Genomic DNA, 103,549 nt, shown 5'->3' with positions numbered 1-103,549 from the left:
CATTAATTGAATTTTGTGATTTTATATTTCTTGAATGATATATCCGGAAACGCATGAACTTAACGTTAAGTTAAGTATCCGGGGATTTATGCTTAGTGTTGATTGTTCCTCTGGATATTTCAATCGTATCTTTTCAAGGCAAATTTGTTTAAGCGGTACAAAAAGGGGTTCAGTTTCAGTTTTTCTTCAATTCTACGACCAAAACCCAGCGTTGAGTGGGGGAGGGCGGGGCTATTCAAAGTGATCAAATTACAGAAGATTTCTTTGTCTTTAGACTGACCTTGGAAACACTTACGAAGATGATATGTACATTGGAGATCAGGCGCGAGGAAACATTGTCTTTTGGATGCAGAATTTGATCATGGTGTATGGTGTTGAACTTGATCCAATACATAAACTGCGAGTTTGCTTTTTGTTTCCATAGAATATCGTATTGATAACGTTTGAAAACAAAAATATATATAACATACATTTTATTTTATTTCATAATTATGTGCATAATAACATAAGTATGTGGGTATTGGACCCACAAGCCTGTATAGACTGCTCACATTATATTAATAACGCATTAACAAATTTTATGAAAAGTGATAGTGTCACCCGATTTATCTTCACGGCCCGCCTAGCCTACTGCTTTCCACTAAGTAAACTTTGGTAGTGGTATTAATGGTAGTGCTTTCTGAATATTTAATGGTCTCCTTTCTTGGTATAGACTCATTTTGTCGAGGTGTTTGAATCATTATTACTTAAAAATCTATAAACGCAATACAATTTGGTTATACACATGTTATCTGGTTGTTATCGCAGAATGGAGAAATCGTGTTTTTCTACACACAGCACGCTACTCATTGTTGATGAATATTCCATTTTTCGTATAGGGTGTATCACTTCCTACATATACATCGTTATTTTATCAACGAATGCGAATACCTCAATTAGCCATAATACACTTTCATATCAAATAAAAAATAGTGTAGATGATCAAAGCTGCGTCAGCTTCGTGTTTCGAAAAATTAAAACCAAGTGAACGGATGAATGTTATGGATATCTTATATAGCTTCCCCTGTCTTAATATGGACCGGTTCAATCAATTTGACAGCTGGCCGGCTCTAGCATAGAATACTATTACTACGTGTATTCGTGGTGTGGCTTGGCATTTACTTTCTGCATTAATTGCTAGGCGAGATCTCGGTCTACACGTATAATTATCTCAAATTCAGATTTATGTCCCGTGGATGATTTGCCTGACTTTCATCGAAGATCAAAGGTAAGCAAATGAACTTCGTCATCTTTAAATACTTTGAAGAGATGTAGATGTGAGAAGATGGTTACACATGAGGCTAATGACCCATTGCTCGGTCGTGTGTGTTGTTTCCTCCTCTGGCCATGACATTTTTTAGGAAGATGCGAATTGTGTGGTTTATGCATGCAGAGCAGTAGCCATACACTAGCATGACCTCCAATATGATTGTGTGTACATGTCGTAGGATACGATTGTTATGTTGGAGGATACGATCGACATGATGGAGGATGGGTTCATGTTATTGTAAAAAGCAGTTCTTGCTATATAAAGTGTATGGTTGGGTTAGATGTTGCCCTACTATGGCCCACTATGCTAATTTCACAAAATTATTTTATTGTTTAAACTTTAGGCCTATAGACCAAAAAACTGTGTCATGAGCTTGGTGAAACATTGTCTTCTAAAATAAGTTCTGTTTTAGTGACCCACTTACTTTCCAATCTCTTCCACCATGTGATTTAGTGGAGGAATATAGGAAGGTGAGGATGGGGATAGGGGAGGGTGGGGATAGAGGGGGGAGCGGTAAATATAGGGGGAGGGTGGAGGGTGGGGAAAGGGGGATGGAATTATCCAGAGCGGAGATAGGTGAGCTGTTAGGTGAGGGTGGGGATAGGGTAGTTGCGATAACGTAACCCTCCTGCCGACAGACGCCGTCGGCAGGAGGGTTACGTTATCGCAACTAGGGATAGGGGAGGTTGGGTACTGGACATAGGAGGGAGGGGAGGGGCATGATAAAAAGTGGGGATAGGTGTGGGTTGCTTGGGAGGGGAGGGTGGGGATAGCGGAGGGGCGTTATACGGGGTGGAAATATTTGAGGGCATTGAGGTTGTGGATAACTTAAGGGGTGTATACTGACCATTCAAACCGGGGACCTATAACAAAAGAGGACAATGGGGTCTGCTGTTTAGGAAAGGTCCACAGTCGGAAAACGTGTACAACCATAAAGGCACTTTGGATGTTGTGTGTATTAGGGCCTGTATTTTAAAATCTCTATTCATCACTAATCAAATGATTCAAAGCACATGATTTTAGACTTTCTAAAGGCCCCCCCCCCCCACTTTTGAAAAGTAGTCGATTTTGCCCCCCCCCCTTTTTATATTGAGCTTAAATTAAAGCCATTATACACTTTCGGAACACAAACAAAATAAAAGTTTGTAGATTTACAAATAACTTTCAGGGTTTACAGAAGGTAATGATGAAAGACTTCTCTTGAAATATTATTCCATGAAATGCTTTACTTTTTGAGAAAACATTAAAACAATTATCAATTCTCGATATCGAGAATTACGGATTTATTTGAAACACATGTCATGACACGGCGAAATGCGCGGAACAAGGGTGGGTTTTCCCGTTATTTTCTCCCAACTCCGATGACCAATTGAGCCTAAATTTTCACAGGTTTGTAATTTTATATATAAGTTGTGATACACGAAGTGTGGGCCTTTGGACAATACTGTTTACCGAAAGTGTCCAATGGCTTTAAGTATAGCAGTTTAAATATAAGGTTTGCTGACAACCCTGTTTGTAATTGTACACACCTAAACTAATCTTATTCATCAAAAAACATCAATTAAAGCCAATTGTAGGCGCATTAATTGCTATCCCTGGACAACCAGTTCCGCTGGAAATATTCCATGTTTTCTGGGTGGGGGGGGGGGGGGGGTGGGGGTCAGGACGATTATTTTTTTGTAGCACTCCCATTTGAATAAGGCTTGCCAAGCGTTTGATAACAACCCTGATGACATCTTAAGGCCAGTAAAATATTTTTTGTTTACTTATTAGTAAGGCCTTGAGCTGTTCATAGTGGCAACGGTAAAAATTATGCACCAATTTTCGCCAGCAGATCATAACCTATGCCCTGTTGATATGATGTGCCTATGTTCACTGACACACTGACGATTACATGTAATGGAACATTTGGTATCAAGAAAATAATTTTTATAGCCCACAGTTGCGTGATCAGGAGTCCGCCCAAAACCAAATCTTTATCTTTACCCATATACACCGATGTGTGTAGCACTGTATACTCAGTACTTTCCCGAGTCCTGTGAAAAAAAATTCACAGGCATTTTTACTCGGGTGGGATTCGAACCCACGACCTTTGCAATTCTAGAGCAGTGTCATACCAACTAGACCACCGAGATTGCCCGGTAGCTAGAGGCAGTTCGAATCCTATGTTTTAGCAGCGGGTACTGCAAACGATTTAATAGATGTTAAATTTGCATCGGGGATAAAGAATATTAATTTTTGGTTTTTACCCATATACACCGATGTGTGTAGCACTGTATACTCAGTACTTTCCCGAGTCCTGTGAAAAAAATTCACAGGCATTTTTACTCGGGTGGGATTCGAACCCACGACCTTTGCAATTCTAGAGCAGTGTCATACCAACTAGACCACCGAGATTGCCCGGTAGCTAGAGGCAGTTCGAATCCTATGTTTTAGCAGCGGGTACTGCAAACGATTTAATAGATGTTAAATTTGCATCGGGGATAAAGAATATTAATTTTTGGTTTTTACCCATATACACCGATGTGTGTAGCACTGTAGACTCAAATCTTTATCGTATTTTTTTATCCCCCAAAACTCTAAAAAAAAATTTGTTTAGTAAAACTTGATTCATATATTTAAATCACCTTTTCTTTAGATAATTTGTGAGCCCAACATAACCTGTGTGCATGCATAATGTGTTGTGCAAATGATAAAAAAAGCCATAGGGGAAAAATCCCCCCCCCCCCCAACTTTTAAAAGTGTTCTGCCGCCTTCGCGCTGCTAAAGATGTAGTGTTTTGAGAAATAAGCCCATTGATAGATAGCAAACCTTGGTTGATTTGATAGCAGCTTTCATCTCTTTGACCATCCCACAGCATGATTTGGACTTTTGCAGACTGTAAACAAGACATGGGAAACTTGAGATGTATTTTTTCAAAGCCAGAAACCACAAACATGTTGGACCATGAACAAGAGTCAAAAAAAAATTAAAACCTTGATGAGACTCGACCATGATGCAGAGAATGGCATTGAGGTTCAATTAACTGCAGCAAACACCTGATGTGTATTATGGACTAAGGTCACATTGGAGCATACTTCATTCTATTAACACAGTTTCAGATTGCTTTCCGTATTTCACCTGTCTTCTCATAATTGATGAGGTTCCTTCTCAAAATGGCTAGCTAGGTCCAAAGATTTACATTTCCATTTTACAGTTTTCTTGGCTTGGTGGATGTTATGTAAACTGTGTATTAAAATCAAGGTAAGCTCCTGTCCTAACCTTACAATATTTCATTTATTTAATGCAACGGCTGGTTGCTAGCGACTGGTTGGTATCCCTTCAGAAAAATAGTTGTAAAACAACAAATTTAGACTGTACGACCACGGTTTAAAGGCCTCAGATTTTTTAGCCTTTGCCATTTGCAAACAATTTAGGGCCTAATAATTTATTCACAATAATATAATGTCCATGTGATAATTTATCACGGAAATAAATTGTGCATAAATTATATATGTGTGCCAAGACCAATTCTATCCCTTTCCCCTTCCAATCTTACCCAGAATTGTTTTGTTGTTTTTGTTTTAAATGTTCCCAATTTCGCTCCTTTTTTGTGTGTGATTATCATTTACACTCTTTAAGCAAATAATTTGAACATGTACTCACATTTCTGTGAAATCCAACGAAGGGAAAATGGATTGTTAGTTCTGTGGACAAGATTTGAGTTTATTCCTACAACAATGCCCTTTCTGTCAGTGTCAATTTGAATGAATTCATGCTGACATCTTAACTCAGATTTCATCAATTGTATGAATGTTTTGTCTGGAGTTTTGTTGACTCTTAAAATATCATGTGGGTGTTGTTTGTTATGAAATGTTTTCTTAAATTTAAAATTGTTTCAATCTGAAGTATGTTGTGACATAATATAAGCTGTCTGTTGAATACAATGCAAAGTACTACGTCATCATGCAGCCAACAATCTATGTGTGGGTGGTTATGCGCTCATCTTACATTGCAAGACAAGAGAAGTCTGCCCAAAAGAGAAGTGAAACTCGGAGTGGATGCTTTAGCAACTCTTTCCTAATATGGGATCATGTTTTGTGTATTGAAAGCAGGCTCATTTTATTTCTTTTCTGAGGCTATATAAAAAGGTGTAAGTGGAAAGTACAGTTATGATGTCATTGTTACAGCAGTAAAATTGTTAGCAATACCTCTGTTCTTGTTACATAATTCAAACTGCCCTTTTTTCACTTGTGGTTCTAACATTGTCTCTAGAATGCATCTAGGGGCTGTGGGTTCAAATCCTACCCTTGTTTAGTAGCCTGCAAATTAGTCCATATTACCCAGAAAGTGTTTATTATACATTATTGCATTTCTCAGGCAACCATTTTTTTGTATTACACAGTCAAAATACCGAAATCCTTGAAAGAAAACTACAAAAACAATGAAAACACAGAAGAAGAAGTTATTGAATCAGCTGGACTGTCAACAAAAAATAAAGTTTCTGATTATTTAGAGGCTCTCCTCTCCAGCTGGCTCTAAGAAGAACAAACATTTATTCAAACTCTACACGGCAGTTAACGGTTGTATGGCTTCTGACTGGCACCCCCGAACAAAGATATTGACAAAATAGGGACACCGCCAATATAGGGCTAGATAGCTCAGTTGGCAGAGCGCCGGCACGTTAATCCGGAGGTCGCTGGTTCGAATCCCACTTTAGTCAATTCTTTGTTCAACCAAAAATCATTTACAAATTTACCCAGTCAGTTTCCCTTGTGGTTTATATTGATGTTTGTTATGTTATGCATATGTTTAGATACACTAACTGTGAAGGCTAGTCTTTGACAATTACCAATAGTGTCCACTGCCTTTAACATACTGAGTTAAATGCAAATTAAAATTTGACTTCACCTAGTTGACAACAAACATTCAGCTATAATGTGATATTATTAGTTCATAAAGACAACAATTTAAAAGCTTCCATTCAGCATAATTATTGCAGTATTGTAATAGCATGGATAGTTCTATAGGCAAGATGAATATTATGCATGATGTGTATTTAACATCCCATATGATTAGTGTTGCTTATAGATTAATCAATAATTAGGCGTTGAACAATGCTATTTAGAGAACACATTTTTTTCTGTATGATTGGCTCTTCAAGGGTGCATGTTAGCGGGCATGACAGAATTCAAAATGAATGTGCCGGTCCAAAGTATTTGACAGAGAGGAACTGCCCAGAAAACCATACATCCAAGTTTGCTGGCAGAGGTCATTGCAATAAGCAACCTATAATAATGTACTAATTGAAAACAAATAAAACCTTTCCAATGGATATTTGGTTAATACTATTGAATGTACCCATGAAGGCAACTATAATGTACTATTTAAAAATAAAACCTTTCCAATGGATATTTGGTTAATTACTATAGAATATACCCATAAGGGCATCCAGATGTGTCTTTGTAGCAGAGCCAATGTAGAGCTGACCTAAAGAGCAATGGATTTGTCATATTCAATGTCAGGGGCATCTCCATTCAATCGAACACTTGATATTGTCCTTCCTCTTGTTACTTCACGTCAAATCAGGATTTCTGGATTGCCTTATTTATAACAAATAGCCTGGCGTTTCAATCCTAGCAGTGTCTTTCTCGAGGCTAATTTAGCCTTCGTGAAAGACTCTGCTAGGGTCAAAATGTCAGGCCATTAACTATTTTTTGCATAGGTATTTTTGGTTGGTACAGCCTATTTTCTCCCTTTCCTGATCAGTTCTTTGAAGATGCCCAACCTGATCTGACTAGTCACTAGCTTGTCATCAGTCTGATCTAGAGCTCAATGTTTTTCCTGCCTAATAATAGTCAAGTTGGTTTAGTGAACTCTATTATTGATTAGATATTATTGATTAGATATTATTGATTTGACCTGATACACTAAGACAAAGTGGTCCTCATTGGTCTCTCTAATTGATTGAAGTACAGAGGTCAGCCTTCCTGGATTAAGGTCAATTGCTCAGTGAATTGTCCATTCTGGTATGTAAGGGAAAGTACTTGTCATCGTTTTCTTGCAGAGTAAATGTTATCCTATCCTCTTGTGTCTTTATCAAATACACCATATTGTGCAACCATCCCATGGAAATGAAATTCTACAAATCAAGAATCATGTATTGACAAAACGATGACAGTGCTTGTATGTTATGTCAGTGTATCTGTATGCATTCCTTTCAGGCTTATCCCCATTGCAGCATTTGAAATAAGCAACTGTGACTTGTTGAAGAACATTTGTAAATGCTTTTTCCTTCTTTTGGTAGCATTTTAGACAAATCATTACTCTTAGAAGTGAGCTTTTTTTTTAATAAACAAATCTTGTTACTTATCACTTTCCAGTCCTTTTTTTAGGCTACTTTTTTTTTTTAAGTGGCACATGAGCATGACCCATAATAAGGGAATCAATGTGTGGTGAAGAGGTTTTCAACTAGTGGTTTAATCCCAACGAGGCCTGGTTCTTGATAATTTTACCGAGACGAAGTTGAGGTAAATTATAAAGAACCAGGCCTTGGCGGGTTTAAACCACTCATAAATATGAATGATTCCCATTCATAAATACCTTTTCGGTAAAAAAACATTAACACTTTTTGGTCAAAAAGTAAAATAAATGTAAACATTATAATTGTTCAATGATTTCTTTCAACACAACACCCCTATGAAATGGTAAAGCCCTCCGCCGCCCTCGGCTAAACAACTCCTTTATAATGAGATGCTGTGCGCGTTGCGCGTATTGCGTGATGTGGCACAACTGTCCCGGCCGTTGCTCTCGACCAATAGGAATGAAGAAACTGTCTTATAATCACAGGTGCACGCTCGCGTGTCACACCAACGTTTCAACACTTTTTACTGGTCATAAACAAAGGTTTATACACACCCCTGTGACGCGCTCTCCACCAATAGGAATAGCGAAACTGTCTGAGGTATTTACGAATGACTTATTAAGAACAACCACTGAGAATGAAGTACCAAATAAGCACTATGAATATGACGGCATTTTTAAAAAAGCCTGAATTGAGCAAACTGTGTGGCATGGTCACTGTGTTGAGAGAGAGATGATAGACTAGTGTTATACTAAAAGGTAAATCCTCTAAAGATATAGAAATGTGAGTGGTCATTTTGGTCTTTGGGTATGTATTCAGAGTACAAAGGTTGCTTTAAAGGGTGGCTGCAGTTTTTATTTTTATTCATTTAAACGATGAAACATGACTTTTTAAACCTGAAATATTTTTTAATATTTTTTATTAAATGCACAAGTATTTTAAAAATGGTTTTCAAGATATTAGGGGAACCCACCCCGCCCCTAAAAGGGAGCCTTCATTTGCATAAACGTGACGTCATGTCGGTAACCCGAGCCGCCGGGCCCCCTGGCTGTGTGCATATTGAGACGTGTGCACTGTGTGGCCTGGTACCTAGGGCGTGTAGTTAGGGACCAGACTCTTTTTGCCGACGATATGTTTGAATTCCCGACGTGACGTCGATGGTAGGGGGGCGGTAACAAACCACAAAAGGGGGGGCATGACTTATTCGCTAATTACTAAAGTCAGATATGTCGGGAATAAACAAAACACATTTTATTGATGTTCAATTCATATATCAGAAATAAATGACAGCAAAATTAAGTGTTTTATTTGAATTCACTGCTGCATCCCTTTAAGGTGTCCCTTTAACTGCTCTAATTGTTTCACAGGTTGTTGAAGCTAGCACTCAGTGATTTCACTGACCATTGAGAAAAAGAGAGAATAACGGAAATCACGTCTCTGTATTCCATTATTTGGGTGACATATAGAAGTGTCTACCTCTCCTCAGCATTCATTAGTAACCCTCCCCCTCTTCTGTTCCCCTCTTCCCCCTCCCCCTCTTCATGCAGGGGTTATTTGCGTTGGTAGATAAATCAAGGCAGGTCCTCACTAAGTGATTATAAACTACATCTTTGCCATGTACTCTGAAGAATATTCCTTATTTTTGTGCCAGCAAGTTATGTTTTTTTTTTATCCCCCCGTTTTCAGAAAACATTACTTTTTTTGTGAAAATGTCATCAGTATCAAAATTCTGTGTCACATTTTGTTATACAGTTACTATTTCAAAAAGAACAAGGATTTTATCCAAAACATTAATTAGTTTCAATCAGAAAGTCAACTCATTATCGAGTACAAATACCAGTCCTCCAGGGAAATGTTTACGTCTGAAATTCTTTCAAAGTGTACAAAATAACAGAAATCGCAAATGCTGGTATTTGAAGGCCAGAATTGAAATGATCATAATGTGAGCACAATGTATCAAATATATGACAACAAATGAATCCTCTTAACTCCAACATGATTACAATGTATGTTAATTGCAAACCAGAGGATTGGATTGATACCTTTCTAAAAAGAGGAAGAAAGCAACTCAGAAATTAAAAAGGAGATGTGATTGAAAGAAATTGGCAACTTGGTTTCTTCATTCTCCAGTTCATAAGCATTTCATTTACATTTGCTGTGCTACACATTTTACATTCCCTGATCTTTATTCGGTTCACAATCTTGCCTCAAGAAGTTAGCATATAACACAAATAATATTTACGGCGAAAATCAACTCATACACGCTTCGCCAGTCTTACCAGTCCAGGATGGAATGGATCTCCTACATATAATTTTCTATCAATTTAAAAGGTTAGGGAGGGAAGGCATTAACATATACAGGTATGCATTAGAGCCTTCAAATGGGTTTTACCATCCGAGTAGGTTTCCTGTTCACTCATTGCTACAGTAATTAAATTTCCTTTAAATGGCAGTTGCTGAGTGCTGCATTGAAACCTTGTAACTGTGAGGTTGTTTAATTAGTGTGCATGCTTAGGAATTTTACATGAGAAATCTTCACATTTGCCTTGGCATTTAACAGTCAGGCTTTTTCCAAGAAATTACTCTAGCTTTTAGTGCTTTTGTAAGACCAAAAGGATGTCTAGGTTGCACGTAACAGTTTGCTTTTCTTCATGAATTTCAAGTAAGGTTTTTAACCTCTGACACATGTTTGCAGATATTGTACTATTGTACTCCCACTAATACAAACATATTTTATTACAAATTACCTAAAAATAGATAGTTCTTGCGTGAAAATTTAAATTTGTTTCTTCAGAAAACTCAAAGTTTCTTGGACTAACTCACAAAAGTGGTCATTATGCTGTACAAAAAAAAAAAGATTTTAAAAAACGAAAAATGATTGTATTTAGCGGTTGAACTGCCAATAACAGGAAATGGTAAAAACAAACAAAAACGATCTTTAAATTTAGATATAAAATTAAAGATAGAATATAGTTTTAGATGCTTGCAAAAAGCCTATTGGTATATGATTTTTAGAAGAGTATAATTTTTTATGCTACTTTAACAACTAGAATAGAGCATTATTTAAGATGCTTGTGGGACATCTACAAGTTTAAACATCTTTCCCTGTATCAGTGTATCAAATAATAAAATGAGCATGTGTTTGCATTTCAAGACTGATTTTATTTACAAGATTTTACTCTTAATTGTCTTGGAGGTCATTATATGAAGTAATACATTTGCACTGGAAACAAATGTTTGCACAAATGATGGTAAAGTAGAAAACATTGTCATAATTGTTTCTAAACGGTTAATGATGCTTTACCAATAAGAGCCTAGAATGTCCCTGGGGTATCGACATTCAAATCTGTGAGTGTGGTTAATATGGGCTTCAGAAGATGGAGCCACTCAATCAAACTAAGGAAACAATAGTGAGCCAGCAAGCAGTCAGTTGGGATCACCAGAGGTATCCCACACAATTTCTCAATTCTACAGGGAGAAATTTGCCTAGATTATAGCTTTTTGGACATGTATTAAGTATTTACCTTTTGGCTTGTGAATTCATGCATAAACTGCCTGGAGCTGTTGGCAATCCGTTGCTGCATGCTAAACATTAGTACTCAAAGCTTTCCATTTGTAAAAAGAAAAGATAATGAGATGACTCTACATCCTACTACATTAAGCTACAGCATTGAAACAAACATGTTTTAAGGTTTTATTATGTACATCCTCTATTTTTCAATACATAGTACCTAATAAAGAGTCTAAAGCAGAAAATTTCATTAATGATATTTCTCTTGAAGAGAACAGCGGATACCTGTCAACCTACTCAGATCTGCTTAGTCTAAACAATTGCAACACTATTCATTTATAAACATACCTCAGTTTGTACATTGAATCTTTGCTTAAGGGAACAAATCAAAGACAAAGTAAGCCTATGTCAACTAAGTTAACTATTTAATTTATAACAGTCTTCAAAATTTAAACAGAAATTTATACATTGATTGTCAAAAATTTAAATGTAACTCTTGAAATGAGATCCTTTTGGTACAAAAACGATTACCTAATTCAAAGTCACTTGGTACATCTACATGTAGTAAATCTTGAAGTTTGATCTTTCCTAGCAAGGCTGTGCCTGCCTTTCCTTATTTCATTAATTTTTTCTCCCACCAGGGCCATGTGGCCTTGCAAGATAAAAGATTTCAGAGCCTGCTCAAATGCCATTGGTTTTGTGTGTGCGATGACCTTCATTTTCCTATATGAGAGTCTTCAATTGTTCCTACATCTGCTTCTTCAGTTTCTTCGTTTTCATGTCTATCTTTCCCGCCCCCCCCCCCCCCCCCAACACACACGTACACAGGCAGCTGAGGAACATCCACAAGAGACTTCTATATCATAAGCCTCTCATTCTCTGCAACTACAGCTTGTATTCTGGGATGGCATGATAGACATGCATAAATACTAAAAAAGGGACAAATAAATTATGAATTAATAAAAACAAATAAATGTAAATATCTTATCCTTTTACTATCTTTACCGACAATCAGTACTGCTATCAAAATACTTGTAACCAAAATGCACAGTGTTAAAGGTGAGCAAGAACACAATGGCTCTCTCTTAACGGCCACCATTAAAGAAGTACTTCAACTTCTCATGCCACAATCTGTCTAAAACCAAACCAAATATTTGTTGTTTGTATTCAATTGCTTTACTTGCTGTGTAAGTGTGTCCTGCATGGAAAAACCTCTAATGACATAGTAATTAAATTAGAGCTAAAAGCTTCCAACGTAATAGAAACGCCCAATAACGGTATAAACAATATCAAGTTACCTTCTGCTTCTACATTTAAATACTAAAAAGATTAATTGACACTTGTGTCATTATGGATGGCTTTTGTAGGTGGCTGTACTCTCTTCTTATTTTTTATAGAAAACAAAAGTTACTAAATAGTAATTCTTTAATTCAGCACTTCAACATAACAAGGCAATAAACAAGTGTTGGTGTTATTGTTAATTGTTTTGTCTCATCGACAGCTTACTTTGCTTGAAGAGATAAATTAGATTTAATAATTTCATAACTTGTATTGGGATTCAATTATACCAGGAGACTCTTATGATTTATTCCCTTGCAAATGCTAAAAGATGCTTGAATACCTTCTTTATGAATGATATTTTCTGACAAAAGGTAATGCAGTGTACTACAATGCATGATTAATGAATTGAGATTGTCAACCTGATAACCAGTTGCAGTTTGTTTTCCATTCATAAATACCTCAGACAGTTTTGTTATTCCTATTGGTGGAGAGCGCGTCACGTGGGGGTGTTTAAACCTTTGATAATGACCAGTGTTTATAATCAGTTGTGAGCAGATACTCCGCGCTAGTCTTGGTGCAAGACGTTTCTTGTTACAGGCGATACGGGTGCTGTGTGTGAAAGGAAAACGAGAAGTTAGAACGTGTCGCACCAAGACTATACGCGCATGCGCACGAACGAAGCGGGAAACTGTCGGAAATAGCCGTCTCAGTCATAACAATGCAACACTGTACATGTAAAAACCTTGCAGGGTCGTTCCCATGTAATAAAGGCCCTCGGCTTGAGCCTTTGTCACACGGGAACGACCCTGCTGGTTCTCAACGGCCGTGAAAGAATGAGTCACTACACTTTTATTCCCTTATTTAAAATCTTAATGCACCAAGAACCTAATGAAGCAATTTGTTGAACCATATACTTTTTTTAATTATCTTGAAGTCACTGAAGTCATGGAAGTAGAGTAAATGTTGATTGTTTTTAAAAACAGCATTTGGAATTTAAGACATTTAATACTTAGAAATAACACGACGCATCTGCATAGAGCTTAGTCGAATTTGCATCAAATGATGTATAACAAATCTATTTTTTCATTTATTTATAATATGATAATTCTATTCAACAATTGCCATATTAAAAAGATAGAAGTGATATCTCCAAACTGTCCTTGATACCTTATCATTCACTAACCACAACAATCTGTTGTCTGCATAATAGTTTATAGTACAGAAGTGTAGAATTGAAATGATAGGAAGGAAAATGGATTTATTAAGGTCTGTGTTTGCATAATATAAGACAGCTTTGCCCTGCTCACTCTTGATAGACAGTTTACTTGACCGTCTGAAAATGCAAACCTCTCTGATTTTTTTGTTCACTGTTGAAATGCTAAACATGGTCTAATCACCGCAAGCAATTGAAAAAGCTCAGCGTCTCGATGCACTTCACTTGAGCTTGTAGGATTCAATGCATTTTATAACACCCAGAGCAGTATGTCTGGCGCCAAGCAGAGCTACACAAAAGTGTGTGCAAATATGGATGCCATGTGTCTTTGGACAAATATTATTTTTGCTTAGTTCTTCAAGAATAATTGTAGCTTCTTCATTGGCATCTACATCAATCTGTTTCCTTTCATGCTATTACACAAGTTAGTATAAGTTTTTACCTGATGTAGCGAGCAAGACTTGCAACTTTGTAAATTATGATTGTGTGAATGACTGTAATGTCTGGAGATTGGAAGTAAATCTTTTGCTCCACAACCCCTCTGTCTACCTTTATAAGAATGTTTTACAATGGACCGTAACACCCCCCCCCACCACCACCACCCACCACCATCTCCACCCCAACAACATGGCAAACAAGTGGATTGAAATCATAGAGCTATATATATTGACTAGAGCGCTAACACCCCGTTTTACACACACTAAGGTTTTGAAGCCGTGTGGGCGCTTCCATGTTTATTTACACCATTTGTACGGCTATTTGCGAGCGTCATGTGCGTTATGTTTAAAAGGCGCGTACACTTTTTTTAGTACGTCAATCAAGTCGAACTTACGCCTTTCGGAGCATGGCATACGCGAATGGGCAGTCGCGTATGTAAGCGCACACGCCGAAGTAAAAACAAAATCGCGGCATTGTGTGTTCTCTTAAAATTGAAATTGTTCCGTAGTCACGCAACACATCAAACATGTCTGCGCCCAGAGTGGCTTTAAAACGCGGAGCAAGTTAGCGCTCTAGTCAATATATATAGCTCTATGATGGAAATAAATCAATTAAAGAATTGTAAAGATTCCCCTCTCAGCCCTTACCCTTCTATTTATTTTACATCATCTATCATCTATCATCTATCATCTATCATCTATCATCTATCATCTATCATCTATATCTATATTCAAACTGTTATCCAGACTAAGAACTGACTATAGAGTCAAACTGCAAGGTGAACCATAAGCAGTGAGTGAATCAAATTGCATAAGAAGCCATGATAAGGAGCCATCGAGTCTAACAAGGAGCTTGCTGAATTTGAATACTACCTGGTCAAACTGTCCCAAAGGAATTGGCTCATGGGCTAAAACCTACTAATTGAACTCTATCATTTCCATATTATGGTTGTCTCATACTAGCTTTGGTTTGCTTTGTTATGGAACAGTTAAGAGGCAAGAGTTGGGAGTCATTTATTTGATAACATTCATCAACAATCAATTTCTCAATGCATCTGTTGTAATGGAATGATCCAGACATGTGTTGCTGCATATCCCTACTGAGCATCAGTGTATGTCTTGATAACGTTCTAAGGAACAATGGTCTGCATAATGTCTAAACTTGTTTTGTTTCATAATCCTTTTGGTAATTCAGTATCACATAAATATCTATCTGTTGGTTAAAACACAAAGTTTTTAATGTTTCCTTTTTCAAACCTGGCATATTTTACCACATCATTTCTCTCATTGTTACATTTTGTCATAAACTGTTAATTCTTGGACTTTGCAAACATGTATTTTCCTTCCTCATAGGTCAAAGGCAAGTACAATATATTTGTTCATATATATATCCTAAAAGAAAAATTTATAATTACATCACATGCACTGATCTGTTTATACTTTGTGCTTTCTACAGAGTCCTGGGTAAAATATACACAGGTCTAGTTATTGGGTGAGATTCAAACCTTAGACCTTTTCCATTTTAGAGCAGATGTTCTAAAGTAGGCCCAAAGTATTTTATGCCTCGAAACTTTTGAGTATTTGTTGATATTTAATACTAAGTTTTAGAATATTCACCATAAAACTGTCTGCACAAGGAATCCGCAAAAGTACTTTGCACTCTATTCAGTAGGCCTGAAGAAAAAGGTGTAAATAATTATTTATTTCTTTCACTTACTGAACTAAAGAGAGGACATAATTTGAGATTGTGAACATGACTCCAAAATGGCTCTCGAGTCTTCCAGCTTAACACAATTTACTCATGATGTAGATTTGTGTTCATGACTCGGTAGTTATATTATCCACTAATGGAGTTGTTTAATTGGTAATAGCAGCTAGCTCTGTAATTACATTGTAGATTAACATGTAAATGCAGGGGTATGGATTTAGGAACTCCATTGTCTGGTTTATATTGTTTTGGTCGTTTCAATACCATGGCCAGGGCTTAGTTTTATAGCATGCAGTACGTTCATGCTTTGAGTATTTTACATGTTTGTCTGGAACTGAGTATAATTATTGAAGGCTATGGACTTTAGGACAATAATGTGGAAAATAAGAATGGAAAGGAGTCATAAAATCATAAGCCTTTATTATTTACTATTGTTTCAAAAACAAAACGAAAAGAAAACAAATGAGCAAGCGCTTTTGTTAATTTCATCAACATTTAAGAATAAAGCATACGCCTGTCTTTAAGTTTTAGACAGAACAAATTCAATGCTTTTTCACTGACAGTAGTTCTGCAACATGGCAAAAGGAATTGAAGCCTACTGATTGAAAAGATCAAGTTATCTATTTTTTGTGTTTGAGCTTTAAATAAATTAAACAAATTAAAAATCTACAAAAAATCAGTACAAATTGTTGAGCCATCCAAGAACTGTTAAACTGTTGACAGGAGACAAGTTGTTTACTCACTTCCCATTTCTGCCCAAACAGGAAATACAGATTTTTTTTAAGAGAGCACTCTCTAATATTTGTTTTTGTTACCAAGAAGGAAACTCATCATCCAGCACAGATCCGACTTATGAGGAATGAATGTCCGAACATTAAACAAACATTTAATGTGAATGCCCTGAGAAATTCCGAGCGTCAGAGTGCTTTCCTTGATTAAACCAACTTGTCATTAATATGTATTCCTTTCATCAACGACATAAATTGAAAGAAGCCGGCTATATCAGTCCTTAAGCTGGATCTTCACATGTCGCGCTTGATAGATCCTTGTCGGTGATGATCAAAATGTTTTCTTGTCTTGACTTTAGTTATCTCTCCCTGTCTCTCGCTATCTCTCGTCTCTGTCCCCTCATTCAGGAAGATAATCATATACAATGAAAACATAGGATTGTTTTGCAGCTAAAAATTCATATTGATAAATTTGTTTTCATATTTGTCGGACCCTGTTATCAATTGCATATTATAACTCAATTTTAATAGTCCGACGAAGAATTCTTACTTTAGTTTAAGAGTCCGACGAAGATTATTTATTTAGTTTAAGTTGTACAACGAAGATTCTTAAGTTTATTATAGAGTAACTGTTGCAACTTTCATCTCCTATATGGGTGTTAGTCTTTCTTAGTTTTATATTTCTGAGAAACATTTGTTTAGAGTACCACATCCTTGAGAGGAGTGGCCAGAGTCACTGTCCAGGAATTCCTTGACCATAAGACATAGCAGTTGGTTGCCCCCCAATTCTATTCAATTCAATTCAATTCAATTTATTTATTTCATCACAGATTACAAGTAAAAAATGAAAATTGTTTTCCCTGTGTGCACTAAAAAGATTCAAATTTGATACTTTAAAAACAAAAAAACATTACATTTTAAAAACACAGAATTAATTACAAAAATTTAGTATAAGCAATAAATAGGCTAGTTCAAATAGGCTAGTAACAACTAAGTTACCTTATAAAAAGTGAGTTAAAAAGATGAATAGCACTGGGTAAAAAAGATAGTCTGAACCGGTTTGTGCGAGTTGAGAGAGAACAGTACCTTCCTAATGGGAGAATGTGAATGAATGAGTGAAGTGGGTGAGTTGGGTCCTGGGTTATAACTTTCAGTTAATTTACATACTGTTTGTCGAGGATTTCTCTCATGGGTTTTACTTCGAAACCTATTATCTTGCTGGCAACCTTGGTGATACGATCAATTTTCTTCTGATTTTTCCCAGGGACATGACGTAAGGCTATGTTGCAAGGTCAGTAGTTTCCTTGAAGTGTGCCCAGATTTGATTGTCTTTAGCTGCACACACATTTTTCTTTTCTCATTGGTTAAGCCCAAGCAGGATGTTATTGTTTTAATATTTCTGGCCAATCATAGTTTAACTTTCCTGTCCGAGTGCGTGACCAGCTTGGTATATCCTGGCTCGTTTTCCTCTGGATCCTCAGAGCGAAAATCGGCCTAGTGCAAGAAAGACTTCTAGAAAGTGTTTAGATAGTTACACTTTGCGTAGATTTTGTTTGGAACATTTGTTACTTCCCTAAGTACGTTCCTAAATCCCTTTCTTGCATCTTTACCACGTGCTCTGTTGATACAGGTAAGCTTTGACTATTTCTTTCTATTGTATAAGATTTATCACTTGTGCATTTGACTTTTGAAAGATTTGTTCGACAAGGTAGTTGGAGTAAATCAAGATGGATGGTTCAGTTCAATATGAGTTTTAGACCATTACATGTTGATTGTTCGAACAATGCTGCTAAGATGTATAAATTCCTTGAGTATTTTATTGTGTAATCCTTTTTATTGTTTATCATGTGTACGGAAAAACTTTGGGAGTTCCGTGTATTTAACCTTATATTTCTCTTACTTTGTATTGCCTTTATATGATTTAGTTGTGTTGCATTTATTGCTAGTTAGCAATTAGATTTTACACTCAGTGCTATTCCTTTGCCGTTCAATACGTTTTATTGTTTGATAGAACCTATTTGGTTTATCAAAACACCTGTTTCTTTATGTACCGTGATTTCACTTAGCCTTCCACATTTGATTATTATGTGATTGAACTATTTCTGATTTGGTGTTTTCGTGTTGTACACATGTACACACACAGATGGTTTCTTAGCGTTCCCTAATGTTTAAGTTTCATGAAAGTTATCAGTATGCACTGGAAGAGTGTTACTGTGTTTTATATTTTGTTGTTTGATCTTTATATTTGTGTAAGTCATAGTTGAATTAGTATACATGTATGATGAGTTAAGACTTTTAAAGAGCGAAAATCAGCCTAGTGCAAGGAAGACTTCTAGAAAGTGTTTAGATAGTTACACGTTGGGTAGATTTTGTTTGGAACATTTGTTACTTCCTTAAGTACGTTCCTAAATCTCCTTCTTGCATCTTTACCACGTCGTAGGCTCTTGATTATTTAAAAAAGGTAAAAACCTGTGACATATTGTTTCTCCTTTTGGAGATGGGTATGTTTAGAAACGTTTTGTGCTCTCTAAACATATCATGATTTGACTACATTATGAGCAGTTGACACTGATAAGAATACACCAATCACAATATCAGTATCTCACATACATTATATCACTATCTAGGTACAACATTAGGAGAAACAATTAATAATGATAAGTAATTGCAATTGATGGCAACTCAGCACCCATTGCATGCGTAGTAAAAACTAGGATATGTGAAACTCTCTATATTAAACACTGTCACAGCAGATTGGTCCCAACTAACAATACAGTGCATAGGAAGGTTTTATTCTAGGATTAATGATCCATTTTATGGTGAGCAGAAATGCATACGAAGCACATACTGTATGCAGAAACAGCTGTGGCCGTCTATTTTGAGTTTTAAAAACACAAAGAACTCATTGCAGATAATGATATACCTACCATGTTGGTCTACACTTGAAGAGAAAGGCAATTTTGCATCACTATCTACTAATAATTGATATTAGGTCATGACACAACCGCACACCATAGTTTGTACACCCACAGTGAGAACCAATGAGTGGTTGTCTTGCTATATAATATGCAGTCCATTTGCATTATAGTCTATTTGACAGTGATACTTAATTCACATAGTAATTGATATAAGGTCATGACACAATCACACACCATAGTTTGTACACCCACAGTGAGAACCAATGAGTGGTTTTCTTGCTATAACATGCAGTCCGTTGGTATTAGTCTATTTGACAGTAGCGATACCTCACATAGTAATTGATATGAGGTCATGACACAATCACACACCATAGTTTGTACAACCACAGTGAGAACCAGTGAGTGGTTGTCTTGCTATAATATGAAGTCCGTTGGTATCAGTCTATTTGACAGTAGCGATACCTCACATAGTAATTGATATGAGGTCATGACACAATCACACACCATAGTTTGTACAACCACAGTGAGAACCAGTGAGTGGTTGTCTTGCTATATATGCAGTCCGTTGGTATTTGACAGTAGCGATACCTCATCACATCTAGTACATGTAGGCGTCTTTATACTAACCTCAACACTATCACCCAGCATTCTACCTGATCATCACTGTACAACACACCATACAGTGAAACAGTGGACATGCAAAGACACTTCTTGACCACACTATACCTACAGTCTGTTCTACATTAATGACCTATGATTACTGCGCAAGCTTCAGCATACAGTATTTATAGCACTGGGAGTTGATCATCAGGAGGAATAGTCTTTGCTTGATGTTGACGCTGCTAGCTAACTACAGTGAGGATGTTATCTGAAGTGATGTGACTAGGGAATTTGAGATGGTGTTGGTAAGGCTTTTCCCAATGATTTCTTAATGTTTGTTAGTGTAGTGCATCATCTATTTATGAAGGGAACCTTCAACATTTGACTAGACATCTTGAAACTGAGGCCTTCAGGAGATTATTGCATTGCATTCATGTTTTGCTGGGAATGATCCATGTGGTTTATTAAAAATAGATGATTGTGTGCATTTGAAGAAATACAAATGACTGTATGTTTATTGCATGCTTCACTGTTTCAAATCCACAGTACAGTATTTATATATACCTCATCCATTCTGTAATGAGTTGAAATAAATCAAGGTTGAGGCTCTTTAAAAATTTAAAAAAGAAACAAAAACGCAAAATGAATTGAGATGTATGACCTGATGGATCAGAGTGTTTGCATAAGGTATAAAAAGGTAGCGACGAGTTCTTTAACAGCCGTTTAAAACCTGCAGGGTTGTTGCCGTGTGATAAAGGCCCGATCTGAAGGGGAGGGCTTTTAGCGCATGGCAACGACCCTGCAAGGTTTGAAAAGGACGTTTAAGAACGAGTCAATACTCTTTTATTCCCATTCATAAAATGCCCTTTTGTTAAAAAATGATTTAAAAATACAATTATAGACACTTTGAAAGTTGAAAACTTGAGTTTGAAATAAGAGTCTGTTGTGCGTGGGTTGTGTGTACGTGCGCGCGCTTAGAAATAGATTATGCGTGCGCGTAGAAATAGATTACGCACGCGCGCCTTAGAAATATATTACGCGCTGTTACTATTAGCTATGAATTGTGTTCCGCGTGATAATCTTGCACGCCTGTCACGCGGAAGACAGCCGGTCATAAACACTGGTCATTGTCAACCGTTTAAACACCCCCACGTGAAACGTAGAGAAACTGTCTGGGGTATTTCTAAATAACGATTAATGTCTGACCTTTATTAATATTCATCACATAATATGCACACTAAAAGTGCAGCTTTGTTCGGATTTTCTTCATTATTTTTGTCGATAACATTGTTACTGCAGTGTGGCATTTTTATTGAAATGGACACAATTTTGTCCCGCCTATTTCTCTTTCCATAGATTGTTAAGTACTATAATGATTGTATTGGAGATAAAGAATAATTTAATTCATTTTCTATTTTGGTAATAATTTAATTACTTTTTTCTGAAGTGTACATCTGAAGAGAACTCACTTATTATTCATCCAGCTGAATATAATTTCAAAACTTTTTTCGTGTCTGAATTTGGGGCTACAGCTGCGGCTTTGGCTTACATCATCATCATGTTATTAGCAACACCCGTAGCTGTAGCGACCAATTGGGATGGCCTTCATGACATGCTTTCTGGGGCTTACAGCTGCGGCTCTGGCTTACTTCATATTATAAGCAACACCCTTAGCAACACCCATAGCTGTAGCCACCAATTGGGATGGCCTTCATGACATGCTTTCTGGGGCTTACAGCTGCGGCTCTGGCTTCATATTATAAGCAACACCCTTAGCAACACCCGTAGCTGTAGCTACCAATTGGGATGGCCTTACATGACATGCTTTCTGGGCTTACAGCTGCGGCTACGGCTTACAGTATCATATTATTAGCAACACCCTTAGCAACACCCATAGCTGTAGCTACCAATTGGGATAGCCTTACATGACATGCTTTCTGATGGGGCTACAGCTGTGGCTCTGGCTTACAGTATCGTCATGACACCCTTAGCAACACCCGTAGCTGTAGCTACCAATTGGGATGGCCTTACATGACATGCTTTCTGGGGCTTACAGCTGCAACTCTGGCTTACAGTATCGTCATGACACCCTTAGCAACACCCGAAGCTGTAGCTACCAATTGGGATGGTCTTACATGACATGCTTTCTGGGGCTACATCTGTGGCTCTGGCTTACAGTATTGTCATGACACCCTTAGCAACCTCCGTAGCTGTAGCCACCAATTGGGATGGCCTTACATGCTTTCTGGAAGTGACATTAGATCCAGTGATTTAGTTGCAAAGAAATGCAGGATTCTACCTTGTCTAACAATTTAAATTCGATCAGGAGGTTTTTTTTCTTTTCTGAAATCCAAATAGGCCTCTGCCTCGATTCATTTCATTAGATATGGTATAAAAACGTGGATTTTATTAGCGCCGAAAACAATGACACCACAAAGTTCATGAAATAAGAAACAAATAAATTACTGCTATCTTCAGCCATTTTAAACCTTTAACTTTAAAGTATGAAATGAGTTGATGATTATTTCAACTGAAACCCTTTTCTTGTAGCAGCCCTTTTATATATTTATTCTGATAATAAGCTTTAAAAAATCATTATGAATGCATGACTGATTTTATTACATGCAGCATAGATTACAGCAATCCTTGGATAGACAATGTCAACTCTGGTACGTGGTTGGGAAAGAAAGTAGGAATAAGTCTTGACAGGTTCTCTTTAATACAAAGCAATCTGTTGTAAGATGTAAAATATATTAAAGAAGTATCCTCAGGAAAGATCAATCCTAACCATAGACCAATTGGATTTCATGTTCCAAGTAAGGAATTCTCCATCTTGTTCAGTATGATGTGCAAGTCTCATTGCATATTCAAATATTGATTCTCATTTCCCACTTAAATTACTTTAACATGTCAAGGAAACAAAATTGCTGTAGACGTTCACAGTCTATTTGCTAACATATTGCCTTCAAAGAAAGGTGTATCTGACACTTGGGGTTTCTGCCCTCTTTTTGGGGGGAGGGGGTGGGGACATCTCACTCGGCATGTATTAATTTCTGTAGCTATAAAGACTGACTGTTTTGAGTAGACAAACATTTGTTGTATTTGCGTCGTTGCTGGATATTAGTGCAAAGCGTGTCTTACGACCTTTCTACACTTTGTGTATGCCTATTTTGTTTACATTTATATCATACTAATAAAGTGACATGTAATTTCGTGGCTATATAATGTAGTTAAAGTAACTAGAAGCAATAAAACCATCTACAAAGGGAGTAGCAATACACCAGATGGTGGACTGTACGCAATACACCAGATGGTGGACTGTACTTTCACGGAAGAAGAAGCATGCAACATTTTGTTTTAAAAGTACATTCTCGTACAGAATAAAATGTGCCATGATTCAACGTTGAATATGTGTTTGTAGCCTTGATTCTTCCGTGCATTTTGATATCAAGCCTTGTGAGCTGCAGGCTGATCACTCATGCTAAATTGTAACCCTCTCTCCTTGTATCACGCAGTAATATTGGGTGAATATTCTGCGAATATGTATATTTGAAATTTGCGGTGAATTCGCCCAAAATTTGCGAATTGATAGTGAATATTTTCACGTTTGCCCTCGTCATCCCTCGACCTGTCCGTACCAATATGTTACAAATTTTTATGAATGCTTAACAACGCTAGCCAATGATTGCCAATGCCTTACAATAGCTTACGAACGTTGCCAACGCTTACGCACACTTTACCAACGTTACTTATGGCTACCAATGCTTACGAAAATCTACGGCGAATGACTGTCTTCGCAACATTCACTGAAATTAAAAAGCGCTTCCCAATGCTGTTTCACACTGTTGCGAATAATATTAGAGTGAATGTGCTTACGAATGAAAATATGTGACAATCCCTCATACTTCGCAACATTCGCCGTGTCTTTGTAAGCGTTCGTAACAAATTCGGAGCGGTTACCCGTCATGCCCCATCTCCTTACAAAGTTCGGTCAATATTCACCATCCAATATTCACCATCCAATCACAATTGTCTGGCGAATTCACCGCGAATGTAAACATTTTTATTCGCAAGAATTTATTCATAATAGCAAGAATATTCGCCACATTTTGATCGAGTGATCTTCGAAAAGAGGTGGAGAATGACTAGTGAATGTTACGAAATTGTTACCAACATTTACGAAACACGGCGAATGTTGCGAAGTTTGAGCGATTGTCAAATAATTCCATTCGCAAGCCCATTCGCTAGCATATTTTCCCTAGTGTGAGAGTAGCATAAGGGAATACAAGATAGATAAGGAAAACATCGAACCAATCAACTCACTGCAATGAACTAGGTCGTTGTGACTAGTACAATTCCCAGCTTGCATGATATCAATACCTCACTTGAATTCCCTCCTCAAAGCCAGTGACTATAACATCACCAATAAACCTAGGTTATGTATGCAGTCAGAACATATGTAATTTGGCTTACCGTGGGAAAAGCACATCATTGGGGAATCCAATGCTATGTTGTTTTTATTGAGTTGGACAGGTTGCTGTAGTCACCATCCATGGACTACAAGTCAATTTCCATGCTGATTGGCTACCAGGAATATAGCAATTTGGGTTTTGTAATAAAGCTGATTTATTGACAAACTATGTCTTATATGGTAACTATTCTGATTGTCAAAACTATGTCACACTTGCTAGTTTTACTCCCAAGCTGGCATGTTGTGTTTATGTGTAATAATATTACACAATTCTTTAGTTATTGGCATTTCTTCTAACTTAAATCTGATAGGACTATTTGAGCCTTTGCAAAACATTGCAAAAAAAGCAAAAAAGTCTAAACATGTTTTTATAAAATATAAAAAATCCTCAAAAAGGTAGCATGGTTTTTGTTTTGGGTTTTGTCATCTCTAGTATAATCAGTTCGTTTAAAGTTAGCATCTAGGCTTAAAAGTGAAATAAAATCACACACGACAACAGCATTGTTTACATGGACATACAAGCACGATTAGACCAAATGACACTAATTATTGTTGCTGGCAGTCAAAATGCACTGTTTGCACTAATCAAAAACATGTTTGTTAAGCTTCTTTTCTCCTCTGAGACTCAATTTTGTTGTATTATATCACCAGAGTTAGGCCTATTGTTTACAGTATGATTATCCCAAATAGATTTGTGAACAAAGACTTAGGGGTGAAGTATTTACACAGCTAAGCTGAAGTTTCTTAGACAATTGAAATAGGGCCTAAATTGTTCCGGTTTGTTTGCATTGATTTGAGGCAGACCTCTACAGAAAATGAAGACATTGAAAGTTTATTAATTTAGCTAGTTAGTGTTTGCTTACTGTCGGTTATAAAAGGGGCTTTTTGTCAGCAAGGTTTTAATAAGAAGGTACCATACATAGCAACATCTACGTATATCTAAAACAAACATCTAAATAAACTTGTTGATCAAATGTACTTTGTTTTCATAGAAATTGCTCATATTTGAAAATTCTGTAAACAGAGTTTGTATTGATGGTAATACCATTTTGTTTTGTTTCTTTTTTTTATTCTGAGGAAAATTTAAATAAAAACTCTTTTAAAAAGGCTTATCTAGAACTTTATTCTTGTAGTTTGTGCAATCTTGGTAAAATTTTGAAAAATTAATGGTTAGAACTCATCAATCTCAAAGCTCAATGATTGCAACGTTTATATCCACTAACAGTCTTCCAGAGAAATGTGTTTATCAGAAAGAACGGCAAAGTCAAGACAACTTTTCAACATCCCCAAATATCTGTATTACTTATTTTAAAATATTGACCATACAAAACATTAAGTACTGCTTTTGATTGTGTTTACTAAAACCTGGCCACCAAATATGATAACATCATCATATAATGTTCAGATATAGAGTGTTAATTGAAAACTACAGGATAAAAATTAACTCTTTCTCATTAATTCTAAAGTACCTTACTGAGACTACATTCATAATGTCATTTGCTTTTATAAGACTTGAATGTGCATCATTTTTATTTTTGTATTTTATTTTGGATTCAGATGACTCTTGCCTTCATCTGAACTTTTGAAAATGAATTTCTTCATAAAATACGAATGAAAATGTATGAGGGTACTAGTGTACTTTAAGGACTTGGTCACACATCTACTGACCAAATAATAATCTCTGTGTTGTAAAAGTTCAGTAAATTTCATGACAGAACCACTCACTGGAATACACTGAATCAATAGCCTTGGAGTAGCCAAGAAGTGTAATCAAGTCATTATTACTTGTGTGTCGTATGGGTTGCCATGGAAACAGGCGAACAGTGACTTTTACCAGGGTTTGTTTTAGGACAAATATTTATCAGATAAAACCCAACGGATGTAGAGTGATGATTTCAATGTAAGGGACTGCCAGCTTGGAAATTAGTTCATAAAATACATAATAAACATAAAAGATAATGAAAACCATTAATTTGGAAAAGACAACCTTCAGAAACTGTGTCTAATTTATTTATTTATGTATTAAGCAATTTTGACGGGAATAAAATACTTGCTGTTTAGCAAACCTTTTAATTGATTGGTGAAAGTGCACTCACAGTTCAAAATTACAATTATTTGCTGCTATTTGTGAAGTTTATTGATTTTTATCTTCTAAATCCATAAAGCAATGAACACTGCCTCATTCATGCATTTAATTTAACAAAGGACAAGTCTATTATCAGGAGTGTGCTTAAAAAGCATTCCAGTGTTGATATAGGCTTACATGATTTAAACAAATAACAATTGTACTTATAGGGGACTGCTTTTTGTCTCTTCATAGTGTTTGCTTTTTAATTAAGTTTAATTTTGTGTGTATTCCAGATGGAAATGTGAGCTGTGAGTTAAATAAAGTTGATTTCACTTAAGACAATAATAGAATAGAATTAGAAAGTCCTTAGCAACACACTTACCAACAGTCATAGTCGTAGCTGTATCTGCCAATTTAAATACTGTAATATAACCAATGATATTAGAGGCAGGTATATGCAAAGTAGTCTGGTTCCTGTTTATTTGCTTGATTGCTTGAGAATACTGTGACATGTTATCTAGTGTACACAAGGAACATGACCTGGAAGTCACTCAATACATGGATGATAACCCCCTCTTGGTACCCCCTCTTGGTGGAATTTCCAATTTGGCAAAGATATTATCAGGTTTAAGTTTTTTGTCACAGATGTGTAAGTCTTTTGCAGAAATTATAGCCTTCGAAAAAAATACTTTGCTAAGCTATGGGTTGAAATGTGAAGCAATTTACAAATGCTGATGCTGGATGAAATATTCAACTGTAAGCTGTAAGGGATCTCCTACTATAAATTTCCCCAAGTACAATGTTTGACACATTAAACTTCATGAGTATATTTTTCTACATTAAGGTGAACATAATGTACATTGCTTGTACCACATAAGAGTCTGTTGTATGTTTCAGTTTGCTTTACTGGACCAAATTTCCAAAGACTCGTTTTCCAATGGTAAGGACGTTATTTGCTGAATATCTATATAAGGGTGGGTATTTCAGAATCAATCAACAAGATTGGATGCATGTGTGCATTCATAATTGAATTGTTGTGTCATGCATAAGAACCATAAGCAGTTGTTATTATGCATTTTGCCTTGCATAAGGTTAGCATAGATAATGAAATGAAATTCTGTTGAGGAAATCTACATATTATTATGCAGTAAATGTCGGCTCCTTACCTACCCCACCATTAAAAAACAAAAGGTAGATGATTAAATAGATAATTAAAAATCTATCGCTGCTTTCTTACTAATGGACTCAGGAAGTTCATTTGTTTTGGAGCCATTATTTATTACTTTTAGGTAAAAATGAGCTGGAAGTAAAGCCTTACTCTCAAAGTAAGCTGAAGCTAATTGAGCTGTAAAATAACATGAAAGGAAATGTGTGGACAGTGAGTTCAGACAATAGGATGAACCATGAAAATTAAGATATTTAAATATAGCAGTACACCAGTGATTGGAGTGGGGAACCATCTAAAATCTATTGTTTGTACATGTAGTATACCACTGACTGTTTAGATCCTGCAGTCAACTATTTAGATGGTGATAATAAACTTGACTCCATGAGTTGACGGTATGTCATGACTGAGCGGTTAGGTGCATTAGACTCAAGCTCTGATGTTTCTGATCAACGGAGTGTGGGTTCGAGTCCCGATCGTGGCACCTGTGTCCATGAACAACTTACTTTATCAGTATCGCTTTGTCCTTTTGATGGTATTAAGCCGTAGGTCTCAAGCACTAGGATTGGTAGTAGGCCTACCTGTGGGAGAACTGAACTTGTCTTGGAAGAGTGGAGGTTAACTCATGTGTTTCCAGTTGTCATAGAAAGCAATCGTTCTTCTCCAGGCTTGAGAGCTGCAGTGATTAAGTTCATTTACAAGGTATCCTTGGTTTCAAGAAATTTATAATGATAACATCCTTGAAAGAAACAAAAAGAGATAAAGCATGAGACAGTTTTTCTTGGTTGAAACTGATTGTATTTTGTAGTTTTTGCAATGTTGGGTTTTTTGGAATAGAAGTGTTTTCAATGTTTTACGTTAGGCATCATCATTTCATTATTCATAGGCCCTAATCGAAATGGTCTTAAAATCTAATGTTTTTTTTTTCTTCTTTTGTTTATGTTTTTAAGAAAGAACAGCTTTAAAGGCAGTGGACACTACTGATAATTACTCAAAATAATTATGAACCAAAAACCTTTCTTGGTAAAGAGTAAAGGGGAGCTATTGATAGTATAAAACATTGTGAGAAAAGGCTCCCTCTGAAGTAATGTAGTTATTGAGAAAGAAGTTGATTTTTCGAGACCTCAGATTTAGAATTTGAGGTCTCGAAATCAAGCATATGAAAGCACACAACTTCGTGTGACAGAGGTGTTTTTTCTTTCATTGCTATCTCGCAACTTCGACACTGATTGAGCTAAAAATTTCACAGGTTTGTCATTTTATGCATATGTTGAGATACCCCAAGTCTTGCAAGTGAGAAGACTGGTCTTTGACAATTACCAATAGTGTCCACAGTATAATAATAATAACTGTATTTATAACGCGCCTTTTGCCAAAGGATACAAAGTGTTTGGTATTTTTACCACAAGGTGATATGGACGAAGGTTGAGACATAAGACCTAATCCTTAGCACCATGTAATAATAATAAGAAGAAGAAGAAGAAATGCTTATATAGCGCAATTCAGTACTGCAAGTACTCGCAATGCGCTTTACAAAACAAATAAACACATTTATACAAGAGAAAGCAACAAATAAACCAAACAATACAATATTACAAAAAAGATTGAGTGAACAAGTGAGTTTTGAGATGGGATTTGAAGAGGTCGGGGTTTATCTGGGAACGTAGGGTAGAAGGAAGAGAGTTCCCAAAGGGTGGGTGCGCTGAAAGCAAAGGTTCTTTTACTGTACGTTTTTGTTCTGTATGGGGGAACTTGTAATGGCTTACAAGGTGCTGTGGCGCAATATGCTGGGGCGTACCACTGTTGTTTAACTGTTATCTCGTCACAAATTACTACTGTGACCGGTTTAATTGAAAGATGTTAATGTGGAAACATTCTCTAGATCTCTTGCCTCTGGGCTTTATTCATATAATCTGTCGGAGAAATAACATGAAGTTGTCAGATGTGTTTCTCCCGACATCAAAGTATAGAATCAATAAAATTAATGAGAAACAATAACATTGCAATAAAATAAACGTTAAAGTCACCTGGAAGTGGTATTTTTTCAAAATAAAGCTTTTGTCACTAATATATGTGTTTTGATGAGTGGAATGTGAATAAACAGTTAACTAAGGTTTTAAAAAATCAGTTCTTATGTTATTTACAAATTTAAGAGTAGACCCCGACCCGAGAGGGCGCTGTTCTTGACGTCAATCGAGGCAGACTTTGCCTGTAATGTGTAGAGTAAACACAATTGCAAAGTACATGTACGGACCAAGTCGTGAGTTTGTATGTTTACAAAAAAATAAAAATGTTTTTTTTCCAGCAATGCCGACCAGGTGTATTGCTGCTGAATGCAGAAAAACACTTTTTGAAATGTACCAACTCACGACTTGGACGTACATGTACTTTGCACGTGTGTTTACTATACGCATTGCAGGCAAAGTCTGCCTCGATTGACGTCACAAAAGGGGTAGGCGGAGTCAGCCCCCCAAACAACTTTATATATTTTTTAAACATATAAATCGTGAAAAACAATTACTAAAAAAATTGTTTTATTGTTCGTAAGCATATACTCTTATGTTTGAAAGAAACAAAATTATATTTCCAGGTGACTTTAATATATACAATGCTTATGTCTACGAGTTATCAAGGAATAAGGCAACTAATAAATCCACAAACAGGGCGGGTTTCTCTCAGCCCCGGAATTAAACAATTAGAAATCGACACATTGCTAGAAAATGCACGTTAATGTCTAAGCGATTACTAACTAAGGCCACCAAATAACGATTGTAGTTGGATGGCCACATTAAAGAAACAAATAATACAAAACAGTATTTCCTCTGGCAGGTTCCCGCCAAAACCTTTATGGCGTCCGCCATCTTGGAAACGCCCAAATATTCAATTAAATATACCTTGCAAACTGTGCAAAATATATCCAAAGAAATATTACTCAAGAGCTCAACTATCTCTTTCTAATAACTCAAACTCATGTATAATAAATAAAGAAAGGTTAATTAAACTAAGTTCTGAAAAAGGGCGGAACTCCTGATTGCCGAATCTCAATTCGGAATCTTGCAAAAACAACATTAAAAAGTGGCTATAAATCTAAGCAAAATGTATAAAACAAGTATAAATGCAAGGAATTGTATGAAGGTTAATGCAATTTATGATAAAGGGGAAATGTGAAATAAATAAAGAGAAAAGATCATTACCTGTCGGAGAAATAACATGAAATTGTCAGATGTGTTTCTCCCGACATCAAAGTATAGAATGATCCGAATTGATAAATTTGAAAATAAAGCCACCGCTGGGGGCGCTTGATCGGGGTTTGAAGTGTGAATAAATGAATATATTAAGTCAACAAAGAAGCATAAAAAAATACGTTTACACACGTTTTCTGCCCGTCACACTACTAATTGTATTTTGTTGAAGAACACTTCCCTAAAGTTGCCAGGACAATATGAATTGAACAAACATTTATAGAAGCACTTGAGAAATGTCTCAATAATGATTTGAGAGATTTTTTTTTCTTTTCATCTCAATTTATTACAGCTGACTTGTGCTAATGGACAGACAGTAAAAGATACTGTAAAAACGACCTCGCCATGATGTCAAACAAAATGCAGACAGAATACAAATGACACAAATTAAACTGCATTATCCATAGTGTCAGTCTCTAACACCTTAAAAACACCATCGCACTAAACTGTAATATCACTACAGTGTCCTCGACGCCATGTCTCCAAAAAGCATTTCTAATTATCATAATTGGCTATGTAATCAATGGGATGATGTGAAGAACAAAAGGGACAACTTAAGCAAATCACAGCAATTAGAAGGGAAGCTGTAGTAGCAGAATGGAGATACCATAATGTACCATTAGTTTGTCAACACACAGTATGGCCTAATTAGAATCACTCCATCATGATGATACAATGTAGATGGATTTATTGGTTGGGTTACATCAATAGGTATAAATAGGAAGAAGCAGGCCAGAAACATTACAGGTACATTACAATAAGTATACATAAAAAGAAGCAAGCCAGAAACATTAAAGGTATACAATAAGTATTCATAAGAAGAAGCAAGCCAGAAACATTACAGGTATACATAGGTATAGGAAGGAGCAAGCCAGAAATATTACAGTAGGTATAAATAGGAAGAAGCAAGCCAGAAACATTAAAGGTATACAATAAGTATTCATAAGAAGAAGCAAGCCAGAAACATTACAGGTATACATAGGTATAGGAAGGAGCAAGCCAGAAATATTACAGTAGGTATAAATAGGAAGAAGCAAGCCAGAAACATTAAAGGTATACAATAAGTATACATAAGATATAGAAGAGTTTGCGGTAACACCATGTAATAACAATCTCTAAATGAGTTAGGGTGGTTCTGAAAAGAACCGTTGGGTTAACTCGACATAAGTAAGTATACATAAGTAAGTATACATAAGAAGAAGGAAGCCAGAACGTAGGAATACCGCATTTTGTTTTATTGACAGTGTTATTGTGTGAGTAGCTTGAAAGGATTTTTAAAAAACGGAGCCCCCCGATCGAAAAAAAGAACAGGTAAATAATAATTTTGAATAAAAAAAGGTTGGAAAAAAAAATGATTAAAGCCATTGGACCCTTTCGGTACAGAAAAAACAAAAAAGTTCACAGATTTACAAATAATTTTACAGGGTTTACAGAAGGTAATGGTGAAAGACTTCTCTTGAAATATTAGTCCATGAAATGCTTTACTTTTTCAAAAAAAACTGTAAAACAATATAAATTCTTGTTGGCGAGAATTACGGATTTATTTTAAACACATGTCATGACACGGCGAAATGTGCGGAAACAAGAGTGGGTTTTCCCGGTTTTTTTTCCCGACTCCGATGACCGATTGAGCCTAATATTTCACAGGTTTGTTGTTTATATATAAGTTGTGATACAGGAAGTGTGGGACTTGGACAATACTGTTTACCGATAGTGTATAATGGCTTTTAAAAAAATTCCCTCAAAGCATAATTTTGTCTAAAAAATATTGTTTAATTCTGTGAATGAAGTGTTATTTTTGAGATTGTTGAGGTATTATTTGGTTACGTTCCAAGTTACGCAGCTACTCAGCTACGCTTACGTTCCTTCAAGTTATGCTATAATATTAAAAGTTATGTTTTCAAGCCCGAGTCAAGCTATGCTTACGTTTCATATGCAGCTACGTTTACGTTCCAAGATATCCAGCTACGCTTACCTGCCAAGATATGACGTTCCAAGCTACGCTTACTTTTTAAGTTTTGCTTACGTACCTTCTCAAGTTACGCTATAATTACAAAAGGTATGCTTTCAATCCAAAAGATAAGGTTATGTTCTAAGCTACACTGCTTCTCAGCTATGCTTACATTACAAGATACTCTTATGTTTCTTCAAGTTACGCTATAATAGCAAAAGGTACACCTTTAATCCTGAGTCAAGTTACGCTTACATTCCATACGCAGCTACGTTTACGTTCCAAGATACCCAGCTGCGCTTACGTTCCAAGATATGCTTACCTTCCAAAAGATATGGTTACGTTTCAAGTTACGCAGCTACTCAGCTACGCTTATACAATCCATATACATTAGTTAGGTTCGTTACGTTCCCCCCCCCCCCCCCCCCACCCCGAGAGATTAACAAATGTTTTACTGTGAATAACAGGGCCCATTGATCAGTTTCATATGTTTAGCAGAAAATACTGCTTACAAATTTCTTTACTATTCAAAAATTTTGTCGGGCACCAGCCACAAGTTCACAACATTTCAAATTAAAATTTGGCTGGTATCAGTTTCTGCTATGCAATACTATTTTGTGCTAAGCAAATTTCTGTGCCTCTATAGGCCTACAGGCATCATGAAATGGGGTCCTGGCACGACGGTACTCCTAGAACTATTTCGGTTTCGCCCGGCTATCGTCTCCCGTTACAGGTGTACAATAGGCATAAATAGGAAGAAGCAAGCCAGAAATATTAAAGGTGTACAATAGGTATACATAGGAAGAAGCAAGCCAGAAATATTACTCTTAAATTATATTTTGGTCTTCCAGTCTATTTTTATTCCATTGACACGTAGAGCAAGTAGTCACTACATTTAAAGCTGATTAACTCAGGTATATACCGTAGCATCAAAGTGACTTCTTTAACACATTAAGCTAGTTTTCTTACAGTGACTGGTCACTATTGCCCTTCATCATCAAGGGATTATATCTTACAGCGACTGGTCACTATTGCCCTCCATTATCGAGGGAGTATATCGTACAGTGACTGTTCACTATTGCCCTTCATCATCAAGGGACTATATCTTACAGTGACTGGTCACTATTGCCCTTCATCATCAAGGGATTATATCTTACAGCGACTGGTCACTATTACCCTCCATCATCAAGGGACTATATCTTACAGTGACTGGTCACTATTGCCCTCAATCATCAAGGGATTATATCTTACAGTGATTGGTCACTATTGCCCTCCATCATCAAGGGATTATATTTTGCCTCGAGGGGATGACCATGACATACCGCAAAGATGTTTCAAATTCTCTACTTGTCCTCTAAAAGAAATATAAAATCCATCTCAACTTGAATGATATTTGCAAGCCTTTCTTAGATTTATTTTACATTTTCCCGTGAATTGACTCCTGTTAGTTCTACAGAAAGACAAGTTGATTAATTATACTCATCTATAATGACTGCATGAGGAGGATGACATAAAGGTCATCTTGCTAAATTTTTTTACACTGATGTAATTATCTAAGATCAACTGCACTTTTAATAGTCTAATATGTCATCTGGGGATATTAAGCCTGAGCCATGGTAATGAGACAGTTTTTACTGCTATTTTTTGATGACTATACATTTTGTTTGTCATGTTGATCCCCCTCCATGATGAGTTTTCCATTATATATTTTGCTCTTCTTTTAACTAATGGGGGTTAATTTAGGAATTGGATCCACACAGAAGGTCTACAAGTCCATCCTTTTAAATTTCTGTAACCGATTTGATTCTTTTCTTGTTGCCTCCCCTTCCTCTTTAGACAGATCACCTGCCTCAGCTCTGACCTGATGATACATGTAGATGATTAGATTGGAAGCGTGCCTCCATTACCTCGGCAATAGTCAGCCCCTACGTGCACACTAAACACAACACTTCAAATCAAGGTTTGGGTTGGATGCCTCAGAATCCTAATCATCAGTAGAAGGAGAGAGCTTGTAGTCTACAAGACAGTGATGCTGCATAGTGTCATCAGTGGATATTTATCCTAGTAGAGAGTCTCACTAGGGTTGTTTCAATCAACAAGACAAGATAGCTTGAGAATCCTCCTGCTGTAGTGAGTTTTCTCATTGGCTGGATACACCTTAAGTGAGGTTTATACTGTGGTGCGTGTGCCGGGAGGAACCCAACTGTTTCTTATTATTCAACTGCTGGGCTTTTATCACTCTTTGATAAAACTCCCTTTCGGAAACTCAGAGTGTGACTGCGAACCATCTCTGTCATTATGCAGTCATGACTTGACTGGTCATCGAGAAAAGAGCTGTGACCTAATTTGTGCATACATATCTCAACATGCCCGCTGTTGTACAAACATAATTATAGCCAAGGGGGGTGAGTTGTCAAGCTGGGTTGATGGGCCATCCTAGTCAAGTGAATGCAAAGACTGCAAACCCACTTGTCGAGTCTGGAACATTTGTTTCTTCTACTCCTACTGACATTTCATTGAGAGAGTAAGACAAGGGATATAAAAATGGCCAGCTTCATGAGCAAGAGCAAACTACTGCTTACATGCTTATGTTTTATTGTACAACTAACTCTTACAACAGCTCTGTATTATGAGGGTACTAGAGACACATATACACAATATGAAAGATGGAATACATCAGTAAATGGAACCCTGAGGTTCCAGTTTAAGTCAAGACAATCCAATGTCTTATTAGCTTATGCTGATGACAAGAAACAAGTGGACTTTATGGAAATTGCGATGGATGATGGCCGACTTCAACTTCAGATGCGCATCAACAATAAAGGCAGGACAATCACCGTTGGTGAGAACCTCGATGATGGGGATTGGCACACAGTAGAAGTCATACGAAATAACCCACGAAAATTTACATTCAAAGTGGATGGCGATGAACGGTCAGGAACAATGGATGGAGAGATCATTGAACTACCCACACAGACAGACTTCTTCTTTGGTGGCATCCCAATGCAGTTACGTCAGTCACATTTATCCCATCCAGAGGTCCAGTCTAGAACCCATCTCAAGGGTCATCTGCGTAATATTGCCTACCTGGTGCAAGCTCGTCCTAACAGATGGAGGCGACCTGAGCAACTAGCCTCCAATAATGTCAGAGAAGACTTTTCTGATCTATGCAGTTCAAATGATCCTTGTTTGAACAGTGGTCTGTGTGTAAGTGAAGATAGGACCTCAAGATGTGAGTGTGATGGTACAGGCTTCATTGGGGATATCTGTGAGGAAGGTGAGTGTTAATGGATATAATGTGTACTGCAGAAATGCATTGCATATCGCTGTTTGCCCTCTTAGTCAACAAATACATTTGCAATAATCAAATAACATACCAACAAAATCTGAAAATAATATAAAAAAATGCAGAAAAGAAACAATAAAGTAAAACAATATGACTCTGGGGACATTTTGTTTAAGACAAGAATGGCTAGAGGGCAGACAGCTTGTTTGAATTGGTTGTTTAGTACATGTGATTATTACAGCTCAATGTTTTTTAATTTCAAGCCAAAGATAATGTGCATGGTTATAATGCATGCAGGATCAATGGATGTTAAGTCAATATGCCTTGTGATGCAGTGAACAGTAGCCTGATGCATGACTGTATAGTCTTCATTTGATTTTAGAATGGACTAAATTGCTTCAAATAATTTTTGTTTTCAATTTTAGTTCATTTTGTGTGCATTTTTAAACACAGAAACCCATGATTCATATCAATAGTAATCTCATGACTAGATATTATTAAGCAAGGGAGAGCAAGTGAGAACAATGACAAGTAGAGTGAAGGGATATATGCAATAAATGGAATATTTGTGTGTAGTTATACTCTTTGGTAACTTCACATAATGACAAGTAGAGTGAAGGGATGTATGCAATAAATGGAATATTTGTGTGCAGTTTATACTCTTTGGTAACTTCACATAATGACAAGTAGAGTGGAGGGATGTATGCAATAAATGGAATATTTGTGTGTAGTTTATACTCTTTGGTAACTTCACATAATGACAAGTAGAGTGGAGGGATGTATGCAATAAATGGAATATTTGTGTGTAGTTTATACTCTTTGGTAACTTCACATAATGACAAGTAGAGTGGAGGGATGTATGCAATAAATGGAATATTTGTGTGCAGTTTATACTCTTTGGTAACTTCACATAATGACAAGTAGAGTGGAGGGATGTATGCAATAAATGGAATATTTGTGTGTAGTTTATACTCTTTGGTAACTTCACATAATGACAAGTAGAGTGGAGGGATGTATGCAATAAATGGAATATTTGTGTGTAGTTTATACTCTTTGGTAACTTCACATAATGACAAGTAGAGTGGAGGGATGTATGCAATAAATGGAATATTTGTGTGCAGTTTATACTCTTTGGTAACTTCACATAATGACAAGTAGAGTGGAGGGATGTATGCAATAAATGGAATATTTGTGTGCAGTTTATACTCTTTGGTAACTTCACATAATGACAAGTAGAGTGGAGGGATGTATGCAATAAATGGAATATTTGTGTGCAGTTTATACTCTTTGGTAACTTCACATAATGACAAGTAGAGTGGAGGGATGTATGCAATAAATGGAATATTTGTGTGTAGTTTATACTCTTTGGTAACTTCACATAATGACAAGTAGAGTGGAGGGATGTATGCAATAAATGGAATATTTGTGTGCAGTTTATACTCTTTGGTAACTTCACATAATGACAAGTAGAGTGGAGGGATGTATGCAATAAATGGAATATTTGTGTGCAGTTTATACTCTTTGGTAACTTCACATAATGACAAGTAGAGTGGAGGGATGTATGCAATAAATGGAATATTTGTGTGCAGTTTATACTCTTTGGTAACTTCACATAATGACAAGTAGAGTGGAGGGATGTATGCAATAAATGGAATATTTGTGTGTAGTTTATACTCTTTGGTAACTTCACATAATGACAAGTAGAGTGGAGGGATGTATGCAATAAATGGAATATTTGTGTGTAGTTTATACTCTTTGGTAACTTCACATACATAATGTAATTTCGCGTGGGATGGTAGACATAATCTACACACTGTGCAAAGGAGCTGCCATACTGGAAAAATGTTTTATTAACTATACCTGGGAATGCAGGTCATGGTGTGACCTTTGACATGAGCTGTATGCAAATTAGACAGTACTTAATATTTATGAGCTGGGTGTAACCAAGTGGGCCAAAGCAAATATATCACACATAAAAAGAGAGTTGATCATCTAAATCAAAGTAAAACCCTTTTTTCTTCTTGTTTTCAGCTAATGAGGTTACCCTTAGATGGATTAATATTACATCATAAGCTTTTGTTGCGTATTTCAAAAGCATGTATTTTAAAATCCACTGAAATGAAGGGTCACAATGATAATGATATGATAGTGACTTATTGTATGTAGAATGCTCATATCACTCAGTAATGCTGAAGGCGCTTCAAAATTCAGTATTTTCATTGCAAGGTATTGTGGAGCTACATTTCTAAAGTTTTAGACCAACAAAAAAACTGAGTTAAAACCATGCACTCCCTGAACCATAAACACTAAGATTGAAATAGTTTTACACTCAATTCTTCCATTTGGTTAAGTTACTTCTCCTTCTCCAGTGCCCAATTACTAGGTGTATATTTGAGGTCATCATCATCTGTGTGTCTCTTCTATCAATGCAGTTTCATGTCACATGAGCTAACACCCCACACTAATTATGTTATGATATATGATATCGGCCCAATTAACTCAGTGATTGGAAAAACCTATCAGGGGAGACAAGCTAAGACAGCTTCTCCAACCTACTTACCACCCTTTTAGATTGTCTAATTCCTGAACCGTGCTCTACACCATCTGTGAGAAGATACTAGGTTTTGGCTATGGCCAAAAAGAAATGCAATGTTGCAAACTGCTTACCAATCTAAATGACCTATGGAAGAAATGCCAACATTTCAGAGAAACACTCTGCTAGGTCCATTACCTTTGTTTGTAACTGTTATTAGCTTGATATATTTGCACCCTGCAGTTATGATATTGTATCGCTTGTGGTACCTGCCCTAGAAGGGTTGTAGTTTTGGCATCCTGATTAGATTTAATGAAGCGTGGGACAAGGTCCTTGTTTATGGTGAAAGAGAATACATACCAGTGAAAAAAAACTACCAGACAACAAATATTTAGTTTCAAATCTCAATTAAAAGTCTTAAAATTAATGTGCACTGCAGTCTGATAATTTTCTTTATTTTATACAAGGCCTTATTTAGTGATCTCAGTTAAAAGTAACAAAATAGAATTTGTCACTCTATTAAAAGAAACTTTTCACTAGTATCTATCTTTGTAAAAAACTTAATCAGTCAATGCTAATTAAACAAATAAATAACTCACTCATCTGCAACAAGCTCAATAATTACACTATGATAAATCATTTACAGTGGCAAGCCAAAATCTTCAACCATGAAGAACAAACAGAGTCACCTTGTGCTGGTTTTATGCTGGTATTATAAAAATATAAGTACAGTGAACTTAATGGTATTTTAAAGTAGGAAAAATAAAGGGTTTTAATAGGTAAATTTAACATAAATCTTGACATTAATCTACCAGAGGAAGATTTTAAATCATTGAATGCTGTTTGGCTTGAACCACAGTCTGTGAAGGGTTTTCAGTCTGTGAATCAATCTCCAAGACTCTCAGGTAGGCTAGATTGAATGCTGTTTGGCTTGAACCACAGTCTGTGAAGGGTTTTCAGTCTGTGAATCAGTCTCCAAGACTCTCAGGTAGGCTAGATTGAATGCTGTTTGGCTTGAACCACAGTCTGTGAAGGGTTTTCAGTCTGTGAATCAGTCTCCAAGACTCTCAGGTAGGCTAGATTGAATGCTGTTTGGCTTGAACCACAGTCTGTGAAGGGTTTTCAGTCTGTGAATCAGTCTCCAAGACTCTCAGGTAGGCTAGATTATAAATCATTGAACCACAGTCTGTGAAGTCTGTCATGTAGGCTACCTTCATTACTCAAAGTTAGGTTTTGGTGCTTTTCCCTAGACTTCATTTCCAGAAATGTTAAAAAAATAAATCAAAGGTTTACATTTATAGTTACAAAGAATGAAGTGTAATTTTGTTGCAACTGAAGCCACCTAGAACCTCCCATGGGTCCTTGTTCCAGCAGAGTCTTGTTCTTTATAATCACACAGGCACAAATCAAGACAAAAATCAATCCAGTCTGCGGTGACTGGACTCCATTATGCCAATTTGTGCCCATTCATCAGAATGCAGCATTTAGCAACAGTTTGACATTGAGAAAACATCCAGATGTTGCTTCCTTAATAAAACAAATCACTCAGTTATGTCCAACTTGTATTTAGGTGATTCTAAGGGGATTCCTTGTATGTTAAATGCACTCATCAATATTTAATGGCTCTATAATTGAGGTCAACTGGGCCCCAATACATCTTTGTAGGTCAAATGTTTAGTGGGATGTCTCTCTAATTGCAAAAGATTAAGAAGCACGCTTTGAAGAGCCATATGAGGGACAACACTTTTTCGAGTGGTCCACTCTTTTAGATTGAAGTTAGCATCTTTTTGAGTGATTTTTCACTCTGTCCTGGAGTGAAATCCCTTTAAATGAGTGAAATTACCACCACTCTTTTTAAAGAGCCATATGACGGACAACTCAAAATGTAAAGAGTGGTGTTTTGGAATAACCCTGGTATGACCATGCTCACAGTTCCTGACATAATAAACCTGGCTCTTTTTCAATTTACCATCAGCACCCAAAATGATGAACAATTTACAGATTGTGTGTTTTGGGTTTTTAGAATTCTTTGAGGATAAAACTGTTCCAAAAACTGATGACGTACTTTCCATTTGAAGCTACCAAAGCTCATGCAGATATTTATTCATTACTAGTAAGTCATTTTAAAAAGTGCTACATTTTAGTTTATCCCTTTGTAAATACCTGACTAACCACATGGCTATACCCACTACTGAAGTGAGTCAAGAAAAGTAGCCATTCACTGTTTACAAGCATCTAAAACCCTATTGAAAACTTGTTATTAGTGTGGAAGCCTCATTAAACATTTAACTCCCAGGTTCACTAGTTATGCAAGCAGTTATAACAATGAATAATTCACTTCTTTTATTACAATTTACTTTCACAGTGTTTCATGCTAAAATCAATATTCAAAATGCAAACAGGTTGTAGTGAGTGAGTGTAAAATGTCAATACAATGAACAATTTCCCTTTTTTAGCAAAAGTCTACACAAAATGTCACAGTTACTGCTAATTACTCATCATTTGCTACTCAATAATAATTAGCATTCAGAATGCCCAAAAGGATTCAGTCAAAATACTTTGTGGTGCTTAAATGCTTAAAGTCACCTAGAAGTGGTATTTTGTCAAAATAAAGCTTTTGTCACTAAAATATGTGCTTTGATGAGTGGAATATGAATAAACAATTATCTAAGGGTTAAAAAAATTAGTTTCCATGTTATTTACGAAATTGAAAATAACGTCAAAATTGACGTCAATCGAGGCGTGATGAATCACATGCAGTGCCAACACAAGATAGTGACGCTTGGCGCAAGCTAAACTAATGCCCTCAAAGTTTAAACAATATTTGAATTTTTTCACGCAGGCAAATGCTTCTTCGATACGTCCCCACTAGCTGGAAAAATTGTTGGGATGGCGTCATGTTTTAGAAAAGAATTTTTAACTTCATGTCAAAATGGGTTGTGTATTCCGGATTCTCGAAGCATGATGGCTCGAAGTGTTTACTGCACAGCGCTGGAAAAGACTTGCAAACTGACCCCATCTTTAGTTGTTTTGCTGCATCCAGCAGCAAAACACCTGGTCGACATTGCCTGGAAAATGCAAGAAAAAAACTTTTTTTCAAAATGTACTAACTCACGACTAGGACTTGAATGTACTTGCACGTACATGTGTTTGATGTTCGATCGAGGCATAGTCTGCCTCGATTGACGTCACAAAAGGGGTAGGCAGAGTCACCCCCCCCCCCACACAACTTTATTTATTTGTTTAAACATATAAATCGTTAAAAATAATTACTACAAAAACTTTTATTGTTCAGAAACATATACTCTAATGTTTGAAGAAAAACAATTATATTTCCAGGTGACTTTAAAGAAACTAATCCAATCTGAAAGTATACAACACATCTAAATGCACAACTAAATGAGCAAAAATAAATAAAAACTGTGAACATGAAACTGGTTTCTGCAAGTCATTGGCCAGAAGATTAATTTGCTTGTTTCATATCATCACCACAATATGCTACTCATAACTATTTTTAGTTTATGACAGAAATTCTTCAAATACATTCCAGGGGCAGATAGAAAGTCTGTAAAATACATTAAGGGGTCAAATATAACATTACAAGTTGGAGAGTTTTTTGTTGTTTCCATGAAGATGGGAGTAAGCCAAACGTTCTTCAGTAGATTTCTGTTTTCAGTTAATAAATCAAAATGTTATCAAACATCAATATTAATAAACATATTTTCCAAATAAACTGATGTAATTGATACAAAAAGGGTTGACAGGCCATGGGCATTGTAAAGTCATTAGGGGGTCTTTCAGAATGAGTTAAAACTCTTCTATTCCTATTTACAAATACCCTTTAAAAAAGAAAAATTAATTGAACATGTCTAAAATTGAACTTGCAGTTGCATTGAATACTGTAACATTTTCATTGTGTGCCAGCATGCTATTAGCGAACATCGTAAGCCAACTATCTATGTCTATATTAGCCATTTCATACCAAATAAACATGGTCATGTGACAAACTTTCAACCAATATGATTGCCTAAACTGCCTGGGGTATATGAATGTATAATGTAGCACTAGATCCTCAACATGCATTTCAAATTTGTAAATGTAAAAAGGATTCCCATTCAATAATTTGATATAAATGTTCTTTTGAATTGCAACTTTGCGTTTGATAGAATTAATTAATCTTAAAAATGAAGGATACAGCACTCTGAATAAGCAATCCCACAAAACAGAATGATGTAATTGTTATTTCCAAGATGTGTAGTATATATTTCATTATAGCTCAATAGTCACAATTATTGCTGAGCTCACAGCTATTCATGGGTCGATTCACTTCACAGTGCCAAAACTCAGAACACACTTGAAAGTCAATTGTATGTATAATTTAACACAACAGTGTTTCACACATATAAGATTGAATCAAGAACATAGCTTTGCCTGGTCAGAAATACTGCAAATTCTTTGCAGATAGTATGCAGTTTACAATTAGTTTGAAGTTACTGTGAGTAATTCCTCCATGTAGGAGGCCAATTTACTCTAGCTCATACTTTTGTAACATTAACCAACAGGCCTAGATACATACTGGATATTCTGTCCTTCAACAACTACAGGTACTTGTGTTCTGAATCAGGTTCCATCCACTCAGATGAAAAAGTTGCCTGTTAAATGATTTAGTGGTATATTATAAGCTTCAATTTAAAGTAGCAGTTGCTAGCAATCATTATGAAATAGCCTACTGAAATACAAGTTTTATGGATACAGATTTAGTGTCCACAATGTTTTCTTGTGGCTGGCAGTATTTCAGATGGATCTACTTCTGTAGATGATTTATACTCGGCCAGTGCGTTACACAGCTACATAGACCTTATCACAAATACTCTGTACGTGCACAATAGACGTTGAATGAGGTGCATGCTGGTCTAGCTAGCTATCATTAGCTAGACCTGCATGCACCTCATTCGACAGTTTGCGCTTGCGCAATGGTATTTGCGACAAGGTCTATTAACATCCACTCAAAAAAACACCAGTCAGACTGAAAATGTTTCCCATTTCCCCTTACTAATAATCAAACCCTATAAAAGTTTACTTTTATACTAAACGAAATCCATTCAGATATTTCCCCCAAAATGTTTATATTTTCCACTGAACAACACTATGCCATCCAACACAGCAAAAACTATCCCACCAACCCAAATGATTGAATTTAAAACTGTGTCCTTCTGAGATATAAGAAGTGAGAATGCCCTGTGCAATAACTGTGTAAGAGACTAGTGGAATGCGCAACAACCATAATGTGATTTACCATACTGGTGTTAAATCAATAATCATGGGATATTTCTAGAGAATTGACTCATATAGTTTGCAGTGGATTCCATTTAGGAACAAGGACACTACTTAAAATGTTTACAGCACCCATCATGTTTCTGTATAAATATCTGCAAGAAATTCACTAACTTGCGGTTACCCCATAATTTTCATTTACAAGAGTGGATTAATTTTGTGTGACTGTTTTAAATAATTGAAAGATTTATTTTTTATAGAGTTGATATTCTGTATAACAGAGTATGGTGAATTCTGATTTCATTGCTCATTAAAGTTTGCTCATTGCTCATTCAAGTTTCTTTTCTTGAAATACAAAAGAAATTCTAAATAGGTTTTTTTATGCCCCAAAAAATACATAATTATTAAAAAATATTAGGGCTAACAAGTATTTAGTCGCTCAAACGAACTAAATAAAAATAAAAATTAATCTTTCAATTAAGTTTATTTATTTTCAAATAAGTTTTGAATCTGCAGGATTTACAAGCCCTACATGTGGGGTTTCAGGTTCAAATCCTACCCTAATCAATTTGTTTTTGTCATGCTTGCCCTGAAACTCAGTGTTTCTTATGGTTTATTACTTTATTTTTAAACATCTGACTGCCTTTTAGCACTGAACAAACAAAACACACTCTGTATTTGAAAGCATTTTCTAGGTTTTATTGTTCATCTCTGTTTGACACTGTTTTAGAATTGTTCTTGTTCTGATTGAATTATCTCCCCTCCCATAATCAATACAGTTGTTAGTTTATTTTATCACAGTTCTCTCATTTCAATCCAAAACACACGTGCTCTGCCCATGGCCATTTTAGACCCAGAGGAAACAGCTTGTATAAATAGATGTAGTGCCACCCCCTTGCCAAGTATCCATTTCCAATTTGAGGGCATGGATGCTCAGCGGGGCTGTTTACGAATCCCTTTGCTTGCCGCTGCCCTCTTTGTGTAGTTTATACACAGGCAAGGATCAATATTGAATATGAATTGCTGAGCAGGCATCTTCTACCTTATGAAAGAAACCCTATCGTTTGAGATAATGTACAACTTGGTGTGTTATTTCATTGCTAAAGAAGCAATATGCAGAGTTTTTAATTTAAAAAAATCAACTTGGTAAGCAACTCATTTTAATAGGTTAGGTGCTTTAAAGCCATTATACACTTTCGGCACAGAAAAAAAAAGGTCCCAGATTTACAAATAACTTACAGGGTTTACAGAAGGTAATGGTGAAAGACTTCTCTTGAAATATTATTCCATGAAATGCTTTACTTTTCGAGAAAACATTAAACAATTATAAATTCTCGTTGTCGAGAATTACAGAATTTATTTTAAACACATGTCATAACACGGCGAAACATGCGGAAACAAGGGTGGGTTTTCCCTTTTATTTTCTCCTGACTCCGATGACTGATTGAGCCTAAATTTTCACAGTTTTTTTTTTTTTTATATCAGTTGTGATACACGAAGTGTGGGCCTTTGGACAATACTGTTAACCAAAAGTGTACAATGGCTTTAATATATTGAATCATTATGATACTAGTTTGAAGAGCTGCTTTAATTAAAAACAGAAACAGTGCTTAACGAAATTCATATTTAGCAAGATATACAGGGAGACATTTTGTCAAAGGTGCATGTCATGTTTTCTTACTACAGTAAACCGGTTTCTATATAGCAAGCTATTATATTTGATCAGATAGTTTAGGTTGTGTCTTGAAGGTAGTTGTCCAAGTTAACCGCTGGATGGAACTAATAATATTATAGTGGGTGAAATTCCTGTATCATGATTTAGCTATAGCTCTCATATTGTTTTATAGTCACTACATTGTGTGTCACTTGATATGAGTGAATTATTCCAATATATAATAAACACCCACACATTACATGCTCTAAAAATTTAACAAAATAACCAAACCATATGCAAAGCTTTTCAGGGATTCAATCCAACTATGAGTTGTTGACGACTGTAGACAGCCATGAATCTATTTATGATTGATGTGCAATTTGCTAAGGATCCACTCCATTAGGCAGGTCTCAGTGTGGCATTCCAATCTACTCATACAGCTTGATTCACAGGAACCAAGACAACCTGACATCTCTCTTGAATATTTCAAAAGGAAAAAGGAATCGTGAAATTAAAAATACATTAAATATATTGCAATTTGGTTTCAACAAAAAGGTACACATGTGAACTACAGGCAGGAAATGGTTTTCAAGATGTCAGATGAATTTAAGTTCTTTATTCAGTAGTGCCAATTTGCTCTGACCTCTGTTAGAACCATAGAGTGTTTTTCAATAAATATTTTCCTGATGCATTTACAGTCTCTGTTTCCTGAAACGTATCTTGCTCTAATGGATTGATCATCTGCTATGCTGAGGATGTGTCTCTAAAGGTCTAAGCATTGGAAACAGTTGTTGGAACTTCATCATTTGCCCTTGTGTTGATTGAAAACTTGAGTCACGTATATATCAAATTATTGGAGAGCACCCATAGCCGTAGTAGAACATTGAGCTTCTTCCAATAACCAGACTGTGTCAATTAATGCCCTTGCTTTGATATGTCACATTCTCTACACTTCTAATGTAAGCAAACTCTTAATATTGGTGATAATAATAAATCATTTTAATGTTTACTCTTCAAATATTGGCCAATCTACGTGTGTAGCTTATAGTAACAGTATAACTGTCAACAACTTTCACCCAGCAATCTTGCTCCCCCTCCAAATGAAAAATAAATAAATAAATAAATAAATAAATAAATAAATTATTATTAAAGCCAACTCAATATGTACTGTTGTGATTTTTTGTGTCCTCTGAGAATAATAATTAGTTTATTATTTAATAAATAAAAGAAACAAAAATATAACACATAATCAAACATAAATTAGGTTAAAAGAAAATGTTTAACATAATGATTGTAAATGCTACAAAATGTGCCTGACGCTTAGGAACTATATATGTTTTTAACCTTCTATAGATTGCCTCCATTTGTTGTACTGTCCCTTTAATCAATAAATGCAAAGAATTTCTGAACCCTTCAAGATTGTATTTTGAAGGTTACTTCAGTCCTAAAATAACATTAATCTTAACAAAATTAAAGAAATTATTGGTTAGCACTGAGCATTGCCTCGCTTAATCAAATGATATTTGCACGTGAACTTTTCAACTTGAGTCGCCAGTAGCAGGTTTGTGTTGAAACAGATGGGGCAACTAAATTTATCCTTGTGGAAACATTTGTTTAACAATTAATGCGATATTGTTTCATGCTCAATTCAAAAAAAATTTACTAGTAAAAGTTTTTTTTTCTTCTAAAAACGTAATTAAGTATATCCAGTGTAAAACAAAACAAAATTTTCATAATTTTGATAAAATTTGTCCACTTTTGTTTTTAATTTTGTTATTGGAACCACTGGCAAAATATTTGTGCTAATGATTTTATGAACATCGAAATGACAAGTGTGTTGGAAACATTGATAAATCAATATGATCAATTTGTGTCATTGTTTATCATTAGATATTTCCCAACATATAATGTTCGTGGGATGAGTAGCTGGTGATAATGGATGAAGGTGCCATAAGTTAAATTGAGTTTGTGAAGGTGTGAGAGGAATGTAAGCATGATGTAATAACAAACAAGTAATGATGCAGAACTCAGTTTGGTTTTTGGCAGAGGCATATATAGCAAGCATTTGTCTAATTTTATTTTTTAAACATCTAGCTTCGCTACAAACAATATGTGTGGGTTTTTTTTCTTCAAACATCTTGTTTAGCTTCGCATTATTTTAAACATCATGTCTAGCTCTGCTTTGTGCAATGTTTGATGATGCCTGATTAGCTAACTCAAACAGCTGAACTTAAATGTAATTGAAAATTGCATGCTGCTCTACTAACCCAGCAACACTAACAGCAAAGCTACACAAAACTGGGAAAACTTACCCAAAATGTGGCATGACAATGATAAACAATATGCCTGTTTGGCCCCAAGCTAAAAAGGAATGTTTATCATGTTTGTATTATGAAATGTGTTGTTTTTGTATGTGGTCTGTTGGTGGGGGTGGGGGACAAGCAAATAAGATGAGAGTACAAAAAAGGGAAAGAGAGTTAGATAGAAATCTACTTCTCTCCTTGAAGTACCTCTAGCATCTCCTGTTCGGAGGCCCCATAGTGGAGGCCCCCATGGCCAACATACTCTGACTAGTCTCATTACTAATCACTCGTATCAGACTTTACTGCCAGCACACACAACGCGCACAGAAAGACAAATTGACATAGCTTTATCTCAAGAGACAGGAGAGAGAAGCTGAACAGGGCCTTTTCTTTTTTGAGGATGGTAGGAGGTTGTGAGATGAAATTAAAGATCAGGATTTAAGATTTGTTCAAGAAGTCATGATGGTTGATCAGGGTGATAAGACAAGGGTCTTGAAGTCAAAACACTATGGTTGATCTTGCTATTTAATTTATTTGAACTGGGAATCGTATTTAGAATCACAAATAATCTGTGTTGAAAAACAAGTTGTCTTTTGTTTCCTTGCACTATATGAACCCTATTTTCCTTGTGGGATGTCACTATCGGTTGTTCAAACACTTAGCCAAATTTCTGTGAATTATTAAAACCTGTATACTTTTCTAAAAATTGCATTTGAGTGTGTAAAACTACTGTTTTTGTTTGACATGAAACTCTAATTCACTGTATCAAAAGATACAATTATAACAGGTATGTTTAGCAAAAGAAAGGCATATTTCCATAAAGGATATTTGTGCTTATTGAATGAAACAGTTTATCATTGTCAGAATTACTCAAATCTAGCCTTGAATTGTCAAGAAGAAGAAAACATTGAGGTTCATTACTTGATAAGAAGCAGACCTGTTACAATTCACCCTGCTCTGACTCCATACTGATCAGTCAGTGTAGAATTTTAAAGTATGCAAAGTCTAGAGACCAGACGTTTTGAAAGAGAGAAATGGCTCCAATATCTCCAGCTGCTTGTGTTCACCTGTACCCTTGCCATACATCCTGAAAGTGCAGAGAAAATCCCGGCTTAACCATCCAATCGATGAGTGCAGGTGGCCATTCTCTATGAAGGAAATACACATACAGAGTGACAAGGCTCCAGTTAAGTGTGCCAAAAATGGTCATTTGTTTCCAAGTAATAGGGGGCGGCTTAGCTGGTAACCATGTCCATAATGAATGCAGCTTAGCTGGTAACCATGTCCATAATTATAATGAATGATGTGGATTCTGATTGGTCTGATAAAGTGAAATGAAACAATAGTGAGACCTAAGGCTGAAATTAATGAGAATTGTGATGAGATACTTTGACTTCCAATACCAAGGCGACTTGATAAGCCTGGAATTTATAACCATTAGATGTCTGATTAGAAAGGAAACGTTGAAAAGATAATCAGTTGGTGCTGAAATTAATGAGTTCTTGGGAGGGCACAACGTTTTCAGTTTTCACTGTCATTTGATATGAAGTTGACAAATGGCCTAATTGGATGTCTAAATGGGGATGAGCAAATGAAAAGTAACTGATGTGGATGATGGAGAAGTAATGAGACTTAGTGTGGAGTGAGGAGTAGGCCCACTATAGGTTCAAGTTCAACCAAAAAGTATTCCTTGGCTGAAACTGATCAAGTTTTCCCTCCACCATGATTTGACCAATCTTAATAATGTCCAATCATTCAAATTCCTAATTAGCCTATTGACCCATTTCACCTGACGTCATCATCAACAAAATCTTGAATGTGCCATACTGGTGGGCAATTTCATTGTACGTTTATATATATAACTCTATGATGTGCGTTATGCAGTGAAAGTGCGCGTTTTAGGCGACGCGGTGTTAATACACGTAAACCTACCTTGCCCACCAACATGGTGAGCGCGGACCAGTCGCCGCGTGTAACGTGCGTGCAAGGGGTCAATAGATGTTGTTTGTGTGAGTATCTAACTCAGTGTGTTACATTAGTTATAAACTCATATATGTTTCATACATGAACTGTACAGTAACATGCATGGTTGTACTCTATGTGTGAAGTAGGAAATATTAATTAGTATGTTATACTGCTTTCTGCATTGCTTTATGCATGACCTGCAAATGTTGGTCTGTATTCCTTTACAGATGTCCAAACCCACGTACAACTGCACAACCAAGATGTTTTGCCTCGGGTCAATACATGCAAGAGAAAAACTGGTCTACTACAAATACACTTCAGAATTTCAGAAAAATTTCAGAAAACTGCCTTGTTTCATATTGGGTTAATTTTTCCAATGATATTTTAAATTGATATGGTGGATTTTTTTATGTTGAAAAAAATAAAGCATTGATAGGAACCCCATAGAGCTATATGTGAACAGTGTAACAATTGATCTACGAGTAGTGAAGTTAATTACTAGCAATATGTTGTGTCACTGTGTTACAGCCCCTAGACATGTACTTGCATGGCACCATTCACTACTCTTGATTTGTTTGCACTGCCACAACTGTTGCCATGGACTGAGAAATATTACAGTGATTTAAAAAGAGACAATACAAACACACTCAGTAATTTTTCAATATCTAAGCATAATGACCTTCAGATTTTATTGTTTATTTTTGATGCATGAAATTATACATTGGCATTTAACTGTCTTGGATTTAGGTGACCTTGTGGTATGCATGATCAAGTAATTTTTATTGAATACTTAATTAAAGTATATAGTGCAGGTTACAAAAGCAAACTCGCCAAATGTTTGTTAATATTATGACATCGTGCTGACTGAAATTAATTGTATTTTCAGAGACTACTTTCCTTTGTAATTTAGATGGGTAATTTAAAACCTGTGGATACAGTATCAGTCAAAACAGCGTACATTCAAAATCAAATGTTAGTTAACACAATTAGTTATTTAGAGAAACATTCCAAATTAAATCTGAATAATCACTGCTAAGAAAATTCATCATTCTGAAAACTCTCTAAAAAATAAATTTCCATTAGAAGGCTATGGGAGCATTTGTTGAGGGGGACCAGTAACCAATTAGAACTGGAGGAATTAACCTACCAAAGATGACAGACAGAGCACTTCTAAATGAGAAGATAAAGATTGTTGTAAATGCATGGAATGTCAATTAAGCTACTGATGCATGCTGCAAGCATGTTTTCTTTCTAAACAAATGCACGCTTGTATGTTCACTTTCATTGAATGGTTCAAGATATCAGACATTTTAAAGTTTCATCCTCCATTGAAACAATGACAAATCACTACAATCTTGACTAACTCCCAACCCCCTCATAATGATATTTTATGAATCATTTATTTATAAAATGAAGGCTGGTTGTTGTTTTCCATGCCATTCCTCATGTACATAATGCATTATGTTGATTCTGTCTGATTGCTATCATTTTGATTCTTGCTTGTGGACAGACTTTTCAAAAGTCAATCCATCTACATCTCTTGCAATATTCCTCTATTTTTCCATGCCACATTAGAATATACGCCTGCACCACAATCACAATCTGATGAAGGTAGGTGTCTTCAACTTTGACCCCACCGAGGGCAAAGGTCAAAATGTCATGCCATTAACTCCACCCTTAACTTTCTCCTATAACCATGAATTCCTAATGTCGATTGTAATGTGCTTTTTATTCCCTTCTATTTTACATTTTTCAAAACAAAACCTTCATTTCCAAACATTACATACTCTTCATCACGCTTTGCCACATTTGAGTCCTTTGTTTTCCATGTCATTTTGTTTTAGTTCATTATTTTGAAATAAAGTTTAAAAGTTTATGTAAGTGTGTTTTTTACCTTTGGTTAACCACTATGTTATTTTTTTTTTAATACATCATGATTATTTTGTGGCATTTTTCCCCTTTAATAAGTCTTATTTGTAACTCTTGTCTTAATTTGTCTCAAGATTTTGTCTAATTCTTAATGTCTTAGATTTATTTTAATTTACTTTTATAAAATAGTTTTATGCTATTTTTATTTATTTATTGATGTTTTAGTAAGGTAATGTTACCTCTTGTTTAATTTTTAAGAAATGAGGGCAGGGATTGGGTGAGATTACTATTTTTTTGGCAGACTGGGTCTACTTTATTTTTACTTAATATTTTAAAACATACAAGTGACAAAATTAATCTTTGGATAAACAATTTTTGATGATTAAATGATGGTTTTCGGGAGGTCCAATGTTAAAGCAATTTTTTACAAGAGTAAACCCTTTCAGTCATTACAAACAAACAATTGAATAAAAGTTCGAGCTTTATTTTTAACTAAAAGCAAAATACCATCTCGACAATGATGTTTTTATGAGATTTCATCATTTCTCTGTTTAAGTGATTTTGAAAGGTTTGAATTTCACATATATTTTTATTGACTTGATAAAAGACTTTTATGTTTGAGACCTTAACAAGATAAGGAGCACAGATTCGATTGGAGTGAGAAAAACTTGTTTATGTATTCTTAAATCTAAAGAAACATTAACAAGATGTTATGTACAAATTAACAATGCTAACATGATGTACCAAAAGGGAACTACGAACAATCTGCTCAGACCATTTATAATACCTTCATCACCTAGCTGTTTTGCTCGTCCCAAATTGTGAAAAGCAGAAAATTAAACAGGTGATCGAACAAGAAGATTGTTTGAACTATACAATGAACAACTTTAATTAATTGAACTTTAGTTAACCTAAAGACTTTGACATGGTCAAGTGACTATTTGACTTTTTTAGAACACTATTCTGAACTCTGTGCTCTCTGTCATGGCTGACTAATCTGAGTTATTTCAAAATGATTGAGTTATGAATCTAGTTCTTTAAGATGGTTTACAGCAATGATTTGGGGACATTGAATTTTGGAATAGACTTTGATTATTATTTCCACCCAAGCTAGACCCATTCAAATTATTATGATATCTGTTTCCTTCTGACCGATCTTAAACGACCTTTCACTCATTGTGTCTGAAAACACCAGCTGCAGTGAGAGACTGTATTTTTATAAAAAAGATGAAACCATTTTTTACCCAAGTTCTGACTTGATGTGGATGAAATGAAACTTATGTCCACCATTAATTGTCACCACAGCTATGCCATGCCACCTTGGCACATGAGCCCACACAAACAAATATTCTGTGAGACACAAATTACATTATTGGACAGGCTGTTGTGAATTCAATGGGAAGTTTTATATTTGATTATTTTTTCTTTGGTTTTGTTTTATTTGGTGGGATTAGGTTTATTTAGAATAGAAGTTTCAATTTTTAATTTAAAAGAAAAGAGGAGGGATTTTTTTTAATGTAGTTCTGCGTTTGTTTTTTATTTGAATATAATTAAATTTGTGTTCTTAATTATTATTAAACTAAATTGTTTTCCTTTTTTATGATTCAACTGACCAACATGATGCATGATGCATGATCTTTGTTTACTTAGTACTGTTTTGTCACAACAGATCCAATCATTTTTCTGTAACCTACAAATTTAAATATTTTGATACTTATTTGATCTAACATCGGATATCATACAGTACTGATCTTTTCATAAAGTATTCTTCTTACACATCAATACTATTCATGTTTATTTGGTTATGAGGAAAGTTAGCACAGTCATTTTATATATACTTGACTGGGTTCTGTCTAAGACTATTTTACATCTAACTTATAAAAATAAGTTTTGGGTTTATTCTTGAAAGAGTAATATCTAATCATACAGTTGCAAACCATTTTACTTGAGATACCAAAAACATTTCAGATAGAACATTGAATTAATCGATGATTGGGTTTATTTTTGAAAAGAACCAAACTAAACTAATCCAAAAGCTGTCACGTTGTCCATTCAGTAATTATTTTGCAACCCAAAACGAACAGAAAGTTCCTTTGTGAATGGGTTTGTTAAACAAGAAATCAGTGTACTGAATCCTCTTCCCCCCCCCTTCCTGTTTTTTTCCATTGAAAGTTGGAGGTATTCTGTTAAAAATTCTGTTAAAAAAGTTGACCCCTGTAACAAGCATTAGCTGTTGACTCTCCCACTGTGTTTTTAATCAATTTGTATTTTAAAATAACTATTAAGTACTTCAGTTGTCTGTTTTTTTTAATTATATATAAACCATAAGATTTGAAAATTGGGTGTATTTGATTGATGTTGAGTGAAGGAAATTTCCAAGGAGTTGTTTTTCCCTTCTGTAGATAAAATTATCAGTTGCCATGGTAACTTGACTGAATTCCACTCCATCTGCACGTAAAAGTCACTGATGCTCACTGCTCTACATGCTTCATGCATTACACTCGCCAGTCCAACACTAAATGAATCCTCCTTTTATTCCTACCTAAAATACTACATCAATCTGCGATTAAAGTTTGCTCGTCCTGTTAACCAAAAAATGACCATTGTTGTTTCTTTTCTCCTTCTTCTCTCCGTTGCCATGACAACAGTTCCAGAAGACAGAGGTTGGTTCTTTCTGTATTTATTATTATTTCTGTGAGCATTGCATTTTGGATCTACTTAAAAAGGACAACATTTGTGCATGTACATTTTAGTTAGGTGTCCAATCCATGATTTTCTTGTTAGATCTCTACAAAGATTTGATTTGAATCCATTATCAGCTCAATTTATGTAGATTTAATGATAGTAACATGAGGACATAGGATGTTCTTTCAAATAGTCTTGTCTTTGTATTTGTGTAGCTGTGACTGTTGTCTTGTTTTAGTTGTTATTTCCTTTTGTTGTAGATAAATATTCAGGCTTGATATACTAGTTATTTCCGTGTGCACAACAATAACCTAACTATTGTGTGCCCTGTGCTTGACAAAAGAAGTTAAATGTAACAAACATGTGCCCGGCAGAAAAAGTTACATCCAACAAACATGTTACTGGCAGATGAAGTTACATGTAACAAACATGTTACTGGCAGATGAAGTTACATGTAACAAACATGTTACTAGCAGAAGAAGTTACATGTAACAAACATGTTACTGGCAGATGAAGTTACATGTTACTGGCAGATGAAGTTACATGTAACAAACATGTTACTGGCAGATGAAGTTACATGTAACAAACATGTTACTGGCAGATGAAGTTACATGCAACAAACATGTGCCCTGCAGAAGAAGTTACATGTATCAAACATGTTACTGGCAGATGAAGTTACATGTTACTGGCAGAAGAAGTTACATGTAACAAACATGTTACTGGCAGATGAAGTTACATGTAACAAACATGTGCCCTGCAGAAGAAGTTACATGTAACAAACATGTGCTAGTCGGAAGAAGTAACATGTAACAAACATGTTACTGGCAGATGAAGTTACATATAACAAACATGTTACTGGCAGATGAAGTTACATGTAACAAACATGTGCCCTGCAGAAGAAGTTACATGTAACAAACATGTGCTAGTCGGAAGAAGTTACATGTAACAAACATGTGCTAGTCGGAAGAAGTTACATGTAACAAACATGTGCTAGTCGGAAGAAGTTACATGTAACAAACATGTGCTCGACAGAAAAAGTTACATGTAACAAACATGCTAGTCGGAAGAAGTTATATGTTAGAATTATGTGCTAGTCGGAAGAAGTTACAACAAACATGTGCTCAACAGAAAAAATTACATGTAACAAACATGTGCTAGTCGGAAGAAGTTATATGTTAGAAACACATGCTAGTCACAGTTACAACAGACATGTGCTCAACAGAAGAAGTTAGATGTATCAAACAGTTGGCAAAAGAAGTTACATGTAACAAATACATGCCTGGCTAAAATTAAAAATTAAAAAGCTTCCCACAGGTTCAGATGTCTTAATAAGATGATGATAAAGCATTTGAAAACAGTGGATCCACAAGCAAGCATATCACAATTCAAGACAGCTTGCAGAGTTAGAGCCTATTCTTGTTGCTGTCTTTGGATCTCTTTTTGCTTGGTTCTCTGTCCAAGAAGTGTGATAACAGATTTCTTATTGATCAGTCAGCCTTGCCAGGCAAGAAATATGTGCCTTTTGTGGCTCTTGGGAGTTCTTGATTAAGTTATTTATGCAGTCTGGTTGAGAAACTTTCACAATTGGAACATCTGACAACTTTGGCAAACTAAGAATGATACCTTGCTTTGGAACTAGTTATAAATACTACATTGTTTGTATCGAATATTTTGAAACTTGATATATGTTACAAAACAGTAGGTAAGAGGTTTAGGGACTTTGAGTTATAAGATGGATGATGAGGGCATTTCTTTAAATAAATACGTAAATAGTCTGTCCATTGGAATAGAAAGAAAAAAAATCAAAAATTGTATCTCACAAAACAACACATTCATGATAGAGTTTTTCTCACTCTAATACTAATTTCATATTTACATGTGTCACTATCTTAAGTACACATCAACTTGATTTGATCAGAGTGTCTCAGTAAATTGAAATAAATTCTGCTCAGAGTAAATTTACTTTCATTTAATTTCCTGTATGTATTGAGAAAGACGATCCTTTTCCTGTCTTTTCATCTTGTCTTGCCCAGGTCAGCATTTTTCCAATCAATATGAGATGACAAACCCAATCCACAAAGCTCTGCATTGATATTAGGAAGATTTATCAAAAGAAATATGGCATTGCCATCTTAAAGGGGTCCTCTGCAGCAATGTAAGATGTAGTATGTGTAGGTTATGCCGTCTGATTCATGTAGCAATGTCTAATAGGACCTTGTTTAGATGGCATTTAAACCATAGCTATTGTGCAAAGCCATTAAACCAGTGTTCAGCAACTAATGTTTGCAATATGTGTTGCATAACAACCATGTAACCTTTCAGATATAACAAATGGTACATAATGTTGTTATTTTGATGGCCACTGACTCGTGGGGCAAACAAACATGCTCAGGAATATTCACTGTAAGATGTATTTATCAAGTAAGAAACAGACATGGTATATTTCAATCAATTAACCAAAGAAAAGATGACTTTTACTGAATTTGAACTAACAACCTCTGGTTTCTATACTAGCTTTTCAATTGAGCCAGGTGGTCTCCCTATTCTGTCAACATCTATGTTTGGCATATAGGGGTTCCAAATCAGAATTTCATTTCAAATATGGGTAAATTGTAAACATAATGTATTTAGTTCTAAAGAAATCACATGTAATTTGTTATTTTGTAATTATATTTTAAATTTAGATTACATACATCTCTTGTAGGCTGAAAAATATAGCAACATGTTGCCCTTTGTTATTGAATACAAACTAAACATGTTGCTCTTTTGTTAACGAATACAAACTAAACATGTTGCCCTTTGTTATAGAATACAAACTAAACATGTTGCTCTTTGTTATAGAATACAAACTAAACATGTTGCCCTTTGTTATAGAATACAAACTAAACATGTTGCCCTTTGTTACAGAATACAAACTAAACATGTTGCTCTTTGTTATAGAATACAAACTAAACATGTTGCTCTTTGTTATAGAATACAAACTAAACTTGCCCTTTGTTATATAATACAAACTAAACATGTTGCCCTTTGTTATAGAATACAAACTAAACATGTTGCTCTTTGTTATAGAATACAAACTAAACATGTTGCTCTTTGTTATAGAATACAAACTAAACATGTTGCTCTTTGTTATAGAATACAAACTAAACATGTTGCTCTTTGTTATACAATACAAACTAAACATGTTGCTCTTTGTTATATAATACAAACTAAACATTTTTATTTTCTTGCTGTATTGATGATGAGCCAATCAAACCTTTGCTTCTCAGGATGTACAAACACTTCATGCTGGATAAAGCTAACCTTTAAGTTATTAATCTCTTCTTTAATTTATCTTCTGACACCTAATACTGTAAGGGAAGGGAAAAGACTACCGTAACCACAGGCAGACTCAATTTAGGATTAAAGGGAACGATTGTTTCTGTAAAAGATACGCTCAATTATTATTTCTTTATTTTTGTATATCAAACTTGTAGTTATGTTTTTTCCTTTTTTTATTGTACAGGAAATTATTTGCTTCTATCTAAAAGTTTGTCCCATATTAATTACATGAGCTAAGTCTTTATTGACCCATAAAGAATTTGATTCCATTCTGCATGTACACCAGGAAAATATATAGGATCACATTCTCAGTCTGCTAAAATGGCTTCATTGTGAATAATTATTGAGTGAATGCCCGAATTCAATTAAATATTCTTATTCATATAAAACAAATCATAAACAGTTACTGCACATGATGCTCTTTCAAATAAAACCAACCTTTCCTATATGATAAATGAAATTTTACATTAAAAAACCCTTAGAACCAAAATGATTACATTGTTAATGTATATGCCCTTGCAGCTAAGAAAAACTACCTTCTTATCATAATGAAGTAGGTCAATGTTTGCAATTAACACGTTATCTCTTCATATAGACTCCAGAATCTCTGTTATTCATTTTGGCATGGTACTGTACACGCATGACAGCGCCTTAGTACCATGCCTAAATTACATTTACTCTGTAATAAACGCTCACGTCGCGAGATGATCATTAATGACACCACACAAGGAAGTTCACGCTGAAATTAATCAGCCGAAGCACAAGAAAGATTGTCATGCTGGACTTATCTCAGGCATGAGATGCTGGTCGTTCTCAGGCATGAAAGTACTCAGGGCAGTCACTCATTATTGTTCTAAGGGCAATACATGTAGGTTTGTTTTATACTCATTTCTAGTGGAGAAGTTTAGTTTTGTCCCATAAATAAAATGCTGATCATTAATTGTTCTTAACTGGCTTTCAATATTTTTAGAACTATACAGGTTTTCCATATAAAGAGTGATGTACTACCCTAAACATGATAATGATGTGTATAAACAATGTCCTCTTTTAAAATGATTTTTTTTAATGTAGCGCCTAAAACATTAAGCGATTTCTTTAAGTGCAGATACATATAGTGAATGAGCCTTTACAATTTCCAGTCAGTAAGATTGTGTTCGTGTACAGGTTATTTACAGAAGTACATTTCCTCAATTCTTAAACTTCTTCGAGGGAATGAAGAATGCTTTTACTCAGTATGCACACAGGCAAAAGTTTCAGTTTGAGGTTGCTCATTCTCAACTTTCTATGACATCAAAACAAAATTATCATCTAATAATTCAACAAACCGTGTTTGTATCTATAATGATTAGGAGCATGAAGCTGAGATAGATCCCACAATTGTCGCTATATGTTTTGGATATTAAGGTCCCAGCTGTTTTTCTAACCACACCACCACCCTCTCTATTTATATTTGTTTGTTTGAATTCATTTCAAATCTCTTATTCTTTTTTGTCTCAACAGTCTTGTAAACCTAGATTCCTAATATCTTGTAGTTTTCTTAGCATTATTCAGATTCAAAAATGTTTTCTAAGCAAAACTGTAGCTAATAAAATGAATTGCCATGTACTATAGGTACTGTTTATAACTGAACTGTGGGTAACAAAATGAATGCACTGTGCACTCTTTATAACTGAATTCATGATCAGGTTTAATAAGCAAATATTGAAGTTCTTTTAGCCGAGGATGCATCTTTGTTTGGGAATCTTTGCCCAACTCCTCGGCCACTTCATGTGATATTATTCATCTTGAAATGGCAACCAGTGATGATTGATGATTAAGTTTACAACTTGTTCTGATATCAGCTTGTCTTTGAATAATTCATTGCCTATGTGAATCAATATTCCTGCCTGCTTGCTATGCACAGGGTCAAATAACACATAATATAAATACAGCAGGCGCAGTTTGAATCAATCGTTTGTGATTCATGCATTGATCCCTAATGTCAACATATGATTCATATAATTACAAAAAGAAATAGTGAAGAGACCAATTAAGGGCATGAAGGTACAGAGTAGGTAATATAAGAATAGAAAATACCATTTTGAATTATATGAAATTATAATCTTTATTTTAGGCTAAAGCTTAAAATATTGATGAATGCATAATTAAATTTAACTCTTGATTGTGTCGGCATTAAGATAAACAGAGTAGGTGTATGGGAATACAGCCCATTAAAACAACAAATTATACAGAGACTTTAATCAAAGTGAGTGTTTAAGAATGTTGAAGGATTCAAATTATACAGAGAATTTAATCAAAGTGAGTGTTTAAGAATGTTGAAGGATTTAAGTGATAAGCCTAAATACTGCCTTCAAGGCAAGTATCTTCATTTAGATTGGCAGGATTGATTTGCCAAATCCCTGGATATTTGGGAATTTTGAATCTAAATCCTTCAAATTTTTGACTCAAGTCGTGTTTTCAAATTGACAAATCCTGAAGATTTGCTGCTGACGCCACACATGTAACAAACAAGGTAGGTACTACATGTACTAGGTACATTGTGTAGAAAGACATGCATATCCTTCTTAAAAAAGCTTATCAACATGTACAAAGTGTTCATATTTTGAACTGGATTGTTGTTGTCTTTCGGTTGTCCTTAGTCAAGTTGTAGTACTTTGTTTTCTATTTTACTGCCTGCCACCTCCCCCCCTTTTTATTTAATAATAATTAATTTTTGATATAGCATCTTACATACTGAAAAATCTCAAAACGCTGTACTGATTTATAAACATTAACAACACTATTGGTAATTGTCAAAGACCAGTATTCTCACTTGCTGTATCTCAACATTGGCATAAAATAACAAAATAACAAACCTGTGAAAATTTGAGCTCAATCTGTAATCAAAGTTGCGAGATACTATGAAAGAAAAACACCCTTGTCACACAAATTCTGAATCTGAGGTATCGAAATCAAATTCATGGAAATTTACTTCTTTCTCAAAAACTACTCCACTTCAGAGGGAGCCGTTTCTCACAATGTTTTACACTACCAACCTCTCCCCATTTACTCGTTCCGAAGTAAGGGTTTATGCCAACTATTTTGAGTAATTACCAATAGTGTCCACTGCCTTTAAGCATAAAGAGATAAGCAAAGTACAGCAAGATTACATTATATCTGTATCCCCCATTTAACTGATTTTTCTTTCCAGATGAATATATTTTTATATTTAATGTTTTTAAGAGTGTTATCCCTATCGTATAAATTATTTGTAATGTTGTATTTATATATGAAATTGCCAAATAAATAATAATAATAATTTAAAAATATGTAAAATGCTAATTTCAGCTTTGGTTTGATCACATTAATTAAAGGGGAAAACGAGATGAAAACTCATTTTGAAATATCTTAAATCACTCATCCATTCAATGTTTTTAAATTAAGAACACTTGGGAATTGACCTACTTTTTGATGTTTTAACGAGTACCTTTATCAGAGCATTGGTAACTCTGTTTGTTCTTTCATGCAACATTTCATTACTGCCAAGTTTTAAAACTGACAATGCTTCCATGATGTTGCCATTCAGTATTCTATGACTGTGTTCTTGAAATGTTTTCAAGATCTATGTCAGTTTGGAACACAGCCAATTCTCCAAAAGAGTTGTTATTCTAAGGACTTGCCCGGAAGTACCTTTCTGCCTTGTTGCCATGGCATCACAGTGGAGATAACATACAGTCAACTCAAACTATTATCATTGCTATCAATGGAGAAGGAGAGATGCTGCCGATAAATGACATCAGTAAATCACCCGGCCCTCATCAAGTGGCGGGGGTCTGGGTAGTCATTGGCTATCATTTAGCTGACCATTACCATTGCAAAAGTAATCCTTAAAGTTAATATGACCATGCTGCTAATATAAATTGCAAGGAGCAAAGAGATTGTCATGGCATCCATGTTTATTTGGTTTATTGTGAGATATTGTGTGTAAGATATATGGTGTATTAGATTGTAGACTCTAGGGGAAAGGGTTTTATATCAGGTAGCATATCTATGCTGGCTCCCTCAAGTATAAAAACCACTTACATGAGATGTAGGGTACAGGTTGAGTTGTGGTTACATGGGGACAAACCAACATGATAATATCAATGATATGTCACTACTGATTTAAGATATGGCAAGCTATTATTTAAAATAAAAATGATTTTTTGATCAGTTGTTCTGCACATTGAAAAACAGATAGGGAAAGAGAACAGTTTACAACTTGAGAGTTTCGTTGGAATGGCAACAAATATATATACATGTAATAGTGTTTTTGGTGAACCTGCCACGGGGCTTTTTTCTCGTTCTGCTTTCACTAATGATGAAGCTTGTGGTGGGATTTTTTTAACACGGTTTACCCTTCACAATTATTTTAAGTATTTTGTGCCACAGCAAAAAAAAACAGCAGTTCAGTGCATTCAACTCAAAGTTGGATATTCTCACTTTTGTGTATAATATACCAACCATATCAACTCAATGAATGACTTACTCTGGCAGTGTGGTGAAGTATTGAGTAAAAAGTGATGTGCAAAAAACACTCATCATAATTACAATAATAATAATAGAACCTTTTTATATAGCGCTTTTCATACCTGAGGGGTGTCTCAAAGCGCTTCACATTATTACCCCTGGTCACTGGGCCTTAAATCATTCCTTAAACCATCTCAGCTCCCTGGTGGGGAGTATGCAGCCTGTGCAACATTAAAATGTGCTACTCGGCTAAACCAATCACAAGAACCATCTCTGCCCTCATAGGTACCCATTTACCCCTGGGTGGAGAGGTGGATAGAAGCAATTATAGTTAATTGTCTTGCTCAGAGACACAAGTGTCACAACCGGGATTCGAACCCACACTCTGCTAAACAAAATATTTTGCAACTTCAAAATACTTGAACAAAGGTACTTGAAACTTTGGTAGTAGGCCTACATCTAATTTGTGAAACATTCATCCTTGATAAGCTAGACAAGCGTAATTTATCATGCACACTAAACAAGTTTGTGACTAAGTAAAGAAATTGTATTATTGGAAGGTAAATGATAAATGAGCAAGAGCAGCTTGAAAAACAGACTGGTCGATAGTCTTCAGTGAACATCCCTGGCTGTAATAGGGCATGTTTTTACCAAATCATTTTTCAAGATCAATGAAGTGCATCTCATTGAACTTTAAGAGAAAACTCTAAAGAAAACAAACCTCCTTAAAGCATGAATTGACCCGTTATCCCAAGAGATAATGTTTATAGACATTAAAACATGAGCAAAATTCCCATACCAGAGCAGATTGGAGGGGAATAACAGGTGCACAAGATTATTATTGAAAAACCTGCATGGGGAAACCTGTCATTATTGTTGATGATTAGGGGATGGGGATGGGGGCTATTTATAAATACTGGATCCACGCAGATGTTTTCTGGTGCTTGTGTAGCAGATTTGTGGAGTAACAAGTACTTTAGGGATTTTTGAAATAATCATCATTAAAGGTATTCCAGCAATGTATCCCTGTGACATGGTCAAGTGAAATGCATCCATAACTATTGGATGAACTTATCACGAGAAAAGAATTTTAGGTTTGGTTTAGAGGCAACTGACATCATTGCTTTCTGAAAGATTTGTTTAATTTTTGTTTTTGCATTTGTCTTTAAGAATACAGAGTTATTTCAATCTTCCAAACTCTAGTGATCTAAACCAGTGTATGCTAATAGTGTTTATAGTTAAATGCCCCACTCCATGGTTTTAAACATTGTTTTCACATCTGTTAACTTGAAGGTGGCAATCCATACAGGTGTTTGTGGCAAACGTATTTACAACAAAATTGATACTAGCAGATTGCTCATGAATTGGGCAAAATGCAATTGTCAGGATTTGCTGGAATTGTCAGGATTTGTGAATTACTAAAGTCTTAGAAAGTCCATAGGTTTGCATCCACTATAATTAGGCAATACATCTCCTTACAAAGTACCTCATTGGGAGAATGGTATGGGAATGAATGTTGACTCTTAAGATAAATTTTAAACACCATTTTGCTTCTCCATTACAGATGTTCAAATCACAAGACTCCTTCTTGAACCTAGAGTCACAATTTGTATTTTACTTTTGCCCTTACCTGGATGACTTTTGTTCAAATAATAATAATTGTCTGAATATGTAAAAGAAAACTTATTAAAATTGACAAGTCATTAAACCTTACTGTTCTCCTAATTTACAGAAAAGGTGGCCATTACTGCAACCTTTGATGGATCCAGCTATCTAAGTTACATTCTTAAAGCAGAGAAGATCAACTCCGACCAGGATGATATCGTCTTTGACTTCCGTACACAGCATCCTAATGGACTCCTGCTATATGTGGGTGAAGAATTAGACTACATCTATGCAGCCTTGGTGAATGGGCTGCTAGAGGTGGCGGTCAACTTAGGGTCTGGAGAGTACTGGAAAAGCATCCAACCAAGACGTGAAATGGATTTCTTCACTGATAATAACTGGCATAAAGTTAGAATCTCAAGAACAAGGGCAGATGTGAGATAAAATTTTCTTCATTCTTTAAAATTCTACTTTTTGATTTTCAATGATGTGTAAAAAGTGCATATTTAAATTGGCCTAACAAAAATTCCATCTGGATATTCTGACCAATTCCCATTCATCCACAAATAATTTTCATGAATTAAAAACAGTTCATTACAAATTGATGTCTTGACAATTCAGTGTTTCAGTCAATTTGCTCTGTAGCAGACTATCTGAAGGCACTGTTCTCTCATGCATCCCATTTAAACCTCCTACAGAGGCTTTAACATGCAGAAAACAGGAGCAGCTGATGGAGAAGCCAGGATTTCCTCCCATGTTTATTTTGGACCTACTGCCCACTTACTAGGGAGCCACTCTTAAGGAGTGTTTAGCGTTTGATATGGATCGATTTGATCCAGCTTTTTAAAAACCATCCTTCTTTGCCAGGGGATGTTTTGCTACTATCCCACAATTTAGAACAGCAACGATCGACTTATATCTAGGGAGAAAATAGACTCTCTGTTAATTGCTTCAACAAGTCTGGGGATTACAACAAAATGTATTGACCTGATGGAAACCTTAATGCAGTATTTTAGTTTTACTCTGACTAGCAGATTTATGATTGCTTGAGACATTTGTTGGTATATGGATTGCAAAAAGTTTTGACAAGTTAATGTTGCGTAACAAGACTAATTTCACAATTTTTATTATTTTACCAAGTTTTAACAAATTATCATTCATTTGTTCCAAGTGTAAATGAAATTATAGAGCCAAACACTTCTACTTTAACAAAAGCTCTCGCTTCTGAAAACATGACAGGTCAAAGTTCGAGTCGATGGAAGTCTTTTAGCGGCGGGCTCCACAAGGGGTAATTTTGGACGACTGACTGTTTCAGAGGAGTTTTATGTTGGCGGGAGTCAGAACCCTAGCACATTGAGGGGTTCCAGGGTGGCTGAAAACTTCAGAGGAAATCTAAGAGATGTAAGTTCTTTTGTATTTTATTGAGTTCGTTTGAAGGAATTTTAATGTGGGTTTTTTTCAGGGAATACTTTTTTCCCAAAACGAAAATGCTTTTGTTTAAGTTATTGCTAACAATGCATCAGTCTGTTTTGTCAAAAGATCAAAAATAGCACAAAAATGTTGCTTAGCAAATCAAGTTATTGGCCATAAAACCTTTTGTTTATCAATTCCCTGCTGATTTTTGATGAGCAGAAATATTTATGAAACATGATTGTCTGTTAACCAGCTTAGTAAAACAGGGCCCATCTATTAGGACAAAATTTGTTGTGTTTGAATGGCTTTTTCTGAAGTTTTGGCTATGGGGTTTAAAGGGGTTTCCCTTAACTTTTTTTTTCAATCGCCCGCCGGGCGAGTCAACCAAAATTCTACATCACCCGCAGGTTTTTACACTTGCCCGCATGTATTTATAAATTAAAAAAAAGAGGGTCAAAAAACCGGAAGTGAAGCCCTTAAAATTTCGTTCTTTTAGGATTATCTCTTAATTAATACCTTAAACTGAACAACTTGAATGACTTCGTGGTTAGGGGGTCGGTTGATTTGAAAGTGTATTGGACTCCCTTTGCAACAAAATCTTCATGAATCAACGATCAGTCAACAACGCACATCAAGAAATAATTCAGTGAACTTTGCCCCGCAACACCCTCTGTTGACAAAAGTTGTCCATGCTATTAGAATTCCTCCAAGGCTGTACATTGTGCATAGTCTACAGGCATAATGCACAACGTGCGACGATTCTTTACTCCGTTCGCGAACGTTTACTGCATTGAAGTTTAGTCAAGAAGGTAATGAATATGGAATAATCAACAGCCATCAACGGCCAATCACAGCGTGCGGAATGTTGGTCAGAATGTACTTTGGACGACTGTGTGTGTTGTGTATGTGCTGTGCATACTGCATGGACTAGTGGGCGACTGTGTGTGGATACTCTGCACCATGTGGTTTGTGCATCAAGTTTTCTGAAATGAACGCTGCAATTCCGGTCCCGATCATGACCAAATTAAGTCTAGCAAGTATCTAGAAATGTCAAACTTACTATTTTAAAAGCTTTAGTTCAAGTTTTATTTGGGATTTTGCCACTGGCCCCTCATTAATATGTGAAAAGGAACAAATATTTGACTCACCCGGCGGGCTAGTGAGAAAGGATTTTGACTCACCCGATGCTATTTTCACTCGCATTTGGCGATTGGGCGACCGCTAATTTCGAACCCTGGTTAAGATTGTACTTTCGATATGTAGGTTTCAGCACTACATCTATGTATTCATAACCTAAGTCTCTATAAGCTACTTGATGCCAAGGCAGTTTGTATTTATATCTCGACAATGTTTTAAACCGATGAATAACCTAACATGACTGGAGGCAAATTTATGTCTTTGGATGATATTTCTCTCTCAAGTGTAATTTAAGACTCAAGATACAAGCTAACTTGAAGCGAAAAGGATTACTTGAACCATAGTTTAGCATTAACGCATTTCCTGTTACAGTCACTTACATCTTCAAGAAACATTGCATTCCAGTAAATCAGTAATGTGGGTTGGTGTTTGAAATCATCTCACAAACCTACTCTTACATATCAACTTTATTGATAATTAAAGCTGTCATCTAAAGGCGTTTAAAGGAAAGTGTATAAGTTATAGCCAATTCAAGGCACATCTTTTAAGGAAGTCATGACAATTATATTTGAGTAATTTACTAGCAGTGTTCATGTAGCAGGTATCATCTGATGTTATGACCTGATGGGTATACTTTTGGTAATTACTACAAATATTATTGACCATAAAATCAAGAAGCCCTGCAGCTGTTCATAATGTAAACCATTTTGGGAATCAATCTCCTTAATGGAATGTGGTTTTAGCGAGAAGGCCTCAAATCATTTTAATCTGACCAGATTGTGTGATTCAATTAAAATTTGTTTTCCTGCACAATATCTCTAAAATCTACCACCTTTTGTAATGAAGTTTTCATTTTGTTATTGTACAGGTGTATATGTAGGATTTAAACAATCAACTGATTCTAAAATCAAAAGGAATACTTTTCTTTTAAGTGAAGAAGTGTTGTTTGTGGAGAAGGAGACTGTGGTTTACTTATACATGTAAGGTTTCCCCTCCTGATCAGATTTTCCTGATCACTCGAAACCTACTTATTCAAAACATTTTCAAATGAGACCAAGCAAGTAGACATTATCTTTTCCTTCTTGACATTATCATAACATAAGGTTTCTGGGAAAAACACATTTTGGAAATTATAAAAAGATTTTTTGAGCTGTCTAATGCTTGATCATTGTTATTACAAAATAAAAAGTGAAGGAAATTATTAGCATTACTTCAGCAATACTACTACTACTTCTGTGAAATCAAAGGTGTGAATCTTTTAGAAGAAATTTAGATTAAATGATTCTTAGGCGTGTCACACACAAGTTACACACAAGTTTGAAAGTGACACAAAGTCATATCTCACTTAAAATAACCCGCATGTACACATGAATCAATACAACATTCGATACAACATTGTGCATTGACGATATGGTCATAGAGTAAGAGGTTTTTTTCAGTTGAAGGCAAATTCAAGTTTTTAAATGGTCAACCCTCGACTAAGTATTTCATATGACAAGTATTATCAGGTACACATAACACTTCTATCAATTTGTGTCCTGAACACATAACATTTCTATAAACTGGTGCCCTAGCTGTGTACTCATCACAACTCTATAAACTGGTACCCTGTGAGCACATAACATTTCTATAAACTGGTGCCCTGTGTACTCGTCACAATTCTATAAACTGGTACCCTGTGAGCACATAACATTTCTATAAACTGGTGCCCTGTACACATCACACTTCTATAAACTGGTGCCCTGTACACAATACACTTTGATAAACTCCTGCCCTGTGTACACATCACACCTCTATAAACTGGTGCCCTGTACACAATACACTTTGATAAACTGGTGCCCTGTGTTCACATCACACTTCAATCAATTTGTGCCCTGAACACATAACATATCTATAAACTAGTGCCCTGTGTACACATCACACTTCTAGCAACTGGTGTCCTGTAAATCACAGAACTGGTGCCCTGAACGCATTACACTACTTTATTGAAGTGAAAGTGCAAGTAAACCATTCTGACCCCATAATCTAGATGAACATAAGAGATTGCAACCCATGCATTCCCAGTAAGTGCCGTCTTACTTCTTCTTCCATAGTTATTTACAAAACAATGCATAAAATCATAGCATCACCTGGCCAGATGTATCCCGCATTGATCCATACCGATCTATACCTAAATCCGCAAGCCCTAATTCAGTCCAAGTTAACGGATTCTTTGCATGAGTTCCTTGGCCGAGTGTTTATGAGTGCACCAACTGTATGATTTTATTTTAAGGTTATCAATATTGAAGGGGAATTATGCACAAGGTTGGACACAAACAGATTTCATGGTCACGCATTGCATTAAATTTGTTCAAGTATTTTGAAATGATATTGAACAGGAATTTCTGTTCTACTGATGAGGCAGTAAGGGAATTGAGAAAGGTATTTGTGGGGGGGGGGGGGAGAAAGAACATACTTTTGCTTTCTAACATGTATTGTAGCATACCATTTAAACAAAATATGTGTGTACCTGTTATGAGCAAAACTGATGACTAAAAGAATTGAGAATTGTTTGTCGTAGTTCATAAAAACAACAGATCAATTACTTCTGAGTATTTGGACTTTATAAGAGTAAACATTGACTACACTAATTATTTGACCATATACTAATTATCGAGCAGAAGGAGGAATATTTGACATGTTGTACCTGTTTAATATTTACCAGTATGTTTAGGTATCTTTCATTTTGTTTTCTTTTTTTGCTTCTCTTCACATTGTCTCCCATTGTCTTCTCTTCACATTGTCTACTTCGTTCTCTTTTCTTTACACATTGTCTTCACATTGTCTTCTTTACCTTCTTTTCATTGTATTTTCCTCACATTGTTTTCGTTGTTGTCTTCTCCTCACATTGTCTCCCATTGTCTTTTCTTCACATTGTCTCCCATTGTCTTCTCTTCACATTGTCTCCCATTGTCTTTTCTTCATATTGTCTTCTTAATTGTCTTCTTTTTACACATTGTCTTCTTCACATTGTTTTGTTTCATTGTGTTTACTTCACATTGTTTTCTTCGTTGTCTTCTCTTCAGTCTTATTTTCACATTGTCTTCTTTATTGTCTTCTTAACTGTCTTCTTAATTGTCTTCTCTTTGCACATTGTCTTCTTCACATTTTCTTTTTAAATGTCTTCTCTTCACATTGTCTTCTCTTTACACATTGTCTTCTCTTCACATTGTCTCCCATTGTCTTCTCTTCACATTGTGTTCTTCATTCTCTTCTCTTTACACATTGTCTTTTTCACATTATTTTCTTCATTCTCTTCTCTTTACACATTGTCTTCTCTTCACATTGTCTCCCATTGTGTTCTTCATTCTCTTCTCTTTACACATTGTCTTCTTCACATTATCTTCTTCAATGTCTTCTCTTTACACATTGTCTTCTCTTCACATTGTCTCCCATTCTGTTCTTCATTCTCTTCTTTACACATTGTCTTCTTCACATATCGTCTTCAATGTCTTCTCTTTACACATTGTCCTTTTTATCTCCCCTGTCTTCTCTTGGCATTGTCTTCTTAATTGCCTTTTTCCTTCCCAGGTCAAAATTCCAGTTGAACCTAGTTAACTGGGGTCAACTGGTTCAACTGGATAGTGATCAAACTCGTCCATTTTCCATATTAACCAACTGGTTGGACTAGGTTTAATTGTGTTCAACTAGGTTGAAATTATAAACCAGTTGGTTTCTGTCCACTTTCCATATTAAACCAACTGGTTTTAACCGTGTTTAACTAGTTCATCAACTAGTTTCAACTAGTTCCAGTTAAACCCAGTTTAACTAGGTTCAACTGGAATTTTGACCTGGGTTGTCTTAACTTCAATTTGACTTTTTCATTGTCTTACTCATTGCCTTCTTCATTGTCTTCTCGGGTATGAAAGTGCTTGCTGCTTTTTCAGATCCCTTTGTTCTATGAAGTACGTGAAATGCAGTGAGCACATTGAGAAAGATTAGTCTATTTGAGTTAATGTTGTATGTTGTCAAAGTCTTATCCTGTCACATACATGTATGTGTTTTACATTCCATTGTTAAACATTGATCACTCTTTGATAAAGCTGCTTAGATATTGCCGTACTGTAAACACCAATTACTTTCATCATATAAAGCTGGTCTGTCAATACATATTAAATCATGATATACCTCATGGACTTAGTACAATTATCTATATTGAAATCCGTCAGTAGAAAGCAGACTTTTTATTAAAAGTTAATACTGGGTATAGAAGGACAGTACACTGATCTTATTATAACCAAGAGTATTAACGACCATCAGGCTGTATGCCATTATTAACGTCATACTATAAGACCATTAGTGTCTTGAGAATGTCATAAGAAAGTGTCAACCATGACATGTACATTTAATAAAATAAGTGGTCCCGTTCAATTCTAAACAAGATTTGCTGTCCAAGCATCGTGCTACTGGAATTAAACTGGAATGAGATGTCTATGGATGTTCAACTAACACTCTGAAAAGGGTGTTTAAAGCCTTGCATAGTGTGAACAATAATTATTATAGTTACTTCTTATACCACTCTGAAGCTTGGTTTGAGGATTGTTCAAATGTAGCTTGTAGCGAATAACAGTTCATTCAGTTGTAGCTCTGGACTTTTGTATCAAGTTTATTTCAGAAAGATTCACAAAGAGATGAGTGGTATATAGGTTTCAAAATAACCAACTTCATTCAACACAAATTTTGATGGATGAATCATGGATTGGTTGGTTTTTGTGAACCAGAAGTTTATTCCTTACTTTATGCATTTTTGCTTTTCTGCAATAAGATCCACAGTTTGTTAGATTGTATTTGGGAAAGTGTATCTTTTCATTGACCTTTTAAGTGCACACAGTACAAACTAAAGGCAGACATGATGAGTTGACCTTTAGTTAAAGTACAGACCAGGTCAAGATCTCCTTAAACTTCATTATTCAGACTGATGTAAAAAGAGCATAGACATGTGGTTAAAGTAGTCTTAGATAAGACATAGAAGATGTGTCATAACTAAGTGATATAAGGTCAGCTTAAGAAAAAGGTTCAGAAGAACCATTCCTAGACTAGGTTGGAGAACTTTGTATGCTGTGGCCAGTAAAGGTGTATATTATCACTGAGATGTTAAGGGTGTTTGGCACCATTCTGAAGGCACTGGAGAAACATCTAGATGAGAATGCCACAAATGTTAGGGATATCTGCTGCAGCAGAAGACGATGCTCTTAGTTGATGATACTGTGAAAGATATTTGACAAATACAGCTATGGAATATATCCGTTATTTCTTGAACTTGCCATAATTGTGCAAAGCACTCTGTATGAGGCACAGAATAAATAAAAAAACACATTGTGTATAAGACGGCTAATTCACAGCTTGTAAAACAAACATACAAGGAATTTATAGAAGAGTAAATTCAATTTACTGAAAGCATTTTTTTACATTGATTTGCTTGGTATTATCTTGATAATGATCTTATAATGACTTTCTCACGTTCAAAAAAGATATAATTACAAACCGGAAGATGTCATCCTCAAAACTACATGTAAAAGATGATTTATGTTTCATCCATGACTACATCTCTAGGTGAGTTACTATGGCAACCAGGAAATTGAGATTCTAAAGAAGGCCCACAGCGGGGACCCCCTGATCTACATACAGGGTGAGGTGAGCTTTGTAGAGGACACTGTGGAGGGCATTGACCCCATCACATTCCTAACAGAGGAATCGTTGCTTAGACTACCAAGATGGAATGCAGAGGTATGTATTCAAATCATCCCACTCCCATATTGTTGGAGTCTTCAAATGCTATTTCCTAAACTCTTACAGTAATTCAGAGCTAAATAATGATACTTTCATGAACTTCATTACTGGTCAATTTGTTTGTATATAATTATCATTGTGGAACCAAACAAAACTCTTCATCCCCAATGAAAATATGTCATCTATTAAACTTAACATCTATCACATTGTCTTACAAACCAAAATTACTTTGGGTGAACTGGGTTTCTTTAGGGGAGGGATTGGTACTCTTTGTGTTCTTCTTTAATTTGCTGTTTCCGGCTAATTTAAAAGTGTGAATCCATAATCAGTTGCCCTGTTTTTAATAAATAATTTAAATAATGTGAAATGAATCTAAAGATTTTGTTTTCCTTCTTTCCTACCACAGTCTAAGGGATCTTTATCATTTGATTTCCGCTCCAATGAACCCAACGCAGTCATCATGTACAGCAGTGGCTCCGAAGAGATTTCGGATTTCCTTGCGTTTGAGTTACTTGATGGTTACTTGTACATCATACTAGATTTGGGTTCAGGTCCAGCAAGAGAGAAGGCATACACTTTCCCTCTGAATGATGGAGACTGGCATCATGTGGTCTTTGAAAGAGACCTTACTGTTGGAATCATTTATGTGAGTATGCTTTGAACTTACACAGGGTTGTATCATATCTAGACTACCGGTATTACTTGTCAAAAATACATCATATCAGGTGATCCAGTTTGGGTAAAAAAGAAAACAAATATTATTTATCTTGTACCAGGGATTTGGTCGCATTCATGGACAGTTTATTACATTTGTGGCAAAAATTTTGAAAAGATAACTTTGGCGTGTGGTCAAGATACTGCTTGAGGATTCCATAACACTTAATAAGAAGGTTCTGTAAACAAGGGTGTTTTCCCCGCATTGTAGACAGGATGTTCACATATTGTGCTTGTGGGCTGCTTACACAAGCTGTTTTGGGTTTCCCTTTTTTGTACATAAAACCAGGCTGTCCTGTGATTAAGTACATATATAACCTGCAGCTAATGCCAGATTTAAATAATCTCATTGACACAGGTTTCAGGAGAGGCCATTTGAAGGGGAAACAACAAGGAATATATTGATTTGTATTTGTGTCCCTAGCTGTGCATTCATATCAATTTATCTGGGTCCAATTTCATGGGACTAACGGCCCTTGGAATCACACGCTTTACAAAGCATAGTATGTGCAGAATTATAGTACCTTGAAAACAAGGACCCTGCTTAGATAAGGAGAGCAGTTGGTTTGTTAACAGAAAGCTTTTCCTTAATGCCAAATGACACAACTTGAGAATTAGTACAGGTTTTTGGCTAAGTGTGGTAATGTTCAATGTTCAATGTTCAATGTTCAAAGTAGTTCTTGTATTGTGATTAAATATGCAGATGACACAGCCTTGACTGGATTAATTTCTGGCAATGATGAATCGGAGTATAGGACTGGAGTTTATCAGTTTGTTGATTGGTGTGAAAGAAATAACTTAGTTCTTAACGTAAATAAAACAAAAGAAATGGTTTTTAACTTTCAATAAAAACATTCAACCTGTACAACCTGTTAAAATTAATGACATGTCTGTTGAAGTGGTAAAGGAATACAAGTATCTGGGAACTGTAATTGATGATCAGCTGAACTGGACCTCTAATACCACAAAAATCTATAAGAAGGCTAATCAACGTTTATACTTTGTCAGGAAGCTGAAGTATTTTAATGTTAACACCCGAATTCTTAATCTATTTTATCAGAGTACTATTTTATCCTTGTTGACTTTTTGTGCAATCACTTGGTTTAATTCCTTTTCAGTTTTTAATAGGCAAAAACTAGTTCGCATTACCAAACAAGCCAGTAGGATTATTGGTTCAGATAATGACGGTCTTCAGGAATTAGTTAAGAATAGACTTATGAGTTAGTTCCACTGTATTTTGTCTGACAACACACATCCCCGTACCCACTGATTGTTCACAACAAATCTGGTAGGATCCGTCAACTAAGCCTTTAGACTAACAGGTTCAAGAACTCATTTTACCTATTGCTATCCATGATTTTAACTGTGATTTTATTAGATAACTACAATGCATCCAGCCCTTTGTACTGTCTTTTAATTGTTTATTATTGTTTTATTTTATTTTCTGGCATCACCTGTGCAATTTGGCCTCTTTTAGTTTGGGGAGGGGGTCCACTACTCTTTCATGTTTTAGCGTTTGTTTGTTTTGTTTGTTTGTTTGTTTGTTTGTTTGTTTGTTTGTTTGTTTGTTTGTTTGTTTGTTTGTTTGTTTGTTTGTTTGTTTGTTTGTTTGTTTGTTTGTTTGTTTGTTTGTTTGCTTGCTTTGCTTACTTGCTTGCTTGCTTGCTTGCTTGCTTGCTCGCTGGCTGGCTGGCTGCCTGGCTGGCTGGCTGGCTGGCTGGCTGGCTGGCTGGCTGGCTGGCTGGCTGGCTGGCTGGCTGGCTGGCTGGCTGGCTGGCTGGCTGGCTGGCTTGCTTGCTTTATATGTTGCTGTACAATAGGATTGTAAATTTCATGTTTTTTTATATACTTGACGAATAAACCATTCAATTCAATTAAATTCAATTAAATGAATGGAAGTTTAGAGGCACAGCTTGTTAGTTTTTCATCTAAGATCGCAACGGTGTTAGTTATCTTCAAATAAACTTTGGCAAAATCTGGATCAAAAACAATAATAGAAATGAACAGTCCACTTGCAATGAACATGGAGACAGCAGTACAAGTGCCTGAGTTTCTAAAGAGCTATTCAGCAAGTATATAGGATTTGAGGCATTGCATGGTGAAGTATCAGTTAATGTTTTTGGTTTTGGTAACACCATCCAGGTAGAGTTTGTTCTTAGAGAACTGTCTTTCTTTTTTCTACTACCGCGGAGTAGATTTATAGGATGTTAATCTACTCCGTGGTAGTAGACAGTTCTCTAAGAGAAAAATTCTACCTGGCAAGTAGATACACACATGGTGTTACCGCAAACCACAAATATATATTGAGCAAGTCATGTAATGAGTAGGGTAGATGGCCTTAGCTTTCAATCCAAACCGGGCCTTCTTCAGAGCAAGTCATGTTATATTAATTCAGTTTGTATTATTTTAGTTTAAACCTTTCAGTTTTTATTTGACGGTTTGTTTTTGAAGGTTGAACCCTTAGCACATTTAAACCTTTCAGTTGAAGCATAGGTTGAAGTTAATCATTTCTACTGATTTGACTGTTTGTTTTTGAAAGTGGGATCCAAATTTCAGTTGAAGTTAATCATTTCTACTGATTTGACTGTTTGTTTTTGAAGGTTGAACCCTTAGCACATTTAAACCTTTCAGTTGAAGCATAGGTTGAAGTTAATCCTTTCTCCTGATTCGACTGTTTGTTTTTGAAGGTGGGATCCTCCTTTCAATTGAAGTTAATCATTTCTCCTGATTTGACTGTTTGTTTTTGAAGGTGGGATCCTCAGCATCATCAAGCTCTTCAGCATCCCATAAGTTTGAAGTTCCTGGACATAGCAGTAAACTCAATTTAGAGATGGATCTTATAGTAGGTGGGATAGAGGAATCCCAATCTTTACCTCTAGAGCTATTCTCAGGTACCCTACGGCATGGTTACGTTGGTTGCATCCGTAATATGGCAATGAATGGTGAAACATTGGATCTACCTGAGTATGTGGAGGAACAATCACAAGATGGTAATATCGTCAGGTTTTGTAGAGAAGAAGAGCCATTATGTACTAGTGATCCATGCCAGCATGGTGGAAATTGCAAAGAGGGATGGAACCGTTTCATTTGTGACTGTCGTAAAACTGGATACACAGGAGAAACTTGTAAAGATGGTGAGACTTCCTTGTTTCATTCTTATTCATTGTTTTGCTTATAGTGACAATAGTGATGCTATTTGAATTCCAATCGGCATTGAAAATATAATTAATTTATATGATTAACTTGTTTGTTGGTTGATGTAGAGTAAGGGTTGGCATGTTTTTTTGTTCTTTTCGAAAACTGTTTTACAAAGTATGTGGCTTTTATCCAAGGAGGAAAAGCGGTTTTAATTTTTTTAATTTTTTAAAGAATTGAGTAAGCAAGCAATGATAGAGTGTATATTTCTTTTTCCCCACAAATTTGTATTAATTCTTCACACCTAACTACAGAAAAATGTGTCATTCACGAAACAATAAGTATTCATTTTTCACAAATAAGCATATAATATCTGCCTTTGGCATTGAGTTTTACAGTTGGCAAGAGACATACAGAATCTGCCTTTGGCATTGTGTTGTACAGTTGGCAATAGACATACAGAATCTGCCTTTGACATTGTATTTAGAATCTGTGCACTGTTTGATCATTACTCTGTTTAGTTTTTTTTATTAAGTTTAAAATTTGCATTTCTTTCAATAGAGGAATATTAAGGTCATTAATGAGCAATTTGGTGAATTTAATAGCTGTTTCGTAGCGCAGCGCAGCAGAACAGCTCTTGATTTTGTTAAAGTTTTTTTTTGTTTTTTGTTTTTTTATTATATTATATATATTTTTTTTTTCATGTTCAGAAATTACATTTTATAAGTGCTGATTTGCAATGTTCCTAAATGGCAATTGCAATGAAACTTTCAATGATGAAAGGTATTGGTGCAATGATCATTACAAAAGAAGGATGTCATTATGACATCATCAGAAGTCACGTGACGTCATCTTAAAGGTGTTGTGTTTAATATGTTTGAAAATTTATAACAAATCAGCCACAAGAGACCGTAGGTTTCTGTTTGCGGGATTGGGGAGGGATAAATTAGGTCTTCATTTTGTTTTGTGTGCGTGACCTCACATGACCTCTACTTTCGGTCGAAACCGGAAGTGGCCCTCTAATTTAAAATTGGCAACAAAAAAAGTTGCTTTTAACGATGTTAGTACCTGGCAAGGGTGGGCAGTTAAAAAAAAATACCAATGACATCACAAAATGCAACAGCGCCCTCTAGCGGCAGGTTGAAAACCTGTCAAAATGGACTTTTTGAAGATGTGTGTGATGAACTTTTTTATAATCACTTCAAATTTTACACACATAACTGTCAGGCAGCCATCATATGTGTGTGAAGTTTCGGATCAATGACGTCATCGGAGGTCACGTGACGTGGCCTTAAAGGTGCACTTTTTGAAGTTGTACATGTATAACAAGTAATGCTGTGCTTTTGTTGAAACTTTGTAGATTGTTAGATATTGCCAAGTTCTCGTGAATTGTGCAATGATGTTATGAGGACGTCATCACATGATTTTTTCTGAACATGCTTTAATCCATTTTTTAAAATTTGTTATGCCACATTGGGCAATATGCTTTGAATACACAACAAATTTCAAACTCAAGTGAGAAATTTCAAAATCTGTTGACGAAACAGCTATGCATTTGTGCACAAATCCAATCATGTCTAGTTTGAGTCTGCTCTTTTATATTTAGGTCGCCAACAATTTGGTAAGCAATCAAATTGTACGCCTGTCTAAAAACAAATATTGAAATCATAAGTATGAAAAGATGCTGTTTGAAACTGCCTGCCGACCAAAATGACCTTTGGTATAAATAGACCTAATAGGTAGACATAAGGTCCAAGCATTAGGATGTTACATTTGAAACATGAAATAGTTGCATGTTGTTTTCCTCAGAGAGATAAACAATTAGCTTATAATTTCTCCATTTTACATGGTAGGCCTATGTTTCTTAAAAGGTTAATTAATAGGTTCTGAAGATCTTAATTGCTATTGGCATGCCATCTCTTTAACACCATTTTCTTTCACCTTAAGAGCTTTCATTCATCGACACACTTCAAGACAAATACTTTTCATTTGCTTCAATTTAGACATGACTGGACATTCTAATAATTGACCATTTACATCTGAGCTGTGCCTCCGAATAAAATCTGAATTCTGACTTGAAAGGACTAAGCGGTGGTGAATGATCTGAAGGACATAAGTGAATCTCTCAAAAAGGTTTCAATTTGCCACTTAAAGCCATTATACACTTTCGGTACAGAAATTTTTTTTAAAGTTCACAGATTTACAAATAATTTACAGGGTTTACAGAAGGTAATGGTGAAAGACTTCTCTTGAAATATTAGTCCATAAAATGCTTTACTTTTTGAGAAAACAGTAAAACAATATCAATTCTCGATAGCGAGAATTACGGATTTATTTTAAACACATGTCATGACACAGCGAAACGTGCGGACACAAGAGTGGGTTTTCCCGCTATTTTCTCCCGACTCCCATGACCGATTGAGCCTAAATTTTCACAGGTTTGTTATTTTATATATAAGTTGTGATACACAAAGTGTGGGACTTGGACAACACTGTTTACCGAAAGTGTATAATGGCTTTAAAGGAACACGTTGCCTTGGATCGGTCGAGTTGGTCTTTGAAAAGCGTTTGTTATAATATGCATATGGGTAGAAAGATGCTGTAAAAGTAGAGTACAATGATCCACACAAACATGCCTCGAAATTGCACGGTTTTCCTTTTACCTCGTCGACTAACACGGTCGGCCATTTATGGGAGTCAAATTTTTTACTCCCATAAATGGCCGACCGTGTTAGTCGACGAGGTAAAAGGAAAACCACGCAATTGAGAGGCAAACTTGTGTGGATTATTGTATTCTACTTTTAAATTATCTTTCCAACCATATGCATTTTATAACAAACGGTTACAAACGCTTTTTTATAGACCAACTCGTCCGATCCAAGGCAACGTGTTCCTTTAAGAATCAGGACAAGTTTGAGCTAATTGATTGGTCAAAACTGGACAAGTTTGAGCTAATTGATTGATGTGTGGGAGACCGCAGCTGTATAAAAACCGTATACACTGTGCGTAAAATGTGTATTCCACATCGCACGACACGATGCCCCATACACTATCCGCATGCGTCGGCAGTGTAGGGTCTGTGTTGAAGCCACTGACCTCATAACTATAATAAGCGAAGAGTTTTAGATTTTTTTTGCCCCTTGTAAATTTAAGTTTGGCCCCCCCCCCCCTGTTACTCAGGTGGGATTTGAACCCACGACCCTTGCAATTCTAGAACAGTGTCTCTAGAATACCGAGGTTGCCCGGTTGCTAGAGGCAGTTCGAATCCTATGTTTTGGCAGCGGGTACCGCAACGATATATTAGATGTTAAATTTGCATCGGGGATAAAGAATATATTAATTTTGGTTTTTACCCAATTAATTGATTGGTCGAAACTGGACAAATTTGAGCTATTTGATGGGTCGAAGGGACAACTTTGAGCTAGATGATTGTCAAAACTGGACAAGTTTGAGCTAATTCATTGGTCAAAAATGGACAAGTTTGAGCTAATTGATTGGTCAAAACTGGACAAGTTTGAGCTAATTCATTGGTCAAAAATGGACAAGTTTGAGCTAATTCATTGGTCAAAAATGGACAAGTTTGAGCTAATTGATTGGTCAAAAATGGACAAGTTCGAGCTAATTGATTGGTCAAAAATGGACAAGTTTGAGCTAATTCATTGGTCAAAAATGGACAAGTTTGAGCTAATTGATTGGTCAAAAATGGACAAGTTCGAGCTAATTCATTGGTCAAAAATGGACAAGTTTGAGCTAATTGATTGGTCAACACTGAACAAGTTTGAGCTAATTGATTGGTCAAAAATGGACAAGTTCGAGCTAATTGATTGGTCAAAAATGGACAAGTTTGAGCTAATTGATTGGTCAACACTGGACAAGTTTGAGCTAATTGATTGGTGTGTGGGAGACTACCGTGTAATCCCTTCTAATCATTTTTACTATAAAGGATATTTACAGCAATTCATTGGGAAGTTTGTTCTTTTTGCATTGTCAAATCAAATCAAATAAGTCAAATCTTATATGATGACAGAAATCAGGAGATTTTGGATCATTAAGATTTTTGTTTTAAAATAGACTGTGAAATGGAAAGATGAGTGCTGTAGTACTATTGAGAAATCAACATTGCTCTAAACATAGACCAAGACAGACAGACAAACAGACAGACACAGACAGACAGACAATGGCTCTGACCTATACAGTCATAATGCATATTTTTCCTATTGTTATTGTGTGTTCATTGTTATCAGTTAACCTTTTAATGTATTTTAAACCATTTCATGCTCACCTTTCATGTTTCATTAGCTACCCACATCTCCCAAACTTCCTTTTCTGTTCTCCATTTACCTGTAAATAATTCATTAGTGCCCATTCTGCTTCACATTTAACTGCTTGACATCCCTAACCTTTAACCACTAACCTTTTTACTCCATTTCACCTCCTTATTAACTGCTTCACTCATTGCCTTCACTAACTCCTCCATGTATTGTCCACCTATTGGTCCTGTGCTGAAACTCCCTCTACTGGTTTCATCATGTGCAGCTTATGTGTATAGAGGGGCAGGTAGGTCCCTGCATGTCAAAGGTCAATGTATTTAAACTTGGCACTACATGAATGTGCATGACAACTTATAAACTGTGCAAGTTTCATGTGTATATAAAACGTTTTGGGGAACATCTAATCCCCTCATATAAAACATGAACTAACTTTTCATTGCATGCACTAGATTGTTATTCTTTCCAATAATCTCAATTTAAGACTTAGGTTTTCAATCTGCTGTTGCCTGTTAAAGTTTGTTCAAATTATTTATTTATTAATTTATTTTATATATTTTGTGATACCTGGAAGAGTAAAAAAACACTTACTTGGTCAGCCAGATCACTCTTGCAAAGAGCCATATGGTGAACAACTCCTTTAAAAGTGAGAGACGGGTGTTTTCAACTCAATATAAAGTGAAGTTTGTTTCAATTTCACTCCAAAAATGTGACACAGATTGACTTTCACTCTCAAAAGAGTAAAGCTGACACAACTCTGACAAAAGAGTGAAAATTTCACAATATGAGAGTATAGTATTCATGAAAATCTTAAATTCCCTTCACAGTTTAACTTGAAAACTTTGCTCCACTTAGTTGTTTTTAATGATAACAAATAACATAAATAAATGTCTGTGTCATTTGGCAATGGAATACATTTTATATTATTGTAAGGCTGGCTTGATAGATGTAAACAACAAACATTTCAGACTAAATTGAATCAGTTACTTTATTTTAGTGCATTGTATTAAAAGAAGAAATAACATTTTGTAGTGAACCTGCCTACATGCCAAACTGTAATTCATGCCCTGCAGTATTTTTATCCACACAAGGAGTTTGTATCGTTTGCCACCATGTGTTTAAATTAAATCAAAGCAAGAGATTAGCTCCTCCAACACATCTTTAAGTTGTCCCTAACATGGTTACAAAACACCCTTCTGAGCAATTCTTGGTAAATGAACTGGCCAAAGTAAAAACAGGATTGTTTTATATCAATACTTTTTCAGGCCGCCTTTGAGCTGTTTAAATCATAAAGTTGACTCCAGCACCACATGTTTTCAATACATTATTTGAAATCAATATAACCTTCACTGTTTTTTTATTTTGACTGGTCACTAACATTTAGCTGAAAAGTTGGCTGGAATATTCTTTCCAAGTATAATTACAGGAATATTAGTTGAGGAATCCATTATTACTTTTTGGATCAACTGTGGACAAATCTTATTTGTAGATTTGTTCGTTGGGAACTCTGAAGGTAATTTGAGCAAGGTTCTTTTTCTGTCTTGCACAATATTCATTCTGGACTATACAAGCACGTTTAGCAATCAGTTTGATTACAATTCTTGAAAAGGTTTTTTCTCCATAATGGATATTTTTAGAACACAATTGGATTATTTTACAAGTCGTTTCATACCCAGATACATCACCTCATTTGAGTTTCCATCGAAAGGTCTGAAGATTAATTTAGAAGATTAGGAGATGAAGATTAGGGGGAAGTAATCTGCAGAAAGAAAGTCAGTTTCTGATAGAGAGAAATTAATTCAAGTGATGAGCACGTCTGTCCATGTCAAAAAAATCAAAGTGGACTTTCCCTGGGGAAAGGGATGTGTGTGTGCATGAATGCTTGAGAGATTTTGATTTGAGGCAAGCTTGAACCGAGGGATGTTAGATGTTAAAAATGGACGGAGGGAGGGTGGTTGGGCAAGAACATGAACAAGCTATAAAACTTAAGGTACAATCCATTTGTTCTCAAGCTCAATCAATGTGGGTAGGTTCCATTCCCTCTAAATTCCAGACATTGCATTGATGAACTACACAAAAGTTGATGTCTTAAGTCAGTGCTGGCGGTCATGTTGGGAAAGACTCTCATTTGCAGTGGATTTATAGTTTAACCTGGAACAAGATCAGCAGAGGATGGATTTATTCAATTTTGTACTTTGGTGTTTTCTGGATATTGCCATCTGTAATGGTAAATTCTATAATGAGAAGATGTACATGTATTTACCAGTATACTTCCATTTCAGGGAAGTCTTCATTCATGTCGGCAGCATTGATGTGGACATGTTCGCTGTTAACTCAACGTGTTTTTTCTTATTTGGGAATGTTGATTTACTTTACATTATCGCGAATTGCATTTCAAGTCAAATTACTTTATATGATGAACAACAGCTTGAACTTATTGGTGATTTCTTTGACAACAGAAACAAAAATCTGACTGATAAAATCAAGCATGCTGTTCATTAAGAGTTCATTATTCTATACTTGATGTAACAGAGTTGAACTAACTTTGCTGTCAAGATTTGGCTGCTATAAGTTTGGTCTATTCCTTGAATGTTGCAATTAATACTTGATTACTTTGTTTCTCTTGACAGAGGTGGCTCGTCTTGCTTTTAATGGCAACCAATCTATGCGCATAACCCTTAAGGATATCACTCGCAGCAAGGTGGAAAACATATTCATGCGTTTCCGTACTAGTCATCCCGATGGCATGATTATAGCTACAACCTCCGACACTATTGTTGATATACTACTGGCAGAGTTGTCTCATGGAGAAGTCAGGGTGACGGCCAACTTTGGTACAGGTGGTGCAACGACTATAACAGCTGGCACCAATCTAGATGACAACCAATGGCATTCTTTCAATCTTGAACGGCATGACAGAACATTGCGTCTAACTGTGGATAACTCGGACAAAGCTGAAGGTAAATCTCATCCTAAAATTTATCTTCTGATAACGTTTTAGATAAATTATGAAGATTCATATTTAACTTGTTAATTTTAACCAATCAGAATATCTCTTACTAGCTACCCATGGCAACATCAACAAGGTTGGGTGTATTCGATTGTTCCTGGTGTGAGCTGTTGGCACTTTCACTTTGTCTGTGTTTCTTTGTTTTGGCGTCTGAGTGTTTTTTTGTTAGGGTGTTTGTTTGTTTGTTTGTTTGTCTGTTGATAATTGTTAAGGCTCTAGGATAATCCCTGATTGGGCACAAACTGTTTGTTTGTTTTTTTTTACTCGCAGAAATTACAAATTTGTAAGGCTTAATTTCATGTTGGCATCAATGCAACCTTTATGGTTTATTTTGTTAGCAAATAAACAAGGCTTTTGCAACTGTACACAAATCAAAAGAGAAAACAGTTTGTGATCACCTGATCTAGATACAACAAGAAAGTCACATTCAGTGTGTTTCCAACATCATAGTGCAGCTGCACCATTATTGCACTAGTTGCTGCCGATAGCATCACCCTCACATACAACCATGTGTTGCAGTCAAATAGGATTCATGTCTTTTTGCTCAGCGATGTGTGAGTTTTATAAACTCTAGAAAATAATGTGGACATAATTTGACACATGCATTATAGGTTAAAAGCAAACCAAGGGAATACACCAGAAGAATGTTATTTTAATTTGTGATTACTTTAAGTTTTATACTTACATGTTAGTTTTTCTAAACAAGAATTCTGTTCCACAGCCTAACAAGTTAGTGTTGAACTGGAGAAATGCTGGCGTAAACTTATCTAGCAACTCAAAATTTGGTAAGGTAGAACTGCAATATACAGTAACAACACCCAAAAGAAGCAAATAATGTGCCTACTTTTTAAAAGAATCCCTATCTCCTATTTCTCTATTTACATTGTTGGGCTATATACATGTAAGCAGCTTTCAAACATTTCAACCAAGTTATGAACATTTCATGAAATAATAAGTTGGTTATTGATTTTATTTGATTTTAAAATGATAAGTTGAATATTGACAAATTTGTGTTCAAACAGTTCAGTATTCGAGTTGGAAACATTTATCGGGGAGCATTGGCATGACTGAACCCTAGTGAAGTCATTTATTGACACGAGTACGAAAAGGAAGTTCGTTTGATCTGCAATAGCCTCATACTCAACATCTCATCTCCCATTATGTGGCTGTCATTTTCTCCCTTCTTTCAATCTTCACTAACTCATGTATTTTAGGTATGTTGTCCTGTTTGGTTTGAAACTGTACGTTGTTGCACCAATCTGCCGCACACTGTCTAACCGCCTCACTCTTTTGCTTTCTCTCGCTGCCATTTTTCTCTTGTCAAACTCTGGAAAATGCTTCTGGATTTTTTGCCAATTCCCAGCTTATAATGTGTCCATTGGAGGTAAGTAATGACAGAACAGAGTTGACATCGATAAGACGGATCTCAAGTGGTATTTATGAAAAACAAAAAGGAATAAAGTCAAAATAAACAGACTCAATATGAAATGGAGAATTGAGCTGTTTTTTCTTCAATATTAAATTGTTTGTCCTACAATAACCAAAATATTAATTGAATTGGTGAATATTGACTTGTTGGGTTATTCATAAGACACTTTTGACTTTGAGAATTTGCCCCAACCAATAAAAAGATTTAAACAAGAACAGTAACAATCTTACCATAGCCAGAGTTGCACAGTATTGTTTGTGCATTTCATATTAACTTCCTATTATTTGCCTCATTGAGTGAACCTAAATTAATTTAGAAACATCTAAAGCTGGTGTGTCCCCCGCTCTTGGTTTATCACCGATAGCTAGCCTAAACAATACCTGTCTCTGAAATCAAACTATTAAACCCTAAATGAAACGAAAGAAAACCCAAGTTGATGTGAAAACTAAAGCTTAATTGAGTAATAACAAAGCCGCAGCTTTTGGAATTATCATACATCATAAGTACAAACAACGCTTTAAGTTTTAAGTTCAATAGCTTAAAATGGCAAGTGTCGGGTGTCAAAACTGGATATATATCTTAAATTACAAATGAAAATTACACAAGTTTTCAGAAGTATTAGCAAATATTTAAGATTGTCTTACTCTTTAATTCACGTGAGAGTCTGTCTTCAGCATCCATAGAAGTGATTGAGATTATTTCAAATCAATGTCATTCTTTCCCATGGAACTGAAAGTAACTTTGCCCAGCAAGAGATGAGCTGCCTTTCTGATTCTGTAACAAGGGTTTGTATTAAATATTGGATAGGTACTACAATTATCAACTTGTGAGTTAGTACTAAAACATTGGATAGGTACTACAATGATCAGCTAGTGGGTTTGTATTAAAACATTGGATAGGACTACAATTATCAACTTGTGAGATAAAACATTGGATAGGTACTACAATGATCAGCTAGTGTATTTGTATTAAATGTTGGATAGGTACTACAATTATCAACTTGTGAGTTAGTACTAAAACATTGGATAGGTACTACAATGATCAGCTAGTGGGTTTGTATTAAAACATTGGATAGGTACTACAAGGATCAGCTAGTGGGTTTGTATTAAAACATTGGATAGGTACTACAATGCTCAGCTAGTGGGTTTGTATTAAAACATTGGATAGGTACTACAATGATCAGCTAGTGGGTTTGTATTAAAACATTGGATAGGTACTACAAGGATCAGCTAGTGGGTTTGTATTAAAACATTAGGCACTACAATGCTCAGCTAGTTGGTTTGTATTAAAACATTGGATAGGTACTACAAGAATCAGCTAGTGGGTTTGTATTAAAACATTGGATAGTTACTACAATGATCAGCTGGTGGGTTTGTTTTAAAACATTGGATAGTTACTACAATGATCAGCTGGTGGGTTTGTATTAAAACATTAGGCACTGCAATGATCAGCTAGTGGGTTTGTATTAAAACATTGGATAGGTACTACAATGATCAGCTGGTGGGTTTGTATTAAAACATTGGATAGGTACTACAAGGATCAGCTAGTGGGTTTGTATTAAAACATTAGGCACTGCAATGATCAGCTAGTGGGTTTGTAATAAAACAAAGGATAGATACAATGCTCATTATCTATTGTGTGTTTTAACTGTTTAACCTTTAGCTCTTTTTAAGGAAATTTTTATACCGTACATGTTCAGGGCAATTCGACCATATCGGTTGTCATACTTTGTAATGTTTTTATGAGATAAACCAATAAGTATCGAGTGGGTTTGTATTAAAATATTGGATGGGTACTACAATGATCAGCTAGTGGGTTTGTATTAAAATATTGGATAGGTACTACACTGATCAGCTAGTGGGTTTGTATTAAAACATATTGGATAGGTACTACAATGATCAGCTAGTGGGTTTGTATTAAAACATTGGATAGGTACTACTTTGATCAGCTAGTGGGTTTGTATTAAAACATTGGGTAGGTACTACAATGATCAGCTAGTGGGTTTGTATTAAAACATTGGATAGGTACTACTTTGATCAGCTAGTGGGTTTGTATTAAAACATTGGATAGGACTACAATGATCAGCTAGTGGGTTTGTATTAAAACATTGGATAGGTACTACTTTGATCAGCTAATGGGTTTGTATTAAAACATTGGATAGGACTACAATGATCAGCTGGTGGGTTTGTATTAAAACATTGGATAGGTACTACTTTGATCAGCTAGTGGGATTGTATTAAAACATTGGGTAGGTACTACAATGATCAGCTTGTTGGTTTGTATTAAAACATTGGATAGGTACTACAAGGATCACCTTGTGAGTTAGTACCTATACATAAGATAGGTACTACAATGATCTGCTAGTGGGTTTGTATTTAAACACTGGATAGGTACTACAATTATCAACTTGTGTGTTTGTAGTTAAACATTGGATAGGCACTACAATGATCCACATGGAGTTAGTACCTATACATAAGATAGGTACAATGATCAGCGTGTGTGTTTGTGATAAAACATTGGATAGGTACTAAAATGATCAGCTTGTTGGTTTGTATTAAAGCAATGGATTGGTACACAAATATTGGATAAGTACTACATTAATCAGCTTGTGGGTTAGTACCTAAACATTGGATAGGTACTACAATGATCAGCTTTTTCTGATACTGTTTTGCTGGTACTTGTCAAAACATATTGGATAGGTATTTGGTTGTAAGGCTGTTTAGGAATTTAGTTTCTAGTGATGATGGTTATGAATATACTTAATTAGATAGTGAAGTTGGAATTCCATCAAAAATATTAAGGCATATGCTGAAATGTATAATATTCAAACAAAACACTTAAAGGATAGTTCCCTCTTGACCAAAATACAGTATAAAGTCTGTCATCTTTATATGTATATCAATCATCTTTAATGCACAACTGTGTGTTATGCGTAAATACAATGTGCGGAATGCTTGTCATGATTGGTGGGTGAACAAAACCAAACCCTACTTTGCTGAAGAATGGCATCTATCAGGAATTATCTATAACGTATGTCTACACCAAATTTTACTGGAGGGAAATCTATTCTGAGTGATACAGCAAAATTATATTTTCACACCGGCAGTATTTTTGTCTAAAAAGTTCACATGGGTCAAAGAAGAACATGCAAGTGTCTTGTTAAGTGCCATGATTCACCTACATTGATTGAAACCTTACTATATTTATTTATAAAAGCAGCTTTCAATAACAATTTACCAACGGATTATGGATACCCTCAGTTTAGATTTAAAAGATTCATGGGGTGTATAAAAACCTACTAATATTATTATGTATATTGAAGGTTAAGACTTTGACTCTAGTTCCAATGCAAAGTTTTCTCTAAAACATGATCTTAATATATAAGAATACTGTTCAAATAGGCAGAGGTTTTTAGGTGAAATCGGTGAGTTTTTGGCACAAAGTTGATGATGTACATAATTAATGTTTCCTTTGTGTTTTTCCCCTCTTTCTGTGCATTCAGCTGGAGCTGACTTTGAAAGCGGTACGCTAGACTTCCGCTATATCGACATAGGAAGTTTGATGAGTCGGCGACATCTTGTAGGCACCAAAGCCCCACCACCCAATTTCCAAGGCCATATGGAGCAGTTAATTTACAACAATCACCACTATTTTGACCTTGCCCGTGAAGAATCCCCTGACTTTATTGATAATTCAGCCACCTTTGGTGAGCAGATGAGTAGACGCCCAATTCATGATCCCTTCACTTTCCACACCACGGAGGTTCATGTTCAGCTGCCTCAGATAAAGACCTATCCAAGTCTCTCTCTCTTCTTTCAGTTCAAAACAACTGAACCTAATGGACTATTATTCTTCACTGAAGGAGAGCTTGACTTTATGGCAATAGAGCTGGTGGATGGATTCATCTACTATGTTTTCAATCTTGGTGGAGGTGCTAAGATGCTTCGTGGAAATACCCGTGAACGTCTTAACGATAACCGATGGCATGAAGTTGGAATATCCCATGATAGTCGAGATCGACAGGTTCTGAAAGTGGATGCTCGGTCAGTTAGGTCTCGGGCTACTGAGGAAGCCAATCATTTTGACTTTTCAGAGAATTTGTTTATTGGAGGGAAAGAAACTTTTGAGTTCCTCCCAGAAAAAATTCAATCAAGTCAAGGATATCAAGGGTGTCTCTCATCTCTTGAGATTAATGGTCGTCATGAGGATCTGTTGGAAATGGCTGTTAGTATGGAACTAAAGGAAGAACTTACAAGGGGATGTGAAGGTAAAAACATATCAAATAGACTTAAAACAATGTTAAAAGATAAAAACATATGAAACGGAATGTGAAGGTATAAAAACATATGAAAAAGACTTTAAACAATGTAAAGATAAAACACATATGAAACAGATTTGAAACAATGACAGACTTAAAACAATTTGACTTGTCAAATTGTAAAGACCAACAAGCAGTCTCATAAGCAGTCATTTGATAAGAGTTCACATGTTGTGGTGGGTACATTACTCCTTCATCACATTGTGAAAAACATTGGTTGTGTGCAGCAAAAGTAAATGTTGCATTGAATTATGGATTATTAGTTTGATATTATACAATATTATAAATTATGTTTACAATGTACAATAATACCAAGATTCATTTGTGAACTTCTGCAGCTAACAGATGTTACTCCGTTTCCTTATCATTAGCAGGTTTAATAATGATTTGTTTGAACAATTAAAGGATCACTCTATGTTCTTAGGTTAAAAATCACTTTGCCATCTTTTCACTAGGTTTACATCAGCATTGAGTAATGAATGAAACTTCCAAATATGTTTCATCTGTTAAAGACAGTGGACACTATTGGTAATTGTCAAATAATAGTCTTCACAGTTGGTGTATCTCAACATATGCATAAAATAGCAAACCTGTGAAAGTTTGAGCTCAATCGGTCGTCAAAGTTGCGAGATAATAATGAAAGAAAAAAACACCCTAAAACACCCTTGTCACACGGAGTTGTATGCTTTCTGATGCTTGATTTCAAGACCTCAAGTTCTAAACTTGAGGTCTTGAAATCAAATTTGTGGAAAATTACTTCTTTCTCGAAAACTACGTCACTTCAGCTGTTTCTCATAATGTTTTATACTATCAACCTCTCCCCATTACTTGTAATCAAGAAAGGTTTTATGATGATAATTATTTTGAGTAATTACCAATAGTGTCCACTGCCTTTAACATGTCACCAATATTGTTTGTTTGTACATTTATTCTGCTTTGTTTGAAAATAAATTTATATTTTTCCACCTCTGCCCAACTTTAACATAAACCAGAATTGAATAATAGTGATACTTTAAATAAGGGAATTAAAGGGTAGCAACGAGTTCTTAAACGGCCGTCTAAAACCAACAGGGTCGTTGCCGTGTGATAAATCACATAAATGTTAAATAAATGTTTATTGCACGGCAACGACCATGCAAGGTTTTGAACGGACTATTAAGAACGAGTAACTACTCTTTTATTCCCAATCATAAATGCCCTTTTTGTTAAAAAAAAAATCTTTAAAAAAATACAATTATAGACACTTTGACAATTGAAAATTTGAGGTTTGAAATATTTTTTTCAAAAACTTTGTGAAGAATCTGTTTGATGCGCAAGGGTTGTGTGTATGCGTACGCACTTAGACTACGCGCACGCGCTTGCAATACGCGCCGTTACTAATAGCTATGATCTGCGTGTTCCGCGTAATTATATAGGTGCGCGTTAGCTTGTGCGCCCGACACGTGGAAGCCTGCCGGTTATAAACAGCTCCAGCTGGGCATTATCAACTGTTTAAACACCCCCACGTGACACGCTCTCCACCAATAGGAGTAGCGAAACTGTCTGGGTTATTTATGAACGTAAATTCGTAATGAAAATGCTAGAGAAGTCAAACTTTGTGTCTTATTTTGACAGATAAGCGAGAGTTATGTATTGATAACTTGTGTAACTTTGGAGGCATCTGTATACCTGGGTTTGATACATACACATGTGACTGCAGTATGACAAGCTTCACTGGCCAGTACTGTAGTAACGGTAAGTTAGTTCAGTTGTTTGGAGGGATTCAGCCAGTGGTAATGCCAGTACTGTAGTAACGGTAAGTTAGTTCAGTTGTTTGGAGGGATTCAGCCAGTGGTAATGCCAGTACTGTAGTAACGGTAAGTTAGTTCAGTTGTTTGGAGGGATTCAGCCAGTATACTGTAGTAACGGTAAGTTAGTTCAGTTGTTTAGAGGGATTCAGCCAGTGGTAATGCCAGTACTGTAGTAATGGTAAGTTAGTTCAGTTGTTTTGAGGGATTCAGCCAGTAGGCTACTGTAGTAACGGTAAGTTAGTTCAGTTGTTTGGAGGGATTCAGCCAGTACACTGTAGTAACGGTAAGTTAGTTCAGTTGTTTAGAGGGATTCAGCCAGTGGTAATGCCAGTACTGTAGTAACGGTAAGTTAGTTCAGTTGTTTAGAGGGATTCAGCCAGTGGTAATGCCAGTACTGTAGTAACGGTAAGTTAGTTCAGTTGTTTAGAGGGATTCAGCCAGTGGTAATGCCAGTACTGTAGTAACGGTAAGTTAGTTCAGTTGTTTTGAGGGATTCAGCCAGTGGTAATGTTGTCATAATTTGACACAATACCAAAGTCTTTTCAGTACATGTTTTAGTGTTTCCCCAAAGTACACTTTGACAACACCAATTAACCAATATTAAATCATTTTCATCACTAGTCATTAAATCTAAACAATGAATTTTGTAAAATTCACAAAAGTGGTAAGGTCGCCTTTTGTGACAGACTCTGCTTGGGTTAAACTGTGGGGCGGTGTTGCTGTTACATTTATGCCACAGCTATGGTTCATATATGCAGTGCATATTATGCACCCTGCATTAGTTATTTGTTTTGTTCAAATGATAACCTTAGAACTGATGCAATGTATCTTGAAACCTCCATGTATATTTTGAACTTTGACTTGACAGTGAGTGTAGGCTACCAGTTTGGTGAGACTGGTGGACTCATCTCTCTTCAACTACCTAAGGATCAATGGTTAAGATCAGACCGAGACAGCTTGAGTTTTGGTTTTGTTTCTGAAGCTGAGGATGCGGTTATCAGTCATGTCGGCAGTGCAACGTCAAATGACTACATTGAAATGAAATTGGTAAGAGGATCAACAGAAATTATAAAGAAGAATAGCTTTGCTGTTTCTCATGAGCTTTTGTTCAATGTTTGGTGTGCTTAGGCTCTGTGATCTTTTCTGTTTGATGCCTAGAAAAGTTGCACTAAGCAAATGCACTACTTGTAGCCAAATGGTTTAATCAATTGTTGTGCAAAGTTGTGTTGTAAATACCAATTGGAAAGTTTCATACATTCATTAGTCAATTTATAAGTCTTCATTTCAGCATGCAAGTTGAAAAGCATTACTCCATGACTGATTTAAGTAATACTGGTTTTTCACTGTTAAAAGTGTGACATAAGTTTATTGATATCAATATAAACCACAAGGGAAACTGACTGGGTAAATTTTTGAAATGATTTTTGGGGTTGAACAAAGAATTGACTAGAGTGGGATTCGAACCAAGTTTATTGCTTACATTTTCCTGCGGGATGATATTCTATGTTTTCTTATAAAGACATGTTACTGTACATTCCATCTGCTGGCCTACTGACGTTATAACATGAAATGTACCCCTCCATTTGCCCCCCCCCCCCCAAGTTGAATGTAAACCTCAAAATATTTAGTGATAACTTTCTGTTTATTGATTGCACTGAACTCCAGATTGCTGGTCATCTATTTGTCACCTACAACTTTGGAGGAAATGATCATGTAATTGGAGAGAAAACCTATGGAGTAAACGATGGTCGATATCACATTGTACAGTTCACCAGACGAGGAGCAAACTCTACTCTCCAGGTGGACTCATTTCCAAAAGTAGAACTCTTTCCCAGTTTTGGAAGAAGTAAGTGAACCTAATTATTAGTAATATAATTGCATTCTACACACAAAACGTTTGTTTCACTTTGAGCTTGGTGTACATGTGCGCCAGTAGTTGTTATAGCGCCCTCTTGCGTGGGGTTTGTCTTTGTTTACGTCGCCTTGTGTTGATGCATCCATCTCCCAACCCTGGCGGTGCATTATAGTTGTAAATAACATTTTCTTGTCAGTTACTGAAAACAAACCTTTTCACTTATGTGGAAAGGTTGCATTGTAAACTGCTCACAAAAAGTAAGGAAACTTTTTTAATACAGTATATTTGTTATTATTTAATACTCTCTTTGTATATGGTATATATCAATGCAAAGCTGAACTGTTCCTCTTTAAAATGATACTACATTTGCAATGATAAAATGTTGCTGAACTTGGCTACACGAATAACAATGAGGCAAAGTCACAAATCAAATGTGCCAAAATTACCGTTGTCTGTGAATGGTCAATAGGTAATGCTCAATAATCGAACCGATCAAGCTTTTCAGAACCATTAATGGTTTACACAGTGATTTGCACCAGTGAGCTCATCGGACACAATTAACCCTCATCTCATGATAAACACCTTATTTGATGGGTATTTGCAAGACGATATTATACAGCCGAATGCAGTCCCATACTTGCAGACTCTTAAAAATGCCATCTTTTAAGATGACAACACTCCCCCCCATCGATCCCGACTGGTGACTGACTACCTGAAAAATGTTGGGGTGCACCGGATGGATTGGCCTGCTAACAGTCCAGACCTGAATCCCATGGAACATCTGTGGGACCAGCTTGGCCTCGCTGTCCGCGCCAGAACCACCAACACATCAACTGTGGCTGACCTAACCAGGTTCCTTAATAAAGAATGGAATGCCATCCATCATTGTAAGCGCATCACAAGACTTGTGTGCAGCATGAGAAGAAGGTGCCAGGCTGTCATCAACGCTTTCGGATCATCCACTTGTTACTGAACTTTTTGTATTAATAAAGTGTATTAAGATCAGTAAGTTGTCTTGTTCTATACCAAACTTCTTGTCTCAATAAAGTGGATTAAGATCAGTAAGTTGTCTTGCTTTTTTGAATTATAGTGTCAATTTGATTGTTCACACAGTAACACAATTAATTTTGGCACATTTGATTTGTGACTTTGTCTCATTCTCATGAACGTGGCCAAGTCCAGCAACATGTAATCATTGCAAATGTGGTATCATTTTAAAGAGGAACAGTTCAGCTTTGCAATGATATATACCATATACAAAGAGAGTATTAAATAATAACAAATATACTGGATTGAAAAAAGTTTCCTTACTTTTTGTGAGCAGTTTATAATTATTGTAATTAAACAATTAAAGCTCTTCAAGATTTAGTAAAATTGAAGCAACATTTTATTTTTGAAGTAAAAAAAAATTGGTAGTTTACACAAGGTGTTAGTTCTTGACATCAATTACTGTACCAGTAAGACTTTATTTGGCTGGGTGCACCTCTTGTCAGTTCTTGGCATCAATGACTGTACTAGTAAGACTTTATTTGGCTGGGTGCACCTCTTGTTAGTTCTTGGCATCAATGACTGCACTTGTAAGACTGTATTTGGCTGGGTGCACCTCTTGTTAGTTCTTGGCATCAATGACTGTACTAGTAAGACTTTATATGGCTGGGTGCACCTCTTGTTAGTTCTTGGCATCAATGACTGCACTAGTAAGACTTTATATGGCTGGGTGCACCTCTTGTTAGTTCTTGGCATCAATGACTGCACTAGTAAGACTTTATTTGGCTGGGTGCACCTCTTGTTAGTTCTTGGCATCAATGACTGTACTAGTAAGACTTTGTTTGGCTGGGTGCACCTCTTGTTAGTTCTTGGCATCAATGACTGTACTAGTAAGACTTTATATGGCTGGGTGCACCTCTTGTCAGTTCTTGGCATCAATGACTGCACTTGTAAGACTGTATTTGGCTGGGTGCACCTCTTGTTAGTTCTTGGCATCAATGACTGTACTAGTAAGACTTTATATGGCTGGGTGCACCTCTTGTCAGTTCTTGGCATCAATGACTGCACTTGTAAGACTGTATTTGGCTGGGTGCACCTCTTGTCAGTTCTTGGCATCAATGACTGCACTTGTAAGACTTTATTTGGCTGGGTGCACCTCTTGTTAGTTCTTGGCATCAATGACTGTACTAGTAAGACTTTATTTGGCTGGGTGCACCTCTTGTTAGTTCTTGGCATCAATGACTGTACTAGTAAGACTTTATATGGCTGGGTGCACCTCTTGTTAGTTCTTGGCATCAATGACTGCACTTGTAAGACTTTATTTGGCTGGGTGCACCTCTTGTTAGTTCTTGGCATCAATGACTGTACTAGTAAGACTTTATTTGGCTGGGTGCACCTCTTGTTAGTTCTTGGCATCAATGACTGCACTTGTAAGACTTTATTTGGCTGGGTGCACCTCTTGTTAGTTCTTGGCATCAATGACTGTACTAGTAAGACTTTATTTGGCTGGGTGCACCTCTTGTTAGTTCTTGGCATCAATGACTGTACTAGTAAGACTTTATATGGCTGGGTGCACCTCTTGTTAGTTCTTGGCATCAATGACTGCACTTGTAAGACTTTATTTGGCTGGGTGCACCTCTTGTTAGTTCTTGGCATCAATGACTGTACTAGTAAGACTTTATTTGGCTGGGTGCACCTCTTGTTAGTTCTTGGCATCAATGACTGTACTAGTAAGACTGTATTTGGCTGGGTGCACCTCTTGTTAGTTCTTGGCATTAATGACTGCACTTGTAAGACTTTATTTGGCTGGGTGCACCTCTTGTTAGTTCTTGGCATCAATGACTGTACTAGTAAGACTTTATTTGGCTGGGTGCACCTCTTGTTAGTTCTTGGCATCAATGACTGCACTAGTAAGACTTTATATGGCTGGTTGCACCTCTTGTTAGTTCTTGGCATCAATGACTGCACTAGTAAGACTTTATTTGGCTGGGTGCACCTCTTGTTAGTTCTTGGCATCAATGACTGTACTAGTAAGACTTTATTTGGCTGGGTGCACCTCTTGTTAGTTCTTGGCATCAATGACTGTACTAGTAAGACTTTATATGGCTGGGTGCACCTCTTGTCAGTTCTTGGCATCAATGACTGTACTAGTAAGACTTTATTTGGCTGGGTGCACCTCTTGTTAGTTCTTGGCATTAATGACTGCACTTGTAAGACTTTATTTGGCTGGGTGCACCTCTTGTCAGTTCTTGGCATCAATGACTGCACTAGTAAGACTTTATTTGGTTGGGTGCACCTCTTGTTATACAGATTGAACCCGTTGTGGGTTAGATTTCCTGGGAAGGACAAGCATTGTGCCAAGTGCTTTGCTTTCCCATCACTTCATTGGTTTTGATTTATATTCAACTTTGAATTGGTTGCATTTTATATTATATTCTTTGTTTGGTTTCCAAACCAATCTGGCCAGCTGCATAATCAAATGTAAGCTCAATAATTATAGGTTTGAAAAAGTTGTTAAGACTATTTCAAAATAAAGTCAATTCAATAAAGTCAATTCAATAAAAATCTATCTTTTTGAAAGTTTGTATATACTCAGCGCCTTAAGTACTTTGCTTGGTAGATAGGTGCGGTATAGTAGTAGACTTCAATTTTTTTATTATTATATTATTATTATTTGTTATTATAATTTTGAACTGACCGCTCAAGTCTAACCAAGTGTCAGTTTTGAATAAGTCATTTTTAAATTTATTAATAAAAGAATTTAACATCAGTAATTCTTGTTTACCGCCAAATAATAAAGCAAAGCTTCAAACATGTTTTCAATTGATAAATACTTTTTATTGTTTCAAACAATGCAAGGGAAACAAGCTCGTTACTTTGATGACCAATCAGTTGTCAACATCGGAGGACGGAGCCCTATTCCAAGTCGGCGTAAGCGTCGAGTCATCACCCATCCTTTTGCTGGCATTATCTCTGGCTTGGCCTACAATGATCTACGAATCATGGACATGGCGGCATCTGGGGATTCAAGAATCCACTTTGAGGGTGATGTTTCACTGGTATCTTCTAATACCATTTGGGACTTTGTAACGGAGCCCTTTCCTACCATAGCACTTACTACTGCTAATGTGACTCAGGAACCAGACCAGCCTGAAATTCCTGAACCTGAACCTTCACCACATGTTGGTGGAAATAAAACAATGACTAGACCAACAAAGGTAGGAACTCATTTTAATGGTTTGGGGATTGGGAGGAAAGGGATTGGATACAGTGTTACGTACGACCAACTCACAAATCAGCCACAATGATTCACAGGTACTTGTACTGCAAGATTACCCTAAACTGCCTACAGAACCACTTCTTTGTTACACATACTTAAAATAATATTCCTTAGACTTGTCCAATTCCCTGTGGGAGAGGACAGCCTCAAGCTGCTTTATATGAGCACTCGGAGCAAGATATTAATCCAAAACAATACATCCAGTTTCTAGTTTTGCACTTGGGTTAAAGGAACACGTTGCCTTGGATCGGTCGAGTTGGTCAATAAAAAGTGTTTGTAACCGTTTGTTATAAAATGTATATGCTTAGAAAGATGTTGTAAAAGTAGAATACAATGATCTACACAAATATGCCTCGAAATTGCCTGGTTTTCCTTTTGTCTCGTCGACTAACATGGTCGGCCATTTATGGGAGTCAAATTTTTGACTCCCATAAATGGCCGACCGTGTTAGTTCGCAAAGTAAAAGGAAAACCACGCACTTTCGAGGCAAATTTGTGTGATTCATTATATTCTACTTTTAAATTATCTATCTAACCATTTGCATTTAATAACAAACGGTTTCAAACGCTTTTCAACTACCAACTCGTCCGATCCAAGGCAACGTGTTCCTTTAAGAAAAGCACTTTGCATCAAGATCATTAGCCAGAATAGGATTCAAACCTACAATGCTATAGCTCTGTCACACCATATTGGAGTCCAATATACTGTCTGCAGTCCGCAACACTACTTCAGGTGTAGGGAAATTACCCCAAAATACTTTAAAAGTTGCTTCACTTTGTGAATGCCAGTAACTAGATTTCGTTGACAATAATGTCATACCAAGGACCTCAGTTAAAAACTAACTCAAAATAACTTCTATTTTGTCATGGTTGATTTGTGTGAACCCTTAGATGATAATGTCTACAGCTACTACTGATGGAGAGATAGACTTTGGTACTGATGCAGAAAACATCTTTGTAACTCAATCTGGATGTGGTACTGTTGATGATGAAGATTGCCAACATGGTGGAGCTTCAGGTAAACAGGTTCTTAAATAACCAACTGACTTACTACTTCCAACACTTTCTGCCTTAGTCAATCAATTAACATTTATTGAACTTAAAAGAAAATCGCATGCAATCTTGTGTTTGTGCAATTAAACAGTGTCAGTTGAGAAATGAGTCCTGTTCAAACGACACATTTTTGTATCTCTCAAAATCTCAATATTATGTCTACTTACTTTCTGAGTAATCAATTCTGAATCCTTGTGTCACATTAACATCTGATTTAACTGATTTATCATCATCTAACAATGACAGCATTGAGATAAATGTGGGTAAAGTTGAGTTTACAAATTTCAAACAAAAGCAATTTTGTTTCTCAAACTCTTAACTCTTTTGTAAAGATCAAACCCCAAAATCAGTTTGTATCTTTATACAATTTCAATTTAAACATGGTGAACGATATGATTGGTTCTGTTTGCTGGAACACTATAGTAGTAATTCTCCAGTTTTGATGAATAGAATTTAATTCAAATAACAAACACAAGGGAATTTAGTTCCAAACAACACATTGTCCTAAACTATACTTTTATACTCTACACAGAGGAAGGAAATGTTATCATATGGTGTCACAGTAAATTGAAACATGAACTGGAATAAAAATGTTACCATCGCTCAGAATTAACATGCCATTTTGTCGTTCTTCCTCCTCAAAACATGTATAGCAATCTTCATGCACTGGTTATTGTGCAGAGTGATCAGGCATTGTATTCAAAACACTCAAAAGAAACACATAATTAAATTCTAGCAAAGAATATCTAGTTTGTAATCCTTAGACTTTGTGTTGTTTAAACATACTTCATATTTAAGAGACAGCTTTTCATTGCTGGTGTTTCTGCATTTTCTAATTTGCAATCTCTTTTTCTTTTTATGTAATTTCTTTTTGGTGTCCAGTCACTTCTAAAGGTAAAACTACTTTCCGCTTTTGTGTTGCTTTATCTTTTAATCAATTCCACCACCTCCCGTCATGTCATTTATTTCACACAGAAACACACATTGTCAAGTTTGAATTTGAACAAAACATTCTCAAATCACACTTGAAAGTAGTTTTAGCAGACAACAGTATTTAACTTGAATATGCTTAAAAGATAGATAATTGTTTTATATATGTCAAGATACAATCAGTAGATTGAATCTAAGTTTACATCAATTCAATAAAAACTCAGTTAGAAAATTACAAAATTACTTAATCATTTCAAAGTGATTAAGGGATGAAATATGTCAACAATGGGGAAGAAGCATTATTAAGTGTGAGCCAAATGAAAATACATAATTAAATTTTGATATAATTCAAATACTACTGTGAAATGTTATTTTTGTACAGTTAGTTGAATGCATGGAAAATCATTTCTGCAAATCTGCACCTTTTATATCATTTTTGCACCTTCACAATTTGTCAACTTCAATAAACATAAATAATCTTTTAATTCTGCAAGTTGGTATTCCAATTCCCTTTTCAGCATGTTGAAACATCTGACTGTTGTTTTTCACACAAGTCTCTTTTTTATTTTGTGTGAATATAAACCTTCAGCATTAAGTCATATTTCCTTTATTTGGTTCACACCCATCAATTCATTCCGTGAACAGTTAGGATAAGGTGTTGGTCTAAAGTTTAAGCCTTCAAAATTGTTAAGAAAAATACTTTTAAAAAACATAGCCTCTTGTTCCCACCAGTCTGGCCACAGCCTTTATATAACCCCATACCCAAATGGGTTGAATCACCCCTTACCCACAGTGCCCCTTGTTCCACTATGCCCACAGTTCCCACCAGTCTGGCCACAGCCTTTATATAACCCCATACCCAAATGGGTTGAATCACCCCTTACCCACAGTGCCCCTTGTTCCACTATGCCCACAGTTCCCACCAGTCTGGCCACAGCCTTTATATAACCCCATACCCAAATGGGTTGAATCACCCCTTACCCACAGTGCCCCATGTTCCACTATGCCCACAGTTCCCATGTACTATACCCAGAGTGCCATTGCCGATCACCCAATACCCAAGGTTTGCCTCGTACCCCATACTTAAACAGCATTCTTGTATGGCCCTGATACTGCTTGTTTCACCTATTTACCCAAAGTGACCCTTGAATGACCCCGATACTCAAAGTTTGCCCGTACCCAAAGTGCCCTTGTACAACCCTATATCCAAAGTTTGCCCTTAAACTGCCCCATGTGCACCCAAGTATGACCCCTGATCAGATACTCACAGTTTGCCCTGTCCCATAGTGTCCTTGTTTCACCTATTTACCCAAAGTGCCCTTATACCACCCCAAACCTAAACGACATTCTTGTTCGACCCTGATATTCAAAGTTTGCTCTTATACAACCCCAAACCTAAACGACATTCTTGTACGACCCTGATATTTAAAGTTTGCTCTTATACAACCCCAAACCTAAACGACATTCTTGTACGACCCTGATATTTAAAGTTTGCCCTTATACCACCCCAAACCTAAACAACATTCTTGTACGACCCTGATATTTAAAGTTTGCCCTTATACCACCCCAAACCTAAACGACATTCTTGTACGACCCTGATATTCAAAGTTTGCTCTTATACAACCCCAAACCTAAACGACATTCTTGTATGACCCTGATATTTAAAGTTTGCCCTTATACCACCCCAAACCTAAACGACATTCTTGTACGACCCTGATATTTAAAGTTTGCCCTTATACCACCCCAAACCTAAACGACATTCTTGTACGACCCTGATATTTAAAGTTTGCTCTTATACCACCCCAAACCTAAACGACATTCTTGTACGACCCTGATATTCAACGTTTGCTCTTATACACCCCAAACCTAAACGACATTCTTGTACGACCCTGATATTCAACGTTTGCCCTTATGTTCAATCTATGTTCATTAGATTCCATTGGTTCAGTGACTGCCCAGACAGCTAGATTTCCCCTGACCTCTTGTGTATGATATAACTTAGTCTATTGAGTGGCTGCCGAGGCTGCCGGCCCTCCTCATGTATAATAATAAGAACAAATTCTTTGCTCTTGACAAATAATTTTCTACTCTTAAATCCAAACCTACCAATGTGCCCCCGTTGTCTGTCTTCACATCAACCTTAGTCCATTTGAATTGCCAATGGTGCCCTCTTTGATTTAAAACTTCATTTGTCTTTCACATTATTTGCATTTTACAGGTGATGAAGCAATATTTACACCTGTTGATGAGCAAGATTCAACAACAGCACCGAGTATAACAACCCCTGCTTCTACTACAATCATTACTGGTGAACTCTTTACTACTATTCCTCCCAAGCCTGATGCCACTTCTATGCCTGAGTTTTCAGGTACGTTGTGTGATGGAGTGGATGACCCAGGCTGTGTAAATGGAGATACAACACAAAGCACCGCAACAGATTTCAACTTCACTGCAGTCAAGAGTACACCAAACCCTCCAGCCCCTACACCAAAAATCACAAAGATGATGTCATCATCACCACCCAAGGTTACAATTGGTGCACCCCCACCAGAGCAGAAGCAAGGTAAAGGTTTAGGTTTCCTGGGGCAGACATGGCTAGTCATTGGGCTAGTTGCTTCTGGTGCTCTTATTTTCCTCCTCCTTGTCATTATTTTATACAAATTTAGAAATAGAAATGAGGGTTCTTATCATATAAACGAGAGTCGTAACTACAGTGTCAGTGATGCTACACGTACTGCATTACTTCCAACCCAGCAACAGCCAAACACGAATGGCACGGTGCCCACAAAACCAATTAAACCTAAACTGCCACCAGAGTATGCAACCAAAGAATGGTATGTCTGATTTTTTACTTAGCTGCTAATTAATATTGTTGATTTAAAGACTTTTTGATTTACCACTGTATGTTAAGTTTTGTTGAAAGAGACACCTGTTAAGTAAAGAAATTGTCAATTTAGTTGAATGTTAACACTTATAAATCTAAGGCAACATCTTTCTAATCAGTAGGTTAAAAAATTAAATTGAAAAAGTTGTGTCTGTGTTACACTGCATTCTACAATAACTCACAGATACAATTTTAAGTGTCAAATGTGGCACAATATCAGAAAAGGTAAGATATTTTAATCTGATTTCTGATGCTTTTGTTTTGGATAATGGAGCCGTATGATTTGGTTTAAACTTGTGTGTTTTTTACCAGAGAGATACAAGAGTATCATCTAATACCGAAATACCTTGTTATGTACATTACTTATCACATGGTTCCTCTTTTCTGAGCAATTAATTTGTTTTATTAAAATAAGTTGACAAAATAGTTTGACTTTATGCTGTCTTCTTTGTCAGCTATCTTGCCAGTTTTCGGCAAGTATATTGTTTTCTGTTCCTCTTTTGTTCTATAAATTGTTTATTTATATTCTTTTCATTGGACACTTTTGGTATAACATCATTCGCTAAAGTCTACAGTCATCCTTTTAAAACAATATTCTTCCCTTGCCCGTGTTTAAACTATTCTGATTTACCTAAGGAGGAGTGTAGTTTTAGACAATGTGAAAAATATGTTTGTTAATAGTTAAACAATAATATTAAGTATAAATATGTAGAGTTGACATGTTATTTGCCGGTTCAGTGTGAATTAAGTTTTATTTATTTTACTTCAAAGTGATTTTGAGTGTATTTTGTAGAAAACAAAAAAACTTTCAAAAATAATTATACAAAACAATGTATATATTATGACAGTTGGAGGAACGTTCAAATATTGTAAGGATGCTTAATATTTCAGCTGAATAAATGTCAGGTTACAATATAGATATTTTATAATGAAAAAGCTATACGATTGGTTGAGTAATGTTAAGACAGAGATCAGCTGGTTGAGTAATGTTAAGACAGAGATCAGCATAAGGGAAGTTATGTAAACGGTTCATATTTCAGCATTGATTAGACGTCAGGTTTCTTCAATTCTTGGCTGGTGTTTACTTAACTTAAATCAATATTATAATAATATAGTTGTAAATAAAAATTTAAAAAACTGGGAAAACAACACTACTGTATGACTTAGTGTGCGTTCCAAAAAATCTAAAGAATATTTCGATCCCACCCCTCGAAATAATAACCCACAGTCGCTCAAGCCAATCCAGGAACAGTGCTGTTTTATGCAAATCATTGTTCACAATATTGACGAATAGGCGTTCACCATTACGAAACCTCCAGGTGCACACAGCACGCGTGCTCATACAGGTAGTGTTTTGGATCGGACGAGTTGGTCTATAAAAAGCGTTTGTAACCGTTTGTTATAAAATGTATATGATTGGAAAGATGTTTTAAAAGTAGAATATAATGATCCACACAGATTTGTTTCGGTTTTCCTCTTACTTGGCGAACTAACACGGTCGGCCATTTATGGGTGTCAAAAAATTTGACTCCCATAAATGGCCGACCGTGTTAGTCGACGAGGTAAAAGGAAAACCGTGCAACTTCGAGGCATGTTTGTGTGGATCATTGTATTCTACTTTAACAACATCTTTCTAACCATATGCATTTT

The 103,549-nt window shown here is 35.8% G+C and overlaps 1 protein-coding gene across 5 annotated transcripts; it reads left to right on the top strand.

The window, feature by feature from the left end:
* The first annotated feature begins 1,179 nt into the window (after positions 1–1,179).
* On the top strand, positions 1,180–103,294 carry LOC139939141 (neurexin-1-like). Of its 5 annotated transcripts, XM_071934898.1 has the most exons (17): positions 1,180–1,267; positions 34,782–36,222; positions 64,056–64,363; positions 65,168–65,329; positions 72,071–72,244; positions 72,654–72,893; positions 75,711–76,095; positions 82,995–83,324; positions 84,738–84,758; positions 88,306–89,070; positions 90,736–90,855; positions 91,780–91,958; positions 92,577–92,757; positions 96,613–96,971; positions 97,924–98,050; positions 98,968–98,979; positions 101,234–103,294. In XM_071934898.1, exons 2-17 carry the CDS (start codon positions 35,490–35,492, stop codon positions 101,857–101,859), a joined length of 4,722 nt encoding a protein of 1,573 aa, XP_071790999.1. In that variant the 5' UTR covers positions 1,180–1,267; positions 34,782–35,489; the 3' UTR covers positions 101,860–103,294. The 5 variants fall into 5 exon arrangements, with proteins under 5 accessions (XP_071790999.1, XP_071791016.1, XP_071791008.1 ...); XM_071934915.1 differs by lacking the exon at positions 84,738–84,758; XM_071934907.1 differs by lacking the exon at positions 98,968–98,979.
* Positions 103,295–103,549: the final 255 nt, after the last annotated feature.

This window comes from Asterias amurensis, chromosome 1 (assembly GCF_032118995.1).
Source record: "Asterias amurensis chromosome 1, ASM3211899v1".
Lineage (NCBI taxonomy): Eukaryota > Metazoa > Echinodermata > Asteroidea > Forcipulatida > Asteriidae > Asterias > Asterias amurensis.
Note: the sequence above shows the minus strand (reverse complement) of the source record. Positions and strands in the feature narration are given on the sequence as shown.

Bases quoted from the DNA above. Each gene is read 5' to 3' on its own strand.
- LOC139939141 (XM_071934898.1), top strand. From the start codon at position 35,490: ATGGCCAGCTTCATGAGCAAGAGCAAACTACTGCTTACATGCTTATGT. The intron at 65,330-72,070 runs GTAAGTTCTTTT...CTACATCTCTAG, and splicing joins TCAGAGGAAATCTAAGAGAT to GTGAGTTACTATGGCAACCA. The intron at 91,959-92,576 runs GTAAGAGGATCA...ACTGAACTCCAG, and splicing joins ACTACATTGAAATGAAATTG to ATTGCTGGTCATCTATTTGT.